Below are 105773 nucleotides of genomic sequence, written 5' to 3' on the forward strand. Positions count from 1 at the left end.
TGATGTGGCCAGGGAAAGGGAAGTTTGGGGCTCTCTGCTGGAACTGCTACCTTCGCGACCCTACCACGGATAAGCGGGAGAAGATGGATGGATGGATGGAAATTGTATGAATAAAGAAAAATGGGACTATATGAAGCGGAATGTGAATATGTTTATGTACTCTGGGCCTCCATTGGTAAATATTTGTGATGTCTGTTCTTTATTTGCAGGTCCCATTATTATTATTATTATTATTATTATTATTATTATTATTATTATTATTATTATTATTATTATTATTATTATTATGCACTGCTTTCCCCTTTCTTCTCCAGTAGGACCCACATGAGGGTGTTGCACTTTTTCTTTGTACATGTGTTGTTGTTTTTTGTTTTGTTTCTTTCCGTTAACTGTCAAGTGGGAACTAAGTATTTTTTGTAGTAAGTCTTCGTGTTTCTCTTATTATCCTAAGATGTGAATAAGAAAATAAGAAGGACAGACCATCTATTTCCATTTATTTAGTTTTTATTTAGAAAGGGGCAGTAATATAAGATTATTTTCTTCTCCCTGCTCCTTTTCGGTCAATGGTGTGTTAATACAGACATGTTTTGTAAACAATGATTATACATTAAATTGTGCATACCATGAACGGAACAAATACAAATTAAATGAAATGAAATATTACACCGTAATTACACTGTTATAACACTCATTTTAGACATGGACACAGCCTGTTAAATCTCTGTATCCCCCAGGATACAGAAACCATTAAAGGTTTAAGAGTATTTATTTGGTCAAGTTGGCACTTCTGAATTTACATGGCCAGTTTCAGCACATCTGTTCAGCTTTTAAGGTGCATCTGTATAGGTGTTTGGTGTGTCTTTATAGGAGCCCATGTGTGTGTGCTGCAGATATAAGGGCTACAGCAGGTGTCCTTGTGGTCTGAGTGCATTATTCAGGCTCAGTGAGCAGGTGCAGCCTCTGACACCATCTCTCAGGTCTCTCATTTTTCAGCCCCACTTGCACTTTAACAGCGCTGATGCTCCTAACTGAAGAAATCAGAAACCTGGCTATAAGGTGTGGTGCTCAGGTTTTTTTTTTTTTCATGCATTCTCGATCTCCTCTGGTGGTTTTGGTTGCTCAAGAATGTGCAATCAAATAGAAGAGCTGTGTAAATGAACGTATTTTGAGGCACAAATAAACAAATATATAGGCATATGTGCAACAGATCCAAAAAAACAAAAACAGTAATAATATATTTACTATATATATATATATATATAAACTCTAATTTTGCCCCTTGATGATCACACTAATGTCTACCTTTTTGCAGGCGTTTTTGTGGAAACTATAGCAAACTGGGGCCCAAGTGTAGGCATGTGAATGACAGGTGGTAGGTGCACTGACTGCATGTGCACGCGTGTGTGTCTGCAGGTGTAGTTGTTTTTAGGGATCAGCTTGGGAAACCAGAACAACAGAGGAAAGCTTTTACCGAGCCCGTCTCACGAGGGGGGATTTGCGCATACACTTAAGTTTTAAAACCGCGGCAAATGGAAAGTTATCTAATAATTTCCCCTGAAAGAATTTGTAATTGCGTCGGGCTTGGCTATGGCGTTTCCGCTTTTGTTAAAAATCTCTGAGTGTGAATTCCATGAATTATTATACCTCCAGAGATCAGAGAAGATATTATTTGTTCTTGGCTAAGACGAGCTCACAGGGGCTCAACAGGCTTTTTAAATGATAATATTGTCATGCACCAGCGCCATAAGATTGCAGTGGTTTTGGATCATTACAGGGTTGTTAAGGTGCAGTGGTGCCCCGATCACTCTGCGTATGAGGAGATATGTAATCAGAGAATGAATACTTTATTTCATGCTAGATTTAAGCAGGCTGTTCAGCTCATTTCAAAAAGTCGCGCACAGTTGCATCTCTTTTTGTGCTTTGTGTTTTTGTTTAATGTTTAAGATTCATCGTTGCTCAGTCAATCGAAAAGCAATCATGCATATTCAGAGTCAAAAACAGGCCTAGGCAGGGGGACATCAGTAGACGTTATTACTTTTAACACAGAGTTTATTTCCCATAGCACCCCATAATGTATCATGGGAAGCTGCATTGATATAGATTTTCACACATATTGCCTGTAGCGGATGTTTTATTTCTGACTTCCACAAATAACCCTGCTACGCATCGCAATAAATAAGACTGTCAGCTGCTGTTACCTTCTGGAAAGCACATTAAAGGGAAGGGTACCCACGAGGTTCTTGTGATAGAGAACACACACTCATTATCATAATGAAGCTCCACACAAAATGTCACCGTTCTGTGACAACCCAAACCTCCCGCTTTTTGATATAGCGTCTTTTCATGCTCTTCTTTTCAATTCTGACAACCGCCATGGTGGATAGCTGTGTGAGAACTTTCAGAGAGCGTGTTTTTGACGTGAGAATTTTCCATCTCATTTGTCACTGAAGAAAAAAAAGAGACACATCGTAATTGAGTATAGCACACGCACAAGATAAGCCCAGCTCATAAGATAAATATGCAATTTTTTTAGCACACTGGCTGTCAGTCTTCTTGGCAGATCGGTTTAGAGGCATGCACCTAATTTTGGACCCTACAGAGTAGTTCAGTGGTGATGGGGGGTGGGGGGTGGGATATACTGTATGATGTGGAGTCATGCAGTGCTTTGGGCTGTGGCAGTTGACAGGAGAAGGCCACTCTACTGGAGCGATGAATTTGAGTGGTGTAGCTGAATGTAACCCATATACACAACCTTTAAACCTGTCCATAGGGGTTCAGAGAGCAGGGAAAGATGCAGACATTTTATAGCCCACCACGAGGGACAGGACGCACACAAAATGTTGTCCTACCATGCAGGGAAGTGAGAAAACTGCATGCCAACGTCGTATTAAAAACAGCTGGCATATTATTTGTATAACATATGCAGATATATCACTATCCCCTTTGTTCTGCCTTAAAGGCATATTCTAATGTCTTGCTTATATAATTAGTTTGAACTTAATTTTAGGGTTAACATAGAGTGCTTGTGATGATGTTATTTCGCTATTATTTTGCTTTTATTTTCCGGTTTTATGACTTCTGGGTTTAAGACTTACGGCTTTACGGCTTCCAGGTTTGTTACTTCTGGTTTTAACGGCAGAGAAACAGAATGGTCAGAGACTGTATTTTCTGAAAGTAATCTGCTTCCATCCACAAGGAAACATCTTGTTTCAACACACTGCATGAGAACACTACCCACTTTAAGATAGAAACGAATACCCCTTAAATCTTGTTCAAGGAAATAGTTTGGACATTTATACAATTATCTTGCTGCCCCCCCACTGTAGAACATTGCCCCCCAGCTGCCCCCCTAACTTTTGTGTCCCTAAAACTGTACTTGTAGAAACAAACCTACACTATGTCCACAAGTTTCTCAAGCAATGAAACAAGCAGTACATTAATTAAAAGTGAATCATTTTAAATATCATCTTAGGCCCGTTAAAAACGTAGCTACGGCCCTGCATTAAACTGTGGAGCGGTGTTCACACCTTGTGGATGGCTCACACCGCTGCAGAGAGGGAGGGAGCTGTCCTAGCACCTGAAGGTGGATCAGCTTCCCCTGGGAACATTTCCCCTTCCACTAGTTTTTATTTTACTAAAGACGAGAGCTTGAAACAAAATATGAATGAAACGCTGATGTTTGAATCGATAGCGTTTAACAGACGGTCGCTGTTTGGGACGTTACGTTACACAATCCTACACAGACAGCGCTAGCTGGGAGATCAATCACTTTATTTGCTAAACTATGCGGTATAGCTACTATTAAATCCACGTAAATTACACACCACAGCAATGAGGCCAGACAAATTAAACCAGGATACATCCTTTACCGTCAAACTGGATCTACACGCAGCTGCCTGTGTGCGCTTGATAAATACTTTCAGATTTTTTATTTATTATAGGCTATGCTACTTATTAGCTACATGGCCCTAACGTGTAAAGTTATGCAAGCATTTGTACCAGTGCTTTTCACAAGTAGACTATTGCAGGCCAGATTAGCTGGAGTGATTCAACAAGAACAAAAAGACACATCTGAGAAGTGATCAGGATGAGTAGAAAGAGGAAAAGGAAAAGAGAGATGAAGAGACCAGGAGGGTCAGAGCAGGAGAAAGCCAGGAGGAGATGAAGACATTAGTGAAGAAGAGGAAATGTATGTGAGGAATAAAGATGAAGTTGTTGTGGCTCGTCAAATGTGTTGCCCCTGATTGTTTCCACCTGTTCCCACTCACCTCATGTTTAAATAGTCCTGTCAGTTTGTCTTGTTTGTTTCCCCGAAAGGTCGTGCCAAGCCTCAGCTCTGAAAGGATCGCTTTTCACTCATGTCAGGTTTTGTTATTTTGTTTATTTTTGTCGGCTTAAGTTTTTATTAAGTCCTCTTTTTGTTACGTTAGTTTTTTCCTCCGTGAAAATAAATATACCTTTTTTTATATTCAAGACTTTGTCTCTGGGTCGTGCATTTGGGTTCATCAGTTTGTGTCGAGGTCCTGACAGAAGTGTCAGAAAGAGGGACAGAGGCAGGGATCAGGAGGCAGATGAAACTCCAGCTGGACCACATGGTATGTTTTTATTCTCCTTGCATACATATTCCATTACAGCAGCACAATCTAGCGGCTCTTAGTATTGACACATATTGATTGAAATGTGTTGCTGCACAGGTCACCTTTAGCTCTCTTAAAGGTAGGGTAGGCAAGTTTGAGAAACCGGCTCGAGATACACTTTTTGTTATGTTCCATGGAATGCTCTTAACATCCCGATAGCAATGAATATTTTAAGTGCTTTGACAAAAAATCCATAAAAAAAATTCATCTGTGGAAGCCGTAATACTGTAAAAAGCACGACCAATCATTTTAGCCGGCCCGGCTAAAATAACTGGATGGCCTACCTGCCTGTCAGCCTTCCATCTGTGCACAAACTTATCTCGTGCCCTCATTGGTCATGTGCACGTTCGTGTGTGTTGGAGGAGGGGCTCTATAAGGAAGTGGCAGATTTTCTCCGGTTGTGTATTTTCAAATTCTAGCGATCTCGAGCCGGTTTCTCAAACTTACCTACCCTACCTTTAAGAGATGGATGATGTCATTTGTGTACTTAATTATAACTAAGTACTTTTACTTTACTTACAATAAACAGAATTCTAAGGTATCATGAGTATTTTCTGCTGTTTTATACTATATTTTTGTTTGTTTGTCTAAGTGAACACCTTGTTTCTCTTGTGCATTAAGAACACTTGTGTTAGGGCATGATTTAACAATAAATAGGTTATATACAGTACAAAATACCGCGTACTGTCCGCCCTCCCATGCCACCCTGGCATGACCTCTTTCCCCCCCTTTGCCACCCCATGTAAAATGTTCTAGAACCGCCACTGTCTTGATGTATTTCAAAAGATGTTGTTGGAGTTTCAACATGAACAATTTGGCGTCCTTCAACCTATCTACATGCTACAGTTAATGATTGTTCGATGAATCTTTGTACAAAGCAATTCTCAATGGGGAGTTGCAAGGAAGTGAAATCAATTAGCCTTTTTTAGGTTGTGTGCAGATTGTTAATCTCAATATACAAACCTAAAGAGATGGTTATGGTACAGCATTGATTTGGAGAGGTTAAGGTCAGGACAATGGGCAACGACTCTCAAGTTTTCGTAGACATTTTTCCAAATCGAAGGTCATCTTTCGGTCACAACCTTCTATTTAGTAACTAGTTTTAGATGTACTGTAAGGGGTTGCTAGTATGCCATTTAAATTCAAGTTTCCTTTTCCATAACGCTTTTAAAGTTGACAATTTGGGGATGTGCTTTGCAGTCTTATCAGAAGAGGTTTTGTTTTACTTTTGCTTGAGGTTGGGGGCTATCTTCAGCCAGGAGAGCAAAAATATGCCCGTCTGGTCCTTTTATTATTTGCATATTGTGGGTTCTTAGCTGTATTGCCAATGCCGCAAATGGTAAACTTGCCTGAGGGGTTTTGTTCAGAGTTGGGAGAGTGTGTAAGCCCAATGTGTTAAATAAAAAAAAAATGCGGGTATAGAATATTTGGAGGTCATGTGTAGTGCCACATAAACAGCAAATCCACTGAACAAGTCAGTGTTAGTAACATGGTTTTCTTTTCAAAATGGACCCCATGAACAACTCTGTATGATATTTAACAAAACAATTACATTTTTTAATGGCATTTTAGCAAAGAAAAGTATAATGTGTCAAGCATTTGCCAAAGTAGTAGGAAAATACCAATTCTTACACTTGTTAATCCATTTACAACTCAGAAGCAAATTTCCTTAGGTTGTCGAACCAATTTGGTGCAGTGCCACATGATGTGAGAGCTTCAAATGCTTTTTGAGTGATAGAACAGTTGATGCAACGTTCTAGTTTTTTCTGCTCTGTGTCAGTTGGCGGCACACTCACAAAGCACATTTTGTAATCCATCGCTCCATCGGTGCTATCCACTCTAATGGAAAGCAAGTGCCAAAAAGGATAAGGTCATACTTTAAGACAAATTGTCTCACTCTATCAACATAAGAAAACATCTTCCGAGCGTACAGCTGTGCACATGGGGAGCTCCTAATCCCTCCTCTCCTTCAGCCGCAGGGAGTGCGTTCTGGGCTGCTGCGCTGTGACTCTCAGGGATAAAGAGATGAAATGTATCGGGGGGGAGGGTGCGTATTCCAGACAGTGCAGAGTCAGGACATCATCCTGTTACAGCAGCAAGCACAATAACTTTATGCTGACAAAAACTATCACCTCTTCCACTCATAACCCCCCCCCCCCACAAGGTCAGGAAAGGCTCTTTCTCTCTCTCGTTATCTCCATGACTGCTTTGACCAATGCCACAGCTCTGGCCCGTATCCTTATAAAGCATTTTTCTCTTTGAGGCACGACTCATCATGGCATTGTCAGCTTAATAAGTATTAAGGCCTGTCAAAGTGACAGCGCAGCATCTGCAGTGATGGGGAATTTGCCCTTACATTCTCAACTTGAGTGGCTTTTTAGGTTTTGTTAGCCTGGGCTCTTTATAATCTACACAAGGCACTCGTGGTGTACTGAGAAGGGCAATAGTATTACATTCTCAGAGAAAATAACAAATGTCACACTGCGTTCCAAAAGAATTCAGCACGATGGTGGTTGTTGAAAGCAGCCAAGTGGCTAGTGTGAGACGCAATGTAGTCAGTGGGTAAATGCAACGTAATAACCTTTACTGTTGCTCTAGTGCTCCAATAACCTTGGGAAGAGTGTGCTGCCAATCTGTGTTAAAGTAACAGGGGTTATTGTCTTTCCCTGGGATACGCCACAACTGCTTTCTTAGCTGTCAGAGAAGATCGAGGTTCCAAGTCACTTTAGGTCATTATGAATCATGCATTAAGAAACAATGAGCCTGGCAACCATGTTAGTTATCTCATTAAGATGCACTTGTCTTCCTTAGTTAGCTCATTAAGATTCACTTGTCTTCCTTAGAAATACATTAGCATGATGGGTGTTTAAACACGTGAGGTCTGCATTTATATTTAACACTCTTCAAAAACTTGCGGATCTTTCTCATGTCTTAACATTTCTGATTTAGATAAACATTTATGGCACCAATGCAACAATCTCAGTGGTAGGCTTAAACTTTCATACAAATTCAAACTGAATTGATTTGCAAGGTCTCTGGCAAGAGTTGGACACATGCATGAACAAAGAGTGAACATGAAAATAATGCGTAATAGTGCGTGGTTTAAAGTTTAAAATTATAAAGGGACACTCGCGTACTAAAACTGCTTGAATTATATTCCATTTATCTTAAAGAGGTACTTGGGGCACTTGAAAGACTGAAACAAGGTCCATGTTTTTGTAACATTGTTAGCATAAGATTAGTTTATTTTTGTTTTACATTGCAATTGTGGGATTGCACCAAATAATTACATGACATGTCTACATCCTGTCATCATTACCTATGAGCAGTGTGTCCATATATTTGCAATAGATAAGACTAAAACACCATAAATATATGTAGAAAAGGTTGGGGATGTAACTTGGGTCTTGAACAGATGCAATGTTTATTCAGAGACAAACTGAAACCTATACACTGTACAATCAGAGAACTACTTGACAACTTTAGGGAATATTTATCCTATGCTCTGTGTTGCTCCTCTGCTATCAGTTATCTGCGCACAGTTCACATGATGATAGCTTGTCAAAACGTCCTGCAATTGGCCCAAGAGTCTGGAACATCCTAAAAAGGTTTTCACACTAGAAACAGACCAAACAATGCTTCCGGTTTCGATTTTCTCCATACCAGAGGAAATGAGGCAGTCACAGCTTTTGTACTGGACCATGGTTTAAGGGAGGTTTTACCTCTTTAATTACAACTCAGACTAAAATTGGTTGTAGTTAAAGGATCCCCCAAAAAGTTTCCTTCACTTTCCGAACATTTTCTTTGAGTCAGCTGCTTTAAACGTGTTGTCAAAAGCTACCAGACTCAAGCTAAACGAAAAAGGACTAGGCTAAAATTGCTTTCTAAGAATGAAGTAACAACTTAGTACTGTTGGTACCAGGAAGGGGGTTCGTGGAATCATCATGACAATACAACATCATTATTTATAATGATTTATTTATAGGTGAAAATGAGTATAAATGAACCAGGTATTGAATCATGTGTCAAGCAGCAGATTTACCAGCACTATGAAATGTTGTGAAAAAACTGGTATGAAAAAAAACAACCAGATCAAATCGTCATATTTCATTTTCAAAGTTCAAAACCTATTTTTCTTTTATTTAATTCCCCTTGCAATCATTCATGTGTCTGCCTCCTTCCCTTTTCCTCCTTCCCTCCATCCCTGCATGGTTCCCATCTTTTCTCACAGCTTCTCAGAGCACTGCACTAATGGCTTTTTGGAAAGTGAAAAAAGGGACATTGTCCTCGCTACTTCTTTCTACGGTTTTGCTCAGTACTAATAAATCCCCTGGCAGGGGTTGTTTATAATGTCCCTCTGATGCAACTCTCATAATGGGGCAATTTTACAGTGTGTATGTTCCCGATCTCACAGCTTCGCCTGCTCTGCAATCTTGATTCCTCCTCAGTACTAATTTCCCAGGCTAACATCTAATGGTGTATGCCAGTGAGGTAAATCAAGCAACAGTATTTTTTGTCTTGCTGCCATTACACTGTGGCAGATGTATAATGATCCATTATAAAGATACATTCTGTATTTTCATTACAAAGAGGCCCAATCAGCACAGCAGTGTATACAGGAAACAGGAGATACTGAAACAATAAGCCCTATGGCAGAACCAAAGGAGAAGAAAAACAACAGAAATGCGCTTTTAGTTACTCCGTGCCTCGCCATTTAATGTCATATCATTGGCGGGTAAAATCAATGGTAACAATGTGACCCTGTGAAGTCCCGTCCTCATGCAATGATTGAGCCATTGGAAATAATGATGGAAACAAACTTTAAAGTCCTTTTAGAAATAGCTTTGGCTCAACCTTGTCGCCAACAGAAAGCATTCGTGCATGCCCTGCACAGCAGACAAAAGAAGGCATATTTTAGTGTCTTCATCCATATGCAAAGCGTGGTGTGATATCCAGCTGATAGCTATGTTTTCCTTGAGTTATTTCAGTGATCCGTCTCTGCCTCTGGTATGATAATCTATTCTTTAATCCTTATGTAAATCACTGTCTCCTGTTCTGAGTGTCAAAAAAAATGCTTTGGAGTACCACGGCAGAAACACACACAATCTAGCAGGTAGGCTACAAGCAAATTAAGGGCATTAATCACAGAGGACAAAAGGACACACAGTCATTTACGCAGTGTCACGCAATCTCAGGCAACACTGGAAAGTCGACTGGTTCTCCAAGGTCATCCCTCCTTAGCTGACATTGGTCATTTTATTGTCTCTGTTAGGCTGTGATTGGTGGAAAACGTGGGTCCACAAATCTTAATATAAAGTGTTCCAACCAAGACATCTTTGTTTTGTCTGTACCTAGGTGTGTGTTTTAATGACATGCCGGCCTGAAAAGGTTCTGTTGTCGCTGTCTGAGGTGCTTCTCTAATCTCTACCCTTTTGTAATGTGACAGATTTATTAAAATGGCAGTGCCTGCTTTTATGACATCCATTATCAAAGCTAATCCAATCATGTCCCTGTCTGAAATGTTGAATATTTTACAACCGGCCATTGAAAGACATATCCCCATGTTATCGATAGCCGGCACAGCCTCTTCAGCCGGCATAAAAATACTCTAAGTTTGATTTATATTTATTTCTGCCTCTAAATGCTGCAGACACGGTGTTAGTGAGAGATATTCAAGGGCATCTGATTGTCATTACAGCACCATCAAACTCTGAATCATTGCACAATACCTAATGGCTTATTACAGGAGCGTATGCTAAATTAAACATTACTGCATCAATAAATGTTGCATGGCATTAACCTGACAGTGCTTCATAAATATTGTGCGTTTCCCACCAACCCTGCCTTCACCCCCCAGACTTCCACTGTTACCTTCACTCTTACATGCACAAAAGTACCCATTAATAACCCAGAGCATGCTCTCGTCCTGTTTTTCCTAATGCACTGGAATGACATAAATGGGCATTAAATTATTTCCAATTCCCCAAATTATCTTTCAGGTATTTTAATTAGAAAGCACTTTGCAACACTGCTCAGCCCTCACCAGATGGGTGCTCATGTCAGCCAATTTAAGCAAATAGCAATTAGATATTAGCATTCCTATTTTCATCACCCAAAATCCTAACTTCCTCCACTCATCCGATCTCACTCACTAGGGTTTCCGCATTTCAGGTGGTGAAGGGCTTACCGGGGATGTGGTTCCAATTTCTGAGTTAAAGTGGCTCTCCTTGAAAGGTTAAAACCTCAAAAGGCATATTCCCTAAACAGATTTAATGTTTGTGCAGACCACATTTTGAAATGGCACCATGTCAATGGCTCCAAAGTATTGCGTATTGACAGCTCAACTATACAACAATGAGTATTAATTAGAGCACATCTTTAAAAAATAACATTTACTTCAGGGACTTAGCTACAATGTAAATTACCTTAGGGGATTACAGTCAACACTAATTAGTTTTCTACATGCAAAGTCATTCTTTCATTATTATTGTCATCAAATATGTCCTTTCTCAAGAATTGGTGACAAACTCCTGTTTGCCTCCTCTTTTGTTCAGTAAGCAATTATAGCCTTTCTCACACTTTTACTCCCTTATGCATTTTGTTATTTTTGCGTTAATGTATTGTGTTAATGCTACATTGAATCACTTCTACTAAATATTCTATAACTACAGTAGTACTGTCACTACTCTAGCTATTATTTACTGCTGCAAATATTTCGCAGTTTATAAGGAATGCCCAATGCCAATGCAGTAAGTAGTGTGCCTGCTATGTAGCAAGGTAGAAAGTAAGGATGTGGGTAAAGCTCATTAGAATTTATTTTGGAATTAGTGTAGCCACAGTCACATTACAATGGTGCATTGATGACGACTTTTTGTAGGCCATTCCTGGAAGGGGGCCCTAAACCAAAGACGATGGAATTTATGGGATTGGGAATAATCCCCACATGTTAACACCACTTTGTGATTGTTGACACGGAAATGCAATCGGCACAAATAAAAAGCTTACATAATGCTATATATGAACTACATCACATGGCTGCCCATCACCACTGCTAAGCTAAAGGCGGACTTGTGTCGTCTTGTAGGCGTTTACTAGTTTCATTTAGTCACTTGTTAGCAAACACCGTTTTTATGATATATCAAAGCTTTGGACATTCACGAGTGGAGTATTTACTGGCATATTTTATTTTGTAGAACAAAACATGCTCTTCAACTTGTTTTATTACAGGATTCTAACTACAAACACGTTCAAACAACTGTTGACTTCGAGACAAGGTAATGAGAATTTGCGAAATCCAAATTATTTTCAAGTTGTACATCTCTGCACTGCATGACCTTAACAAGGATTTATTTTCATTAAAAAATGATTTTTTTCAACAGCAATAACCCCAACATTGTTGCATTGCACAGATATTGTAGAAACAAATATGTTCTTCTTAAATGTTGGACTGTGTAATGTTGGGAAAATGTAATCAAACATAAATCAAGGTTTTTCAGAACAATCTAATATGAATGATCTTGTCTGGCACAAGTGTCAATTATAACTGTATTATACCTGAGCAAGTATGGGCATGTAGTGCAACATTTATGATACTTATGCTAGAATAAGAAATACATCTTTCATATATCCACACTGGTGGTATATAAGCTAAACTTGAAATGTGGCCCTGAAAGTTTTCTGAATCAGCACTGAAAAAGTGTTGGTAATTTCCAAAAAGATGTCTGTATTTTTGTTTGTTTTTCTCACTGGAAAAATGCAGTTCAGTTATAAAGGGGTGATATTTATTTGTATCAATCGTACAAATATTTTTATAAATAATCGATGACTGTCACTGTCAATCAAATCTGAAACCACCCATATACATTAGGGATTAAATAGATTGTTAACATCTTAATAAAAAGAAAACTTTTCTGACACAAAGAAGTTATGTTTCCGGGGTTCAACGTTATTGACACATCATAAGGTTGTGTTTATTAAAAAACGTGCCACCATTGTTCCTACTAAATGCATGCGCTCTATATGTCTGTACATTTTGATTTAAAGGAGACTTGCTTGTAATGCTATGCTCTAATTAAGGATTTAATGTCCAATATATACTCTTTTTCATATGCTATATATATATTAGGGCTGTCAGTCGATTAAAATATTTAATCGCGATTAATCGCATGATGTCCATAGTTAATCGCGATTAATCGCAAATGAATCGCACATTTTGTATCTGTTCTAAATGTACCTTAGAGGAATATTTTTTAAGTTTTTAATATTCTTATCAACATATGAGTGGACAAATATGCTTTATGCAAATGTTTGTTTATTATCATTGGAACAATGACAAATATTCTCCTGAATATTCTCAACACAACAACCTCTGTCTGAACAATGACAAATATTCTCCTGAATAATCTCAACACAACAACCTGGAACCTCTCTCTCTCTCTTACACTCTCTCCCAACCCTGTCTACTTCTTTGCACTGAGCCAGTTGCTCAAACAGACAATCCTGTTTACAGTTGTCGGCGAAATGCCGCTCCTCTGTCTTCATCTTCAGTCAAAGCATGAGACTGAAGTTCCCACTGTGGGTCAAAATAATGCGCTGTGATGTGCAGTCGACACGTTGGATGCGATCCGAATGATCTAACGCAGCCCCTCGTCCTCCACAATGTTAAGCTGTAGCCACCCATTTAGCTATCGCTGTTGTTGTCCAGGCGTCTCCCCGGCAAACTTTCAAGCGTGGTCTGCCGCAAGCGAGCGGCAGGAGCGGGGCTGTCAGCATCAGCTGTGTGCTTGGCTTGCTGTTTTTTTTGTGTTAACGCGTTATTAGCGCGTTAACTTGACATCCCTAATATATATATATATACTATATTTACACACAACAACTAACATGACCTTGCAAACTTTAGTAACTCGCCTGTATTTTCTTATCACCTTCCTGTTGTTCTGCTAGTGTGTTCCTCTTGTCTTGCAATACATAAATAAGAAAGAGAAAACTGTCAATTACGTGGGGCCATGACAGCTGCTCAGGCATTCTTCCAGTACCCAAAAGCCCTGCCACCACACTAACTGACTTTTGAGCCCTGGCCAGACACATTCACCAGTCTGGAGACAAATAACCCACCAGTGCTCATTATGTGGAGACCGCGGGTGCTTGGGTGGCCATGACAGTCCTCCAGCCCCCCCTTGGTCTATGTGAGCTCAGGTCATGACTGTGAATTAGGGGGCACTGCTGTCCTGTGAGCTATAACTCCACCGCAGTCATCAGTGTCAACATACTGCCCGCTCAAATTTGTCAGAGCCATATTGACCGGTTGGCTCGGAAGCCACAGACATTTCTTCGCTTAATTGCTCCATCAAGCAAGGCATGTAAAGGCAAACTGACACAGACAGTGTCACACTGTGAAACGGTTATAATGCCAGGCTTGAAAACTAGGTCTGAAAGGTTGGGCGAATTGGTGAGTGTTGAATAATTGTTTTCACTATGGTTTAGCTCCAACACTGACGTCCTATAATGATATAATAGCAATTGCACCCAAGAGGCAGTTCACTACAAGATGATGGGCATGCCCTCGATGTTGAGGTACGATTGAGCATTGTCAGCACTGAAGTGATGATAATCACAACAAAGAATATCCTCCGGTGTATTTCTGCTTTCACATAAGCGCCATAAACACACGACAGCCTAAAGCCTTTACATTCACAATGAGTGACTAATGAGAGAATGATAACGACTGCTACTTACTGTGCAGTAGGGCCTCTTTGGGAATGATAACACATAAAGCGCAAGTGTTTTCTTTTCATGTGGAGTGCCAACACTGTTGCAACGTAACATTGATGAAGGTCACTATCATTGGTCAATATAAGAGTTACTTTAACACACTTTTGTTTTCCATCATGCAAATATCTTTATACTAAATGATATACAGATTATGTTTTGTACCATCAAACTGTCTAGTGTGAGAATGTGTTTTCTTTTTTCTTCATGGCATGACAGCGTGATGAAGGTATTTATGGTTTTGTTGTTAAAAAAAAACGGGGAAAAAACGGTCATGGACAATTGCATCAAGGAATTTGAATATAGATGGGAATGGTACTAGAGTAAGAATTGGTGGTTAAATGGGCCATTTAATGCTTAGGTTTTTTACCCTCTTTCCTGTAGTGTGTTATCCAGGTTTTTGTGCATGTTAATGTGCTGAAAAGGCTAAAATCCCAAATTTCCCTCCAGAGGGAGTTTCTTTTCCACACCTTCCCCCCCTGCCTGAAACGCTTCGATTGGTCTTTTTTATTAACTTCCGTAACATACTGTAGTGACATTACAATGTTACACTTGCGTTTCTATTGGCTACTGCTCCAACACATTGTACATGATATGCTAAGAGAAAGGACATCTCTTAGTGGTTTATCAATCACACCAGAGTCAAATACAAGATGAGCTCTGGTTTCAGACAGAGGGTGAAAAGAGGTTATTTTGTTCATTCATTCATATTAATTTTTGAACATTAGAGAATGTAAACCTGTCACAGTAAAAGCACAAAATACAAATATGACCCTAAAAACTCTATATAATAATATGTTGGTCACCCTATAACAGGGGTCGGCAACAGGCGGACCGCGGTCCGGATCCGGACCCAGACGCCGACCTATACGGACCCGGACCTATAATCAATACATTAATAGGGGATTTCAATTTTGACGGGGCGATTCTATTTTAACCGCTGCCGACAGGGGGCGAAAGAGACGAGTGAGCGATACAGGGAGAGAAACACAGAAGAAGAGATGAGAGAGCGGCAGAGAGAAGCGGAGAGGAAAGTGAGTGAAGAGAATAATTAGCGATACAGGCAGAGAAGACGGAGAGGAGAGTGAACAGGCGTGTTAGCGGCAGACAGGGAGAGACAAATAATGACACATGACGCTCTCCAAGAAGAGGAAAGTGGACAGTGAGAACAGAGCTTTTAACCCTGAGTGGACGCACTCATTCATGTTCATCCTGCCCACTGGGAGCACAGAACCAGTGTGTCTCATTTGTTCATTGACCGTGGCGCTCAAGCAGAATACAAAAATCAAGTAACTGTATTCAGCTCGCGTTATATTTGAAAAACGAGTAATCTGATTACAGTTACTTTCGTAAACCTGAAGTGAATACATTTTGGAATACTTATGGGAATTATTGGTGGAAAAGTTTCCTCATAAAATGTAATAGTCATTACCAGCAGAACTGTGTGTCTGTGAGCGAGAGAGAGATGCAGCGTGTCTGTGAGGCCCCGCCCCCGCACGCAGATCAGAGAGAGAGATCTCTCTTAAAATATATTGAAAGTTAGAAACGGAGATGGTTCGATAAAATGTGCAAGATGTAGCATTTCTTTATTGTCGAAATGATGACATTTCATAACGGGATCAAATCAAAGTGAATGGCTGCTGAATGCATGGGGCAAGTGACTGGAAACAGTTTTAAAAGTTATTACGTCGTTTCAGATAATAAATAATAATGATAATTCATTCTATTTAGGGGCGCCTTTCAAAGCACCCAAGGACACCTGACAATTCATAACATATTCTAAGGAAAGGTTTAAGAGAGTACAAATAATGCAGTCCGGGTGATGTTTTTTATGTGGGGTGCAGATGAGAGGGAGCTGTCCAGAATGACACCAAGATGTTGTGTTTGAGTTGTGCTCTTGATAAGCCATTAAAACAGTAAAATAAGTGTCTCCTGTTCACCAAAACATACCCATCTGTTATGGAAAAATAAAGTATTCCAAAAGTATTCTAAAAGTAATCTGAATAAGTTACTGTAACTGTATTCGGATTACTTACAGAGCCATGTATTCAGTATTCAGTAACCGATTACATTTACAAAGTAACCCTCCCAACCCTGATTAAAAGTGCCAAAACGCCAATATGAGACAAAACACAAAGTGTTTGACCAAACATTCCCTCTCAAGTCAGAACTGAGGTCACAAAAAATAAGCAGTCTCAGAGCCCAATATGATCAGTCCACCAGGATCAAAATTAAAACTAAATATCGTTCCAGGGCAGGCTAACCGAGGCTAACCAATGAGCACCTGCATGTGTGTATGAGAATGGCCCTGACACCATTTCAGCCCAGATTTAAACTCCTGGCAGGACAAGCTCAAGCTCAATTCTCGCACTGAATTAAAACAAAGTGAGTTAGGGACTGCAATATAAGAGGGAAAGAAAGAGAAACTTTAAAACTGTTCAATTGTTATGATGTGTAAAGACTGATATTGTTCAATAATCGGCTGAAACTGTTAAGTCATGATGTGAAACGGTTAACAAAGCTATTTTATTTATTTCTCTATTTTATTTTTAAATGCAGCCCGAGAGGAACATTACACATATCCACAGTATTTACTGTATATCTGTATAGTTCAATGTTCATTGACAATAAATATTGTTGTTTTTGAATTGTACTTTCTTTATTTGATTGGCAGTCGGTTGTTGATTACATGCAGACGTTGATAAAGCTACAGGCTACTTCAATATATATCACACTAATTCATAAAGCAAGTTAGACATTTTGATGTTCCGGACCTTTGCATGGGGACATTTTCTCTAACTGGACCTCGTTGAATTTTAGTTGAATACCCCTGCCCTATAACATAGCCTTTTTGGACATTAAGTCTCTTTAAAGTTGAAACAGTGACCAGGTTATAATATCCAAGCTGTACACCTGCATGAATACCATAACAATATGCTTAGGCTGAAAGTAGGCTTATTCTTCTTTATTCAATGTGCATTTGTCCATAGTTATTATTCATAATGACTGCTTTTTTACGTTTATTGATCAATGTTAAATACCTTCACTGTAATTTTGTTCTCACAATCTAAGGGTCAGTGTGTCAGTTAGTCAATGACGTGTGAGGGAAAGGAGTTAATACACCACTTTATTTTTAAAATATTGGTAGCTATCAGCCTTAAGCCTTCTGCAGGCTTCACCTTGATTATAATATTATCAGGAACTTGATTGTCAATCGTTCCTGATCTTTGTCGCAAGATGATACTGTGACATTGTCTTTTTTCATTAACAGATGTTCTAGATCAAACTTATCAGCTAAATGTATCATACAGTATGGAACCGCTCTAATCTCCACAGATCTTAATCCAATTTACTTTTGTTCAGAACATGAGTGAAAGTCAGTTAAATATACACAAAGTGTTCTCAGCTTAAGATAACAGATGGCTTAATCAGTGTAGCATGTTCTTGCAATATCTGTGATGAGCTGCGATAGTTAATGAAAATAAGTTGTTACTCCAATGATTGACTGTAACTTATATTATGTAACCTTAATATCAATCTTTAGATATAATAAACCAGTTCAGAGAAAATGTTATTATGATTATTCTGATGCTTCACATCGTTTCTAATCTTTTAACAGCTTCCCATCATGTCATACATATATCTCCAAAACGTATAGTTGTTTTTGTAGGACCAAAGTGTGTCTGTCAAGATTCATTTATTTCAACGATGCCAAGATGCCTGCACAATCTACAACCACAACCCTCCTTACAATCCAAACTCGTGAAATATTAAGGTTAACCTACAGCTATAGGTAAGCATACATATTTATTCACTTGAGAACCCATTACCTGAACTAAAAGACCTCAACCGTGCAAAGAGGGAGAGAACCATTCTAAGACCTTGCATAGTTTATTCAGGGCCTCTGAGAGCTCTCTTTTGTCCAGTGTTTGTGTGTTCTGTGTTTTTCCTACCAAGGCCAATATGAAGAGATAGAAGATTTTTTCTTTTCATTGCTGATAAACTTTTCTTTGTTTTCAAACCTTTATTTATCCAATAGAGGATGTGGAGAGCTTGGCATCGTTGAACCATATATGCACGTTTCAATCCAATGCAAACTAATTGGAAACATGTTCCAACAGTACAACAGAAGTATGCTTGAAAAGAGAATGTTCAATCATTATGGAACACACTCCTGCAAAAGAAAGGGGGGGAGAGGACATTACTTGCAATGCCCTTGCCTTAAGTTGTCTTCAAATAAGGACTCATTTTTATAGCCCTTGGCTTGAAATAGTCTTATTATCCCATGTGGGAATGGCAATTCTTATTCGTGTGATGTTCAAGCTGTGCATCAATTGCCTGTTCCTTCTCTATTTTAAAAATAGGAACCACAGATTCTGTTTTTGCATAATTGCTTGATAGCAGAGTTTCTCGACTGTTCTCAAGTAGACAATATTGCTTTGCCCTCTGTCTGTTTTCAGGTCAACGCAGTAGCATGGGAGGCAGGAGAGCCAAGATGCGGCGGAAAGACTTTATAACGGCCTGTGTTTGAGTGCTTTCCCGTAGAGAGGCATCCAGAGGCGCCAGGTTGATTGGCGTTTGTTTTGCACTGGCTTCGACTGAGACCCTGGTGTGTTGTGCCAGCCAGCTGTGCAGCCACCTCAGTAAAATATGCAATCATCAGCCATATATCTGCCCCCCCGAGTCTTCATTTGATGGTAGCCTTTTAATGAGGAACATGCCGAACGACTTACACCCGTTGCGTCCTTGCCGCTAACCTTTATGCAGAATAGATGAACTTATGACATAAAATGTGACTGGGGGGAGACACAAAGACACAAGGCATTCTGGGATGTGTACTCCCTTATGATGAGTGTTAAAACGCCAAAGGGGTTTGGTCCTTTTTGGAAATGGACAGAAGGCATAGCAGGTGGAGCAAGCAAACCTTTTGACCAGTCAGCAACCCTGTCGTCGTCCCTTCATCCCCCTCAACCTTTCCTCTCCCTTTCTGTCTTTCTCCTCTGCAGTTCTTCATCTCCTCTCCCTCGCATATAGCTGTAGAAAATCTCATTTGGCATGCATTAAAGTTCTGCAGATAAGCTTGAACACATTGAGTGACAAGGACAGATTGCCACCTATTGGTAATAAGCCGTCATTGGTGGCAAAACTGTTCAAGTAAAGGTGACATCACTCCTTACAGACTTGAGCTCACTTCAAGTAAAAACTGTGTGTGTATGTGTGCATATATTTAAGTAAAAGCCCATTTGTTTAAGCCTACTTGCTGTTTCTAATTCAGAAACCTATCTCGGCTGAGACCACACAACACACAAATCAGGATAGCAAATCATTCCTCTCCAAATTGATATCTTTGTTTAAGCGATACAGACAGAAAGCATTGCTCACAACTCGCTAAAATGTCATTATAATTCTAAATTAAGACTCTCCTCTACTGCAGTAGCTCTTCTCTTCCCACACTTTGAGAAAGTATAGAAATTAAAAACTTAACGGCTCTCCATTTAGCTGTCCCATTTCTCATGGGGCCCTTGAACTAATCTGAAGCCTGGGTGGATTTTTTTACCCTGGAGGAGTGTGTCATTGGACTCTCATTTGAATATTATTACAGTGGATAAAGAAGTGGCATTATGAGCAAAGACAGCCTTAATAGCACACCACAATCAAATCACAACATTGCAGGAGACCACAGTTGGCACTGGAGCCCGGACTCATTTAGCAGGCCTCTTAAGTCGGCTTTTCTCCAACTTGCCCGCCGTAACCTGCTAAGCCGGTCCGTTCCGCAAATCCTTACTTCCACACACAGTTGTGTTTTTGCTGTTTTGCCATTTCACTTGGTGGACTCAAAACACAATGTCACTCCAGTTCCAGTTACACTTTTAATCCTGTTTTACCAAATAATGTACTACAAACAGCTACACAGCAGGAATCTACCACAGCACTTGCTGTATATAGACACTACAATCCCTTCTTTACCTTGTTATTGTGAACAAAATATGTCAAACTGTAGCATATCGATCTCCTACAGTGAAGAGAAAATGGCATGGAAGGATAATCCACGACTGAATTGTAACAATACAGTAACATTGTAGGCAAAAGTAGTTATTTGACATGAACCATTCTGCATATTATAACAATATGTTTTAGGTACTTGTTTGTCATTGAACACTTTGTGCTGAGAAAACAATTTAAAGTGGGTTTTATTTTAATGCCATCAACCAGATGGGGGATCGTCCGGGATCTTTGAGACAAGGAGTGAATATTTGATTGTTTGTTGTGTTGATATTGTCTTTAGTGGTAGTAGTAGTGTATATTAGTGTAGCATTGGCTGTGAAGTCTCTTACTGTTTAACAGCTTCCTCAGTTTAGATATGGGAGTGTCTAGCTGGGCTGAATCAGTCCTTCCTTCAGGCACTCGTTTATTATTTTGCCTTTTTTATTTTCGGGGTAATCCTGGGTGGGGATTTAGTCCCTGTTGGGGGCAGGCGTTTCAGGGTTTTGGCCGCTGATGTGTGCCTTTTTTAAAGTCGCCTCAAGCCCGGCACGCTCCAGAAGATAGGTAGGTAAGTTTGTGGTAGGCAGGATCTGGGAAGTTTGTTATTTGGAAGACTGGCGTCCATGTTTGTGAAGCATTAGTGGTAGGTTGTTGTGTCACAGCATTTAAAAAAAAGAAAATACATTAGAATCTTGTAATTGGCCGTTGTTGAGTATGGCTTTTGTTTTGGAGCAGTTTGTGGCCAATCCTACTGTGTATCAGCTAGCCTGCTGTAGGAAGGTTGACTTGCGGTTAATTGCTGACCACTATAATATTTTTGTCTCTACTGCTCTCGCTAAAAGTGATCTCAAGGCTACTTTGCTAAATGGGCTAGTTGAACAGGGGGTGTTAAGTCTGCCTGATTCAGTGGAATCTCCTGGCACGGTGGCCGGGGCTGTTGCAGCAGTATCTCCTAGTGTAGGCCACGTTGGTGTTACTCCTGGTGTTCAGAGTGCTAGTGCACAGGCAAAACCTTTCACCATGCCTCAGTTTGACCCGCTTTCTGCCCAGTCCTCTCCTACAGGCTCTAAATTAGATGCCAGAATAAAAGTGCGTGTGGCTCGTCTCCAGTGGGAGAAGGAGGAGCGTGATAGGGATTTTCAGCTCAGGAGGGAGCTGGAGATCAGGAAGTTGGAGGCAGACACTGCTGTCCGGAAGCGTTAGCTAGAGCTCCAGGCAGCTGGGGTGGGTGACTCTGCTGTTACACAGTCTGGTCCTGCTGCCTCCTTCAACGTGTGTAGACACATTTCTTTGGTCCCTGTTTTTTCGTGAGTCAGAAGTGGAAACCTACGTTGGTGCATTTGAGCGCATTGCTGCTGCTCTGCGCTGGCCAAAAGATGTGTGGGCCATTATTTTACAGTGCAAGCTAGTCGGCAAGGCTCAAGAGGCTTGCTCTTCTCTTTCTGTCGAGGATAGTTTGGTGTATGAGAATGTTAAAGGTGCTATTCTCAGTGCATATGAGCTTGTGCCTGAGGCCTACAGGCAGCGTTTTCGCGGCCTGAAGAAAACTTCTGGCCAGACTTATGTGGACTTCGCGAGGGAAAAGAAAATCCTCTTTGACAGGTGGTGTAGAGCTTGTAAAGCTGATGACATTACCTCAATGTGTTAACTAATGATGTTGGAGGAGTTTAAAAACGGTGTACCCGAGCGTACGGTATTTATTTAAATGAGCAAAAAGTAACTACCCTTAAGCAGGATGCACTGATACATCGGGCCACTGTTAACAAAGGGCCTGATGAGTGTTTTAAACTTTTCATCTCTACTGCCTTTGTCTCTCTGTCAGAAAAGGTGGAGGACCAGTGGCAGGTCACGGTGTTGCGAAACAGTGGTGGTTCACAATCATTCATCCTTGCCAGTGCCCTGCCCTTGAGTGCTGAGTCTGCCTGTGATGCAAGTGCGGTGGTAAGAGGTATTGGAATGGGTTGTGTGCCCGCACAATATTCATGTCCAGTCTAAACTGGCTACTGGTTTCCGTCCAGTTGCTGTGCTCCCCAAGTTGCCTGTCGACGGTGTGGATTTCATAATGGGTAATGATATAGCCGGAGGTAAAGTGTATCCTACTCCTGAGGTTGTTGACGTTCCAATCCCTGGTGCTGATGACCTAGCTCAGACTCAAACCGTGTTTATATAATAATATATAATGGAGCCTGTCACGGTTGCTCCAGAGGTGGCTCTGCCTTTGACCCGGGAGGCGCTCATCACTGCCCAGAAAGGTGACCCTGTCATGACAAAATGTTTCACCACTATGGCGGATGAGCTTGTGCTATCACACAGTTATGGCTCAGTGCAATCATTTTCATCGTGCTTCTTTCCGGAAAGCTCTTAACGGACATGCCACATGTGCTCATTTGGTTTCTCTCCCAGGTCCCAACACTGAGAGATTGTGTTTCTCTTGTCTTGACCCTGGTCATTTAGTGGCAGAGTGTGTGGCTTGGAAGCAGCAGGTGGCAGCTTCCAAGCATTCAATAGTATGCTTGTGAACTGTATATTGTGTGTGTTTTGGTAACTGTGGCCAACTTGTTTGGTTTTATGGAGGGGGGTGTTACGTGTGTGTGTGTGTGTGTGTGTGTGTGTGTGTGTGTGTGTGTGTGTGTGTGTGTGTGTGTGTGTGTGTGTGTGTGTGTGTGTGTGTGTGTGTGTGTGTGTGTGTGTGTGTGTGTCCGTGTCCGTGTCCCTCTCCCCCTCCCCCTGATTGGCTCCCTCCAGGTGCAGCCTCTCCTCCAGGTGCTCCCAATCCCCAATCAGGGCCTCCATAAAGGACCTGAGGAAGGCTGCAGTCGCTCTCTCCTTCTCCTCTGGCTGCATGTGTGATATGTGCAGCATTGTGTGGTTTCTTTGTATAAGACCTGTTAGGTTAACTTGTATTGTGCTCATTGTTAGATGTTTCATTTAGTCACTTTCTTTTAGAAGGAAGTTGTTCTCAGTTACTTAAGTTTGTTTTGCAAAATGGCTGGTGAGCCTCTTTACTTTTGTATTAATTAAAACATCCCTTTGTGGCTTCAGCAATCGGTTTCCTCTTTTCTTTCTCTCTCCCGGTTATTTTATATTTTTGTTACTTCCCTTTGTACCCCTAGTCCAGGAGGGAACGTAACAAATGGCCTAACATCTCAAAAGCTCATGTTAATTAATGTGCGACATTCCATCAACACAAGGATCATCGAACAAGGTTGTCTTCTCACTGTTTCCCAGATGAAAATTGACCCTATGAACTTGGAGGAGTGATTCGATTTTATTACCCTTTGTGTTAAATTCAACTCATGTCTGCTCAACACTTCTACCTATCAAATCTATGGCTCATACAAGGCCGTGGCTCTTTAAATGGGAAACAAATACAGAGGGGATCCGGCCGGTCCACTCGGGCTGTACCAAATGTTGGTTTTCTCATCCGTCTTCTATTGAGGTCTTCTTACAAAGGCCTAACGCCAAACAATTGTATAAAGCAGGCTATTTAGTTAAATAAAAACATGTGTTTTTAAAGTACATCTTTTGGATATAGACAATAACAGAGAGGAGGATGCCCCATTGTAGCTTATTGTGTTATTTGTGTTTTAGAAACAGAGAATGAGTAAGCTATTACACAAAATAAGTTAAAATATCAACTATCTTTCCCCAGAATTACAGACTCTGCGTTAACTCAAAATCGATGAAAAGGCAAAAGGCTCAGGAAAAAAACTGAAATGTACAATTTACTTAATAATTGCTGGTTCTAAAGTCAAAAATGAACTTTGCTGGTTTAACATAGTTGTTTTGGGAGGAGAGGGATCAGTTAGTTAGTTAGTTGGTTAGTTAGTTAGTTAGTGGTTCCTTATACATATCATTTTGAGAATAATCCTATGTGTAATAGACAATTGTTATTATATTTTGACAAAGCTTTTAGGTAAAATTATGAATTTGCCAAAGTAAAAGATCTGAGTACTTTTCTGCCCCCACTCAACCGTGAAAACAGGAAATATGCATCAGCTGACTACTTCTAAATAGCCTGACATTAGACATGAAGGGAAATTGCTGTAAAACGATCCCAGGAGTGCTGTCACACTTTCGGGATTATAGTCACAGGAGATAGGAGAGACATTGAGAAAAAGACAGACAGAGGGAGAGAAAGAAAATGTCAAACATACGTGAAACACACAATCTAAACAATCGAGCCTTGAGAGGCAATGTGGATTACTGATTGAGACACCAGTTTCAAACGAGAGATGAGACGTTGTTTATAGACGAGAAACAGCTTGAACGTCTCATCTATCAGAACTTTACATCAGACTGTGGCGGATTTACTGCATGTAAATGAGAACACATTGGAGGTCCCTTACGTTTTAGCAATAATCTTTCATATTTACCCTGGATTTATGATTCATTTTCAGCTCATTGCTCAGTTTTGATAGGCTGATAGTTCTCTGGAATAACGCAATTTTCATCTTTACAAATAAAATAAAAAAGCTATTTAGAACATTTTAGAGGTGGGTTTTGTTACATTCACAAAGAACCAGGCTAGCTGTTTCCTTAAGGCTAGCATTATGATATGACAGTGGTATAGATTTTCATATGTGGCTCTTGGCAAGAAAGGAACTAAGTGTACCTCTCAAATGTCTTTTCAAAATGGATCAATATCTTTCCCAAACGTTGGCATCAAGAACTGGCATACTAATAGAATGAAACTTGATACCTGTCTACATGTCAATGTTCATGGACCACTGGTTCTTTGGTAAGTTGTATGGATCACTCTCATATCCAACTGCTTCTCAATTAAGCAGATCATTGTTTGTATTGCTCCCCCGGTTTGGAAATGTCCCAAATGTGGAAGCAGCAATGCTGTAGCATGTTGTTTTGACATTTTACGTTTGTCTTCATTCACGATACACATTTTTCTTTTTGATTACACTGGGGTTGGGGGAAAAGCCTTGCTGTGAAAACAGCTAGTTAATTTTCATTTATATTGTTAAGTCCCAAGCTAGCTTGCCCAATTTCCTTCAGCTGTCATCTGATTGGTTGTGAGTCCAATGATCAGCGTTTAACAATGTGAACCTTAAATGCAGCGCTCAGCAACAGTTTTGACCCTGATTGGTTGTGTTTCTAACTCGTCGGGCGGCACCTCTCCATAGAAACAAAACTGCAAATTAAGCATAGAGCTGTTTCTACTCTTTTCATATTTGATATAATATTTTTTAACTTTTGATTTTTTGTTGTAAATTCTCTGTTCCACTTGTATCGTTATTTTTATAACTGAACACACTGATGCTTCTTCTGTAACTAAATAATTTCCCAAATTGGTCTATCTGTGAATGCAGATATGTCAGACTGAGGGGGGTACATTTGAGTACGAAAGAGACTTTACTGGTGTTCTTTAATGTTCCAATTGAAATGTGTTAAACAGCTGCTTTTCCATTGAATGCCATTATTCTTTATGTTAAGTTATTTTTTCTTATTGTAATAACATTATGTCATTATGGCATGTCATTGTGTGAGCATGTAAGCATGCTGCGTTTAGCATGAAGGTCTTAGTCTTGCTATATTTTTGCCATTACTGTATGTCTACACAGCTACTACATGGTTAATGGCAAATAGCTGTGGTTGCTAGGAGATGTGTCAGAAATGTATAACTATTATGAGAAGGGGATGGTGTGAGAGGTTGCGGTCGGTGGTAGCTGAATGAAATCCATCCTTCATTAACACCTCTCGCATGCTCGCTCACTATGCACATCTATTTGGTATTTAATAGTAAACAGAGAGAAAGAGGCATGCAGGTCGGCCTGTGGGAAATTGGTGTCACTCCCTCAAATTAGCCGCTGCTTTGTGAATCTGAATAGCATAATTTGTGGTTGATCACTTCTGCCAGCAGGTTTGTTCCTTGCATAATTTCCTCCCTTCTTAGGACACCACGCTGGAGTAATTTGACATTTTTGGGTCACGTCTTGCTGCTGAGGCATTTTTTTCGGGTTCAGTTGCAAATTGATACATAAAGAAGGCATGTTTCTATTCGCAACATAATAGCACCATGGTTGGAATAAGGGAGAAATGCTTTGAGCATCACATTATGGAGGTAATATATGATGATGCCCCAGGGCAGTGTCACCTGTCTCCCTCTCCTTCTTTGTCTTATTTCTTTCTCCTCTTTATTTTTCCACACATAGACAAAACAAACAACACTGAAGCCTGTATCCTCTTTGCTTTATTGAAAATGCAGGCAAGACTTCATTTCAAAGCATAACAGTCAAAGGTATCCACTGCAAATCCCATTCATTCAGGGACATAACAAAGAAACCACACAAAAACACACAGGCATATTTTCTTCCTGTTGTGGCGACACTGAAGGGTTTATGGTAAAAAATGCTCTCAGTATCACAGATATTTGCGGGGAACTTTGGTGCACACTGAAAAGATAAGATGCGGTATATTGGAAAGGCAGTCGAAAGAGAAAAGAGGAAAGGTCAATCTGTCTTCAAATTGCTCTTTCAGTCTCCACAGCAGCAGGTAATCAAATTGCCATTGAAATATTTCATTGGTAGGAAAGAAACAGGTACTGTAAAAGCTTTTTCTGAGGGTCAAAACAGATCTAACACAGAGACCTCTACTCTGCGAGCTGCTGTGTAGGTAATATAAAATCAGCGTTGTGTGAGTTGGCTGGTATATTGGTCTTGTAAGACTAGACTTTATATTTTCCGCAATAGAGGAAACTTTAAAATGGAGCATTATCATTCGAGACAAACTGGGCCAGCAAAAGCCCAAAGGTTACGCGAGTGGTTTCTTTTCTTTCTTTTTTTACTACAAGGCTTTCATCCCAAATTCCATGGTTGGCTGGGAAAACTGTGGGCCATTAAATAACCATTGACCAAGGAATTGTATCATTGTCATAAACAGGGGCGGACTGGGACTACAAATCAGCCCGGGACTCTCGACCGGCCCACTTCGGTAAATTACGGGGGGGGGGGGGGGGTGCTAGTGACTTATCCGAGCGGTCCACTTCAGTACCGGCCCATCGGGATTCGTCCCAAACGTCCCGATGGCCAGTCCGCCCCTGGTCATAAACATGTACAGTCAGTCCCAGATAAGACTGTATAAGAAGTAGATGTAGTCTCAGTAACAAATAGTTTGGAGACTACAGTTTTGACACCTGGAGTTTGGCATTTTGGAATTGTCTTGCTTTTTGACAATTTTTGAGCACGGCAAGGCAAGCAGTGAGGTCTCCTCTCTGCCTGCAGATTCTCAAATAAATGCTGCCGTGATTAAACGCCATATCATGTTCAAAACCACTTCAAGGATTATTTCTGAAACCATATGGAGCTCAAATGCTTTTTTCCACTTCCGTCCAACATCACAAAATGAAATTAAAGTGCTTAAAGGTGGGGTAGGTAAGTTTGAGAAACCGGCTCGAGATACACTTTTTGTTATATTCCATGGAATGCTTTTAACATCCCGATAGCAATGAATATCTTAAGTGCTTTGACAAAAAATCCATACAAAAATGTCAACTGTGGAAGCCGTAGTACTGTAAAAAGCACGACCAATCATTTTAGCCGGCACGGCTAAAATAACTGGATGGCCTACCTGCCTGTCAGCTTTCCATCTGTGCACAAACTTATCTCGTACCCTCATTGGTCATGTGCGCGTTTGTGTGTGTTGGAGGAGGGGCTCTGTAAGGAAGTGGCAGATTTTTTCCGGTTGTGTATTTTCAAATTCTAGCGCACTCGAGCTGGTTTGTCCAAAATGACCTACCCCACCTTTAAGTCTTATAGAAGTATCTGTGATATGCGTGCTTCTGGGGAATACAAGTCCAAGAAAACCATCTACAGATTTCTGAAAGTATTTTCCACTTTCTCTGTGTGCAGTGCACTGGAGTGAATGGACCAGACAAAAAAAACATTAGAAGTTGCATTTAAATTCATTCTTGCTTTGTTTGCTTAAAATTAAACTTTCTAGTAGTTTTTATGTAGCTCAACCATTTCCTGTTTCAATAATTGGGCTTCTTAGTTAACTGCATTTTCTGATATGTATAACTGAGTGTGTGCACCTAGTGCCAAAGGCAGCTAAAATATTTTCCTTTTAGACTTTAGATGGTAGCAGTACTACACTGTAAAAACTTTGGTAAAACTTAAAAAATATGTGTCAAGTGATTCCAAGCAATTTTAAGAGTTTAGTCAACTTTTGCATTTTTTGAGTTGGTGAAATGTACTTTCTTTAGTTTTCCTCTACTCAAGAATGTGTTACTTTGCTAAAACTTAAAAAATATGTGTCAAGCGATTCCAAGCAATTATAGGAGTTGGGTAAACTCACTAATGTGATTTTTTCTGCATATGAAAAGATGAGATGAGCCTACAATTAAAAGCCCAGATATTAAGTGTAACCAATGCAAATAACAATCTGCTAAGAACCACACGAGAATAAAGTAAATTATAAAACACAATTGAGTTGCCGGAACCTATATACGACAAACTCTTCCTGATTTCAATCCAACCCTTTAAATATTTGATAGCATTGAAACAACGCAGATTAAACAAATAAATTAAAAAAGGGAACGTTATGGACATGTTAATACATTTTATTAAAATGTGATTATTTCAAAACAGTTGTCATAAAAGAGTAACAAGTTTGTTTAAAAGCACAAACACATTAACATACATGGAGACACATGGTTATTACTTGATGGTTATAACTGCATCTGGCTCGTGGGCAACGTATCACTTCATGCTGTGCATCACGAGCCTGTTGCACTTCGACCTCTGCTGTTCCCTGTAAATACAAACAAAACACTAAATTGAGTACAAATCAGGACACACCATGTGTTTTCCTCAAAACAAAAATCAAATCCGTCTTGAAAACATAACGAGCCAGTTTACATTAGCTGTTAACAGACGGTAACAGAGGTGCTATTCACATGCATTATAAGGGGTTTAAGCCATCAAAAAAAGGCTGGTTTGCAAGAAAATGAACCAAATAGTCATGATATTGATATAGTTCATAAAATGTCCAACTACTTATTTTTAACCCCACCTCATGCTCAGAGATTTATATAAAGTGCAGGGTTCTTACACCTTTTCCAAAGTCAAATTCAAGCACTTTTCAAGCATTTTCAAGGTGCATTTTCAAGCTTTTCAAGCATCTTACAGCTGTTGTAAATGACATATTTATATACACATACTTATACTCAAATGATTATTTCCCTACCTCACATTAAATCAGATGTTCTTTATGCTATAAACAACCAAATGTGTGTTTCATAATAGCATTCTACATGAGGATGACAAATTAAAAATGTTAGAAAAGAAAACTAAGTTTAATATTTTAAAATGAGTGACCCATCTGTACGTAGACTGGGCATCCCATATAACCTGGCTGAGCCAATATAAAACGATCAGCCAAATAACTTTTCAATACATTATTGATTACTATTTTTGAGGTACTTTTAGGTTGGCAGTAAACACAAGTCAGAGGTACATGGTGTACTTCTACTCCACTACAGTTCAGAGGTACATGGTGTACTTCTACTCCACTACAGTTCAGAGGTACATGGTGTACTTCTACTCCACTACAGTTCAGAGGTACATGGTGTACTTCTACTCCACTACAGTTCAGAGGTACATGGTGTACTTGTACTCCACTACAGTTCAGAGTTACACGGTGTACTTCTACTCCACTACAGTTCAGAGGTACACGGTGTACTTCTACTCCACTACAGTTCAGAGGTACATGGTGTACTTTTCCTCCACTGCATGTATATAATCCCTTTAGTTACTTCACAGATGTGGATGAATGATGTGAAATATAATCAAGTGTTAAATCAGACTTTAGTTCCACCTGGAGTAAATTCACAAGCTACCCTGCAGTATACAAAGTCATTCAAACTAGCTGCAACTTTACCAGCTTTGATAACACTTTCATGATCAATCATTATAAAACATATCATATACAATTATTAGGGATGCTCCAATCGCCAATTTTGGAGCCGATCGCCGGAATCAGTATCGGCCGATACCGCTCTCTTTTCCTCTCTCCCCCTCTCTCTCTCTCCTGACAGCCCGTCAGTATCTCCTGCAACTCACTGATCCAGTAATGAGCGACCTGACAGTGAAAAATAAATATATTTATAACTAGTTTAGCTTGTTCCAGAGGTAGATAAAATAGCTAAGTGTGTTAGGTCTAACTCTTAATGTGTGTTCTGCTCCGCTCACCGGTCCGTCACAGCGGGTGGAGCTGCAGGATTTCTGCTTCACACACACGTTGCATACCGCTATTTTATTGTCATTTTCGGACACTTAAAATACTGCCAGACTAGTGAAGCCATTTTGGCGAGCTTCTTTTGCCGCGCACAGAGAAAAGTGTCATGTATTTTACATGCAACGATAGCCTAATCTAAAATGCTCTACTATGGCGTACCTTTCGTGTGGTGTGGCTCGTCAGCGCAGACTCTCGCATCGTTATTGTTGCACACTTTGCAGGAGGCTACTCTTGGGCTTCGCTTGACCCTCGTCTTAGCTATGGCTTGCATTTGTCTTCTGCTAGCCAACGCTCGTTGAAATGGCAACCTCCTGGCATACTGTCATCTATCACTCATCAGAATGCCCAGGTCACACACGTAACAAAAACACTTGCCGGTCACGCGCATTGCGCGGGAAGGCCGGAGCGGAGCTGTTTTATGTAAAAGCGAAGCAATTAAGCGTGCTCCGACTTCTTTATTTTCTTTTAATCTAAAAAGCGAAGTAAAGCATTTACAATTTCAAGCACTTTATCCCAAATTCAAGCACCATTCCCAGAATTCAAGCACTTTTCAAACCTTGAAAACACCTCGTACAATTTCAAGCATTTTCAAGGATTTCCAGCACCCGTACGCACCCTGAAAGTGGCACATGGGTCCTAGAATAAAAAGAACAGACGATTATTTCAACTTTTATCTTGATAAGTGAGAGCGCAGGCCAGTCTACATGAATGCAGGGCAAGGCACGTTTCTGTCCAAAGGTTTCCATGATGGAGTCGATAATGTTTTAAAATATCACTTTGAGTGGTATCCCATCTGTGATTAAAAAAATAGAAATGGGTACGTTTACCTGATGCTCATTATATTGGTATGCAAACATAACACGTCTTGAATTAACCTCTGAAACAACAACTAGTCTGACACACTCAAGGGCTTACCTCATGTGAACCTGAAGTCCATAGCAGGAGGCAAGAGGAGGTGTGACTTTTCTGGTGAGGCAAATGAAAGAACAAAATAGTTACATGATGACAATGTAACAATCATTTCAGTAGAATTCATCAAAACATATTTAATTAATTAATGGAATCAAACATTAAAACACAAGTATCATTTAAAACGGTATTGTATTTATATACATTTATAAGGATGGCATTTATTAAGGATGGAATTGTTAGATACCAGTACAATTCCATGATTCTCTACACAGCAGATCCTAATAACTTCAATATACACTCCTTTATCTCGTTTGCATACTGTCTAATATCTACTTTATGTTGTAGTAAAACATCTCCTTAATAAAACTGTATTTATTGATATTTCTCGCTAAAGACTGCATTTTACTGTTCTACATTGAACACATCTTGCTGACGTTATACATGCCTCCTCGCCCAATACACAATTTTACTGAATTGCGCCTGAATGCACCTTAACTGAAGTCACCTCCGTGACTTTCTACTGAGAGCTAACGTTAACTCTCCTGCAGATTCCAACATGGATTTGCATCTATAGCGTTGCATAAGCATGAAAAATATAGTTTGCACTTAATTTTGTATAATAACAACTCGATGCTGTAACTGCAGACTATGAGTTTAAATTGGGTACACTAAGATTGTAGAAAGATAATTCATTGCTCACAGTAAAACAAACGGTGAAATACATATAGAGGAATTAATATCAAATAGGCGCATTAGTAACTTACTCTTACATAACCGCTGGGTTATAAAGTAGTAGGGAATAGTTTTAACGGAGGTATTTTATCGCACAACATGCACGGCAGGAGAGCCTCTGAGCCCCGCGGCCGCATCACGGTGCCCGGGCCAACGCTTAGAGCGGCATAGGGGAACAGTTTGCGGAGTTGATTCTTAATACGTACTCTTAACTTAACCACTTTTAACAGAATTGCGTCGGTAAGCACTTGATGCAAACTTTGCCCAACAACTTTGCGTGAAGAAATAGACTACATGAGCACGACAGGGCTGAGTCTAACTTTAACAGCAGTAATGGCGCTGGCATGCATTAAAATGTCGATGTTTCGTTCAAAACAGTGAATACAAGAAAAGTAAATAACACTTTCTAGTTAAAAAGCAGTAATTAATAACTCAGGTGGCATGCTTACTTGTTTTATGATGGTTTGAGGAGGATCCAACACAAACACGTGTCCAACTGCTGAAGAACCAGTGCAAAGAGGAACAGGAAGTCTCACACCGCGGTATTCTCGTTTGAGGGCGTGGCATGACCGTGGCGTTGAAAAAAGCATTTTTATTACGCTTTCCAAAACGTCTTTTTAAAGAAAGTTCAGAAAATGTGATATTAATTTACAAATTAATGAGTTCTTAAAACATGTTCTCATTGTTGCTTACGTGTTACTTATTTAAACGCACATTGAAAAAAAACTAATTTAGGGCAAGTAAATTACATAAAAAAATTGAGTTTTGTTGACTTCACCATCGGAACTGTTTTTACAGTGTATCTGAGATCCACAAAGTGGGTTAAACTGAGATATTAAAAGAGCCAAAACCCTCAGGAGGTACGAGTTCAAACAGGAAGCTGGGCCACACTGGACCCATTTCTAATATAGTGGCAACATATAAATTCCATCTAGTGCCATTTAAAATCTACTTCAATTCAGTTTATCAGGTGAATCGACTCGGGCAGCACTGCTCTTACTTCACACAATAGCGGCGGTGGCCGCTGAGTACTTGTTAAGAAATATTGCAACTCGTGCAGCTCCATATCTTGTCAGATCTATAAATAGTATCTCCTGACAAATTGAGGTTGCCCTTATCAGAAAATTGAGATTTCGCCGCTTTGAGGGTGAGATGTGATGTGACACATCAAAGGACTTTTGGGCTCGGTTGAGCTGGGCGGGGGTCTAATGGCAAAAGGAGAAGCACATCTCGCACTGAGAAAAAGGAGAGCAAGAGGAAAATGAAGCGATGGATGCGTGAAAAATTGTCAAGAGGTAGCAAGTGAAGAAAAGGTTCATTTCACAGCATACAATACATTAATGTAACCAGATGGAAGTCAGATATTTTATGCGTTGCCATTGGTGGTCTAAATTATAAATGAGACTGATTATCAGTTCATATAAGCAGTTCACGTTTCCTTGATCTACTCTAAGTGTATAGATTTTATTTTGTATATTGTTGATGTTTTTTTAATTAATGATGTGCTACCTTTCTTATGGTAGGACTTCTCGAATAGCTTGCAGAGAGTAAAACGCACTGGTTAACCTTTTTAGGAGGACGTTTTACGGAGCACAGTTGGGATGATAACTCAGAAAGCCTGCTTCATGAGGCGACCCCCCCTAGTGTTAAGAGACTGACATCTGTCAACACTCAGGTTGTGGTGAGGATTATGTTCTCAGCACTCTTGAGCCGTCCTTATATTCCTGCCCCAGCCTGAAGAACTTAGATGTGTGATTGAACATTGGCTTGAGATAAAGAATTTAAGACACCAAAAGACCAAGTCTTTGTACGGAACATTGCAGCTCAATTCTATTAAATTACCCATATTCAAATATTTTGTTTTTTGTTTTGTTTTTCTAGAAGGTCAATACATTGCGTAAAACATGTGTAACCCTTTATACATCCTCACTTACAAAAACTCTACTAAACTTACAGTCCGTATGACTGGAACCCACAGTTGCTATATTACAGACGTACTTTTTTAAAACGCAACCATGATCTTTTATAAGCTTAACCGAGTTGTTTCGTGCAGTAAATCTTCCATTTAACAATGTCAACCAACTGTTTAAACCAGAAAGTTACAAAAAGCTATTGTAGTCATATTGGTTGGATGACTTGTTGGACAACTGGCGGTGTTCATTTAAAAAAACAATTATTGTTGTCCAAAACATTAGCCATGAGTCATGAGTATTGACAATAGAGAAGAGAGACACAGATTTAACATGCATGTGTTTTATTACTCAACATACACAAAACTAAAAGATGTACGGAAATAACTAAGGGTGTTGCCAGTGTCATCAACAAGTAGGTTAATGGTGGTGTTTTGAATGGATAGTGTTGTATTGTGTTACCATACCCAAGAATACAAAAATGACAATGTTAAACATGTATATCCTAAACCACCTTGGTCATATTAGCATATTAGCATGCTAACATTTGCTAATCAGGCAGATTGGATTGTCAGTAGTTTTGGCAGGTTGAGATGTTAGCCTGGTGATCACCAATGTCAGGTGGAAAAATTCATGTTTGTACAACATTTTATGGCATCCAACACAAACTACACTCGTGTATATTTTGCCTCAAAGAGTTTGTTGATGAATGCATAAAACAATGTGTCTACAGAGGTCTTTTAGAATATGCATAATAGCTGTTATCTGCTCCATTCGACTTCGACAGATAAGCGCTGGAAGTCTATACCTGTGTCAACAGAGGTCCAGTATATCTCTGCTATGCTCCATTCACAGTGGCCAGTGGCTATCGCCTCTCTTTGCTGATAGTGGAACAATCTTCAGCCTTCATCTCTCTCTGGTTCCGTTCGACAATCCAGCAAATGCTTAAAAACTGGTCAAGCAAAATATCAAACACAGAATGCGCTCCTAGTAGCCTTAAGCATATGAGATGACATGCATGTGCAGTACAGCACACATATCTGAAAAGTTTGCATAGCACAGAATAAAGATCAAAATGTTCCATATCTCTTATGTGTTACTCTGAATTATGTATGAAGGAAGGCAGCATCACTGATAACATGCATGCATAGAGATAGTACAAGGCATCTGGCTAATACTTTCAAATGAGCTTGGTTAGCTAACTAGCACTTTAATGGAATAAGACCCCTGTGGGGGGTATAGGCCCACTCCTATCGTCTAATGAGAACATAGAGCTGAAGAAGGGACAAGTTTTTTTAAGGACTTTGATTACTTAACATGGGTTTGCAATCAAAGGCTTCCTGTAGGAGGCTTTTGCATGCTTGGCTGCTATATAATGTCCTCATAGTCATTTACAATCTAAGTGTGTTAGGTACAATTTCTTAATTTAACCTTGGGTTTCATTTGCTGCCAATGTTTTTCCTACAATATCCATGCATGGACAATGCATAATGGATTTTTTATCGCTCACACTTTCAGCTAGAAACACTCATGTTCCCAATTGGAGTGCTTCCACACTCTACTAACTTTGATAGTAGCGAACATGTGAAACGAGAGGGAGAAAGAAAAGCATAGTCCTTGAGGGACCTGCAGAAACGTAACCTATGATGAATCTGTTATACATGGTCATAGTTGTATGATCTAATATATTATTTCAAAAGCATTTAATTCCGCTCTAATGATCTGATTATCCTGTGTGAACTGACTGGACCAAGTGACTGTATTACTTTACACTACTTTAACCTTAATCTGAACTCTACTGTTATTAACTGTGTGAGAGCTGATGAAGCTCAGAAATGCCTGGTAGATTAGTTGTATACCACCAGATTTAGTAATAGAGCTCTCTAGCAAAGGCGGGAATTTGTATCCACATCATTCCATTGATTTGCTTGACAGGTGAGGTTCTCACTGTTTGATCCAATTCTCTGAACTTTCACGTTTACTTTTAATTGAATTATATCCAATAAGGATACATCAGATCAGACAGGGAAAAAGTTCGGTGTATCAGCAATGTGACAGGATGAACGGAGAGATCATTATACCAAGTCTTTGTCAGGCACATGAATACATGCACAAAGCCAAACAGAAATCCGTTCATGCATATACATGACCAGGAAATCAGCTCTCTCCAGGACCAATTCTGTCCCAATTATAATGTTTGTTGGTTGCAAAAGATTTTATAAAATAGGTGTATCCGAATGATTGCACATCATTAGTGACTGTTTTGGACTTTAACAACTCTTAAGCTAATATGGCACCATTAGGAGTGTTTCTCTCCAATCAATTATCTGATGATCGTCAACTATTGAAAGTGTTTTCGAGTATCCACGCATTGAGGAATTTTGGGTTGTGCTGGAGGCAAAAGTCGTTCTCTGTTATGTCTAGCTGATATACACAACAATATTGATTATACATCGACCATGAAAGCTCTAAAAGGCTTTTACAAGAAACCACGCTTTTGTGTGGTGTCATTATCACCGCTGCTGTAATGTCGGGACGGGCTGCACTTCAGACATTGAAATGAATAGAGTCACTAAATGATTGGCGCGGTAGATAAGTCGCTGAAGACTCATTGATGCTCGCTGCAATCAAAGAGACATGGACTCTCGCCAGACAGGCAGGCAGCTAATGCTGATCAGAATCTGCTTAGACCTCATTGAAACAGACAGATAATAACTGCAGTATAAAATGGACCAGCACAACTCTATAAAAGGACCCAATATTAAAGCAGAGATAGCAAAATATCCCCTCTCTCTGCATGCCCTTCTGCTCAATTCGAAGCTAGTGTCTCCTTTACAACTTGCTACATTATCAGCTGGTGAGAAACAACATTAGCGCTGCCCCTTCCCTCTAACACTAATAAACGTTCAACACGTCCAGATTAAACACTACTTTCCCTGCCCTTCTCATCATCTAACAGTATTTTACATCGATGCCTCAAAAGGGGTCACGCTGCCTGATCCCCATGAATGGCCATTTTACGCCCACCTCACATTACCCGAAACAGTGGTGTTGCCGTAAACGTACAGCCATATTCATCATAGTTATGATTCTGTGACAGGTTTGTCTCCCTGCCTAGGATGCAGGGCTTGTAAAGACTGCCTTGCTGCCAGAAGGCCTCCTATTATGGAGCCTGTAATTGGCTGATTGGCGGTGAGGAGAATGTCGCTGTCCTTTGAATGGATGACCAATAAGACGCGAGTGTGTTCCCTAGGGCAGGCAGGTACCTATTAAGGGCTCCTTTCCACATCGATGCCTTATTGTCATTGTTATACGCGTCCAGCCTTTCCACGCTATTATTCTTTCCCCTCCGAGTGCCTTTGCCTCTGCCATAGCCTAGTAAACTATAACTTCTAAATTGTCTGTTGTTCAAAGGAAACACAACCTGGCCCAGTTTTCTCTGCTGTCGTGTGTTTGATCGCCCGGCTCAACTGTATTGTTTTTCTTGCGAGTGGTGAGACAATGGTCCTCGAAATTGCCCATGTCCTTAAAAAGTCAGTGTCAAGCAGCGGTAATTAAATTACAGACTCTCTCCTGCACAGCATAATTCATCACACCATTCATTCTCTCCATGATTGTCACCTCTATTGGCAGACTGTAGTTGGCGGCAGAGCACAATAGCTCAAAGACCGTTAAACACAATTGGATGTAATATTTATAAAGGTGGGTATTTTCGATCATTCTTTACACTCTGCAAAGCTTTTCCCTCCATTACCACGCAGAATGCGGTGCAGAGGTAGAGGGTAAGGAGGGTAAATACTCTGTCTTCGTGTCAAGATTATCCATGGCAGTGCTGGAAGCCGCTTTTGTTTAATAAAGGGGTGATTAATGAACAGAGCAATAGAAGGCAATAGGAAGATGGAGACAGAGAGAAAGAAAGAGAAACGCTCAAGAGCCTGAGCCATCATCAACCCCCTGCAAACACATGGATATGTGTAAGGTCCCTGTCGGCTTTTTTCTGAATTATAGCCTGTTTTTCTCATCTGTTTTTTTTTTTTTATGACAGCAGCAGAATCAGCTCAACTTTGCATAATACAGCCAAAACCTGGGGTTGTTCTCTCTGAAAAAAGCATCAAAGGAACCTGGAGCTTTGAGGAAGGATTGTTAATCAGAGAGAATGTGAATGGGGCTCTGTATAGGGCCAGTCATCTGTATCAATTCAATACGTTTTAAACCCGTTAGATCAAAGGCTAGTGTTCACTGCTAGACTATCTCCGACAACTCTCTCACAACAACTCCTCAAGATGTTCCTTATTAAGTTTTCTTTAAGCTCACTAATTAATTAAACACTAACTGCCAACATCAGTGCGATTTGAAGAGGAAGTGGGAATCACTCCATGAATAACAGACTGTTCTTTTTCAGCCCTTATCTTTACAGATTGTGTGGGTATGCGTGTGTGTGTTGTCCTAAAGGCAGGGAGATAAATAAAACTGAAAACCCTAATCAGATTGTATTATTATTCACAGCAGTTTAAATCCCTAAATCCCCATCCCTACGCAGCTGTAATTCATTCAGCTTTAGTTACCGTACACATGCACCTATCATTGATTCAGATTCAATATCAACTGCCGGAAGTAAGGCATTGGGTTGAATCTTGTTTTAAATCGACCCTAAGAAAATTACGAAAAACAGTGCCCAGCTCCTTTTTACTTTGCAGTCCAACAGCCCATAATTTAAAATGCTTTCCGCTGCCAGCTAATTACCCTGTAATTATGTAAATATTGGATGTGTGATTAAAAGGAAGACCAAAATATTGTACACCAATGGTACTGTGAGTGAAGACCGTGTAGGCCATTGTTTCACACCGGTATTTAAACCATTTCCATCAGATAAAACAAGACTATTCAAAGTAGATTCTTACCTGTGATAAATAGAGGGTGTTGTATGTCTTTTCTCCTCACCAGAGAAAAAGACTGTCAGTATTGTCTGTGCATTAATGTGATCAGTTAAAGTCATTATAAACTGTGTGTGTGTGTGTGTGTGTGTGTGTGTGTGTGTGTGTGTGTGTGTGTGTGTGTGTGTGTGTGTGTGTGTGTGTGTGTGGTGTGTGTGTGTGTGTGTGTGTGTGTGTGTGTGTGTGTGTGTGTGTGTGTGTGTGTGTGTGTGTGTGTGTGTGTGTGTGTGTGTGTGTGTGTGTGTGTGTGTGTGTGTGTGTGTGTGTGTGTGTGTGTGTGTGTGTGTGTGTGTGTGTGTGTGTGTGTGACAAAATAAGTATTCCACTGGTTGTCCTTCCTTCACCCGAGAGCAAGGAATCAATTATTCATTACATTGTGTTATTGCACATAATCGTACCCCTGTCTGCCCTTTGCATATACAGTATGAAAGCATGGCTTAATTGTTCATGACTAAACCTGGGTTTCCATGGTAACGCTGTATGCACCTTCAGCGATTATGCTTACCAGACGTGATTGTGAATGTATACATATCATGCTAATTATTGAGGCTTTATGAGGCAGTTTACGCGGCTTTGACACTTTATAAGAAGCGTTGTGGAAAATGTATGAATGGTAAATCCAAATGTGATTTAAATATGATGTGTTCCGTGTCCGATTCTGCGAGTGAAAAAGCACACTCATTAAAGGAATGAAAGAGTGGGAGAAATAACAAAAACTTTTTGAAACGGAGACACAGTGTGGGACTGGTGTGTTGTGATCATGTGTGCATGGACATACTGTATTTTTTATAACATGCTTCATTTTAGTTGGCACTTGCCCTGATATAAATTCTGTTTTGGTGTGTATAACGGAGGAATGCAATTTTTTTCTCACCCCCATGAATTGTGAGCACAAACAAACAACTATTAAATTCCTCAGAGTGGGATCACGTTCTCTCTTGATTAAGCCGTTTGAATCCCTAGGGTAACGTGACTATCTTTACTCCCCTGAAGCCTGATTAATTTATTTACAAAAGAGGGCCATGGACTATCAAATGTTTCTTACGGCCTCTTCGTCTACACAGCTGAGATCAAGCGATAAGACTATCTCTCTCTCAAGTCAGCCTGCATAAAGATCCAATGATAGTTCGACAGCTATTATTTATAAGAGCTCCTGCATTCCTAAATCCACTGGATGCAGCCTATTAGTCTTGGTAGTCTAGCAGATTACAAATGTTGTACCTGTCATAAGTATGTGTTGTCACTTGCTGGTGATAAGGCAGTTAGGTTGCCACAAGAGGTTTCACTCAAAGTAAGAACCCCAGGTAATAATTACACTGAAATGAAGCATTACAGATATATATATCAATTTGTAAAATAGCTTGTGGAGTTCTGCCAGGTTGTCATACAAATTGAACATGTTAACATTTCTAAATTCACTGAGCATTAGAGACTGAACTAGACCTTACGGGGCCATAATACAACTTTGGTGGGTGGCCTACCTTGCACTGTTCTGTGCATTCTCACTATATTTGGCACAGAAGCAAAACATACGTATATTATTATTATTTTGAGTAAGAGCTGAGGAAAACAATAACCATCTTATTTATTATGCTTGTTGTGTATTAGGTTGAACATGATGCCATCCATCATACTGACCTGAATGCCTGAGCAAGACCCAATAGTCACTGAGTAACTTACTGCAAAATGAAAACATCTCAAAAAGTGTGTCTTTAATAACAAAATCCTGTTTTCAGTATCGAAATTAGAGCCGTAATTACCTTTTCGGATGCCTCATGAGCAAGTACATCCTTTTGCCTTGCAGCCTCTTTCAGCACCAGTTTAACATTCACGCATTCACAGAGCTTGTCTATAAACTGAGTTGACCTGTAGGTGTGCAGAAATGCTTTGCTCTTGTTTATGAATAGTACTACAATGTCCAGCTGCATTCGTTGTGTTCATTTTTTTTGAAAGAATGCTACATCATATATACATTTGTTTTTGTATTCGGGATTGTGGGAAACGGTATTTCGATCTCTCTGTCTGTACACACACACAAACTGAAAGATTGACTATAAAGTTGACTTTGACTTTGACTTGTGTGCAGACCTGGAATCTTAATGATTCATTTTTTTTGTTGCCATGGACTAGGTCTTGATTCTATTCATAAGGACAGCTGTCTTCACCCTTACCTTAAGCAAAGCCTTTTTGGTTGTGATGTGGTAGCATAAAGGATTATTTTGTTCTTCCACATCCAGCAAAGCCTCGACAAGCGTTTTATCATGGCCCTTTAACAATGGGCCACCATTCAACACTGAAAATGTGCTAGCAACATCCACTGACTCTTAGGTCAAACCTGCCACCATCATGTGTTTAGGCTGCACATGATACATAGAGCTTGAGGATTCGTCTTCAACATCCTAGCCTGGATCCCTTTTTTTGTTCCTTGCATGTTGATGCTGATGTTCGAGGATTGTCCGAGGATTGTCCTCTGCCATCCTCAAAGGGAATGGTGATCAACTCCAGACTGATTAGAATCAGTTAGTATAAGCTAAGCCTAGTTGATTTAGAGCTATTATGAACCCAAAGAATGTCAAGACACCAAATTTTCCAGTATTGCTAAGGTTAAGATTAGGGTTCTTGGGATTCTGATGGGGTTGAGGTAAAGGTAAAGGTTGATTGGACGGCTATGAAAAATAAATTGGATATTAAATTAAGTTCACTGAAATTAAGTTTATTGTGCTCTTGGCATCAACTTTTGTTGATGTTATAATAGGACAATCTGCAAGATCTTGATGCCACCCGCTTACATATTTGTATTTATATTAAAAATACGTCAGATTAGATGTCGTTCCAAGAGTTGCAGCTTTAGAGATGGCAGATTCAGCCCTTAAAAAAGGCTATTTCATACTTCCATGACACATTGGATTTATGACCAATAAACTGAGAACTACAACAACTGGGGAATATAGCTATCTCTATAGGTCTAACAAAAACCCATAACTTACCAGAATTGTCATCTTCTTGCTCTACACTAGAGATGACAGTATACAGTAGGTGGATGTTGATGGATCTGCTATAAAAAAGTAATGACACTATTGACTCAATTTTTTAAATGTAGAAGTATATCATTTTACACGCCCTTTACACACACCAGCAGTAGGAGCCATTGGCACCACTGACCCTTTTCCAAACATCTACTCTACTTTAACAGTGCTCCTTCAAAGGATATGGGAATCGTAAATTATTAATAGAAGCCCTTTAGTGCACTGGTGGTATTTCTGCCTAAATTTGTAATGTACCGTTGTATGCTTTATAACACCAGATGTGAACTTCTCTCTTCCATATATAATGTTGAATAGATAATAATAGATAATGGCTGCAATTAAAGACACAACAATGATAATAATATGTCCCACTTCCTCTCCCCAGGGTACCTTTTGCTGGTAACTGTGCTCCTTGACGCAAAGCTTGTTTATTGTCTTGGCTGGTTGTCCACTTTATGGACTTCACCTCTATATTAAAGCTGAGGCTCTGGGTTCATTTTTTACCTCTCACACAGCAGTTTACAAAACAATTTAACACAAGGTCATTTAGTTGTTCCATAATAGTGCATAGTCTATATCAGCATGTAATTGTGTTGGGGATATTTGTCTAAGTTCAGGTAAAGTTTTAGTGTTTATGTTCTTGTCTTCCTTGCAACAGGAAAAGCTAACTTGGCAAGTGGTAAGATACCGTTGTGTACTTTTAGTTTGGGCACAAAAATATTGTACTTATGGCAACAATGTTGGGAAGGCCCTTACTCTTTTAATGTCACGATGCCTCCCTCCAATCGAGGTTCATAAGATAACCTAAAAACCATGACTGCGAATCAGTCCTTAGTATCCAGTTACAGAGAACAACCGTACTAGATCTGGATATAAGCATCTGCACCATACAGGTATACTTCCTGCATCACTTAAAACAGCTGTCATTAACCTGTTAAGCCCTGAGCCTGTTTTTCAGGCCTCAGGCTCGAAAATGACCTTCCCAGAACAAATGACTATATCTTCCCTTTTAAAAGGGGGTAAATTAATAATCTTTTTTCACAAAGCAATGATAAACCTGTGAGTTGGATGTAGAAAAGTCAGAATCAATATAGATTATTTTTATTTTAAAGTAAATTATAGTGTCCGTCCAAAAAAAAAACATTACTTATAGTGAAAACCACCCTTGAATGATGGGATAGTAGACTAAAAGCTTAAGGAATCCAAACTATAACTATAAGTACCCTGTATCAAGATTGATGCAAAACAAGTGAAATTTGACCTTTTTAGAGAGATTTAGAAAGAAAAAAACCTTCTGGGGTCATTCAACCCAGTCTCACGGCATTTCGTGTTATAGTCACGACATTGAATCTACTGTATTGATTTGTGTTCACCAACACGATTTTCCCCTTTTTTTCGTGTCACACAGAACGATTTTAAAAGCAATGTATTTCTATTGTTAGTATGTTTCGTGCCTGCACCACGTCTTTTTGTCCGGTCGGGTCTTGGAAGACCGGAAGCTGTGTGGTTCATAAAAACATGTTCTTACTCAATATCAAGCCACGATTATTGTTTTTATTTTAAATCGTATAATGTCGGACTTTTTTTGCCGTCCGCGAGGAAAATAAATGGGGCTCAGAATACTAAAATCAGTATTTTTTTTTAAATCTTTTTTTCCTTCTAATTTGTTATTCTTTTCTAAATAACACACTGTGATTTACTCAGCTAATATGAAAACTCCGTTATTGACATAAAAATGGAATGATGGATTATCAGTAATCATTTCAAAGTGACACAGACACATTGGATTAACCTATGGATTAACCTTCAGTAGCGTTTTTATCGTTTTAATGCCATTGAACACAACTTTAGCTCTGTCCTGGGGAGTCCTCTGGACACTGTGGAGGTGGTGGGAGACAGGAGAGTGGCAGCCAAGCTGTCCTCCCTGCTGGACAATGTGTCCCACCCCCTCCAGGACACCCTGTCCTCACTGTGCAGCTCCTTCAGTGATAGGCTGCTGCACCCCCGCTGTCTCACGGAGAGATACCGCAGGTCTTTCCTTCCTGCAGCGGTCAGGACTATATCACCCCTTGCTGCTAAATACCAACAAACTATGTGTAATATGTGCAATATATAAATGCCGTTAATAACTGTGTAATATATACCTGGCTGCTAAATCCTTAGAACTGTTACAAGGTGTGTATTTTGTATTTAGTAAATTGTGTAACTTGCTGCTGTTAAATACCAACCACCTATGTGCAATATGTGCTAGATGTGCAATATATATAGATACCGTTAATAACTGTGTAATATATACCTGGCTGCTAAATCCTAAGAACTGTTACAGGATGTGTATTTTTTTAAATTATGTAACTTTTTATTTTTTATTATAAAATAATATTTTTTATTATATCATAACTTAGTACTTTTTTTTAATGCATGTCACATATTTAACATATGTAACATTAAGCTGTCTGTGGCTCTTTTTCCTGCTGTAACTACGCAAATGTCCCCTCCGTGGGACTAATAAAGGTATTCTGATTCTGATTCTGATTTTGATCAGAACACAGCAAAGGTAAAACTTATTTTCCGATTTGGTCCCGTAAAGCTAATTTCTTTGTTGTTGTTTGTTGTCATTTCGCCGTGAGTTCTGATCGCTCAGTGATGATGCTAATACCTGTATAATCTGTGGAATCTCAGCTTGTTAATCGATATCTTGTTTGTGCAGATACGATAAGTAATAAGGGTATTTTAACGTGAGTTCTGTGCTAAGTGTGTTAGCATTTTTTCGCTCGGGGCTCATTTAGACGCTTCTTGTGAGACTTGTTTTGTTTCGGTAAAAATTGTTCATATCGTCAGTTAGCTGAGTTTCTTCCCGTTAATCGGGTATGACACATTAATAGGTTTTTAAATGTTAAGAAGCCCTGAGACACAGTTTCGTGAAAAAAAAACCTGCAGACCCCGCGGGCGGGGGCTCTCGGGCTAAACAGGTTAAACAACTTCTAAAGCTCAATTGAATAACTATCTAACATCAAACAGCCTTGTACATAGTTTTCAATTAGGTTTTCATCCCACAGTAGCACATAAACTGCACTCATCGAAGTTGTGAATGATATACATATAAAACAGTGTCTTAGAAATCACTAGCTTTTCCTTAGTGCAATTTCCAATACCCTTAAACTTGGCATTTTACTAGAAAGGTGGGAAAATTGGATCGGTACACCAGGCCCTGTCCTTAACTGATTCAAAACATTCGTACAAGACAGGCAGTTCTTTGTGTACATCAAGGTGGGTGATGTGTGTGGAGTGCCGCAAGGTTTGATACTTGGGCCACTACTATTTAATCTGTACATGCTACCACTAGCACATGTTATGCAGAAACACACAATAAATTACCGTAATTATAACAGATGATTCACAAATGTAACTATCCCTTTCACCGTATGATCTAAATTCCTAAGATTACCTCTCAGTGCATTGATTGTAAGCCCTGAGCCTGTTTTTCAGGTCTCAGGCTCGAAAATGACATTCCCAGAACAAATGACCATATCTTCCCTTCTAAAAGGGTTAAATTAATAATCTTTTTTCTCAAAGTAATGATAAACCTGTGAGTTGGATGTAGAAAAGTCAGAATCAATATAGATGTTTTTTATTTTAACCTGTTACGCACCATCCGCCCGGTACCGGGCGGATAAACGCGTCATTTGCAGGAAACAACGTCTAAGGAATCTTAATATTTAATAAAACTATGAATGTTTTATATCCATGTAACAGGAAGAAACTCAGCTAACTGATCTTTTTAAAAAAAAATTTAAAAAAACCCCCACAATGCTAACACTCAGCCTCTGAATTAACCACGAGCGAAAAAATGTAACCTAAAACGGCACTTAAACTCACAATAACTCCCTTATTACTTATCCTAGATGCACAGCCAACCACTCGTTTTTGGTGTCCTGGAGACACTGAATCTAGTGGTGCCCACCTCAACACTCAGTGATAAACATTTGCGACGCTATAAACGAAAGCGTACATCATAACATGTGGAGCTAAGTAGCTAGAAACGCTAACATGGCTTACCTTGGTCAAAACTGGTCTTCAATGGCATTAAAACGATAAAAAAAACGATGCTGCAGTTAATCCATAGGTTCATCCAATGTATCTGTGCCCTCTTTGAAATTATTTCTGATAATCCATAAGCAATAAAACTGCTTTTTCGTTTCCAAATGCCAGAGCTAGAAATCCTTCACTCTGCTGGACATTTACATGCGCGCAGCCCCCACCTTTTCTCTTCACAATGTGTGTGTGTTTGAGCCTCCCCCTTCGATTCTATTGGCTCTAACGGTCAGAAAGAGGTGTCAACCATCCAAATCGACCAAGGGGGGCCAGAGATATGGAAAAAAAAACATTTTCACCCAAATCACCTCAAAGGTGGGGTGGTTTTGGCTAAACCTCTCTAAAAAGGTCAAATGTCACTTGTTTTGCATCAATCTTCATACAGGGTACTTATTATATGTTGTACTTTGGATTCATAAAGCTTTTAGTCTACTAACCCATCATCCAAGGGTAGTTTTCACTATCTGTAAAAAATAAGTTTTGGACGGACACTATAATTTACAGTTTTTTACGATGTAAAATCTGAATTTTCTTTAAAATAAAAAACATTTATATTGATTCTGACACTTCTACATCCAACTCACAGATGTAACCTTGCTTTGATAAAAGAAATTATTCATATAACCCTTTTAGAAGTTAAGTTGTAGTCATTTGTTTTGAGCATGTCATTTTCGAGCCTGAAACATGAAAAACAGGCTTGGTGCTTAACAGGTTAAAGAAAATTCAGATTTTACATAGTAAAAAATTGTAAATTATAGTGTCCGTCCAAAAATTATTTTTTACTTATAGTGAAAACCACCCTTGGATGATGGGTTAGTAGACTAAAAGCTTTAGGAATCCAAAGTACAATATATAATAAGTACCCTGTATCAAGATGGATGCAAAACAAGTGACATTTGACCTTTTTAGAGAGATTTAGCAAAAAGAAACCACTTCTGGGGTCATTTGGGTGGATTTTCCATATCTCTGGCTTCCCTTGCTCGATTTTGATGGTTGACACCTCTTTCTGACCGATAGAGCCAATAGAATCGAAGGGGGAGTCCCCCACACACACTCATTGTGAAGAGAAAAGGTGGGGGCTTTGCGCATGTAATTTTCCATCAGAGTGAACCTACCTCTAGCTTTGACATCTGGAAACGGAAAAGCAGTTTTAATGCTTATGGATTATCAGAAATCATTTCAAAGGGACACAGACACATTGGATTAACCTATGGATTAACTTCAGCAGCGTTTTTATCGTTGTAATGCCATTGAAGACCACTTTGGAGAGACTACAGAGCCAAGGTAAAAATTAGCTACTGTTAGTTATTCTTGAACCCCAAGAGCAGGAGAGACTGAAAAGAGTCAAGGCAAGCTTATACAAGTTAACAGCATTTAATTACACAAAAGATGCGGTGGTTTACAAAAGTTATGTGCTCGTTGGTGGTTTGCTCCTCCCAGCTGTTTTGGTCCCGTCCGTCCGGGTCAGCTGCGGGCAAGGAGAGAGGGGGATCCTTTTTGGGTCTCCCGGGTAAGACCTGTAGTCTTCTCCTATTGGCCGGCGTCGACGGGGGCGTGTCCAATGCAAACCTGTCGGCTTCTGCTACTAAATTACATCACTCTGATGTCTGTGGTCATCTAAACATTCCCTAATAAACCTCATTCCAGCGTCAATAAATGAGTGTTAAACTCAGGGTGTTTTAGTGTACAACATCACGTTATTTCACCTTCAATTCACGGTTTGAAAACGTAGCATTTCGCCACAAGCTAATGCTAACCGGAAATGACGAAATTCACCAGCGGAAAAACCGGAAGTCACATGTGAATCTTCGGTTTTCAGAATAAAACAGATTTAAATGAAATAGTGTATTTCATTCAAATTACGCCACATCAACATTGATTTTAATTTCTAACAATCCCTCCTTTCACACCTTTTAAGGTGTGAACACAATACTGGAATCAATGAGTTCTTCATAAGACTGCTTTTAAACTGACTGTATGTTTTAGACTAAATTATGCCATAAAACATTGATTTTAATTTCTAACAATCCTTCCTTTCACACCTTTTAAGGTGTGAACACAATACTGAAATCAATGAGTTCTTCATCTGAACTTTGCATAGTACATAACTCATATAAAAAAACATACTATCAAAATGAAATGGTTCAAATAACAGTCATCAAAAATACAAAAAAAAATACTTCGGTTGGTCTTCAACATAAGTTTTCCTTTGTGCTTAAACTTCTAGTTTTAACATTCAATATCACTTTTCAAAATAGCAGCAATTAGCTTGGTTTTTAACAATCCCTCCTTTCATACCCTTTAAGGTATGAACATAATACTGAAATCAATGAGTTCTTCATCTGAACTTTGCATAGTACATAACTCAAAAAGGGTAGAAAATACAAATAGTAACAATACATATTCATCATAAATGCGAAGTTTTTCATTTGTGCATAACTTCTAGCTTAAACCTTTAATATCACTTAAAATAGCAGCAATTAGCTTGGTATGGAAAACGTCGAACTCCCTCCTTTCACATCATATATATCATCTTCATACTGTATCTGGTGTAAAGGCACTTGTTCTTTCACAAAATATAAGGATAAAACTATCTGAAAATATTACTCTTTATTTAAACAATCCTATCCTCTTCAGTGTTGCATACACTCCCTTTTTCAACTAATGTCTAGCGCTATTCTATCGGTCTGTTTTTATGTGACTGTTTGTGTCATCCTTTTACTGTGTCTCTGGTGTGATTTAGGAATCTCTGCTGGTTATATCAGATATAGTTCTCCCCATCCACATTCTTGTTGGTTGTGGGACAGAGGAATAATAATTCAGAACCTGCTGATATCTGAATCTTAATACTCGGCATATGTTACAAACAAAATAAAACATCTTCATGGTGAACTAAATAACATATTTCAATAGCTCGGAATGTCTGATGAGCATCTGTGTTGTTCCTAAATAAAATCCTTGTAATCTTTTTCAAATCTAAATATAACAATGAACTATTCCTGTTTGTGGTAAAGACACACACTAACGTTATGTAATACAATTTCATTATGGATTTAAAAACAACTGAAGTCATAATGCTGTCAGAGTGTGGTTTCCTGAGTGTATCTGTCCTATAAAAGGTACGTCATTCTCTGCTTGGCTCGTGTGCAGAAATCCCATCAGTTGCACCTGGCAATACTGCTTCTACCTGTCTATTATCAAGCTGAAAAATGAATACAGAATTCCAACATACTGTCATCAAATGTCTTTCTATTATAAATTCAATGTATATCCCCATAATGACCTAAACAATAAAGTCCATGGCTTTTACTTCTATTTCTTTACCAGGCTAGTTACAAGATGTTGTCTAAATTCAATTATGTGTCATTACATTACTATGTTTTAGCTTAACTGTAATATGTTCTTTCTATATTTCAAACCTCAGTTACTCTAATGTCTGTTAAAATATTACAAAATGGTTTCATTATCACAGGTCAACTTCTTCTGTATTCTATTCTGGAATTACATCTCTCACAGTAGCCCCTTGGCCACTGCATCTGTGTTACCTGTTCAAAATGCAATCAATACTTAGAAACATGTCAACATTCATCAAACAGTATCTTATCCCCAGATATGGAGCAGGTTCATTCTAAAACTATCATTCAATGCTCAGTTTGAACATTTAGGTTGGGGCGGAAGGTTTCTTTCAATCCCTAAAAGAAAAATTTAAATTGTGAATTTGACAGCCATGTTGACGTTATACATTATACACTCTCCCCCCTTTTTACACATGAACTCATGTGTAATAAAATCCTGAAATGGGGAGGAAAGAAAACTTTCAGTTACATTTTGGTTAGGGACATAGCAATTTTACATCCATTATTATTATTATTATCTTTCCACAGTAAACACCTCAGTGAAAATAAGTGTTTCTCTTCATCTTTCAGTCCTAAAAGAAACAGAATCTTCAGATTATAGTTTGAGTTTTTCATTTGCAAAACGCCAACTCCTGTGGGAGTAAAATATCATCAAGTAGATTAGAAACGGGTCCCATGTGCGGTTTCCCATTTTTGTGGAATTATAGGAAACCTCTCGTTTCCCTTGGAGCTCCAAAATAATATGTTAGTCCAAAAACATGCTTGGTTAGTTATTGTTTTAGAATCATGCAGTTACACTGATCACATGCCGGCATTCATTCACACTCATACCGTCTGGTTGTCAAGTCAAGTGTGGTCAGGTACACCCCAGAGTCAGTCATTGACAGTGCTTTTGTCACACTGTCAGTCAGGGTCAAAGGTCATTGGGTCAAAGGTCATTTGGTCTCGGTCTTTTGGCCATGTCGTGCTCTGCAGAGTCTTTACAGAGGTAATTCAGCATAGGCGGGTACCCTTTATCTACAAAAATATGTCATATGCGGTGCGCCATTCCTTATTCATTCACGATTTCAACTATGATTTTCAAGATGGTTCTAACTTTTCATTGGGACTTCTGCCTCCCACCTTTCTTGAAATTTGGTACAAAATTCACTTCCTTATAGTACTACTACTGCAGTTTATTTACACCTAATTAGTATTAAAATGTCTAAAATATCTATTTCAGAAACGTATGTACATGTGGCTATTATCTTGAGTCAAAACATTATTAGGATCTGTGTAGCTCTGCATTTCATAACTCCTTATAATGTCACTTAAACCCCTTTTCTGGTCTACTTAAAAAACAATGTTAATCCCCTTAGCAGTGTGTGGAACCTTGGGTGTTCGAACATGCAGCAATTACTCCCTCCTTCATCAAGGATTTAAAACAGAAGTCATTTCATATTTCCATCTTAAAGGCCTCCTATGGTGATAACTATGCCACAATGGTGAAATCAATACTTTAGATTGGAATACTATATTTGGCTTGGTCCTAGCTCTCCCTTTAACATTATCCATACAAATAAAGATTTGTCTGAATTTATACAGTGGTTCCTAAAACTATCCCTTTAATCTGTAGATCAATATTGTAACAAATTAAATCACCACTTTATTCACACATGAATAAGAATCTCTTAACGAACAATTTGTTAACATGATGGAAAGATTGAAGAATATAGTTCTACTCTGTACTCAAACACCCACTGCTTAAAGTGTAGTGAATGTTTCCATCATGTCTCCCCCTTTATCCCTCAGTGTGTTTTAGAATGATTCTCATTTTACTTTAATAGTTTCCTTTTTACTGCTATTTTAATTTACCAATTGATTAATTCATGGTTAATACATCTTTTTGTCTTTGGTTAATACATCTTTTTGTCTTTACGTATTTATTAAGTCAATTCAAGTTCTTTAAATGTGGTCACTTTTATGTGCGTTTTGTGAATAAGTGTGTTTATGTGTAAACTCACTCATTCCCGTTTTCCTGTTCTCCTCCCCTGGTTTTCTCAAGCCGTGACCCCGGCCTCCTCACTTCCAATCGACCATGCCAACTCCTCTGATTCTGTCTTCTCTTCAGTCCATCAGCTCTTGAATCCATCGGCTGTAACTCTTTTAGGCAGCCTTTGGCCCGGTTACATCTGCAGCCCACATCATGCCACTGTTCTTGTACTGCTTTGCATTTCATCTCCTCCTTTACAGTCTCTCTACTGTTTTTATGGAGGGCGGATTCTGCTCTCATGTCCCACACTTTGCTCTTGTGCCAAATCTCGTGGCTCAGCTTGGAACTTCATGTCCTGTCTGAGGGACTGATGAGTATCTCTCTGTATGTCAGCATGCCGTTTGGTTCTGGATGCCACAGGTGGAGTTAGTTCTGGCTGCAGTTCTGGCTGCAGTCTTGTTGTTGTTGTTGGTTCAGCTCTGGTTCTCTGTCTGTTCGATGGAGAAGGAGGAGTCTCCTGTTGGGTTAGGTCTTTTGTCAGCTTGGAGGGTCGGGGTCGTAGCCTTTCTGACTCAGAGGGGGAGTCCAGGTCTCGGGACGCATTACCTATAGGAAGTCTAGCACACTGAGGTTAAAAAAATTCAACCCTTTCCACTCTGTCTTTTTCTAATCATACTATCCGTCTTAGTTGTTAAATGCCATCTAAACAACACAATTAATGTCTACTAATGTTATTACAAAATCTCCTTCTAAAAATTACTTCAACCATTGTTACATATTTACCCAACATAACTCTTTCAAGAAACCATTTTCTCCTATAAATTGAAATACTTACATGTTTCAAGCATCACATTCCCCACACTACGAAAGAACATCTCCATACTTTCTCCAATATTGTAATCCCACTGTTTCTCAGAACAGTAAAAACCTGCAGAGGACACTAAACAGATCACAGTAATGTAAATTGACTCAAGTGTAAGCCCATGTCTACTTTCTGTTATACTTATTACTTTTGGTGAACATTAAGTTTATATTATCTAAATTCCTTGTCTATGACTTGGAAATAGTTTGAGTGTAAAAATGTGTTTTTTTCTCTGGTGGTGCCTTTCCTAAAGATGTTCAATTACTTATTGTGTTGTACCAGTTTTTCCAAATCAGTTCTAACTGCCGTGCCGTTTCTGGAAATGTGGCGGTACGGCTACACAATTTGCAAGAAAGTGCCAACATGTTCCTTTGTTAACTCTGATCCGGAGTGCATCTGCAGTGCGTTCTACAACTTCCCATGGTCCACTCCATACAGGTTGCAATGAGTTAATCTTGTGGATTTTTACTTTCACCCAATCACCTGATCCAACAGAAATATTCATCATGGACCTGGCATATGCTTCCGCCTCAATTTTCCTAATATCTAACACTGGTTCTCCTCTGTATTGTGAGGGGCTACATTGTGGTGGATATTGCTGAGTGGGGCAATCTCTGGCCAAATGTCTACAATCACCACATATGAAGCAGCCATCATCCCTTCTCCCTCTTGATCGTTGCTTTCCTCTCCATTGTCCCTTTTGTTGTATGGGAGGGTATACCTGTGCTTGCGGCTGTACTTGGGTAAGAGGATATGCAGGTGTTTGCTGTTGAAAATACTGTGGTGCTTGTGGCTGTACTTGGGTAGGAAGATACACAGGTGTTTGCTGTTGAAAATACTGTGGTGCTTGTGGCTGTACTTGGGTAGGAAGATACACAGGTGTTTGCTGTTGAAGATACTGTGGTGCTTGTGGCTGTACTTGGGTAGGAAGATACACAGGTGTTTGCTGTTGAAGATACTGTGGTGCTTGTGGCTGTACTTGGGTAGGAAGATACACAGGTGCTTGCTGTTGCTGGAGTTGTGTGGGACATTCATTGGACCAATGTGACGTCTGACCACATGTGTAGCAGCCACCATTTTGGAGACTTCTTCCTCCGCTTTGTTGGTTCTGCATTTGATTCTCTGGTTCTTCCTGAGTTTGAACTGTTGGAGGTGTTCGCCCTGCCTTCTCTGCTAGTATGGCCATCTGCTTTGTCGATTTCCTGTTTTTATGAGCTTCGGCATCTCTCTCAGCTACTTGCATCTTCAAAAGTCTTTTTGCTAGTTTTCTTGTATCTTCATCATCTTCCTCCTTTAATTCCTGATGTTTAGTGTCATGGTGAATGAGATGTAGTCTCCATTCTTCTGGGGGTTTCACTTCTAGTCCCACCACGTCTCTTAGGCGTTCCTGGACTGATTTAGGAAGGGCGTTAATGACCGCATTCTTCCACAACATTATGACAGCCGGAGAAGCGTCATGTCGTTCTCCAGTGCAGTCCTCCCACAGTCCTTCACATCTCTTCAGGAACGCATGCATGTGTTCCCCCGGTTCTTTTCTCAGGCTGTTGAGGGCTTGTAAACTGCGTGTTGTTGGGTAGATGCTACGAATAGCAGCCCAATACCTCGACCTGATTTGGTTGAACGAAATGTCATCTGGAGAGTTGGTGCATTTGGCCTTGGAATCTACTGCTCTTGCCTCTAGTCTTCCTTCTATCCGTCCAAGCAGTGCCCTTATGTCTCCCAGGCACAGGTGGTCTTGGACAGTATATTTCTCCAGATCATTCAACCACTTCTGTCCTCCTTGGGTGAGTGGCGGTAGCTTTGCCACTAACGACTCCATGTCCCTGTGTGTCCATGGTTGGTAGTCAAATCCTCCTCTTCCAGCCGCTATCAATGGCATGGAGGTGTGAACACGGGTCTTGGTTCTTACAGGTTTGGGGCATGTGTCAGGGTGCTGTTGCTCGATTTCGTCACTACTACTGTTCTCTGGGGAAGATACAATACTGCTTCGTTGGTGTAACTGTTCTTGGTATGGGGAGTGTCTACTGGTTACAAACTGTGTACTGCCGTCGTCATCTTCATCTCCTTTGGAATAGTCTTTGTCAGGAGAGTAATTTCTTCTGCGTTTTGTTTGAGATTCTCCCCATTTTTTAGTTATTTGTCGTTTTCTTTCTTCCTTAATTTCTTGGAATCTTTCATCTGCAGAATGTGTCGGTTCAGGAGAGCAACCAGTTCGGTAATTTTTCTCTTCTTGCTCTTTTTCCCATATTTTCCTTTCTTCTTGTTCTTGTCTTTGTCTTTCTTCCATTCTTTTGATGAGTTCTGCTTCCATTCTGATGAGTTCTGCTTCCATTCTTCTTTTGAACTCTTCCTCTCTGATGTGTTCTGCTTCCATTCTTCTTTTGAACTCTTCCTCTCTGATGAGTTCTGCTTCCATCAGCTGGTTGACACTGGATAGGATTCTTACCTCAAACGCCAATTCTTTCACATTTGGGGCTTGAATTGATGCTTGGTGAGAAGGGTTGTTCTCTGATATGTCGGGAGGAGGCACTTCGGTCAGGCTTGGATACTGCTTTGGAGTTTGGATAACTGGAGCCTCTTCTGTTATTTCTGCTGTGTCTTCATTTACTGGCAGATCTGCTGCTTCTACCAAATGTAAGCTTGTTGTCAATCCCTGGCTGGCATATTTTAGATGGAGTATCAGACTTGTAACTCTAGCTTTTCTTTCTTCACCTTTGTTCATAGCGCTTTTTCCAGGTCCATACCACGAGGGTCGTCCAGCTTTGATCCATGCCTCTTGCTGTTGTAGGTATTCTCCATTCTCATATTCAACTACTGCTTTTCTATGGGCTTTCGTTGGTCCAGGTTTATCATCTGCTGGAATCAATCCTCTCGTTTGCCACTGCTCGAACAGTTTCTCTATTCTGTTCCATGTCTTCTGTCTATCTTTTGGCGCTGTCATAGCATCTGACCTGATGTTTACCCTCTCCTTAATATCTGCAGTTGAGCCTGGCATTGAGAATGCTCTTAACTTAGTGTCATTTAGTGACATATTTCTTAAGTAGTTGGATATAGTTATTAAATGTATCAAAGATGAATCACTAATCTACTGAATAGTACCTTCTGTCCTGATAAAAAATATCCTATGTCATCCGAACTTAACTTCAATATCTGGGATTCTTTTTTAGTTTTTTTTTTTTTTTTTTTTAAATAAAAAATTAATAAAGTAAATTAGAAATTATGCAAATTTTTAAATCAGAAATTTAAAAAATAAAACATTTACAGTGTATGGTTTTGACCTTTAAAATATGAAAATTCAAATAAACTGTGTACAGTGAAGTTTATGAAATTATGCAAATGTCATAACTACAATATTTCAATTCAGAGAAACCACATGTAATCTTTATCTGTGTGTGGTGAAGAATGTATTGACTGTAACACTTATGTCCGCTAGGGGAGCTGTTCTATTTTTAACTCCTTTCAAATGTATCAACTAATACTTCCAGTTCATAAACCTACTTCCGGTTTATTTACCCAAATAAAGTTCAAATTACTTTCTTTGAAAAGCATGAAAAACAAAAACAACTTAATCTACTCTCAATGTTCATCTACACCATCCCTGTGTATCCACCATCCCAATAGTTACCAGTTGTATCACCTAGTAATGCCAACTGGCTAGCTAACTAGCTTAGCATTAACCTCATGTGACTGGGGGAAGGGGAGGGGAACAATGGGAACATTTGATGCAATTGAAAACCACACTGCTTGAAACACTCCAATACAAACTTCATTTATCTTAGCTCTAAATTCTATAGATGCTGACCTTAAAAGCTGATCTTATACCAATCTTGTACACAATCTTTCCGGCTTAGAACATCACACAAAAATATACTTTTCGGCTTAAGAACTCCACACAATATACTTTATTAAACGAGACTACGCCGGTTTAACACATCAAACATATAAACTAACATGAACGGACCCAGTCCAGTGCTAAACAGAGCATGGCTCGTACCTCCCCAGAGATCTTAACACTATTTGGAGCCAGTCCAATGTAAACCAGATAACCTCTAGTGCCTTCCCAAAGGTCTTTAATATTCACATTAATCGGGCGGCGCCGAAACACTATAAACAAAACCGCACCACCAACGCTTGCACCTAATGTAAGTTATTTAACTATACAGTTTTTTAATTAAACAGGTAACTGTCTCACCTGTGATTTCGGCCCAGCCAAAAAATCCTCTATCTGCCGCCTGTTGTGATGCTAGTTAGCTGCAGCTTTCCCTTCTTCCAGCACTCTCCAGTCTCAGAGTCCCTTCGTTGGTTGCCAAATGTTAGTTATTCTTGAACCCCAAGAGCAGGAGAGACTGAAAAGAGTCAAGGCAAGCTTATACAAGTTAACAGCATTTAATTACACAAAAGATGCGGTGGTTTACAAAAGTTATGTGCTCGTTGGTGGTTTGCTCCTCCCAGCTGTTTTGGTCCCGTCCGTCCGGGTCAGCTGCGGGCAAGGAGAGAGGGGGATCCTTTTTGGGTCTCCCGGGTAAGACCTGTAGTCTTCTCCTATTGGCCGGCGTCGACGGGGGCGTGTCCAATGCAAACCTGTCGGCTTCTGCTACTAAATTACATCACTCTGATGTCTGTGGTCATCTAAACATTCCCTAATAAACCTCATTCCAGCGTCAATAAATGAGTGTTAAACTCAGGGTGTTTTAGTGTACAACATCACGTTATTTCACCTTCAATTCACGGTTTGAAAACGTAGCATTTCGCCACAAGCTAATGCTAACCGGAAATGACGAAATTCACCAGCGGAAAAACCGGAAGTCACATGTGAATCTTCGGTTTTCAGAATAAAACAGATTTAAATGAAATAGTGTATTTCATTCAAATTACGCCACATCAACATTGATTTTAATTTCTAACACTACCTAGCGTCACCTGTTTTGATGTCCGTTTTTGCTTATAACGTCGCAAATACGTATAATTCAGTGATAATGTCGGTGTCAATCGATTCTGTGTCACCTCACGATGTGAAACGATGTGTTGGATGTGGTGAAAAGATAAATAATAAGGTTTTGTGAGTGATTTTCGGTGCAGTAAGGTGTTAGCATTTTTCGCTCGTTGCTAATTCAGAGGCTCAGTGTTAGCGTTGTGGGTTTTCTTTTGAAAAAAAAAAAAAATGATCAGTTAGATGAGTTTCTTCCCGTTAAATGGATATAAAACATTCATAGTTTTATTAAATGAACATGCCCTCAGACACTGTTTCCTGCAAGATGTTGCGGCAGTGCCCCGGTACCGGGGTCTCTCAGGCTTAACAGGTTAATCTATGGATGTCAGAGAACAAAAACAAACAGAAACACATCAGTTGAAACTGTTTACGAACCTCTTAATGATTGATTGATTAATGAATTGTGTAATTCCCCTGAGGAAACATATTTAAATTAAAAACAAATTACAAATGGAAATTACCAACACATGATGAATACCCATAGCATTGGTAAATAACAGAGTACATAGTACAAGACAAAATACAGCGATGAGTAATTCATTCTGCAAGAGGATCATTTGAAAAAAAAATACTGTAAAGTCCACTGCATGTGCTGTAATACCTGTCCAGCTCCCTCAGCAATCAGCCTAATGTGCCAGACAGTATATGTTCTTAACAATTTAGCCCTCGGGACATTTAGTCTGAACTGAAATAAAGCCAGGTTCTTTGACCTGGTGATCCTCCGCTACTGAACAGGACCTGCGGGGAATATGAGAGCTGTTCGGCTTGCTGAGCTAAAGCGCAGCCTGTGGCCAGTCAGGCTTAGAGATGGGTCGGGGGAAGGTCACATACACCTCAGGGAGCCGACAAGACAACAATGTTCAACCCGGCCCCATCCATGTTTGACTTGAGTAAACAACAGCAGATGAACATAAACAAGATGGATGTCAACATGATCCCCACTGCCCAGGAGAGGTATGTCTGCAGGCCAACCGAAACTGAACTAAACAAACCCAAACACAGCGTTTGAGATTTTATCAGCTGCAGCTCTGTGGCCCCGCGTTTAATTTGTTCGCACACGCCTCCCTGCTGCTGCCTCACCCCTGGCTTCCTTCTATTGGCTTGCTGAGGTTTCTGCCCACTGTGCATCAGGATGTCGCTCATAGAGAGAGACAGAGCAATTCCAGGCACCTGGTGTGAAAATAGGGAGTTTAACCAGAGGGGTTTGAAGAAAATGGCTTGTTCTGTCCTGTCTCGTTTGCTGTGGCGGGCACTCTGCCACACTCGGCCACACTTGGCCTCTCTGGCCTGACAGATCACATAAATACACACACAAAGAGTTTGCCGTTGCAGGGGAGTAGGCCTGCTGACTGTTGTCATTCTGCGGTAGAGTCAATTGCTGCCTGTGGATGGTCACACATCAGGATGCACTCTTAAGTGGGGGATTGTTTGTGTGCCACGGAGACAGAAACAAAAACAGCTCAGTGCACATTTGGGAGATAGACCCTCCAGGAGAAGGTGAAGTTCAACATCAACCTTAAGAAAGAGAAATGTTATTCACAAAATGTGAGGACACAAAAGTATTCGAGACAACATTTGGACACTTCCAGGAAAACTATATTTTATAGTAAATTCTGCTTGCACCCAAATACGCTCTAACATTCAATATTTAGTAGTAGCATGTATAATCTGTTCAATGATAACAATGTTCACACCTTTGTGATTTGAATATTACCAACAATGCAGAATGTTGCCTTCTAAAGCTGTGGCTCAATAGTAGCAAACCACACATTAGCCCCTAAGCAAATTACAGTTTTACTAAAACCCATTTTTCTGAATTTCTTTTTGCAACTATTCTAAGAAATACCTGTTGAAAATGCATATTTAAAGTGACAATTATTATGAATTAATAATTATAAGCATGATGCTTGTTAAGTATAGTGAAGACTAACCCACTAGCAATAATGCTTTTGCAATTGATCCCTACATTTCACATCAGTGCCCCCTCTCCCTATTTGTCTTAAGGACTTATTCAAAAACATCTTGAATCCATATCAGGAATTATCTATAAATGTAAGAAATATTAAAAAAATACAGTTAACAAATGAACCAATAAAAGGTGCTGGCTTTACTTCAGCTTTAATGCAAAGTTTTGTACTGGTTTACAACACTGCTGAAGGCCTATACATCATGTTTGACAGAAGGGAGATTGAATGTGAGAGTGAGGGAGACAGTCTATGATATGCTCCGCAAGACTTTTGGCTACGAGGGACTGACGGGTGAAGGAAAGCCAGGGAGTTCAGAGCCGGCGAAGTTAGTTAACTGGCAGACGGATAAGATGGCACGGATACGAAGGTTGCAAGCCTGAGGGTGCACAATGTCAAAAGGGGAAAGCAGAAACCTACTGAGCACCAGGGGCCGTTAGACACTCAGATGTAATCAAAGCATCTGTTTTGCCAGACTATAACACTTTATGCAAGCGCTTCTAATTTCAGGGATGCATCCATAAATACAGGAACCAAAGAGAGTGCACTTTGTAGAAAAAACATTAAATGAGTTCCCAAGAGCTTCTAATACTCTTTCTTTCCCACATGAACACATAGAATAATATCTATGCAAAATAACTAATGTCTTGATAACATATGGTTGAGCTTGGATACCTTAGAAGATCACTCTCAACTAAAACTAGTAAAGGGCCTAATTGAAGGTTGAAGCATGATTGCATTAAGTCATTTAGGCAAGGGCTGTCCTAAAATATTCATAAAAGGAAGCCTTAGATAACATTGAGTTAAACACACGCACCTGTTAGGATTTCCTAAGACAGAAAAACACTTTCTAAGTGTTTGCTATAAGCTACTTAAGGATTTCCCTATGTGCTAGTGGAACCTCCTTAGTAACCTCAGAACATTTAAAAAAAAAAAACATACCAGTCGTTAAAACGTGAAATCATTTTTGTTTGGAAAAAAGGAGATACCAAGATCAGTTTTTCATACAGCTTTAACAGCTGTTATTTATTGTCAACATTGTAAAGTTAGCAGCTTTGTAGATGGCTAGCAACATTAATAAATGTATGGTTTTATTGTAACTCAACAGTTATTTTCCTTGCTGTCACGGTAATATTTTCACATTGCATTGTTTTTGCTTTAAAATGGCTTAGTTTGGATTATTTGCTTGCCCTTCCCTCATGATTTGAGGATAAAATTAGTGTTTGTAATTTTTAAGGTTAGGCAAAAATAATTCAAAGCAGTTTAGTGAAACAATGTTTTGTCACTGATTATATATTTTCCTATCTCTTTAAACTAATTTGACTCTATTCAAATGTACATCAATGAATGATCGAAGCATGGATCAAAATATTGCGACTGAGACAGTGTTTCTGAAAATCAAGGCTGCTGCTGGTGTGGACTGTTTTTTTTTCAGTTTGCAATAAAGAACTTTTGAAGGCAGTACCATTGTAGTTACTATTTTTTTATTTTCGCTGTGTGGCTGCATAAAAACAAACAACCCAAATGTGTCTTTGGGGATTTGGTGTTAATGATGAGAAGACTACATCCAATCTACTGATATCCAGATATCAGTAGATTATAACATAGGAGGGACTCATCACATGACACAAAGTTCCGATCTTTTGGGATCACTGCACCTCAGTTAGCTAAAAATCCAGATCAGGTAATTGCAGCTGCATGAGCGTGGATGTAATTGTGTTAGCTCAGTCTGGTGCAGTTTCCTCTCTTTTATAGCTTACTGCCTCTCTTTTTCTCTCACACACACATGCACACACTCACAAATGCTCAGTCCAAACGTATCTCCACATTCCAATGAGCACACACTAATTCACTTAAGGCTGACAAATCTTACAGCCATATGCAGCGCAAACAGTCAGCTCAGTTTAGCTCGTTTGACCACGGCTGCGTCATCTCCCCCATATAAGTTCATCAGTTCAACACTCAGAGGGGGCCAAACTTCCCCTGTGCATTATGCATGCCCTCGTAGACCTAATTGAAACTGAAAATGTTATGTTCCGCTCCGGTGCTCTCCTAATAGGCCGTCTCTCAGTAACCAGGCTTGTGAGGCAATTACAAACCGGAGCCATGAGTCGAGATGGATCTCAAAGTGGGGGGTGGGCTTGGTGGGTGTGAGTGACTGCGTGTGTTTATACTGGGGGTCCTGGCCAGCTGAGAGAGGGGCTGAGAAGAGGTGAAGCCTATCTGACTAACTAATTATAGATGTCTTTTTTGGCTTTGCCTTCATGCCTCTCACGGTTCCGTCTGAATGAGGGAACAGAGCCCTGGCAGTTCAAAGAGATGTTGGCTCAGCTTTAAGGCCTCCAATCAGGAACAACTGGGCGCCAAGTGAGAGCAGCCAAGGTGGCATCCTTATCCATCAGTTTAAGGGGATGACATTTTGGGCCCATTCATGCTGGCAGTTAAATATAAACGTGGTATAGGTTTGTCTAAGACATCAGTTAAACGGATGCATTTTATGGAACAAATAAGTTTAGCTCCTGAACACTGCTATCTTGTTCTGAGATATATATACAGTTTTTAGGACGGGTAAAAAAAAAAAATTAGGATGAAAAAAAGGTTAATTATTCATAATATAAACAGATACAATCTAGAATCTAGCATTCATTAATAAACATATCTTCACCAAAATGGGTGACAGGCTGAGTGCTATTCTTCCAACGACTCTGCATCTGTGTGGCGTGGCCTCAGACAGGTCACAAACTACAAGCCAAAGGCCTCCCACTCCATGAACGACCAACGCCTTACAAACGATCTGTATCAGTTTTATTGCCGCTTTGAAGACCAAGAGCAATCTCAGGTGGGGGACGAGTCTGCCTACAGGTGGGAGATGGATCATATGGTGAACTGGTGCGGAGACAACAACCTGGAGCTTAATGCTCTTAAGACATTGGAGATGGTTGTGGACTTTAGGAAGAACGCAGCCCCACCCGCCCCCATCACTCTGCTGTGGAGTCTTTCCGCTTCCTGGGCACCATCATCACCCAGGACCTCAAATGGGAGCAGAACATCGGCTCCCTCATCATAAAAGCACAGCAGAGGACCTGAGGCAGCTGCATTCAACCTGCCTAAGGCGATGATGGTGAACTTCTACACCTCCATCATCGAGTCCATCCTCACCTCCTCCATCACCATCTGGTACGCTGCAGCTACAGCCAAGGATAAGGGCAGGCTGCAGAGTGTCACCCGCTCTGCAGAGAGGGTGATCGGCTGCAATCTGCCATCCCTCCACGACCTGCACGTCTCCAGGAAGCAGGTCGATAGTGGGAAGATAGTGTCCGACCCCTCCCACCCTGGACACAAACTGTTCAACCCCCTCCCCTCTGGCAGGAGGCTGCGCTCCATCAGGACCAAAACCTCTCGCCACCTGAACAGTTTCTTCCCCTCCGCCACCGGCCTCATCAACAAGGCCCGGCCCCCCCACTGACACTTTACCTCAGCCACAGCATAGACTATATGCATTACATTAATGCACACAATATATACAATATCTTGTTTTTCATTACTGCACATATTGTATTCCAATTCTATTTCTACGATTTCAACCATATTCAATGTAAATACTATTACTATTACTATTTTTTAATGTTATTATAGTTTACGTAAAATACATTTCGTTCTGTATTTTAATTTTAATTTTATTGTATGTATGTTTATGTGTGCACCACAATACCAAGTCAAATTCCTCGATGTGTTAACCTACCTGGTAATAAACCTGTTCCTGATTCTTCTTCCCAAGAGAAACTGCCTTGCACTGAAGGAATGTATACCAATGCTGGCCAGTTCATTGTTGAGTGCAGGGGAGAGAAGACTCTAAAGAAGGGTGGCTTAGATAAAGTGTCCTCTTTAAAGACCCGTCAAAGTTTTAGGGGAATGGCACAGTCCAATTAGCCAGGCACATCTACATCATGGATGTATAATAAGAACTGGATACAGCGTCGGAGGCGGGGTCTCGTTCTTTCCTATGAGAGCTGCTCATTGGCGCATGAAGGCAAAATGGCCCAACTTTTGAGAGAGTGAAACGTCACAGATTACCCGTCATGCCTGGCTATCAGAGCAGAAGTACCCGTATGTACGCTCATAGAGCATGCGCAGTTGAGTTGCCCCTTAACCTGTTAAGCCCGAGAGGCCCCGGTACCGGGGCACTGCCACAACATCTTGCAGGAAACAGTGTCTGAGGGCATGTTCATTTAATAAAACTATGAATGTTTTATATCCATGTAACGGGAAGAAACTCATCTAACTGATCATTTTAATTTTTTTTCCAAAAGAAAACCCACAATGCTAACACTGAGCCTCTGAATTAGCAACGAGCGAAAAATGCTAACACCTTACTGCACCGAAAATCACTCACAAAACCTTATTATTTATCTTTTCACCACATCCAACACATCGTGAGGTGACACAGAATCTATTGACACCGACATTACCACTGAATTATACGTATTTGCGACGTTATAAGCAAAAACGGACATCAAAACAGGTGACGCTAGGTAGCTAAAAATGCTAACATTTTTACCTTGGCTCTGTAGTCTCTCCAAAGTGGTCTTCAATGGCATTAAAACGATAAAAACGCTGCTGAAGTTAATCTATAGGTTAATCTAATGTGTCTGTGTCCCTTTGAAATGATTTCTGATAATCCATAAGCATTAAAACTGCTTTTCCGTTTCCAGATGTCAAAGCTAGAGATAGGTCCACTCTGATGCAAAATTACATGCACGAAGCCCCCACCTTTTCTCTTCACAACGTGTGTGTGGGGGGGACTCCCCCTTCGATTATATTGGCTCTAACGGTCAGAAAGAGGTGTCAACCATCAAAATCGAGCAAGGGGGGGCCAGAGATATGGAAAATCCACCCAAATGACCCCAGAAGTGGTTTCTTTTTGCTAAATCTCTCTAAAAAGGTCAAATGTCACTTGTTTTGCATCCATCTTGATACAGGGTACTTATCATATGTTGTACTTTGGATTCCTAAAGCTTTTAGTCTACTAACCCATCATCCAAGGGTGGTTTTCACTATAAGTAAAAAAGAATTTTTGGACGGACACTATAATTTACAGTTTTTTATTATGTAAAATCTGAATTTTCTTTCAAATAAAAAATATCTATATTGATTCTGACTTTTCTACATCAAACTCACAGGTTTATCATTACTTTGAGAAAAAAGATTATTAATTTAACCCTTTTAGAAGGGAAGATATGGTCATTTGTTCTGGGAATGTCATTTTCGAGCCTCAGACCTGAAAAACAGGCTCAGGGCTTAACAGGTTAATGTCTCATCAGTCTGTGTATGTATGATGTTAAACAAAAGCATAACCTTTAGGATGTGTGGTTGGTTGTGAGGCTTGCATCCTTCACAGTTGGCAACAGTGATACAGAGCTACCCTGTATTGACTAAAGGAGCCAAGCAGACCTCCAGATGAGAACAAAAGCATAACATAACACAGACAAGCAAGGTTAAAGTAAAACTCAGAATGCACACAAACGAATCCACTGTTGAAATGGCCTCACGGTATGCTTCAGGCTTCCTATACTGTCGTCCTTCCCCGTGACCCGGGACACTTATTTTTGTATAGGCGAACATCTATTACTGTCTCCCGAAGCCAGAAACCAGAGAGCAGAGTTGGTCCGGACCCCGCAGGTGTGAAGCTCCACAGAGAATTAATTAGAAAAGATGGAAAAGGTGGCTGAGGAATTGCACTGGGTATAGCTCAGTATTCTGCTTCAGAGCTCTTAGCACAGCTGAAAGTGGTGCATAAGTTCAAACCAACATTTTACAAGTTCACGAAGTTCATACCTACTTCTTCGCTTTTCCAAAGGAGCACATCTATGTTGACAGCAGCGCAGATGCTCATGTTCAGAAGTCGAGAAGTCCCAGAAACGTGGCATAATGTGAATTTTTATAGTGAGTTGTGTGTCTCTTTAATGCACTGAAGGTATATTCACACACAGTAAATGGCACCTTTGTGTCTCTTCTTTGCCTTAAAGTAACTCTGCCAAGTTGGAATAAAGTGGACATCTGAGAGCAGGAGATGAGATGTATTGTCAACTTCTGTGGTGTGCTACTGTAGTGTATACAGCACGCCATAACCAACGCGTTGCCAATAGCTTTGGCTATTGATTGTTTGTGTTTATGCTGTCAAAAGACAGCATAAACACAAACAGACTGTCTAGACTGACTCTAAATGTTAATTTTCACATATTTTTTAGGAACAATTGTATTGGATAACCCAAATGTTCAGTACCGTATTTATTTTACATCTGAAAAAGATGGAAATCAAGAGCTACCATGAACTTCCCCTTTTGCATGGGTCAAGTTCTGCTAATGGCACATGACCGACTGTCAAAATTAACGAGAATTTTTCCGTGACTTAAGTACTAAATAATATTACATCTCGACTCTAATCATGACCTAACAAAAGATTCACAGGCTATCTGTATCGCCAAATGTAATGGAAAAACACTGGGATATATAAGGTTGGCTCAAATCTTGTTTTTGCAAAAATATTAATGTTGTCTCAAATAGCAAATGGGTGATTCTATTGAATAACATGATCTTTTTATCGTTGCCAAATGTTGATTACTGAGTGCAGTTCACAGAGAATTAATTGACTGAACGCTGTGAGATAGATGAACAACCCTGTGACAGTGCGCACATCAAGGCCATTATTTTTAATGAAGTTTCCTTACCTGTTTCTTTTGGCAGGGAACATTTAAAATAACCCTGAAATGCACTGAAGCCTGATGACATAATGGCATTGAAGTTATGACGTGTCAATTTAGAGAAAGTTAATTTTATGCTTCTCTGAACCCCTGGACTAAAATGTCTAATCCTACAGAGTACCATGGTACTTGTCTCTTTAAATCATTAAAGCATGTCACGAACATATCCGACAGAAAAAGGACTTGAGGATAGCTTTTTTTGGAAAATAAAGACACAATGTAGTAGACAACTAACTATGTCGGCGCTCCAGCTGGTTAGCTGCCTAATACCTCTATTGAAGTGGTATTACATGCTATTTTTAGTTCAAAGAGATATTGCACCAATTAACGGACTACTTAGTTGTAACTAAATACCCAGGGCAACACTAATGTAGGGAACACTATCACTGCAGAACAAAACTATGTTGCCATTGAATACCAAAATGGGCTAAATGTTAATGAACATGCACTGGGCTATATAATAGTTGATTTAAATCATGTCTTTTGCATATTTGAAGTTACTTATGTAGTCCTTAATAGCAAGGGGGTGTTTTGACTCAACAACATTATTTCTCTATCTGTGTCAAATGTTGAGAACTGACTGCAGTTCAGAGATAATTAATTGACTGTTAGCTACATTCGGATGGCCGATAATACAGCACTAATTTATAATGAGGCAGTGTCATTAAGAAAGAGCATCAACACATGAGGGTATTTCAATCGGCAAGGTCATTTAGAAAGGCGGAGTTGGCACACCACCTCTCTCAGATGAACATGTTATTAACGTACAGTATGACAGTTTGACCTTAAAGTGAATTCCCTGCTTTAATTAGAATAATTAATGCCTAAATCTAGCGAAGAGTGCAACTTATTGTCAGCAGCCTAAAATGCACAGTGGATTATCTTCCCTGGACTTTTCTTCGTCTTTCGTTTTTAATGTTCCACATTAACATATAAGGCTTAATGGGAATGGCTGCAAATTGCATTGCTGATTTATTGAAAAAGAGACAAAGCTTCAAATGTACTGGGAACACTGCCTCGAGGTTGAAATGAACAATCAGTTTCTAGAGATAGCCGGTGTTAAAGACTTGTTTGGTATTTACATATGTGAAAAGGTCACCCAAATTTTGCCTTTCCAACCTCTAATTGTCTCTACCTCCATTCTGTCCGATTGCCGTTAATGGTTGCTTTTTCAACCAATTATGTAAATTAGGGGAATTAAAATCATGCCTGAGTTTTTACGATGTCAGGCTCTTTGCCCTAGTGATGTGCACTAAATATTGTTTCCTGTTTGTATGTGAGCCAAAATCAGAAAGTCTCACAAAAAAAGCACTGTGCAGAATATGATTACTTGATTGCGGATGTAAGCATCCTGAATGATCTGGATAAGAGCTGTCAAACAACATATGAATTGGTGCTCGGAAATAGAAAATGCTGCAGAAAAAACCCCACCCTTTCACATCAAATAACTGTTTAGCTAATCTCCTCCACTTTCTTTAACTCCTCTTCCTCCTCCTCCTCCTCTGCCACAATTACTCTCACAAATCTAGATATATACCTTCAAGCTAAATGCAGATGTAATAAAGGAGAAAAAGTATCATTATAAACGATGGAATGACAGCAACAGAAATACTGGTGGTTAGGAGAAAGGCGTAGTAGTAAAGGAGTGCTGTAAGTATGAAATATTGCATGCACATACGTTCATGCATGCTTGCACTCATGCACAACCTCACACAGGGAGCTCATGAAAAGGCAGTCTATTTGCAGCTAGCCTGAGCACCCATTAGGAATGAGAACTAGACAGAGAGAGAAGGAGGGAATGAGGGAAAGAAAAGGAGAACAAGGGGTTCTGGATATTGGATCGAGGCAAAAGAGAAAGACTCTGACAAGATGTGGAAAGCGTGCTGATATGTCAGCTGTTATTTCCTTCCTCCTCCTGCAGCTCTCTCTGTCAGAGCGGGGCTCGTCTGCAAGGAGGGGAAGGAGGGGAGCCCAGTGAGGGGGACATTAGCCCTCCAGCACTCACCAGAAGCCGCTGACGCTCATCAGTCTAAGAGCCCTCCAGCTATGGCATGGCATCATCTTAGAAATGACCTTGATTGATTGGTGCCAAAGACCTCTCATCATTTCCAAACAAGCCCTAATGAGTTTTAATGCATGCCTTCTAATAGATATGTTCTAACTGGCGTGAATATTGCCATATTGAGTAGTCCTTTTCAATTAATTAATCAGTTCAGGACTTGTTTAAGTGGTATTAAGTCATCTGTGACCTTTATAGGACCAGCAGGTAATTATTTCAAGACCTCTATAATACTCCATTCCTTAACAGAGTCCATCCCTCTCACCACTTTCATACCGAACTTTGTGAGCCTGTATTTTCAATGAACTATTTATTCCTGTTTTATTCAAGGTTTTGCGTGCAAACTTTTGCAAAAAGGGAGCTCTGAACACCGCCCCAACCCTAACCCTAACCCCCCAACCCCCCTCAAATGCACTGAACCCCAATGGCATTCCGGCATTGAAGTTAAGGTGTGTCAATTTCACAGAGAGATGTTATGCTTCTCTGAATTCCTGGAGTTGCCGTCCAATTGTACCGAGTACCAGGTGTTTGTCTTATCTTGGTTAAATTCCTTAACACAAATATAAGACAGAACATTAAATACACATTAGAGAACAAAAAAATACATTGGCTAATGCTTTGCCCAGTCTGTATTTTGGTAAGTATTCTACAATTCACTATATTCATTGTCCAGAGAAGATGACACCAACTTTACAACGGTGATCACCTGGCTATAGCAGCATCATCAGGACATTGACCTTGACACTGTAGAAGTGATTGCAATAATTCCCCCTAGCCCCATCATCCTCTGATCCAATATTTTTGAGGTGTTGATCACCCTGTTAGCACATATGATACTGTATCTTGCCAGTACCTATTTGCAGTGGCTAAGTAACTTTAACCCTATAGCCTACCGTATCCTGAAGAAGAAGATGGACCTTTATTGATCCCCCAAAGGGGGTGTTACAAATACACACACAGTTATATATGCAAACATGCACATGCACATTGAGAGGTCAGAATGGAGGCAGCCAGTATAGCCGGCGCCAGTGAGCAGTTGGGGGTTCGGTGCCTTGCTCAAGGGCACCTCGGCAGTGGGCCAGGATGTGAACTGGCTCCTCTCCAGTACCAGTCCACACTCCATACTTCTTGGTCCGATCGGGACGTGAACCGGCGACCCTTCGGTTCAATGTCCTAGCCTCTACAGACTGAACCTACCAATATGTCAACCTACCAATACTAAAACAAACTACTGTAGTTAAAAATGTTGAAGTTTCACAGTGTTGTGCTGATGATTGAACGGACTGTAAAAATAAAATAATATCTATAACCAAGAGAGTTGAGTCCTAAAAGGCCAAAAATCTATTATTCTATATTACTGTCATTTTGTGAGATGGGGCAGTGAAAATCCTTCTTGTTTTCCATTTTAAATGTCACAGGGTTGGGTTCAGCGCTGACAGCCATAAGTCCACTTGGCTCAAATGTGAAATTGTTTATCAAAAATAGCTCTCTGTGAGCCTTACTGTGCCTTTGACATACTGATATTCCGTGACATGTTATCCCACAAAGTTATTTCTCTTGTTTACATTTTACTTTTGTTTTACATTAGTGGAGTTGATTCCTAAAGGCATTGCAACATAATGGTGCTATATTTCATGATTTGTTTGGCTGTGCATTGTAAGTAATTAGAGTTGTGGCAGTGTTTCCACTGAAAACTGAGATCATCCTTTTATGCATGTTATAGGAACGTATTTCACATTTATTTAGCAAAGCTCCCAAAGACAGAGCTATACCGGAGTGTAAAAAGTGTGAAAAAGCGTATTTTTCATTTTCAGCAAACAGCAATAGTGAAAAACAGGATCTTGCCCCTCTGAAAAATGCTTTCTACTGTACAATTAATATGTCTTCTGGTTTTGATTATAGTAGCAATGTCCTGACGTCCAGAGGGGTTCATCATATCCTACATTCTGGTCAGGGTTGAAAGGAAATAGCATGTTGTTTTTCTGCTTTTCATGAATACTAAATACAGTGAAATCCTGGATCTTTACAATATTTTCCAGTGTCAGGAAATGTTACCCCATGGTTGAGTGAACAAAATGTCAAAGGGGCTTAGCTGTAAGCCAACAAAGCAGGTATTTTTATGGTTCTGTGGACCAAGTTATATCTTCACCAAAAGCACGTCAATAGATAATAGCTGCTGTCATCTATGAACTATTGACTGTTACAGCATGTACCTCCAGCGCTATTACTAATTCTGCTGCTTCTATTGCCATGGTATCGAAACACTGAAAGGCCTTAATTTAGTTCAAAACATGTGGAGATAAGATATTCAGCAATCAAGTACATGTTTCAATCGAAGCACTCATCATCCAATTAGACAGGAAGCGGCAGATGGCCGCACGGCAGGGACAGCTGGTTTAGAGGTTTTCACTGTGTGTCTGTCCATCAGCGTGTGCTGCTCTTGCTGAAGCTCTCACAAGTTTGAGGCTGAGACTGTCACAATTGTCAGGAATGTGTCACGAGCACCCTGCATCACTGAGATGAGGTGTTATGTTGAAAATGTTTGATAAAGCAACAGCTCCATCTAGTGTTATGGGGTGATTTTCATTATGGCCATGCTTTTAGTGCTTCTGGCCCAAAGGCTTCTTTAAAAACTTCAGATGCTTGATTACAGTGCAATGTTTTAACACTCTGTTTGTAATCTTACCACCAGACTGCACTGAGAAAAATGTGTTGGTGCAGTAAAGTTTTGGATGTTTACCAATTCCATCTAGTGGAGTGAAATGCCCTCTTAAATACAGACTCACTTGATTGAGGATCCAATGTTTGAAAGCAACTTACTATAGCACTACTTTTATGTGTCTCTAAGAGTTTTATTTGGTAGAATCAAATAAAGTATTTGATCTGATATTATATTTTAAATTTGAACTGGGTTTGCCGTGATTCACAATGTATCAGTTGGTTATTTGGTAATTGCAAATGTATCGGGTAATTTGCAACCCTAACCCTAATTTGAAACCCTTGAAAACACTGAAACACACTATCAATTTAAGCCTTTAATTTAACACCTTTTATTACTCTTAATTTAAAAATAATTGAGATAAATTAGATTTTTAAAACAAATTTGGTGAATATGTCGTAGGGAATCAACATCAAATATATATACCTTGAAAAGACAAACTCGTGAATTGAGCCAATAATGTGTAAAGGACATAATTTAGTCTTTTGATACAAATTAAGTAATATTAAAATTGTCAGTTTTGAATGTTGTGCTACCTTAAAATAGGTCCAACTCAATTTCCAATGAAATCTCTAATAGCCACAATGGAGGGTGGGAACAAAAGAAAACCAAAGAAAAAAAAACCTTGAACCTCCACGTAATTTCAGCTTGACGCAATGAGAGTACTTTTTTGCCAGCATACTACTGCATACATATGCTTATCTGAGCCTCGCAAACATCTCAATATACACCAACTCCCTCTCCACTCCATCCCAACACACACTGGCTGTTTCTCAGGCTCCCGGCAGCACAGAGAAAGAGAAAAAAGGAGATTGTAAGAAGATGGGTTTGGCCTGTGAAGCGTCGGGAATCAATGCATCCGGGCTGCCTTTGAAGACTTACCATGTCAGATCCTGCAATGCAGAAGTAATGTTGAACAAAGGATAAATAGGTTAATTGAAATATTAAGCGAGGGCATGCACAGGAAATCGAAAAACCCAAGGGCAATGCACAAAATAAAAGATTTCCCTTTTATAAAGGTGATTTAAAAAAAGCATTTCCTGTATATTAAGCTCTTATATTCTATATTTGCTTTGCTGTTAAGGTTTTTGGAAAGGGTTTGACTAACCTCCAAAAAAACTCCTTGTTTTACAGAGCAGTGTCTACGAGGGTACCGAGCTTTTGCAACAGTGTATTCACTACAAACTCTAATATCGAGCCGATGCTCTTGACACACAGGAATATGCTGCCATGAGCCTTTAGATGTCCTTCAGCATGCTGGGGTCTATTTGGCCCTACTGCGCACAGCAGGTAATATCAGACATTTACCTGCCATTGCCTCCTAGGGCCCCCACTCTGTCCTAGCTATCATGAAGCCGTCTGACACTATCTTTACCCATGCATTTAAAGGCGGAAAGGAAGGGGGAATGGAAGATAGAAACCTTTGATCATCACTTCATTCCCACTACGGGCTAGAGAACATTACAGAGAAAAAAAAGAAAATGTGTTAGTCTGGCTCCTCAAATGAGAATGAGGTCCATCTCTGTCTGCTGTAAATTAATAGGAATACGACTGCAGGTCAGAGATGATTAAGAGCGTAATAAGTCCAGAGAGTAGTGGAGGATGTAAGGCACTGTGATCCTGGCAAAGCTTTTTGCATTTGTGTTGTCTGGAATTTTCCTTACAATATTTAGCTTCTTTTAAAGTGGGAAACTTAAGAGGAAGAAGAGTAGTGCTGCTATTTCTTGTGTTTCTACAGCCAGTGCAGCTTTTAATAATTACTAACACTAGTACTGTTATTATTTGGATTTATGATTAAAGGATTGCCTATCCCAATTTGGTGTCATTAGCTTCAAGTCAAACTAAAGAGGCAAATAAAAAACATCGATAAAGCACATGGATGAAAACACAGGTTCACTGGTGCCTTGTGGATACAAGTGGTCTGACCTTTTCTATTAGTGATTCTACAACATTGAACAACAAAATAACTAAATGTAAGGGGCATAACAATTCTACATTGACAGTGTAAAGGTCAAACTGTGTGTTTCTCTATCTCCCCCTTACAGCCATAGTCACCGAACATTGCATACTTTAAATATGACAACATTAAACTATAAATGCCATATAAATGAAAATCTATAATATTTCAATTGCCAGTGACCTTGATGTTGAGAATTAAGTTGTGTGGACTGGCTGACAGTTTGAGCTGAGGCAGAGCTTTCTGTTGACACCCCACTGATGAGTCATAATTCGCCGACGGATATTTTTAACTTACAGACTACAATAATTCTCATCTGGGAAATGATTGCCTTGCTTATTTCTTTCCTTTAGTATTAACAATTTACTGCCAAGCCAGCCTGCGATCTCCAAAAACTGACTGAGTTATTAACTTGTTATTTTATGACAGTCGCAGAGACAAAAGGCTGAACGTTACATTTATCTGATCACATGAGCTACTCTGGAAAATTGAAATTTGGGTTCATTGAATTTAGAGCTTAGAGATATTTATGGATGTGTCCAATCCATACATAACTCTTGTTTTTATTTAGCAGCCTGAAGAATGTGCATTAAGTATTGTGTAATCTTTTGTATTATTGCAAAGCAGTGTTAACACATTAAAGGCATCATTCACATGTATTTCTCGTGTGTGTGGGGCAGCATGGTGGTGCACTCATGCATATTCCTCTGCTTGACTTCCACCTCTTCCTCAATATCTGCAGGAATGACGGTGTTTTGTATAAAGACAGAGGAGGAGACAGTATTTATTATAACCTGCTGGAGCCCCAGGGGCTTACCACCTCATATTTCATCTTAATGTTTCTTCACTCACAGGCTCCCATTTTTTTCCTGTCTCGCCGCAGCCAGGAAAACTTCAGAGGAGAGAAACAACAATGGCAAAGCAGGTGACTCCGTGTTCACAGTCAGTCTCACCTTGGCCTTATCTGGGGCTCCCATATCTCAACAGATTAAACTGCCTAAATTAGACTATGCTCTCGCCGGACGCAGTGAGACGTCCCCCGGGAGCTGTAGAAGAACGATGGGGTTCTGCGGGATCCGGGAGTGTGGTAACAGGCCGTGCTGGGTAGGACATTATATGCCGTGCCATGCTGGTTGGGTGGGCCCCACTGTGCCGATCTGCATCTATGGTTTCTTCTCCATGATGAGGCCTATAGAGCCTTTTATGACAGAGTTTCTCACAGGAACTTACAAAAACCTCACTACAGAGCAGGTGAGGTACTGAGCTATGAGTTCAAATGTCTGTTGAAAAAAAAATTGTAACTTAATCCTTTGTTGTGTTGCTGTTTTATATATATTCTTAAAAAACTACTTCAAGTATAACATTTGAAAGTCTGTCTAGGTGCTCAGAAGTTTGAAAAAAGCTTTGTTATTACTGTAACAGGGTTAAAATGATAAATTAAGTTGAGTGTGGCCGTAGAGGAGAGATCTAGGTACTGAAAGTTTATGATCTCTGTAATCTGATTACGAATACCTAAAGCAAATTGCATTGTCATTTATTACTGGATTGTATCATTGTTATAACAAGATTTGTTTTTATAAATGATGATGTGGTGGTTACACTAAAAAAGAGAGGCTAAAAGTACGAAAAGATTCACAGCAGTCTTGCCAGTTGTTATCCATATATTTTATCAAGAAAAATTGATGGACTAACCGACAAAACAACCATTACTCTTGTGTCTCAATGGGAGAATGTGTGAATTACTTAGGCTAGTTACAGTTTGAACTAAAGCAATCACATGTTTTGTTAATAATTCAACATTTTGCCTTAGAGGAAGCATTTGTATTGTAATATTAATTGCCTTTTTCATAATTTAACAACATTTAATTCTCTCTCCATATATGAAAGTATAATGTACAGACGGAGCAAACTGATGTCAGCATTAATAATGCAACATCAGTAGAGCCATCCTGTTTACACGAGTGAATTCAAAGCTTTTGGTGCAGACTGAGGAGAACACCTCACATAGTGGCATTACAAAGTAAGAGGATGGGGTCCTTCACACCTCTGCAATGACGATCACTTTGTGATGCACAAGGGAGTAGAGGAGGCACTTTGTTCACACAAATTATGGAACGTAGACACAAGGTGTACTCATTTCATGCTGAACCGTTTATTTTGCAAATTACCTTTTGAAACTCCTGAGTGCCTTTTGAGATTTCCTATGAAGTCCAACTAAGTTTGTGAACAAAGTACAGACCACATAATGTAATATCCTTTCACAACCATACCAACAGAAAGCTCTTGAGAGCATAGTTGTTTCAGGTAAGACTAGCACTGAGCTGATATATTCTAATTAACTGTTCACTCAACACTCAATCGGCTCTCTATTAAAATCTAAAGGATTAGGAAATCAAACTTAATCTTAAAATTAAATATCTTAAAACACTTCAAGTAATACGACACATTTAGGGGAGGGATGGAGATCTGAAATAGCACCACTGCCTTAAAAGCCATCTTTGAATGTTGTTTTAGTCAAAGTAGGAGGGAAACACAAAACAACAACTTAATGGGAAAAGCAATTTAAGAGCCATATTTTCACTTAAAGGAATTTGGCTTTCAAGCTGCAGCCACTTTGTTTATTTGCATAATATTATAATGTATCATCTTGTCTCACTGCGAGCCTCATTTGTGCTGCTTCCTGTTCCATCCTGTACATGCAAAGATTCACTTTTCCCTGATAACGAATAGAGTTGGAACTGTATGTGGCGTGCTGCTCTCGTCCGGTACTCTCTCAGCACTTGTGAATCATTTTCCCCAAAAATAATAAGGTCTTTGTCTGCCCTCTTCTATCCAGGTGAATAGACAGGTGTATCCTGTGTGGACTTACTCAAGCCTGGTTTTCCTCATCCCAGTCCTCTTGGTGACAGACTTCCTCAGGTACAAGCCTGTAATCATCCTCCAGGGGCTCAGCCATATCACGGCATTTGTGCTCCTCCTAGTTGGCTCGGGGGTCCGCTCCGCTCAGTTGGCCTTCTTCAGCTACAGCATTGCCATGGCAGCAGACGTGGCCTATTTCTCCTACATTTACAGCGTAGTTCAGCCCAGCCACTATCAGAGAGTGACCAGTTATGTCAAAGCGGCCATACTGCTGGGCTACTCTGTGGGCGCTCTGCTGGGTCAACTGCTTTTGTCGTTGGGTGGGGTGTCCCTGTATTGCTTAGCTATTGTAACTCTTATTTCTGTCACCATATCACTGATAACCTCCTTGTTCCTGCCCATGCCTAAGACTAGTTCATTTCTCAAGGGTACCTTATCTGCACAACAGAGGAGCTCAGGTGAAGACAATCAGGAGTCAGGAAGCCAAGATGCGTGGGTGAAGAGCGTGACAGCTGCAAAGCATGTTGGGAGGATGTTCAAAAGGCTTGCATTGGACTTTAGGACATGTTATTCCTCTGTGACTATGCTTTTCTTCTGCATATGGGCATCTACGGGGAAATGCGGCTTTTACCAGGTTGCAGGGTACATCCAGCTCCTCTGGGTATATATGGAGCCGGGAAACTTCACAGCCTTCAATGGAGCAGTGGACGGCATCAGCACATTGTCAGGTAACTAATGCACCATTGTTACACTTTTATATCATGCCGGTTGCCTGGAGACCTGACAGCGATGATAAGACTTCTGCTTGCAAAGATATAGCCTACCGCATAACTCACACTTTTCATTTGAGCTGTTTTACACATTCGACTACAAAAATAATTGAAGAACTACACACAGAGAAAACACAATCCCTTTCTATTATCAGTATTTTGCAAACCCCAAAAGTATGGCCGACAATGGGAGCAACATTAATTTGACTATTTAATTGCCTGCTCTCATCCCCAGATGGGTAAAGCAGCTGCTGCCATCCAGCTAGTACACTTCTATTGATTATAGTACTGATACATTCCTGTATTCCCCCAGAAGCCAAAGGCAATTACTCTGTGTAAACCACAACCAGCTGTATGCCTTTCACTTGTAAATGTTTCTGCACAACATGCAGTCAAGCTGTAGGGTCCGGTGCCTGATATTTCCCCAAAGATTCCTCTTGTATTCTCCTCTGTTCCACTCGTAGTAAAACATCCCTGAGGAAAAAAACCTGGTTGAAACCGATAGGGAAAATATGAATATGGATTACCTGCATGATAATATATGGCAGGGAAAGAACAACATAATTCACCTTTTTTTCTCCTATCAGCTTATTAATAATTATGTGTCCTGAAAAAACTATATTTTTCGCAGCTCATTAGGATAAAGATAAAACAAAATGTGTATGCAGAAAACAGAGTTATGTTCTGTTGTATAGTATTATTTTCAAGGAGAAGTAGTTTAGAGTAGACCTAGCTATTTATCCAAGGTTTCATGCAGTTATTGTTAATCATTTACACTTCAAACGAATATTTAACTTTAAGGATAATGTATTCATGACAGTTTCATTTAGTACATTCCCTTCCCCAGGTCAGGAATGTCCAAGGTATTAAATGTAATTTGGCCTGCAGAATACATTTCCGTATAGATTCAGGCCACAAACTGGAGCTCAACGCATGCAAATTCAAATTGTACTCCCCCACATGTAACACACATTATCTGTTATCTAATCAGCATGCAAAGACAAACACAGCATGAGGTATATGTCTTCATGTTTGCCACACATATTACAAAATGGTGTGATCTGCCTGCAGCTTTTGTTTTAACCTTTCAGAAAAGCAATTCAAGTGAAACTGATGATGTCACTGTGATACTGAGGATGGCATTAGTTAAACAAATGCAGGAGAATGCTGTTTGTGTCCCGTATACAATCAAAACAAAATACTAGGTAAATTACGTCATTTATTTCAACCCAAACCTGTTATGATTCGTATTAGTTTTCCCTGTTTTATTTTGTCCCGTCTAGATCTGTCTTTGGTTCCCTGTTTTTTTTGGAAAAGTGTTCCCCCCCGTCTTGTCTGTTGCTTCCTGTCTCTGTGTTCACCTTGTTTCTCCTCCCTCCCCCCTGTGTCTTGTTTATGTGATTAGTCTTGTGTGCATTTAAGTTCTGGTTTTTCTATCTGTCGTTGTGAGATTCTTGACGTTGTTGGAAGGGTTTATGTTCTGAGCGACTTTATGTTTTGTCTTGCCTTGCCTAGTTTTGACTTTGTTTGCCTGGCCTAGTTCTGGAAATAAAGGATTCCTGCTTTCAACCTATTTTCTGCATTTGGGTCCTGCGTACCTTGCCCTCCAGCCGTGACAAAACCGATATCTTCTCCAACACTTTACAAAGTAGCTTTCTTTACAAAACATTACCAAGTGTCTTACATTTACAATGTTAACCCGTATATGCATAAGTGGGTCTTTTTGGACTTTGAGGTGGTTTTCTTGAAGTATCTTTGTAGTTACATTTTTTTATCATTTCATATTCCAGCTATTCCTCAAAAAACATGTTTTGGATATCATGCCATTCACATTTTAAATTTAAATTTTAAGAAATTGTAGTTTTTGTCTTACTACCCCAAGCTTCCATAAGTGGGTCATTTTCTATGGAATCCTATGGGAACCTTTGATTCTTATCACCTGTGGCCATCAGGAATACATTCACTGTAGACCACACAGACTACATCAAGTGACACCTCTCAGGAAGATTATTTTACACAGCAAGATCTGATACCTGTCAGTATAATAATAATAATAATAATAATAATAATAATAATACATTATATTTGTATAGGGCTTTTCAAGGACTCAAAATCACTTTACAATATAAGGGAAGGTTAGGGTGGGGGGTATGGGACTATCAAACTTGATCAACCGGCATGGATTGATGGGGGGGGGGGCTATGAGTAGACAAGAGGAGAAGAGAGGAGTTTTGAAAAGGGACTGGAATACTGTGAGGGTCTCAGAATAGCGGAGATCTTTGGGACAATATGTTCAAAACGGTTTTTTTCAAAATGTAAAAAAAGATTATAAAATTATAAATTGTGAAAAATTAAATATAAAATATTAATAAGTGATTTTTTTTAACCAAAATGACAAAAATGGCATAAAAACACATATTATTCTAATACGGGTCCTTTTAGACCCACTTATGGAAGAGTGTAGGGTCCAGACACTCGTGCATCTAAGGGTTAACAACGTGCTAACTGCAACTGTGGTAAATGCTTCACGTCTGAGGCCATCCTATGTGTTAGAAAATAATGCTTAGGGTATAGGGTTCAACTGTTCGCACTTGGTCAGCCCTAATCCTAACCCTGGTAAGGTTTATGGATATGGTTATGGTTAGGGTTAGGGTATAGGGTTAGGGTTAGGACTGACTAAATGTGAAAAGTTGTAAATTAAAAGGGGTTGATACCAATGACTAAAATGTAGGATATCTTTATCGAAATTGGCTGCATTGTTTTATAGATGACCATGTTGATCCAGTTAGTTGGTCCAGACGTTAATACTACCAGACCGATTTCAGTATTAATTGCTCCCAGTGGACAAACACTAATGAGTTCTGGGAACTCTTAAAGTTCCTCTTTTCGTTGCATATAGAATTGGTTAAATTATACATTACGTGCAAAAATGAATCGAATTAAACTGGGATATGTGCACCAATATGGTATTTACCACAAACTCCTGCTGTGTGAACATACTGTAGAGCCCAGCTGCGTTATTGATCTCGCTCTATAAAGCTGTACAGCTGGCTCCTGCTGCCCCCGCAAAGACTCCAGTTTGACCCTGCTGTGGAAAGAGCTCTTATTATTCAGGCTCCATTTGACCCCCCTCTGTTAACCAGAGCCGAGGGGATTGATTAAGTAAGTCTTAAATACACACAGGCCCGGGTGAGGTCCATGTTGGACGATTAGCACTGATTGAACACGAATGGACGAGGACTCGAAGGAAATGTACACATTTAAATGAGTGCAGCAATTATACCCAGCCCCTTTATATTCGAGTAGATAAAGAGCTCAGGGTGAATGGATCCATTTCCCTGGGGACACAGGCTTTCACCTATTTACACTCACCTCAATGAATGCTAATCAGGTTTAGGAGTTATTCAATCTCCAGCAATATAAGACAGGTTTCACAAGGCAGAGGTCGTTATAGTTTCAGAAAATGTGATAAACACATAGGAAGTGAGTTAAGGTTATTTCTAAGGAAGAGAAGTGAGGAGACAAGGCCAGAGAGCATTTCAGAGGATACAAAGAGGAAGAAGTCTTGATCCCCCAACTGTACATCCTTTAACAGGGATTAAAATCACTTTACTCCTTAACATTTGGTAAGAGGAGCCTTGTGATGTGGCAGGGTTGCACTGTGCCACCCTGTGGCTGAAATAAGAAATGCTGATGTTTTTAAAGTATTACTATTAATACTATATACATGTTAGACAACACTATCAGAGAGGAATTATAGTAATAATATGCTTTGCTACTACAGTATAGACAGTCACAGTTGTATGTATTGATGATTAAATATGTTTTTAAAATGTGGGTCTAATTGAAGAAAAAGTGTTCGGCAGAAAAAAGGCAGCAAAAGATTCAAATGAAGACACATCATGCGCACAAAACAGCTTAATCGAAATCGAATACATTTAATATGAGTGGCTTGTGAAGGCTTATATACAGAAGCTCTCTTTTGACATGCTTTCTCCAGGTTATTATGGTTGTCTCGTTTGGAACCATTTGATATCCAGGCAAAGCCATATCAAGGTTTAAATTGTTTTAACTTCACCACAACAACCAACAGATACAAAAATAATTATTTTTCCTTTTTTAAACAATATGGTAATGAGTGAGCCCCCATTATCTAATACTAACATAATTTTTTGTGTTTATATGTGTTAATTACTGATAATCTTATTTCGTTTTTCTGTAGTTATAAACATTACCATTTCAATCAGGAGAGACGGTTTTGATGTAAGAATACATATTTATTACCAGGAATACACAAATAAATGTAATGGAGTTTTGGCGATTAGGCCCCGTTGTGCAGGAGTATCATTCGGGAGGGGAGAACCGATCCGATGAAACCCCCCCGGGGTCTAGACACTGGTGGTGGTGGATGGATAGTTGGGTAGGGGAGTAGTTTAGCTTGACCCTGGATTCGAGGGACGGAGGTGAAAAAGGGGGTGGAGGAGGGTTGCGTTGAGTCACCTGCAATGACAGCTGTCAGAGGGGGAAGAGCAGATTTAAAAGGTTTAGCGGAGTGCTATGATAGGCTTGTGGGAATAGAGTGAAGTGATTGGTTAAGCTGGGGAGTGACGCCCCCGATCACTTATTGAGAGGAGAGAGTAGTAACATCGACATAGTAAATGAATGAGTAAAGACAGTCTTCCTGGTTGAACTTGCGCTGAGCTTCATTAGCTTGTGTGTGGCAGTTTAAATTCCTGCATGTTTGCCGTATTGTGGAAGGACCACAAAGAGGTTTGACATTGCTTTATTAGATTATTTTGCCCACCATGTGCCTTAAGTTAAAAGATCTGGCCAATAATTAGATAAACAGCATAATAAAAGTATTTGAAGTCTCTATTTAGTCTGTTTTGCTCGACCTTAGTAATAATAATAATAAAGCTTTATTTATATAGCACTTTTCTAACAACACAAGCAGCTCAAAATGCTTTATAAAATGACATATCACAAGTTAAAAATAAATTTCCCTCAGATTATTTGTTAAGAACAGTAAAAGGTACATGCAGTAAAATATACAATTTGATCAGGTTAATAGACACAAGGAAGTAAAATGTATGATAATAAAAAAATAAAATGTTTTCTCTCTGACAGATAAGACACAAGACAACTGAGTCGATGCAACAATATAAAATATAAAACCCCATAAAACAAAGTGAACATATAGGTACAACAGAAATAAAAATAAAAAGGTCAAATATAGGTAAATAATAAAGACTAATAAAGAACATTTAAAATGGGGGGTTGCTAATAAAAAGCTAATCTAAAAAGATGTGTCTTTAGCTGTCGTTTAAGTACTCCATAGTAGTGCACTGACTGTGATTGTGCTGTCCTTCAGGAGCTGCAGCCACTGTTGCTGTGGGACACATGTCTCTGGAGTGGTCCGTGTGGGGGGAACTGGTCCTGGGGGGTTTCACGTTCCTGATCGCTGGAGCTCTATTCCTTATGGATCGGACTGACAACATCTGGATCAGCTACTCGTGCTTCTTCCTCTTCAAAACTATTTACATGCAGCTCAGCACCATCTGCACGTAAGAATGCATTATGGATATGTCAGCAGCCTAATTTGCATATACTCGGAACAAGAAGAAAAACTGTTTAAATATTTCTATTTGTTCAAAGCAATAAGGAGGAAAAAAAATGTGTTTCTCTTTATACTATTATTTATTTTACTTTGTACAGCATGTCTTCTGTGGACAACAATTTAATATTTTAAACAAATATGCAATATATGGTTTTGTGATATAATAAAATAGTAAATTATCCAAACAATTATTTATCATTTGATGAATATTGGACATTTTAAAAACTCTACTTACTGCTTTTTTTCCTCCTCATTTTCTGTCAGCTTAATGTCTGATTCTACATTAATAACGAAATCTGTTCTGCTTCAGTCAGTTCTCTTTTATTTGAAGTAAAGAGGATGATTTAAAATGAGAGGAAGGAAGTCCCAATGTCCCCTGAAAAGGACATGGTTCATTCTAAAAACTAAGTATAATATATTAAAGACTTTCATGTATAAGAAAACAACATCCCTATGAGGAAAATATACAATATATATAATGAAAACACTGATGATGTGTATTACATCACTAGCCCATAATGTGGGATATTTACCTTTATATTTACTATTGTAACAAACTGTTTAATCAAAACTGTGTCAGACAAATTAATAACTTTCACTTTATTTATTTCAGCTAAGAATGGCAATTCTGGTATTGGTCACTCAATACACCAAGGTGGCCCAGTCTGAATTATCTACTATAAGATTGATCGCCATCATGGCCTTCAGAGGATGCTACTGTATGACTTCAGTGATCCCTGACATTTCTTCTGGTGCATCCATGACGTTGACCTTTTTAATTTTAATTGGAATGTGTTCAAAACTATTAGATCGTATGCCATTACATTTTGTAAAGATATCCACGTCCCAAGAAGATAAACCCTAATAACTTTGGTAATGACTTATCCTCTTGCAGCACAAAGGTTTGCCCTGCTTTGTTTTACAGCTCTGTTGAAAATGTTATGTGCCATAAGCTGCCCTGGTTTTAAAAGTAATACCTATAATAATTGACAGGAAACAATCAAAAAAGGCGGTTATCAGGTCAAAAATATTGTCTATTACAAAATATCTGCAAAACTAATGAAATCCCAATTATTCTTAGCTAGACTGCCTTTAAGCATTTGTTTGCACGCTAACACCATAAAGTAAAATGGTGATATAGTTAATAGTACCTGCAAGCTAAATAGCATAATAACATCATTTTTAGAATGACAGCATGGTAACAAAGCACTCCCCTCAAAGCGACATCGGGCTATAAGTACAGCATCATTAAGATGGTATGGACAGCAACAGTTTACGGATACATTTTGTTGTGATTAATATTTTGTTATACTTGATTGTCCTTTACTGTAGGCCTTCCTACAGTACATATAAGTATAAGTGACTTTCATGAGCATCTCATTTGTGTAATTCCCAGTTTCCAGATAGCCAAGACGCTACAAAGGGAGCGCTATGCTTTGGTATTCGGATTCAACAGCTTTGTAGGCACAATCCTCCAGAGTCTCCTCACCGCCATTGTCATCAACACAAAGTCTCTGAAGCTGACCATCACCTCGCAGGTACAGGTACTGCAGTACATACATGTTCATGTAGTTAGCATATGCTTTATTTTTTTTGGTTATCACATTTAAAGAAAACATGTAATTATATAAAACTAGAAACTTTACTTTGCAGATACATGTGTACGTAATAATAACAAAAGTATGCTGTTTTAAGGGCATTCAATACAAATACAGAGAGAGTCAGAACATCAGAGACAAAATGAAATAATTGGATTAATGAAATCGCGGATCGACAATGCAAGTCATTTTTTCATGTCTTTGCAGTTCCTCATCTACGCCTCGTACTTTGCTGCCTTTTCCCTGCTGTTCACAGTCAGAGGTGTGTACACTGCGCTCCACATGCAACGTCCTGCTGGAAGCAGCCAGACAGAGAGAGACAGCAACCTGCAAGAGGCATCGCGCCTGTGAAGACGCTCAGAGGAACATGAGGAATGTTTCCCATAACTGTCATCAATTATCGCATGAACAGAACACATGTTAGGAGATGCTTACATACATAAAGACATTAAATCCAACAAAAAGTAACTTTTGTTGAGTTTTGTATCAGTCTGTCATGAGCAGGAATTAATAATCCATTCCACAGATGTGCTGTGAATTTAATTAATTTCAAGCCCTAAATGTTGCCACTAGAGGTCACTCCCTGCACAAAGTAAAACAAAAAAAAACAGCTCTGAGGTGGTTTCATTTGAACCCTAAAATATTAGATAATCCTTATGTATGTGGACGTTTTCAAGGTATATACAAATAGTATGACAGAATAAGTGAATTATTCAAGGTTTGGACATTAACAGTTGACCATTTCAGAAATGTTTCCAAATACTGACATGTTTGTGTTCTATATTATTTAAAATACTTAAAGGTAGGGTAGGTAATTCACTTCATAAACACTTTTTGTTATATTCCATGGAATGCTCTTAACATCCCGATAGCGATGAATACATTAAATGCTCAGACAATAAATACATTAAAAAATGTCATCTGTGGAAGCCGTGGCGCTGTAAAAAGCACAATAATTGGATGGCCTACCTGCCTGTCAGCCCTCCATCTTGTGCACAAACTTATCTCGTGTATTTAGTCTTGTCTTCCCCTGTGCTCCTTGTCTGTTCGTCATCGTTTCTCGTCTATGATACCTGTTAGTCTCTTTGCTCTTGTCCATGCTACCTGTCACACTCCATGTTTGTTCCTGAGATTTTTTGTCCTGATCCTTCCCCGTACTCCCCCGGTTTTGGTATGTTAAGTTGTTCCTTGTTTTCTTTTGTCATTCAGCTTTGGGAAATAAAGCTCGCTTTTTGTTACCTGACCTTTTAATCCTTTTATTGCATTTGGGTCCTATTTTTCCCCAACCCTGACAGTACGAACAGACCAAGAATGGACCCATCAGACAGCCTGTACGAGGTGACGTACAATTTAATGTGCTTAACAAATGACTGTCGATTCGCCTCCAGTAGAGAAGAGAGTCAGTCTATCATCTCTACGGCACGCCAAGAAGTAACCTCGAGGCCCTGGTTAAGTGACTTACTACCCGAGTGGGTAGAGGACTTTTTCGGTAGCTTTGAGGTCAAACCTGTTTCCCGGCCTGCTAAGCCCAGGCATGCTAGCCTCCTGCCTGCCACAGTTCCCAACAAGGCTCCTTTCGAGGACCCTTTTGCTGGGTCTCGTCTGGCCTTTGGAGGACCTCTGAGCCTCCACAAGGCTTCAAGGCAGCATGGAAGGAGACGCAAGGCCAGGATTCCAGCCGGTGCCCCAGCAGCCATGGTTCCGGTTCCGGTCCCAGTTCCGGCCCCAGCTGCCATGTTTCCGGCTCCAGTTCCAGCTCCAGCTCCAGTTCCTGCCCCAGCAGCCATGTTTCCGGCTCCAGTTCCGGCCCCTGCAGCCATGTTTCCGGCTCCAGTTCCTGCCCCAGTTCCTGCCCCAGCAGCCATGTTTCCGGCTCCAGTTCCGGCCCCTGCTGCCATGTTTCTGGCTCCAGTTTCGGCTCCAGTACTGGTTCCCCGGCCGACGCCAGCCCCCTGTGTCCTGTCGGCGTTCCGACCTGGTTCTCCTCCCAGAGAAAGACCGCTCCACCTCAGTCCTCTCCAGCCAAACCCACAGACAGAACATCCGTCACACTGAGGTTTCTCCCAAAGTCTCTGCAGCTTCCTGGTCTCCACGCTGTCTCAATTGATCCACACTGTGAATATGAGAGGGGAAAATGTGTGTAATAAATGCTTTAGACCAGGGGTCGGCAACAGGCGGACCGCGGTCCGGAACCGGACGCCGACCTATACGGACCCGGACCTATAATCAATACATTAATAGGGGATTTCAATTTTGACGGGGCGATTCTATTTTAACCGCTGCCGACAGGGGGCGAAAGAGACGAGTGAGCGATACAGAAGAAGAGATGAGAGCGCGGCAGAGAGAAGCGGAGAGGAAAGTGAGTGAAGAGAATAATTAGCGATACAGGGAGAGAAGACGGAGAGGAGAGTGAACAGGCGTGTTAGCGGCAGACAGGGAGAGACAAATAATTACACATGGCGCTCTCCAAGAAGAGGAAAGTGGACAGTGAGAACAGAGCTTTTAACCCTGAGTGGACGGACTCATTCATGTTCATCCTGCCCACTGGGAGCACAGAACCAGTGTGTCTCATTTGTTCAGAGACCGTGGCGCTCATTAAAAGTGCCAAAACTCCATGAGACAAAACACAAAGTGTTTGACCAAACATTCCCTCTCAAGTCAGAACTGAGGTCACAAAAAATAAGCAGTCTCAGAGCCCGATATGATCAGTCCACCAGGATCAAAATTAAAACTAAATATCGTTCCAGGGCAGGCTAACCGAGGCTAACCAATGAGCACCTGCATGTGTGTATGAGAATGGCCCTGACACCATTTCAGCCCAGATTTAAACTCCTGGCAGGACAAACTCAAGCTCAATTCTCGCACTGAATTAAAAAAAAGTGAGTGAGGGACTGCAATATAAGAGGGAAAGAACTTTAAAACTGTTCAATTGTTATGATGTGTAAAGACTGATATTGTTCTATAATCGGCTGAAACTGTTAAGTCATGATGTGAAACGGTTAACAAAGAAAAAGGGAAACTCAAGCTGCTGCTACACTTTATTTTATTAATCTAAAATTAAGCACTTTTAAGATGCACATATTTTCAAAAGCTATTTTATTTATTTTCTCCTATTTTATTTTGAAATGCAGCCAGAGAGGAACATTACACATATCCACAGTATTTTACTGTATATCTGTATAGTTCAATGTTAATTGACAATACATATTGTTGTTTATGAATTGTACTTTCTTTATTTGATTGGCAGTCAGTTGTTGATTACATGCAGATGTTGATAAAGCTACAGGCTACTTCAATATATATCACACTAATTCATAAAGCAAGTTAGACATTTTGATGTTCCGGACCTTTGCATGGGGAGATTTTCTCTAACTGGACCTCGTTGAATTTTAGTTGAATACCAATGCTTTAGACAATAAGAAATATGAAGTTAACTGTAAGGAGTGGCTCAGTTTTTTTAAATAAACAATACTATTACTGTATTGAATTTATTAAAAGTATAATTAAGTAATAGCAAAAAATCAATAACTAAAATCATGCACATATTTGAATCTATGCTGGATCCACTGTTGAATTTACCACAAGATATATATATTTTAGAAACCTGAAGGCATTTTAAGATTTGTATGCAAGTATTATCCCAAAAACTCAATACCTTAGATTATTATTGAAAGTTTTGCTGAATAGTTTCATGTTCACTTACCTTAAGCAACGTAAAACGTGCATACCGGGAGCAACAGATGTAGGTTAGCCGGCTAGCATCACAGAGCAGCACTGCTGTGCATGTTAGCTTAGCTTGGTAGCCTCAGCTAGCTCTGGAACTTCCAGCTCGGTGGCAGGAGGTCCCTTCTCGGCTCCACCTCTTTGCCCTTATTTGGATCAGGCTGGAGCAGGCGGGAGTTAGACTCTGACGTTACTGTCGAGCTGTTAGTGGCCGACACCGCCTACTTTAGGCTTCTCTGCAACTCTGCAGAATCCTATGGGTGACGTCACGGACACTACGTCCATTTATATATACAGTCTATATGGCCCTACACTGAAAAAAGAAAATAGTTGAACCAACTGAATTGAATTACTTCAATTGGTAACACACAATTTAATTAAGTTTTTTCAAATAAGGTTTTAAATTGTTTTAACACAAATTATTTAAGTCAGATGTAATAAATAATTTGTTTTCTTTCAAATCAACAGTTTGCATTAATCAAGCTTACATTTTCCAAGTTTTCCAACTCAATTATTTGCTTTACCCAAAAGTACGATACTGCTCATTAACAACCTAAAACTACAGTTTCACAAAAAGTATTTATTGTAAGTAACCTCGGTGTGACATTTTTGTTTACTAAATATAATTTAAATACTTTATTCACAATTAAAATGTTAAGTTGGCTGAAAGACAAATCATGGACTCAAATATAATGTATTTATACTTTATTATATAAATGTACAACATTCATTTGTCTATCCTAAAAACAGTCTTTGGACCAATACAAAGTGTGTAATTAACAGACAAACAATAACAGTTACCTAATGTTAATGTTAAACACTAACATCATGTGTGCCATCTCCAGATATTAAGAGCATAAATGCATTAACAAGTAGTACAAATGTTACATTAGGCTATAAAGAAATTACAACACAGTCGCATGGCCTTGTGTCACCACCGCTAAGCTAAAGGTGGCTAACGTTAGGCGTGGTGGCATCAAGTAATCACTAAATAGCAACCGCTGTTTTTAGGACACAGAAGCTTTTGATGTTCACCAGTGGGGTATTAACTGACACGTTTTATGTTGTAGACCAAAACGTGGAAATATTTTCGGCTTTTCAACCACAGACCTTATTTCAGGCTGACAACCAAAAACACATTATCTTCAGTGTAGCACTTAATGATTTGGAATGACTGGGTAACAGGACAGAGTGGTGCAGTGATGATGTATTTTTGCTGTACGACCCTGAAGTAAGCTGCTGGTTCCCTCGACAAAAAAGCAATGGGATTTCTCCATAGGATTTTGGAATATTGTAAAAAATAAGATCTGAAAACGTGCATTTATCTAACAGGTTTGTTTTCCACAGATCTTATTTTTTACAATATTCCAAAATCCTATGGAGAAATCCTGTTGCTTTTTGGTCGAGGGAACCAGCAGCTTACTTCAGGGTCGTCCTACAAAGATACATCATCACTGCGCCTCTCTATTTCAGGCTGATAACCAAAAACCCTTTCGAAAAACACATTAACAGGACATTGAAGCAATGGTGAAATACATGAAGTACCGAGATATTTTTACTTAAGTAAACCACTGCATGAAAGCTATTAGAAACAAATATTTAAACATTAACAAAGTTTCTGTTCATCTGAACCGTTTCTTGGAATCGAAACTAAAATGGTAAAACAAAAACCTAGAGCACCCACAACATATTATTTTTACATGTGCACTGTCCGATGTCAAGACTAGGGTTGCAAAGGGGCGGAACATTTCCGGTACATTTCCGGAAAGTTTCCATGGGAAGTCAAGCTGGGGAATTTTGGAAATATTCGATGCAAAATTAAACAAAAAACATGACATTTCAACATTTAAAAAAAAATGTTTTTAAGTAGAACAGAACAAGTTTTAATTATTTTATTGCACAATTATTTGTTTCATTGAAGAACGAAAACAGGAATGTTGAGTTAAATATTACTCATCCCCCCCAACCCCACACATTAACCTCTTAAGCACGGCGGTCCCCCCATTGGACCCCTCCCACCGTTTTATTTTCGAGACAATGTCTCAGGGCTTCTTAACATTTATGAAACTATTAATGTGTAGCACCAGATTAACAGGAAGAATCTCAGCTAACTGAAGAAATGAACCATTTTTACCAAAACAAAACACAAGTCTCATATGAAGCGTCTAAATGACCCCTGAGCGAAAAAATGCAAACTGACTTTGGCACACAATTCAAGATAAAGATACCCTTATTACTTATCGTAGCTGCACATACAATATATCCGAAAAAAATGCTACAACTGTTGATCCATAGGTTAATAATGTACCTGTGCCTTTGAAAAAATTATTTATAATCCATAATTCCATTTTTATGTAAAAATCGGAGCGGAAAAGTTAGCTGCTAATGGTAGCCACCAGAGTGTATGCAGCTTCCGGTTTTGGTTACGCGTCACTCTCACTCCTTATTTGTTAACGTTTTGGTGTGTATAGAACTTTCCCTCGATTCCATTAGCTCTAGCGGTTATAAAGAGATTTAATTCATCAAAATCGACCAAGGGGGGCCAGAGATAGGTCAAATCCACCCAAATGACCCCAGAAGTGTTTTTTTTTTTGCTAAATCTCTCTAAAAAGGTAAAATGTCACTTATTTTGCATCAATCTTGATACAGGGTACTTACTATATGTTGTACTTTGGATTCCTAAAGCTTTTAGTCTACTAACCCATCATCCAAGGGTAGTTTTCACTATAAGTAAAAAAGAATTTGTGGACGGACACTATAATTTACAGTTTTTTACTATGTAAAATCTGAATTTTCTTTAAAATAAAAAACATCTATATTGATTCTGACTTTTCTACATCCAACTCACAGGTTTATCATTACTTTGAGAATAAAGATTATTAATTTAACCCTTTTAGAAGGGAAGATATGGTCATTTGTTCTGGGAATGTCATTTTCGAGCCTGAGACCTGAAAAACAGGCTCAGGGCTTAAGAGCAGAGGTGGGAGTAAGTCCTACATGTGCAAGTCATGAGCAAGTCTCAAGTCTTGACCTACAAGTATCAAGCAAGTCCCAAGTCACTGTGATGAGAGTCAAGCAAGTCAAGTCAAGTCATTGCTCAGGTCAAGTCAAGTCAGGTTAAGTCATACGAAATTCTGATGAATAAGCCCAGTTTCCCCATTTAAATCAGTTAAAAGACAGTGGTTATGAAAATGGATTTAACCCACACTATGATCTTCATTACATACACAGTTAATCATTTGAAATCTAATTTAGACCGATGACAATCATATTAACCCTAGAACTGCAGACAATATAGCTAGGACTCAGTCAAAAAGTCTGTTCAAAAAGGCAGAAATCCAGGTAAGAAAATCATATATGGCATTTGCCATTACACATATTTAATTTAAATTTCTGTTAACACTAGAACCGCCAACAGCGTCAGCACCTACATAGATATCATTTTCAAATAATTTCATTTGTTCCTCTTCATAATTTCCTTATAAACTAAGTAGGACGATTTAAAACTCAGTTAATTGGGTTAATTTTGAAATTGCTTCAGTTTATCATCATAACAGATCAAAAAGTTCAGATTCATTTTACAATAAATCAAGGAATGATGCACTTCTACAAACAAAAACAACATAATTAAAACATTTAAACAAACTACTAAAAGTAGATGAACTACATTATTCAACAGTTTACAGTAACTTCTGATAATAACACAGGGGAAATAAACGAGGCATCTCTTTTCCTCTCTCTCTCTCTCCCTCTCCTGACAGCCCGTCAGTATCGGGGTTAGTCAAAATGAATCCCTTGGCGGTTCTAGTGTTCATTTACCGTTTTGTCTTCTCTTTGCAATGCTTAATCGATTTGAAACCAAGTCTGACGTAGCTTAAACTTAACGTTAGCTTTCTAGCTAACACAACACATTCACGCACCTTTCTCTGTGGGTTTTTTTGTAGTGACGAATGAAGTTGGATGTTTTGGTGGTCGTGTCACTGATCTTTATGCTGCAGACCCTGCATACCGCTGTTCTCTTCTTATTAGCGTCATCGACAACATAATCCTTGAATCCAAACTTCACTATTTTTGGAGTAACGCTAGCCGCTGCCATGTTAACTGACGCTCCTGCCGAGTGGGTTGCCAGGTTTGCGCGCACGGCGCTATAATCACCCAATCACATTTTTCGAAAAAACTAAACGTAATATCTCACTACAAAAACAAACGCAAATATTTAATTTTAAACAGACAAGTCCTTTCAAGTCATCCGTCTCAAGCTTAAGTCAAGTCTCAAGTCATGAATACCAAGTCAAAGTCAAGTCAAGTCTTTTATCAATGTTAGTCAAGCAAGTCTCAAGTCCAAAAATATGCGACTCGAGTCTGACTCGAGTCAAGTCATGTGACTCGAGTCCCCACCTCTGCTATAACGCCAGCATGTGTTGCTGCCGCAGTGCCTCTTCTTCACACTTGTTAGATACCAGTTGGATTATTACATTTGATTGAACTATTTACTACTTGGCTCTAAAGGCTCAAACAATGGTTTACTCAATACTGATCACTAAAGGAGCACTCTTAGGGCCAGCAGGGCCTTCTCTCCTGGCCCTGTAACCAATAAAATAAAGTGTATGTTTTTCATGAATATTTAGTTATACGTTTTAATAGTATAATATCCTCAAAATTACAAAATTAAGTAAGGTTTTGTTGAGGCTGAACTGGAATTTCCTACATCAAAAAGTCACTTAAACACCTCACAGTTATTTTAGTTGGTGGGGGCCAGCACAACAGATACTGCTAGCCTTTTGTTGAATGACAACCTACAGTATTTGATTGGTAATAAGCATTAGGGACAGATTCATCAACCAATCAGATGTTGATGTTCAATGACAGTATGCCCCCTGGGCCTAGCAGCATGTCCTGAGCTATCCTAAACTTCTGTCATGAACTTCCTTCGTAGCATGGACTTTATTTACAAATGACGGGTGAGTACATTACTATTCGCATAATTTTAGAGCGACGTGAGAGTGCACAATGACACAAGTTTAATAATAGATTACTTCATTGATCAATGTTGGGACATTTCGTCTGCATCTAACCCACCCTTATCTAGCTTACTGTTGTGATTGTTGATCAGCTGTTGTATTGTTGAGAGACTGTTTGGCATAATGTGCGCATTATTTGATTATGGCTGCGTTGGCTGGAACAGAGAGGTGTAAAGTGTGTGTACTGTATGTGCTTTTCAATTGTTTACTGAAGGCCCTGTCTAAAGCCCCACGGTACACCACTGGTGGTCAGTAATGACAGCCAGGGCATTTCCCATGAGAGGGATATGAGTCAACACTACCATGACTCTACAGGTGCGGTCCCTATTATTTATGATTTTTTTTGTTGAGGAAGCTTGTGCATGTCACTCTCACTAAGCACCCTGTGAAGATAACATTTAATATCAACCTCATAACTGGCTTTCAACTTGGTCAAACATACATTTCTTTGATGGATCAGTATAAATGTTTTGAATATTGTTTCTGACCTTCTTTTTTTATTTCATATCTGAATGCATGAAATGACATAAAATGTCACACATCGATTCCAGATTATTACTGGCAGTAGATTTTGGGATTAAGTTAATGGATTGTTTCAGTAGCTTAACTTTGTTGCCTCATTCACACTCACACACACACACACACACACACACACACACACACACACACACACACACACACACACACACACACACACACACACACACACACACACACACACACACACACACACACACACAAAAGGCAGCAAGCTACCATGCAAGGCACTCATCTAACCATCATCAGGGTTCACAAACCAACATGTCAAACTTGAGATTAACACTAGAACCGCCAACATTCCATTACTTCTAGAACCGCTGAGTGGGGTCAACCTGCTGAAGAGTCATGCTAAAGAACTCCACAGAGTCTTTCCCTTTTTTCATGGCCCTTGATAAGGTCAAGCCATTAAACCTCAACTCGTCTTTTATTATCATCAGTTCCCAATCTATAATGTCCTGAAATAGATGTACCTTTGCTGAGAGTGAAGAAGCTCTGATGACGCCCTGCACGTCTTCCACAGTCACTCCTTATTATTTTCATGTAAAAAGGCTGCCTGGGATGGAGAAACGTATGCTCGATGACGCATACACCTCGAGCGTGACGCAATTAGCACGTACAGTAATGGTTCGACAAATCAGGATCCAGGAAGAAAATGTCACTGTGTCCTTAACGATTTCTATTTCTAGACAGTTTGGATGATTTGATCTTTATTCATTCAACAAGCTTTCGGAGTCGACCAGAAGTTCATGTTACTGTTCTATCATGCAGTGTTGGAGAGCATCATGAGGTATGGTATCACTGCCTGGTATGGTAACTTGACAGTGCAGTCAAAGTCACAGATCGCTCGCCTGGTACAGACTGCGATGAAAATTATGGGGGTTAAAAAACACCCATCTCTCCAAAACATATACGAGCAGTCCATTATCAGACAGGCAAAAAAAATGGTGTCTGATCCCACCCAGATACTCCACCCAGAATTCCAGCTCCTACCTTCTGGTAGAAGATGCAGGGTTCCCAGCAGCAGGCTGAACCGCTATAAGCACTCATTCCTACCTATGTCGATTAAGCTTCTTAACATTCACATGAAATGAAATGTAGTCAAATGTAATGAAATGTACTTTTTAAATGTTGGCCATGAGGGTTGTGCCATTGTCAGTATGTGCGTCTGTGTATTGTGTTTGTTCTAACGGTGTATGACTGATGATATGTCTTAATGTCCACTATGTTTGTATATGTACATGTATGCGGAACTGCAGGACGGAGTCCAGAACAAATGTCCTTATGGGAACAATAAAGTATATCGTATCGTAACAACCCGGAAATAGTATCAACTAATATGCTGATGACCTGCTGGTGTCGTAGGGGGAATCCTGCAGTCTGTACACCCCTTTTAAGGAAATGGTGATCAAACACTGTGTGGGCATGCTCACTTCCGTTACTCAAGTATCGATTCAGGCACCAATTTGGCATGTGGGTTTTCAATCTTCACAATATATAACGTCACCACTAGATATTGTGGCCTACATAAACAGAACGCCCTTAGACTGTGTTGAAATTAACCTTCCATGACAGGTTAGACTAATTGGGGATGTTATATGTGAATATGACATGTTGTTATCATGTGGTGTTAACACAAGTGATTCACTGGTATGTGAGAGAAGCAAGGGGAAGTGAGCTGTAGCACTTTTGTTTCTGCTAATCATCAGAGCTAGTCCTCCATCTAAAGTAATCACAAAAATGACAGGATTTGCAACACTGAGCTATTTCTCCCTCTTTAATCCTCTACCCGCTCTTAAATTGTCTAATGCTCTCTGGAGAAGGGCACGGATGGTGTTAATCCCATCAGTGTTCCTGATAAACCAAAAGTGTAGTCCTCTCCACCCAAAAACCTTAAATAATGCATACACTCTGTTAACATCAGTACCCTTTTAAAATGATACAATTGTTTAAAACCACACAGAGAAATCTGCCATATTTTATGTAGATGTTCAATTTGTTTGTCAATGAAGTTGATTAAAGCCATACATTCCTCAGATTTTCCTGCATCCAGCGCTTTTATTTGATTTCACCGGGTAGCAAGGGGGCTTGATATAGATGTAGCCCAAAAACGGATTTTCTTTGCTTGTATTGCACATATTTTCCAAAGCAAAAATGGCATTACAAAATATGAGTGACCTGGGTAGCTATAACCTGAATATATAAAATATTTAGACCTGGGGATTCACTTTTTGGAAAGTCTAGGTGTACCATTGGCTGAAGGCTGGCGATAGCAGGGTATAGACCTAACCCTGGAAATGGCTGAGCTTACCCTTCTGTTTGCATTGAATTTGAATTTAAATTCACAGAAAACTATTTTACTTGCATTGTTGTATAACACTGAACATTTAGCAATGCTCATTTCAAATATTGAACAAATTAGCTCAGGATTATTGAATCTTTTTATTAGTCAAATAATTTGTTAATGTTTGTGTGTAAAAATGATTTGCCACCTGCAATAAACATGAGAGATGATGGTTCCAAGCTAAAGTGAAAAGATGTTAAGGTCAGCATGCTAATATGCTCACAATGATGCAAGCATGCTTAGCCAGTATAGTATTCGCTATGTTCACAATCTTAGTTTAATTTGTTGACATGCTAAAAATGTGCCCATTAGCAGTAAAAACAGTACAGCAAAGGCTGATGGAAATGTTACTTTGCCGTAACACAAAGATTATAAAATAAATGAAGTTTAAAACTAATGGTGACAGGAGAGGAAAAGTTAGAGTATCAATGTAGTTTCATAAACTGGAAATCACGAATGACTGTGCAAAAACTTTAGTAAGTTAGTTTAGTTATTTCGCAAATGTCTAGTATTCAGACCGTGAGCAGTGTCATTTGTATGAGTTCGGCCAAACAGAGCAGTTTGAATGTCAGACAATGTGAGAGACTCATTTGTAGATGAGGTAACATTTTGTGATATGTTCGCTTCCGGTAGATTTCCGATTTGTCACCCAGAGAGACAACAGCGCTGTCTGACTGGGAAACCTACAATACAAGCAGCTGCAGCGTCATGAAGGTCACACATCCCTGAGCAACAATGTGGGCGAACATTTTTCATCACTCTCCCTTTGTGGCCTGCTTCCTCGCATTTGAAAGGGCTTTGAATTACGCATAGCATCGGTTTCTGCTCACTGCTGGATGACAGAGAAAAATAATTGTGCAAAACGTAGTTGCAAGCACTCTCGGCTCTTTCTGTTTTGAAGTGCATCACCAAGAATGTTTTACCGTAATTTGTTTTGTTTTGTTTCATTCATTTTATTAATTTGCTTTAAGGCCAGGTGCAATCCTGAACGAAAATGCAGCATATGTTTGTTTATTTTCAAGACTGTGTTTTGCACTTGAATCCCTAGGGAAATAACCATAAGGAATGCTTGATGTAGTTCGTTGAACCATGGCTGTTGAGGGCATGTTAAACCCTCTAGAGACGCTGCATAATCATTAGTTCATAATGTGTACTGTAGTCACTTTGTGCAAATTTGTTAAATGGGCTACCATTTCTGGAATGGAATAAAATATTATCATTGCGAACATGAAAGAAAGCACACTGTACTTTACTGTATTCTTTCAAAGTTCACATCGTACAACATCCTGATAATGCTTCAATATGCTTTAAACCAGATGATTGAAAACATTTCAAAACATTTCTCAAAATAATGTGTAAACCCACTGATGCGTCACATTTTGAATAATAATTATAAACACATTAATGCTAACTAATTATTTCACATACATTCATTCTACCTTTGGCATCACCAAAAGCTTTATTGCTAAAACTAACTGATAAAATCTGACAAATCAGTTCATCCTAAATACATATTATATTTCAAGTGCACCTATTATGCTATATTGGAAAATGATATTGTAGGGCCATACCTATACAAAACATGTCTGTGAAGTCTTTTGCTTAAAATACCAAACAGATCACCCATTGTAGCCATGCCTCATACTGCTCATACCCCTCTTTTGCAGCCCTGTTATGGCGCGTTTCCACTGCAGCGCGGAGCCCCGTTTAAGAGAGCTGTGACGTCAGCGGCCCGTTTTTGGTTGCGTTTCCACTTGGCCTAGTACCGGCTAGCGGGTCCTAATTCACAGTTTTTCTGGCCCCATAAAATCGTGGTTCTAGGGCCAGGAACAACCAGGCTGAGTCGGGCTGAGTATGCTAAACTAGAGAGAGAATCGCTGGCAAGGGGGCTACAACTACAACAAAATGAACATATTTGACCGTGATTTAATTGTAATACACGTTTCAAAATGATGCCGAAGTAACAACATACTGATACCGGTTAGTAAAAACCATGAATTAATGCTTTGACAAGTCTGCAGACAGACGGCAGGCGAAAAACCTTTTCAAATGCGTGTTGTCTAATGGAGATCGGCTAAGCTAACGCAGTGTATGCTCCGACCGTCCACACTCACAACAACGGCCTATACAGACATAAATAAACCAGCGACTGTATTCGCCATGACACAGACAGTCTGTGGTTTGTACTTGTTTAACTTTTGTCTAGTTTCTGAACAGATATGAGGAGCTGTGAGCTTGAGTGCTAACAGCTAACGGCTGTGTTGTTTTTCTGGGGTTCTCATTGAAGATGACGTCACGGCTCCGCCTACACTGCGTTACTATAGTTACTACCCCAGTTCCTAAACTGTAATGGAAACGCAGCATAAAGTGAGCCGGTCCTAACAAGGCCTAACGAGGCCTAGCCATGCCGAGCGAGGCCGAGCGAGGCCGTGTAGTGGAAACTACGCCATTAGAGAAACGTGGATTTTGGGTCCTTGGTTAAAAAAAAAAAAAAGAGGAGGCGGAGCTAATGCCTGATCAGAATTCTACCGGAGATAAAGTTCAATTCTGCTGTGATAAAACGCCACCCTGTTCTAAACTACATGAAGGATTATTTCTGAAACAGTATGGAGCTCAAATGCTTTTTCTCTTGCGGGTTTATCACAAGGTGAGTTTCTTTTTTTATTTCCTGCTTTTTAAACACGTGCTCTCCAGTACAGGTTAGCTCTAAGTGTTAGCGAGGCTTGCTAATGTAAATAGAGACAATATTACGTCCAAAACACGTCAGGCATTGTTTCTGATAGCAACTTTCTGTGGGTCCGCCGCCGACTTGACGTCAGATCGGCAGCAAATCTGTATCCGCTCGTTGTACCCCCGCTTTTAAAATATTTGGGTACGGAGGAAAAGAGAAAGGGTTTTATTTTCTGACGCTGCGTGAGTTCCCCGACACACCGGGGAAACATATTTATGTATAAAAGACATCAAAAAGTGCATTTCGCATGATAGGTCCCCTTTAAAGAATACCATCATATCATATAATGAATATGATTTGTATCATATAATAATTTCAAAATAAAATTCATCCATCCATCCATCTTCTTCTGCTTACCCGAGTCAGGTCGCAGAGGCCCTGGGAACGTGCCTGGAAAGGAGCGTCAGCCGGACCCTCCTTTCCAGCACCTTAGAGTAAACGTTCCCGGGGATGTTGAGTATTGTGAAACCTCTATAATTGGCACAAACCCTCTGACCCCCCTTTTAGCCCCAGAGCCTTCAGCATTTTGGGGCGGATCTCAGCACCCCCGGGACTTTGCCACTGTGGATTTGTTTGACTACCTTAGGCCCCGTCCACACGGAGACGATTTCAGTTGTATCCGCTAAAGTTCTTTATCGTATAGACCAGGGGTGGGGAACTTCCGGCCCCCGGGCCGTATACGGCCCGCGAGACCATTTGATACAGCCCTCGAGGTAATTTATAAACACGTGCAAAAAAGAAAAACATTTTAAAGAAATCTAGACCGCAAATAATTAAATAAGCGAGTGCCTGTTTTTCCTGGCCAAGGTCAGGGTCCTTGAACACAACACGAGCCTAACGTGTCATCACGTGGTATATGTCTCGTCTGACAGGGGTGCAGTTCTGCCGGAGAGCACCAGAACGCCGTGCCGTACACATGCCGCAGTTTTTTGCGTGGCTGTATCTTTAGTTGTAAGCCCAGTGGCATCTGTTCATCTGTCATACTGATCATACAGTCAATAACTTTGTTGTTTTTAGCATCTGGTTAGCTAGCTATGCTAACGAATATAAGAAGCTTTTTCTACAACCAGTAAGGTAAAGGCACATCTTTATATGATCATTATAGTTATAAAAAAATAAGAGAATAAAGTAAACGGGTATAAAATACTATATGACAGTAAAAAAAAGTTGATTGATTTGTAAAATATCCATAAAGAAAAAGAAAATATGCTTACAGTTCTGTTTCATATGGGTGTTGAGAGATGTACCCATAGATCTCTTAATTTTCTCAAATTGCACAGATTGATGGTTTTAACTTCAACATTTAAAAAGAAAATCTTCCCGGGGGAGGGAGGCATCCCAAACCCCCTAGAGGATGTTAGGTCCACCCCCTACTTAAATCATGTACACATGGATAAGATACTAAATACATTTGCACACATCTTGGGTCCATATCTTTCTGTTTTGGTGGTCATGCCACAACCGTGCATGTGAATGCATATGCGAGTCATGGTAAGATATCTGGATTAAGAGGTTGCTTTTTCTTTGCACAGCATGAAAGAAAGGCAAAATGAATGGGCTGTGATTTTAGTATTTTTAAGCAGAGGTCAATCATTTGTACGGCCCTCGGAGGATGTTGAAAAAATGTAAATGGCCCTTGAGAGGAAAAAGGTTCCCCACCCCTGCCCTATACGATTATTTCCTGAATCGATGACGCCATAGCCCCGCCTCTCCCCACCTCTCCTGCTCACCCCCGCGTCATTGCTGATGCGTTTCGCCAACAACAACAACAATGGCGGATCAAAGGGTTGCGTTCGTGCTCCAGACGCTACTGACCATGATACAGATGTTAGTGCAAGATATACAGCTCCTCTACCACAACCATCAGCAACAAGTGGACATGGAGAACTACATTAACTACATGTTGCTAAATCCACCGCGGAGAATAACCAGAAGGGCAACCAGGCAACCATGGCAACCATGCTCGGGGGGTCTAATCCGCTGCTTTTGGTGTATTTTGTGGCAGAAGTACAGCGCCACTTACAGGCCCGGCATATGTACTGTACTACAGCGTCTCCAGCGGTTTTTCCGCGGTTTCGTGTGGACGGAAGACTTTTTTGAAATCGACTTTGGCTCGAAATCGGTTTGGTCTCCGTTTCTTCTCTCTGTCGGCCTTAGTGACCTCCTCCTGGGAGATTGGTTTTGATCCCCCATCATCCTCCAAATCTGCCTCTTCCATAGAGGGTGGATTTGTCTGGTTCAGGAGTTCCTCAATGTGTTCCTTCCACTGCCCGAACACCTGAGGGACAAAAGACCTTGAGACCATGGCTCCCCTCCGTGGCTTTGAACACCGCCCACTCTGGTTCATTGCCCCAGCTTTCAGAGAGACGCCTGAAAATATCCGCTGGAGGTGTGAATTGAACGCCCCTTGGACTTGGGACTCCTGCAGACGTTCCCAGTTCACCCGAACTACACGTTTGTCCTAATGCTTCCCCTGCCACTCGACTCAATTCACCACCAGATGGTGATCAGTTGACAACTCCGCCCCTCTCTTCACCCGAGTGACAAACAAAACATCGCTCAGGTTCAAATCAGGGAGGCCGTTCCTCCCAATCACGGCCCTCAAAGTGCCTCCATCGTTGCCCACATGTGCGCTGAAGTCTCCCAGTAAGACTAAGGAGTCCCTTTCAGGAGCCCAATACAGTAGAGATGGGCGAGTCCTGATTCATCCGGATCATTAACCCGGATCCTAGAAATGAGCTGGTCATGACGAGTCTCCCCTCTCCATTAACCCGAGTCCTTGAGTCCCACACTTGGTGTGACGTACAAATTAAAACTATAAATTGCGTCACTCGCTACTCTCTTTATAACATGTCAAATCACATTACAACGTACCCCAAGTCCATCTACCTACCCTTTAGCAAGTATACAGGATAGCTGCCAGAAGTGATCGTTTGGCTCAGGGGAGGGGACGCGGATCAGTGAAACTTCCTGCAGACTCGTGGGGACTCAGAGGAGCCGACGGCTCCAACAGCAGACTCGCAGATTCGCAGATTCGCAAATCCTGACTCGCTGCAACACACAGCAGACTCGTGCGGACTCAGAGCCATATATAGCAGCAGATCCAGAGATCCAGCAGACTCGTCGTCATGCACGAGTCCACACAGCAGACTCGGATTCGCAGATTCGCAGATTCGCAAATCCTGACTCGCTGCAACACACAGCGGATCAGACACGTGCGGACTCGGAGCCGTAACCATATAGCAGCAGATCCAGAGATCCAGCAGACTCGTCGTCATGCACGAGTCCACAGCAGACTCGGATTCGCAAATCCTGACTCACTGTGTGTGCAACACACAGCAGAGCAGACTCGTGCGGACTCGGAGCCGTATATAGCAGCAGATCCAGCAGACTCGTCCTCATGCACGAGCAGACTCAGATTTGCCAAATCGCAAAATAACCCTTTTTTTTGTGATCAACATTTTTTATTAAAGCAAAATACACTGTGTAGCGGAGGTTAATTATAACGTCAGTTTAATAGATAGATAGATAGATAGTACTTTATTGATCCCAAATTGGGAAATTGTTGTTGTTACAGCAGCATAAAAGGCATTTTACAATAAAACAAAACTACAAAATATACAAGAATAGAAATAAAAATAAAATATACATGTCGAAATAGAAAATATACATGCAGATATTATATATATATATATATATATATATATACAAATATATATATATATTCAAAATATATGGAATAATAATATGCTCGTGAAATGCAACAACTTTTCGGTTTCACCAATAGGATTTCTACGGTCTTGGTCATGCTGACTCATATGACTCAAATGACTCGTATGATCCGGATCTCTTCAATGACTGACTCAGAAGACCCTGAGTCCGTAAAATGATCCGGATTTGCCATCTCTACAATACAGGACTCTTTCCATGGTCTCCAAGAAGGCACATACAACAGCAGAGTCTCCCCCCTCCATAGCATTCAGTCTCCTGTCCACAGGGGTAAACTCCCAAAAAGTGGCACCCAACCGGGGACCTGTTAGTATCCCAACACCCGCCTGCCCTCTCACACCTCCGGAGAAAAATAGGGTCCAACCCCTATCAAGGGGTAAGGTTCCAGAGCCGCCGCTGTGTGTCGGGCTGAGCCCCTACAGATCCAACTAAAAAGCTCCACCTCCCTCACAAGCTCTGTCTCCTTCCTCCTCAGAGGGGTGACGTTCCCCGTCCCCAAAGAAAGCTTCGGCCACCCGGGTCTGGCCCGTGGAGACCTTCTACTTTCACTGCCATCCTTCTGGCAATGCAGCTGATCCCATCGAGGTCTCCCGTAGGTTGTTGGCCCGTAGGACGGAAAAGTGGAGGTAGTGCGGACGTTGCTTTTTCGGGCTGTGTCCGGCTGGGCTCCGTGGCAAATCTGGCCACCAGACGCTGATGAGTCATCCTTCTGGGCCTGGCTCCAGACGGGGTCACCAGACTTCCTCCGGGCCGGTTCACTTCACTCCTTATGTTGTTTTGCATGAGGTCTTCGGTTTACCACTCTAAGTCTGGCCCCTTGCCTGAGACCAATTTGCCATGGGAGACCCTACCAGGAACACAAGGTTCCAGACAACACAGCCCCCAGGTTCACCCAAACCTGTCCACCACGACAAGTCGATGGTTCCTGGAAAAATTCTAACATATAATACTTTCAGATATTCATTTTGTCTTTGAAAACCATTCTGATAGAGGGAGGGTGTTAATTAATCAAGCTGTCAACAACATTTGCAACACCACCCCACCCTATTAAACTCTGTACATGTGTGTGTGCGTGCCTGAAATTGAGGAGGAGATAGTGTAAGGAGGACAGACTTTCCATCTGTGTGTGCATGTTTGTGTGTGTGTTTTTATGTAACACTTGGTTGTCTATTCAGTGGCAATAATTGTCCGTCCTCTGCCAGGCCGCCTCCTCCACACTCTCAGCTTCTTGCAGATCATATCTTCCTTTTCAGAATGCAATAAGATTAATGTTCTGCATTTCCTCTTTATTCCTTGCTATTCTGTAGCTTGCCGCATATCATGTTCCATCATGTTTTTGGGTGCATGCAAAAGAAGTTGCGATTGCAATTCCTGTGTGCTTCGCTTTGTGTATATTCAAATTTTGATTTTATCTCGTAACACTAACACAGATGAGAGGCAAACAAATTATTTGCTCGCTTGTAAAAAGGATATTAATGTTGTTATTTTTTAATGTCACCTTCTGTGTGCCAGTTTGCATGTTTCCACTGTGGATGCTGTGTTACATAAGGTCTCTCTTTGCACTCATGGCAGTGAATCAAATTTTGTCTCTGCTTTTATACCGAAATAAACAACGATTAAATGTAAAATACTTTGTTTTGCCCAATTATTTACAAATGTTCTAGTCCCTCCTCATTCCTCTTTTTAGGTGTTTTGGGTATAATACATATTCAAATACACCTGTCATTCATCTTCAAATTAGGTACGGCAAGGCAAGTTAATTTATATAGCACCTTTCAACACAGGGTAATTCAAAGTGCTTTACAAAAATAAAAGACATTAAGAAAATGGCATTTAAAAACAGTCATTAAAAAGCAAAGATAATAAAATAAACATTAAAAGAAAAAAAACATGAATAAAGGTTTACAGTGCAGTTTAAGATAGGAAATTTACGGTGGCCCGGAAGTGCAAGACACCACAGCATTTCAGAAAACACCACAGCATTTCAGAAAACACAACAGCATTTCAGAAAACACCACAGCATTTCAGAAAACACCACAGCATTTCAGAAAACACTACAGCATTTCAGAAATCACAACAGCATTTCAGAAAACACTACAGCATTTCAGAAAACGCAACAGCATTTCAGAAAACGCTACAGCATTTTAGAAAACGCAACAGCATTTCAGAAAACGCAACAGCATTTCAGAAAACGCTACACCATTTCAGAAAACACAACAGCATTTCAGAAAACACCACAGCATTTCACAAAACACAACAGCATTTCACAAAATGCTGCAGCATTTCAGAAAACACAACAGCATTTCACATTGGACGGAAAGGGTATTCCTTTAGGGAGAACACTTCTTGTTTGTGATTGGACAGAGCCAGCCAGAGAAGCACTGCTGTGATTGGTTGTTTTTGCTGCCAGTCAAGAAATGACGCTTCGTGATTGGTCAGCACCTGACACCGCAACATGTCCCAACACATCAACCGTTAGCTGTGTTAGCACACAGAGCTCACAGCTCCTCATATCTGTTCAGAAACTGGACAAAAGTTAAACAAGTACAAACCACAGACTGTCTATGTCATGGCGAATAAAGTCGCTGCTTTATTTATGTCTGTATGACGCTGTTGTGAGTGGGGACGGAGCAGCTACAGGTTAGTTTAGCCTGATGGATCCGATTCCATTCAGAAAAAACACATTTTAAAAGCTTTTCGCCTGCCGTCTTGTCTGCAGACTTGTCAAAGCATTAATTCATGGTTTTTACTAACCGGTATCAGTATGTAGTTACTTCGGCATCACTTTGAAACGTGTATTACAATTAAATCACGGTCAATAGTTCATTTTGTTGTAGTTGGTATCTCCCATAGGATTTACATGGAGATACGCCCCGCCCCCTCTCCAGCGCGTCTTGTTTGAATGACAGGAGCAAACACAGCGGACAGCCGCGGTGAAACTCGAGCGATTAGAGCGATGCGAATATTGGGTAGTCTACCATAGTATTTACATGGAGATAAGCCCCTTAAAAACCATGAATTAATAAAGCATTAATTCATGGTTTTTTCGCATCGCTCTAATCGCTCGAGTTTCACCGCAGCTGTCAGTGTTTAGTCCTGTCATTCAAACAAGACGTGCTGGAGAGGGGGCGGATCGATCAGGCTAAACTAACCTGTAGCTGCTCCGTCCACACTCACAACAGCGTCATACAGACTCTTACTCTTACAGATTCTCTGGCTGGCTCTGTCCAATCACAAACAAGAAGTGTTCTCCCTAAAGGAATACCCTTTCCGTCCAATGTGAAATGCTGTGGTGTTTTCTGAAATGCTGTTGTGTTTTGTGAAATGCTGTTGTGTTTTCTGAAATGCTGCGGCGTTTTGTGAAATGCTGCGGCGTTTTGTGAAATGCTGTTGTGTTTTGTGAAATGCTGTTGTGTTTTGTGAAATGCTGCGGCGTTTTGTGAAATGCTGTGGCGTTTTGTGAAATGCTGTTGTGTTTTGTGAAATGCTGTTGTGTTTTGTGAAATGCTGCGGCGTTTTGTGAAATGCTGCGGCGTTTTGTGAAATGCTGTTGTGTTTTGTGAAATGCTGTTGTGTTTTGTGAAATGCTGCGGCGTTTTCTGAAATGCTGTGGCGTTTTGTGAAATGCTGTTGTGTTTTCTGAAATGCTGTTGTGTTTTCTGAAATGCTGTGGTGTTTTGTGAAATGCTGTGGTGTCTTGCACTTCCGGGCCACCGTAGAATTAGTAGTGCAGTTTATATAATGTGTCATAAAACAGTGAAAAAAGACACCATTTCAAAGGCTTTGTACTCTTTCAGTGGATAACACCAAATATCACATTTACACAGCAAAAACCCTGAAAAAAGTCTGTGTGCAAGCCATTCAGTTGTGCTAAACTAGCTCTTTTGGCGGAAAAAACAATGTCTTATACAAATCATTTAAATTCCCTGTTGAGGTTTTACTTATATAATATATGTCCCC

At 40.0% G+C, this 105773-nt stretch overlaps 1 protein-coding gene across 1 annotated transcript; it reads left to right on the forward strand.

Annotated features, from left to right (window-relative positions):
- Positions 1-21410: 21410 nt before the first annotated feature.
- Positions 21411-84534, forward strand: LOC117495104 (thiamine transporter 2-like). Its single transcript, XM_034146175.1, has 7 exons — positions 21411-21588; positions 22213-22331; positions 73872-74135; positions 75721-76471; positions 81885-82077; positions 83527-83668; positions 83936-84534. Exons 1-7 carry the CDS (start codon positions 21411-21413, stop codon positions 84077-84079), a joined length of 1791 nt encoding a protein of 596 aa, XP_034002066.1. The 3' UTR covers positions 84080-84534.
- The last annotated feature ends 21239 nt before the right edge of the window (positions 84535-105773 follow it).

Source organism: Trematomus bernacchii, unplaced genomic scaffold (assembly GCF_902827165.1).
Source record: "Trematomus bernacchii unplaced genomic scaffold, fTreBer1.1, whole genome shotgun sequence".
In the NCBI taxonomy this organism is placed as follows: domain Eukaryota; kingdom Metazoa; phylum Chordata; class Actinopteri; order Perciformes; family Nototheniidae; genus Trematomus; species Trematomus bernacchii.

Coding starts and splice junctions, on each gene's coding strand:
- LOC117495104 (XM_034146175.1), top strand. CDS start 21,411: ATGCCTCAGTTTGACCCGCTTTCTGCCCAGTCCTCTCCTACAGGCTCT. Junction 22,332..73,871: donor CCTGTGATGCAAGTGCGGTG/GTAAGAGGTATT, acceptor ATATCTCAACAG/ATTAAACTGCCTAAATTAGA. Junction 83,669..83,935: donor AGCTGACCATCACCTCGCAG/GTACAGGTACTG, acceptor ATGTCTTTGCAG/TTCCTCATCTACGCCTCGTA.